Raw genomic sequence first — 123077 nt, 5'->3', positions numbered from 1 at the left:
GAGAGAGAGAGAGAGAGAGTAGCTTTAAAAAGCCCTTTAAAACATATTTTGTTATAGCAGCTTACTTCTTTTGTCATTTGTATGATCACCATAATAGCGAGGAGAAATAAACATTACATTGGAAACCGTAGGGGGACAGACTCCATTTCTTGTTTAGTCAAGAATTCTTAGCATGTAGGGCCAGCTGGTGTTCTGTAAACTTCAGCTGGCCTCTGGATTCAGGTTTCAGCTGAAATACCAAATCCTGCTCTCCCTGCTCATTCACTCCTCTTCTCAAAGTAGGCTCAAAGGGCCTGGTTAAATTGCAGCTGTTGGCACATCATATGAGCGCTTTGCCTTAAACCCGATCAGATGTGAACTCTGGAAGAATTAAGACGAACATTTCAAAGATGATGCTTGCATACAGAGAAGCAAATATTTGTCCTAGGTGTGGTTGGGGGAATTTGACTGAATCCTTTGTGAAATGATGGCTTTCAATGCTATACATGTTTCCCTGGCAGCAGGGATGGGTGATTCTGCTCATTTCAGTTTCTCATTTTTGCAGTCTTCATTTCCCCCATTTCCACATCCTTTTGCGATTAAATGCCATCTTGAAAATCCCTCCCCCAGCATTTTTTGTGTGAATTTCTCCTAATATAATATGATTTCTGTTTGCAGTTTCCCCTATTGGGGATTTTATTTTCATCAACATATTACTTGGCTAGAGAACTGTGAAATTCAGAGAACTGTGAATTTTGAAGGATGGGTGTATTTTGGTTCACATGTTTCAGAAAGTATGAACAATGTATGTTTGCCTTTAAAGGAAAACTGAACTGAATTTCTCCCCCATTGCTACCTGGGGGCAAGTCCCACTGAACTCAATCGTCTATTATTATTATTATTATTCACTCCCTCTTGCCCCTGGGTCAACTCAAAGTGGCTTTCAACCAAACCACATAACTTCTGAGAAGACATTTATAAGATAGCACTGTGAATTATTTTTTAAAAACCAATCTGGATATCTTAATTGGGAAGTGAAAATGTGGACTATGTGGATGTATACAAGGTTTGGCTACATGCTAATGCATTTGTGTGGCTGCATCAGTGGCGTTGAATGAGTAGAAGATTGCAGAACATCTAGAGAACCACAGGTTTCTCACCCCTCTTCTAATGTCTCTTGACCCTGGACAGCTCTTAAGGAAGTGCCGACTGCTGTGTATGTTAAGGTTCAGATTTGTTTGATTCCACAGGGAAAGGTTAGGCAGAAACTGTTGGACTCCCAACATCTGGAAGCCACGAACCACGTTGGCTACCCTTGTATTAGACTAACATGTCTTTATAATTTATCTTCAGCAACTGGAAGAAAAAAAAGCAACATGAAAAAGCCAGCCTGCATTTTGAATAGGAATAGATTCAACCTCTCAATGGGTTATCCCTGGTCAGTATCCCACAGAAATCTCATAAGCTCATTTTCCACAGATGTTGCACCTGTTTGATGGTCTTCCTGTGGAGGCCTGACCTTCTGCTCCTTGGTTTCCATGATGGTAATGCCAGTCGCTCTGCTAAGCTCAGCTGTTACGCCTAATCACCCACAGTGTGCAATGTTTGCTAGTTTTAGAATAGCAGAAATGTGAATATTGCCTCTGCAGAGCAGGAGTAACCCTATGGACTGTAAGCTCATTTGCTCAAAGCCACCATGACTTCAAGCTGCCCAGGTTCAAATGTAGACAATAGATAGAATTGGCACAAGGCAAGTTTCTATGTTCCATGTGAGTTGCCGGGGATTTGACCCTTGGGGTTTCTTTGAACTCTACAATTCTATGATTCTAAGGTGGAATCTACACACATATTAAAAAAACGCTGCGAAATGCTTTAAAAAAAGGTTTCGAAAAATACATTTAATTTGGCATAGCTCACTATCGCCATCTAGTGTCACATTTGTATATTACGCTTTGCAACACATTAAAAACGTTTTGTTTGCAGCTGTATAACGGTAAAGGTAAATAGGTAAAGGGACCCCTGACCATTAGGTCCAGTCGTGACCGACTCTGGGGTTGCGGCGCTCATCTCGCTTTATTGGCCGAGGGAGCCGGCGTACAGCTTCCAGGTCATGTGGCCAGCATGACTAAGCCGCTTCTGGCGAACCAGAGCAGTGCATGGAAATGCCATTTACCTTCCCGCCGGAGTGGTACCTATTTATCTACTTGCACTTTGAGGTGCTTTCGAACTGCTAGGTTGGCAGGAGCAGGGACCGAGCAACGGGAGCTCACCCCGTCATGGGGATTAGAACCACCGACCTTCTGATCGGCAAGTCCTAGGCTCTGTGGTTTAACCCACAGCGCCACCCACCTCCCGTGCAGCTGTATAAAGGTAAGCTGACTCCCAAGTCAGGCCAGAGAGCAGTTTCAGATGCTGATCTTAATGCTCAGGTAGGCTCCTCAGGGTACAGCTGGCAAAACATGGGGCAACAACAGCCATTAACCCCTCATTCAAGAAGCTGCGTGAAAGATATAGAAGCTGCGAAACAGCCTGCTGGATATGAAGGGCAGATCAACAGCTGCAAATGTAGGAGGTGATATATGGAAAATAACACATTTTGTTGAAATGGTATAGTGCAACTGGGGTTCCACCGTTAATTATATGTCAATCACTGCTTTCTCTCCATCTTTCTTTTTTGTAATGAAAGGCTGTGAACATCATTTATTTCCTTTCAGTTCCATCAGCCAATATGCTGGAAATAGATGATGACAGACCATTCCTTAGCCTGGTGAATAATTGCTGTAAGATGGGGTTTACTTTGAAAGCTTTTTTTGCTAAGAATCGACTGTCTCAAGCTCTCACTTGGTGACATGAGCGATGATGACACATGCTTTTAAAGCTGTTGTGTGACGGAAACGCTCTATTTCTATAACATGCAATACAAAAGAATGGTGGGCTGTGAAGAAAGAAAAGAAAAAGTCCCGTTCCCGCCCCCCATTTGTGGTGGTGTCTTAAGAATGTTCTTCTGCCTAGCTTTTTGCTTGACGTATATGAAAACATGTGGGGCTTCCTTTGGTTTAGGATGCCTTTGGGGACCAAGGAAATAAAAGGAGTGCAGGCAGGCAAACTGTGCTTGCTTCCTAGCAATTAGCTCGTGGGATTTGAAAAGAAAAGTCTGCAGCAAATCTCTAGCCAGGCACAATCCACCGTGAGCACATTTGGGGCCTGCAACTTGTCTTGGTCGTTGTCCAGTTATTCCCCATCATTCTTGGTCTCATTCTGTCAAATTCTGCTCTGCCTATTTTCATGCCCAGCTGAAAGTTGGGGGCTGAAAGTTGTGAGGAGATTCCTAGTCCTGTCACAGAGCTACAATGCCCAGGGTTCCCTGTAAAGAGCAATTGATTGTTAAACCACTCTGGGAATGGTAGTTCCACAAGGAGAATAGAGGTTTCCGAGCAACTTTCAGCACCCTTAACAAACTACACTTTCCAGAATTCTTTGAGAGGAGCCAAGTCTGCTTGTCTTGTCATTATTGAAGAAATGAACCTATGCTTCCAATTCTATATTCTCAGATATTATATGATGAATGTTTAAAGGTTAATCAGGTTTTGGTTTATATCATCAGTGAATGTATGTAAATACACCAAAATCTTGAGGGGGAATTTCCTGAAGAAATAAATTAAATATTGTAGCTTAAGCTAAGAAGAAATATAACATATAGACTGTAAGTATAGACTTTTGCACTTGTCTGTTCAGATATTATTTAGAAATCTTGTTTAAACACTAATAAGTTTTGGTTTATACCATCAGTGAATGTTTATAAATATATCAAAATCGTGAGAGAGAATTTACTGAAGAAGCCCGAGACTCTTCATGGGCGAACCAGGTAACAAACGCCAGTACCCTGTCTAATTCTTGTGCGTAACATCACCAACACTTCATTTGATCAAACTTATCTTCGTTGATATCTAACCCTTGAATGCAACATTGCCGACACTTCGTTTGATCAAACTTACCTTTGTTGATATCTACAGGAGCCTGGCTAAAGGAACTTTAAAGACTGAATCTTCCTTTTGGACACAATTTGAATGAGTTTTCTGTTTGTGGCTTCTGTAGTAGATCTTGCACATTGTTCTTTCAAGTTTTAGGGGTCCTTTACCTTTTTTTAAAAAAATATTACGGCACTCCTCCCACCCTCCAAATTGTTAAGCTTTCCGATTGACTTGTCTAAGATCCAGGACAAAGAGCAGCTTTTAGGAAATTCCCCTCAGACGTCAATTCTACCTTTGAAATCCCGGTAATGTGTGGGAAAATCTGGATGTATAGCAGCGCTGTGTATCAAAAGGTGGCTGGTTGGTGCTTAAACACTAGAGGTCAGCATCATACAACAGACCAATTCTTTTTCTGCGTTGCTTTAACCTTGATCCAAACCAAACCATACTTTCAAGCCCCTTCTCTGATCCCTTTATTCCTGGTTTCATGATATGAAAAATCCAAGTCTTATAGGGTGCATATTATTTTTATTTTACCTCGTTTTTCATCTGATTCAGGTTTTTTAAACACTCTGATTTGTAACTGGTTTTAACGATTGGATTTGCAATGCTGTTGTCTGATCATTTTCTTCTATATTATCAGTGCTGGGTTTACGTATAAACTAAAGAAGCCATAGCTTAGGGCCCCACTCTCTTGGGGGTCTCCAAAAAAATTGAAAGGGGAAAAACCTGGATGTACATTTCTAAAATATAAGATAAAAAACAAATAAAATAAAACCCACATACAGCAATAGTGTTTTGTGTTGTGTAGACTCCTATGATGTAAGTCATGGGCCCCGCCTGCTAGCCTGCTCCCTAAAATATCACTGGTTTGCTCATTTCTATATATAGTGTGCCTACATAAAATATGTATTTTATGATAAAATACATATTTTGTTATGTGCAAATGGCTTTAGATATCTATTAGGTCCATCAATTACCATATAGCATATATTCAACACAAAAAAACAGCGACAATTTGTTGTTGACAAAGGACAGCTGGACATATAAAGGGCCCCATTACCTTCAGTAGCTTAGGGCCTCATCAAACCTAAATCCAGCCCTGTATATTATTATGAACACCTTCCTTTAAAAAAGAAAAGAAAAGAAAGAAATGTGGCATAAAATGACTGTTCAAATTTCCCAGTCCATTGCTTTGCAGAGCTGATAGTCCTGTGAAGAGAGGCAGGGCTTGCCCATCAGAGCACTGGGTCTCTTTAAGCTCATCCTGAAGGAATCTGCTGGTGTTTGCTGGCCTCTGTCCAGCTTTAAGCACCTCTGAGTTCCAGAACATTGGGGTCACCACCACCAGGTTTCTAGAACCAGAGGGCAAAGACATGACAGCGAGGGGAACAGGGGAGAGGTTAGGTAGAACGACAGCAGCATCGAAGCTGCGCCTCTGCAGCAACTAGTTGCAGAAAGCTGGAGGTTGCCAAGAGATTTGCACAGATTGGATTGCTCCGGCATTCTCAGATGCCATGGGTCTGCCTCCTTGGCCAAGAATTTTGCACATTTCCAAAGAGGTGCTTCAGGGCTGCAACTGAACCATGGGGGACGCTCCCACCGAAAGGTCTTTCCGTGCATGCTAAAAATAGGTGCGATATGGTATGGGGATTCCCTGCACGGCTGAGACATCTTCTGCATGAGGCAAATCTGCAGGCGGGCTGAGATCCACCCTGGGCTTGCGAGGGCTTATGTGCATTTGACACAATGGCAGACCGATCGTATGTGTGTTTATGGGGGCAGGATCCCAAATAGGTATACAGTGGTACCTCGGGTTAGAAGAGTTTGGATTTGATATCCCACTTTATCACTACCCGAAGGAGTCTCAAAGCGGCTAACATTCTCCTTTCCCTTCCTCCCGCACAACAAACACTCTGCGAGGTGAGTGGGGCTGAGAGACTTCAGAGAAGTGTGACTGGCCCAAGGTCACCCAGCAGCTGCATGTGGAGGAGCGGAGACGCGAACCCAGTTCACCAGATTACGAGTCCACCGCTCTTAACCACTACACCATGCTGGGTTAAGTACTTAATTCGTTCCGGAGGTCCGTTCTTAACCTGAAAATGTTCTTAACCTGAAGCACCACTTTAGCTAATGGGGACTCCTGCTGCCGCCGCACCACCGGAGCACGATTTCTGTTCTCATCCTGAAGCAAAGTTCTTAACCCAAGGTATTATTTCTGGGTTAGCAGAGTCTGTAACCTGAAGCATATGTAACCTGAAGTGTATGTAACCCGAGGTACCACTGTACTAGGAACTAAATCCCACTAGCTTCCGTGAGGGTGACTTACGCAGCCTAAAAGACCAAAGCAGATCTGAGGATGGTCACATCTTTCTTTGCTGCTCAGTTTCTTGTAAATTTTCAACCATTTCGGCAAAGCATGTATGTGAGTATTTAGGGGTTTGAGGGATTAAATTTTCTCTTTAGAGAGAGACAAGTCAGTTAGGCTAAGAGTACTCAATCAATTTTATCATATATCGCCAAAGGCCTTTACAATGGATGGCAGAGAATTAAAGGAAACTTTAATCTAAAACCCTACAACGTGACCTGTAGCAGATAACATAAAAAGAAATTTACAACATTAAAACTTAAGATTGGCATGCATTCACATAGCTGGAATGGGGCTTCTTGGCTGTCAGCGCAAATTTGGCTACCTGGTGTATAGTATATAGATGTTTGTCTGCTAGGAGTTGAACTCTCACTTCCAGTGTGAATTGACCTAGAAACCAATGAAGAATTGGCAATATAGATTTTCCTTTGGGCGATGCATACAGGGGGAAAATCAGCAGATAGTTTGTGATGTCCTCTACCTGATTGCATCCATATATACATTTGCGATCCATATGGGCAGTGCCAGATTTACGTATAAGCTGAACAAGCTATAGCTTAGGGCCCCACTCTCTTGGGGCCCCAAAAAAATTTAAAGGGGAAAAAAACAACTGGATGTACATTTCCAAAATATAAGATAAAAAAATATATATAATCTACATACAGTTAGAGCTTAATAATTGTTGTTGTTGTTGTTTAGTCGTGTCCGACTCTTTGTGACTCCATGGACCAGAGCACGCCAGGCACTCCTGTCTTCCACTGCCTCCCGCAGTTGAGCTTCAAGAACACTGTCCAACCATCTCGTCCTCCGTCGTCCCCTTCTCCTTGTGCCCTCCATCTTTCCCAACATCAGGGTCTTTTCCAGGGAGTCTTCTCTTCTCATGAGGTGGCCAAAGTTTTGGAGCCTCAGCTTCAGGATTTGTCCTTCCAGTCAGCACTTAGCACTGATTTCCTTCAGAATGGATAGGTTTGATCTTCTTGCAGTCCATGGGACTCCAAAGAGTCTCCTCCAGCACCATAATTCAAAAGCATCAATTCTTCGGCGGTCAGCCTTCTTTATGGTCCAGCTCTCACTTCCATACATCACTACTGGGAAAACCATAGCTTTAACTATACAGACCTTTGTTGGCTATTAATATACTTCTTCTTAATTGTATTTCACTTCAACAATTACAACAATTGCTTTGATAAAATACATATTTTGTTATGTGCAAATGGCTTTAGATACCTATTACGGCCATAAATTACCATGTAGTAGGGCTGTCCAACAGGTCGATCGCAGGGTGCCCCTGGTCGATTCTGGGATCCTCCCCCCCCCAGCTTTTCAACCCAAAAAACAGTGACAAATTGTTGTTGGCAAAGGACAGCTGGACATATAAAGGGCCCCATTACCTTCTGTAGCTTAGGGTAGACACAGGCAAACTCAGCCCTCCAGATGTTTTGAGACTACAACTCCCATCATCCCTGACCACTGGTCCTTTTAGCTATGGATCATGGAAGTTGTAGTCCCAAAACATCTGGAGGGCTGAGTTTGCCTGTGCCTGGCTTAGGGCCTCATCAAACCTAAATCCGGCCCTGCATAGGGCACATTGTCTGCTATCTCCCCTCTAAATATGCTGAGGGCATCTGTTGAAACCTTAGTTCTAGAAAGGCCCTGCATTGTTGTGAGGGCAGAATTTCAAGATAATGGGGCTTTGAGTGATTGGTCTCAATCACTCAAGAGTACTAAGTGTAGCTTTATCCAGGAATTGGATAAAAGGAAGTGCTGCTTAATTATGTGTTTACTCCATCACAGCACGCACAAGCATAGTTATTCAAGCATATACCCAATCTAGACCCTCATGATGACTCTATCTTCACATTACCCCTGCGAGAGAGGTTATGCTGAGTGCCTCAAGTCACTCCGTGAGTTTCATGGCATGTATACACAAATGATAGCTTGGGCATAGCCACATCCACACCAGGCATTTTAAGACTTCCTGGCAACCATCGTTGGTTAAGGGAGCTGGGAATTGTAGTTCTGGCTGTGAGAGGCAAATTGCAGCTCCTATGATTCTTGGTGGAGGGAATCTATGTGCTGTAAATGTGCGATGTGGCTGGGAAAACACTGTACAGTGCTACCTCGGGTTAAGTACTTAATTCATTCCGGAGGTCCGTTCTTAACCTGAAACTGTTCTTAACCTGAAGCACCAATTTAGTTAATGGGGCCTCCTGCTGCCGCCGCGCCACCGGAGCACAATTTCTCTTCTCATCCTGAAGCAAAGTTCTTAACCTGAAGCACTATTTCTGGCTTAGCGGAGTCTGTAACCTGAAGCCTATGTAACCTGAAGCATATGTAACCTGAGGTACCACTGTAAAGGAACGAGTAACCTGCCCAGTACAGACTTCAAGCATCTGCTTTGACTTTTGAGGCAGGGTGAGGAATCACATGCAATTCAATCAGAGGCCTCTCCACATCATATTCTGAACCCCAGCAGTAATCCAACGCTCTAACCACTACACCACACTGCCTCTCCTCTGTTGCACCTCCATGCCCCATGGAGTGGCTTAGACTGAGCATCAAGCAACAGCCAGGGAGTCTCCAGGTTCCAATTCTCCCCTGAAGTTTGCTGGATGACCTTGGGTCATGCGCAATCACTGTGCCTAAGCAGCCTACCTCCTGGGGTGGTTGTGAGGGTCTGCATGTTGCCTTGAGCTCCACAGAAGAAAGGCAGGATGCAATGGAGAAAGGGAGGCTGCAAGGGGATTTATGACAGCTTTCCACCTTCGCTGCCTTGAGAGCCTGTGTGATCTAACAGTTAAGAGGGTCGGGAGGGATCCTAGGGTCATCTAGCCCAACCCCAGCTCCACGCAGGGTTTCCCATCCAATCTGAAACCACACCGGACCCTGCTTAGCTTTGGAAACGTTCCAGCGGCTTTCTTGCTGCACCACTCCCGTTTTCTATGCCTCCTAGGTGGAGGGATCTCGCTGTCCCGCGCCTCACTTCAGCTCCTGGGTGCGCGCAGGCAATTTCAGGACGGTCGGCTTAAAAAAGGTGGGAAAAGCAGCAAGAAGCAGCAGCCCTGCGCTCCTACCGAGAGCGCGTCTCCGGGAAGAGAAAAAGAGCAGCGCTTGCCTTGCCAAGAAAGTAACCCAATCCTCCCGGCGGGCGGGGTCTGGGGCTGATGTAACAGGAAACGGGGATGTTTCCTTTGCGCTGCGGATCGCTTACAACCGGACCACGCTCGCCAGTCCCTCCTCAGACCCAGCCGCCTCCTCCGGAGGGCAGAGCGCAGCAGAGCCGCTTCCCTTCGCCCCATCTCCCAACTTGGATTGTACCTGCCTCTCCTGATCGACTCCTTTGTTGTGCGCTTCGACTCCGCTTCGCATTTGTCTTTTTGGAGTGTGTGTGTGTGTTTGTGTGTGTGTGGAAGGGGGCAAAGCTGTCTCCGAAACGAAGAACCCACCGAGAGTTGGACGCACGTCCGATCGCCTTGCCTACGGTGCCGCTGGGAGGAAGAGCTTTTGGGTGAGCATCGATCCTAATACGGATCACTCTTGACCCACGCGCGCGAGAGGCAATCGCTCCCGCTGGCGAAGTTGGGGGCTCCCCGCGCGCGTGTGGTTTGCACAAGCCGTGGAGAGGAACTTTATTTGGAGGGAGGGAGAGGGGAAACCCCTTTGTTCGAAAGCGTGCCTCCGTGTAGGGGTGAGAGAGGTGGGACCACACGCAACTTGGCTGCGCGTAAAGAGACAGACCCCAAGTTGGCAGCAAGCGACACCGGGGCGCACCCGGTTTCGCCTTGGGGAAATGCAGGAAATCCTTTGGGCGCCTTCGGAGTTTTCAGAATCCCTCTGGAGCAAAGCCCGGCGTGGAAAGCAGGCGGCTTTGGGCAAAGCAGGGGCGAACGGAAGAAGAGGACGAGGGCGATGCCGGCGCTGCAGCCGCGCTCGCCTCGGTGCCGTTTCGGTGGCTGAATCGGCGCGAGGGCTTGCGCGCATTGCGAGCTCCTTGGCTTGTAGGAGAGGGTGGCGTGGAGAGAGACGAGCGCGCGAAAAGGCACCCCCGGTAGCCCTTTGCTGTTCGTCTCAGATCAGACTCAGGGCTCTAAACCTGCGCGTCCTTACTTGGGAATAAGCCTCGTTGCTCTCAGTTGGGACTTCCTTCAAGTAAACGGGGGAAAGCTTGTTCTGGGAGACCCAGAGAGATCAGTGGGGCTCTTAAGGAGACACAGTTGAGGCCATGCACTGTGGCACTTGTGCCTGAGTAGGCTTAACATCGTTATTAGCATTCAGGGAAGTTTTTAGTGTGTGATGTTGTATTGGCTTTTATTGTTTTTTGTTGGGAGCTGCCCAGAGGGGCATCATATTTATAAATTGTTGCTGTTGTTTGTATATCACCCTACACCTGTAGATAAAGTTCAATACCTGGTACTAATCACATTTGCATCCAGATGTTGCTATTTCTGATTTTATGTATGAATAGCCTAGGTCCCGAATCCAGCCGGCTTTGCTATTTCCAGGAAAGATGCTTTAAGATCCATAGCCTTGTTTGCTGCTGCCAGTCCTTTAGGTGCCAATGTGCCTAGAATTTCTGCCCAGGGCTGCAATTCTGCTTACGCTTACCTGGGAACAAGCCAGATTCAATTTGGTCACTCTTCTGAGTAGGCATACATTGTTTGAATCGGACTGCCTGGTCGCAGTCCCAAGCAATTGGCAATCCCACACTAAGTGAGAGGACTTCTGAGTAAGCCTGGTTAGGACTGGGGTATTAGCGGGTCATGTGTTCACCACAAACACTGCCACTTTTCCTCCTTCAGCCTCAAAACCATTGGAGCCGTGAAAATGTGGAAGCGTGTGGACTTGTAGGGTTACATTTTCTCCCCATCCCCGTGTGGTTAGACTTCTCTTGATTCGGATGTAGCAAAGAGGGAGCAGCATATGAATATAGGGGAGGTTTTCATGTTTGGTGTTTTATTGTGTTTTTAATATTCGACTAGGAAGTGCCCAGAATTGGGGGCAACCCAGTCAGATGGCCAGCCTATAAATAAAATTGTTGTTGTTTCCATGAGGTTCAGCTTTGGGGATTGACTTTCTGTGTGTAAGGAAGAGATTGTTTAAGGAGGATTGGCTCCTGTGTGATGAGTTGTCAATGACAAAAATCCTACTGAGGTGTATAGAGGGAAAGAAATGCCTTTGGGTCACCCAGGGAGGTTGGCAGCCCTACATTTAAACTCTATGGAGAATTTGTGAGTGCAGAATAGATGTGCGGTCCAAGGCTCCACTGCTATTTTGGCCATTTGAAATTAACCCTTCTTAGCACTGGGGAGCAGGACTCCACGTACCTGGAAGGTCAAGGGGTCGTTGAAGAAACCCCCAATAGAAATATCTGGGGCACAGAGAGTGCTGAAATGCTTCGGATAGACTTGTTTGGGGGTTTTCTTTTGCCAGAGATTGGAAAATGCAAGTAAACCCCCTTCATACAAGAGTAGCTGCTAAAGGATTGGAGTTGTTCTTCTGGAGTTAAGAGTTACACCTGGTTTTATCATATTTTTAAGCACTGCTGTTGTTTGTTCGGAACTCAAATGGCACGGGGTTAACTTTCATCCGTGAACCCTATGAGGTAATTCAGGCTGGTACCTTGTCTCCATTTCCCCAGGAGGAAAAATCCCTATAGCTCAGAAGTGCATGAATTGCTTCACATGTCTCACGTTTCTTGACTGCGCCTACAAAGGTCTGTCCGTTTTAATAGTTAGAAATTGTGTCATTTGTTGTGTCCCTTGCTGCTTGTAACACATAATGGGCTATTGCTCTACATTTCAGCGTTTCCTTTTGTCTGCTGGATACCAGTTGTCTGCTTGTATTACTACTTTTGACCTTTTTTAAAAAAAGAAAAGAAAAAGGAACGAGACGCTTTGCAAATGGTCAAATAAAATCCTGCTCTTTGTTGCCATGATCCAGATAAGTGCTGACTGAGGTATTTCTGCCAGTTCATTCAGAGGGTGGACTAGGGGATTTGGTATCTGTTCTCAAAAACATTCACAGATCTAAAACATCAGACCCGAATATCTTTCTTTGGATTATAAAGAAACCGGCCACTGAGTAGTACTTAGCCGTGATGCAAAACTAGAGTTCAGGACATGGGTGGCGCTGTGGTCTAAAGCACTAAGCCTCTAGGGCTTGCCAATCAGAAGGTTGTTGGTTCAAATCCCCATGATGGAGTGAGCTCCTGTTGCTCAGTCCCTGCTCCTGCCAACCTAGCACACTAGTGCAAGTAGATAAATAGGTACCACTGCTGTGGGAAGGTAAACAGTGTTTCTGTGAACTCTGGCTTCTATCACGGTGTCCCATTGCACCAGAAGTGGTTTTGTCATGCTGGCCAGATGACCCAGAAAGCTGTCTGTCGACAAACGTCGGCTCCCTCAGCCTGAAAGCGAAATGAGCGCCACAAACCCATAGTCGCCTTTGACTGGACTTACCCCTCCAGGGGCCCTTTGCCTTTACCTTTTACCTTTTACCTTTACTATAGTTCACATTACCATCTTAGAGGATGGTGAAGTTGTGTGTGTGTTTCTTTTCTGTGTGTTCCTCAGATGTTCAAATCAACATGACTTCATTAGTGTCATGTTTGTGTCTATTTGTATACAGGGGACATTGATGGGCAGGGATCCTCACACCTTTGCTAGGAATGGCCAAAGGACTCTCACCTGTGTGAATAGTTTCTTATGACAGTAGTACAGGATGCAACTATATTTTGGATGGCGTTGAGCTGTGTGAACACAGGTTCAAAACCCAGCACTGGAAACGCAGCGAATGCACTGTAAAGGGGAATGTGAATTTATTTAATTTTTATTTATTTTATATCCCGCCCATCTGGCTGGGTTTCCCCAGCCATTCTGGGCAGCTTACAACATATATAAAAACACAACAAAGCATCAAACATTAAAAAAACCACATATCCTATACAAGCAACAAACAAACCAATAAATAAATAGAAACCAACAACAATAACAAACAGTTTACATTTTGTTCAAATTAAAATAACCACCAAACCCAACTAAACATTTAACTAACACCAACCTGACAAAAACAAAACAGAGGAACCAAAATTGGAAGTCATAGAATCATAGAAGAGTTGGAAGAGACCACAAGGGCCATCGAGTCCAACCCCCTGCCAAGCAGGAAACCCCATCAGAGCACTCCTGACATATGGTTGTCAAGCCTCTGCTTAAAGACCTCCAAAGAAGGAGACTCCACCACACTCCTTGGCAGCAAATTCCACTGTCGAACAGCTCTTACCGTCAGGAAGTTCTTCCTAATGTTTAGGTGGAACTGGTTAAAGCATTGTGAAACTATTTAGCCAGTTGCCCCAACCCAAGAGTTGTTCCAGCAATGTCTCAATGGCCTCCCAGGAGCCTCTTTTAGCTGCTCAAGGTGAGTCTGGGCTCCATCCCCTAGGACAGGTGAAAATGGGCCTTGAAGTAGTATTCCTTCCAGCACTCACAGTGCAGCCATGAACACCGCAGCGGTTAACCTCCTCCACTCCAAGGCCACAAGCTCTTGGAAACATGGTGGTGAGGGCTACATAACAGTGAGGCTAGAAGCAAAGAAGGTCATGGCCTGTGTTTTCTCTCTGTCTTTCTGCCACCTGCTTCCCTGCTACTCCCTCCCTCCCTCCTTCCCTCCCTCTTTCTCTTCCTCCCTGCCCAGAGAACTACCAGGAAAGGACAGATTACTGTTGCCAGAGGTCTCAAATGATTGCTCCCAGAGGGATTTCCATCCATCCATCCTCCACCCATTTTGGCTTTGTGTGTTTTGCTTCCCTGCGCTCCTTCTCTTCCTTCCAGCTCCCCCCAACTGCATGAAATCCATCGGAGGTCCACAGGTTCCTCACCACTCAAGAATCATTACCACAGTCCTGTAAGGCAGGCGAATATGATTCTCCCCGTGTCGCAAAGGGATTCACATGCACCATGCATTTAAAGCACCACGGGGGGGGGGGCAGGAAGAATCCTGGGAGCTGTAGTTTGTTATGGGTTCTGGGAACGGTAGCTGTGTGCAGTTTTCAGGGGCTTCATCCTCAAGGTTTTCTCACCTCATGTCACTCTATGTAGCATTTTGAGGCAGGGGAATTCTGACCACGACACCACAATGCAGCACATTTTGCACCATGGAAGAAGAGCAGGAGAGAGAATAAGACACAGGGCTCCTATTTTCAGTGGCCACCCGGCACCTGCAGTATCATTTAATTTTGGCCCAAGGTGCTTAGAAAGCCACTTTATCCACAAAACCAAATCCTATCACAGTCAGTGAATAAACTATCCAGATTAGAGCTACAGCAAACACCTTTTGTGACTCTCTGTGTGTGCTTTGAATGTATGGTGGTTAGGCAGCCTGTAAAATCCAAATCTAACATCATAAATTTGTCAAACAAGTTTGTTTGCGAACTGAAATCTGCAGTAGTTTTCATGTCTAAGGCTTAAATCACCCTTTGCATTGAACATCCTCTAAAATGTGAATAGGAAACTTCATTAATAAAAAAATCTACATTCAATTTTTTCTCCTGCGTTTGGTCCGGCATTAACCACTTTGGGACTGTAAGAAGACCTCTTCTGGATCAAACCAAAGATCCATCTATAATTCACACATGGCACAGGAAAGGCTGAAAGGGGCTTCTCAGCCTATATTTTTTGCAGTTGAATCCCGGAAGGAAAGAAAGTATAAACTGAAAGCAATGGTGGGTTCAAATGCAAACGTTTTTGCTTTCTGGGATATAAACGTTTTATTTTCGTTTGCTTAAAATGGTAGATATAAGAAGATGGATTGTTCTGTTGTTTATGGATATGTTGCTTGTTTTTTTAAAAAAATTTTATTAAGTATAAATTAGAAAACATACATATTCACAACAAAAGAAAATACTTCTAACCAAGGGGAAAAAATTAGAGAATATTTTGTCTCTTTTCATATTTACAGTTATTTATACCTCTATAAAATGCTATTCACAAAAAAGCAGTGAAATGAAAGATAATATATCAGAAAAGAGAAAAAAGAACAAAGAAAGAATAAAGAAGTAAAAGAAAAAGATCATAGGTGAAAAATTTTAAAAGTAGATAAGTACTCACAATACATAGCCGTTTCCCATCTATATTTATATTCATTTGTATAATTTCATCTTGTCCTTATCTACCTTAAATAAAGTGTTTTGGTTTTTTTTTAAAAAAGACTTCCACCGTTTACCTCACATGTTTTTAATAATCCGTTCGTCAGAACCTCTGGTCTTCATATTTTCCCTTTGGATTTCCTTAATGTCTCCACTTTGTATTTTGTATATTATATTTATGTTGCTTGTTAACATTCTCAGTACTGACGTGGTATAGGCAGTTGTGCTCCTGTAGCTAGGAAAATGAAAGAGAGTACCACCAGCATTCGATTCAAGCCGTTGGCTCATCCACTTTGAGAAGGACATGCAAGAGGACATTTTGTAGCTCTTCAGTGGTTAGTTATTAAGCCTACAAAACTTATGTTTCAATGGTGGTGATGCTGGCTAATTTTGGTTACTTTAGAAAGTAAAACAATTGTTTGAAACCTCAGCCTGATCTTTCATAAGTCAAAATTTAGAGCAAATCTTCTGGTGTCTTTGGTTTTATGTTTAATAGAATCTGAGGACGTGGGCAAGTGGAAAGTTAGGGGGATAACTTTAACTGTGTTACACACGAGTTGCCAAAGCTGAGGTGGTTTTAAAATGGTATGTGCACAATATTTTGGAACAAATAAGATTCACAAGGTGAAGCAGTTTTCACTTCTTTCGTAATTTCCAGCAGGCCATTGATCTCTGCGTCTCCCTCTAAGTGGCAGGTCTATACTTACTCTTTTTGAAGATCTGCAAATGTGTTGAACAGAAGCTCACCGAAATATTTCAGTCCTTTTCAGTGAAGCCAGCTGAACCGTCACCACAGGGTTGTGGAGGTGTGGTGAGCGATAGAGGCTGGCTGGTTCATCCTGGAATGGCCAAATTGGCCAAATGCTAGGGTTAAAATAATAATAATTAAGCATCCTTTAACCTTTAGCTGTATTGTTCAAAATCCCATGTTGATCAGGAAGGGGGAGCAGGAATGTCAACTTTCCCACATCCACACCCAACCAACAAGCCATTGCATCACAGCTGCTTTTTATACACACTCTAAATTCCCAATGCAGTTTTGTTAAATGGTATTTTAAAAAGTTTCATCGCCGCTTCAGGTCAGCATTGTCGTTTCAACGCACCTCGGAGTTACACTTTTGCAAACGTAACCTCCTTCCTTCTATTCACCTTCTGCCCGTGTTTGTAGTTTCTGAGTGAATCATGCAGAAATAAGTTCACGTTTACAGCCCTCGGGAAAATTAGATTGAATGGATGCGGATATTGTTGCTTGAATGAAGAGGGATTTTCAGGGGATATTTGTGGCAGGCTGCAAATCTGCTGGCCCATTCCTCATTTTGGAAACTTAATTAAAAAATAAAATAAAATCAGGGTGACTGGGTGTGCTACGTGTTGGAGTACCCAAAACGAAACCCCAGCCACTTGCTGTTTTAATTTACCCAGAGGACTTTTTTAAATGTTCAAGTACATATGCACAATTCTTGCACACAGAGACAAAAGTTATTGAAATATTTCAACCTGAGCAGGGTAGAGGACCCAGCACACACATAAAAAAAAGGTAAAGGACCGCTGGACGGTTAAGTCCTGTCAAAGGTGACTATTGGGTTGCGGCGCTCATCTCGCTTTCAGGCCGAGGGAGCCGGCATTTGTCCACAGGCAGCTTTCTGGGTCATGTGGCCAGCATGACTAAACCACTTCTGGTACAATGGAACACCATGACGGAAACCAGAGTGCACGGAAACGCTGTTAACCTTTCCACAACAGTGGTACCTATTTATCTACTTGCACTGGTGTGCTTTCAAACTGCTAGGTAGGCAGGAGCTGGAGCAGAGCAACAGGCGCTCACCCCATTGTGCGGATTTGAACCGCCGACCTTCTGATCAGCAAGCCCAAGAGGATCAGTGGTTTAGACCACAGCGCCACCCGCATCCCTTTACCAGTGCACACGTACAATGTTGTGGATCTAGGAAATCCTTTAAGCACCTCATCGCTCAGCTTAAGTCCTGACATGCAGAGGTTGTTTTGCCCTATGACACCCAGAGCTTCCCCCCCCCACCGCCCCCGACAACCAGAGTTACCCCCCTAAAAGGCAGCCTCAGTGTGCATCTACATATAAATTAGCAGGTGCAAGCTTGTGTCGTGAGCCTCTGCCCCATGTCTTTCAAGTAGCTATCCCCTTTCCCTTTGCTTCTAGGCTTTTGCACAGATTTACCAAAAGGGCCCTGGCGTTTGAAAGCTTCTGCCCTGTTTCTGGTGCTTCTATAGAGCAAACCTGCAATGTGACTTAAGTCAATTTATGGTTTTATTGATGGCTTTGAAACTGCGTTCGTGCCGATAAAGGAGGAGAAGACGGGGCTTGCCGTTTGGCACGCTTGTGTCTTGAAAAGTTTGAAGAACCCAGGAAGCACTTCTGTCCAAGAATTTGAAAGCAGCTTGTTCAAAGCTCTCCTCGCGTTCACAGCAGATGTGACATTTAAAAGCAAGGACTTCCTGCTTTGCAGCTCGGCCTCTTTACATAAGGTGCAATTCTCCTTATATATACATATATATATATTTGATTTTTAACCTGGTAACCACAACATTCGCTGAGCTTTATTATTTCGCAGTCAGCTGCATATGTGTACATTACATAAACTTTCTGGAAGGAAGCCCAGATCCAGCCCACTCTGTATCTTATCTCTGTGTAGGCAACACACAGCATTGTGGCATGGCAAAACAAAGTGGTTTTCCTCTGTCGTGAAGTGGGAGGGGGGTGGACCTCAGACCTGGGAGCCAAATACTCCAGCACTCTCACTCTGGTCCTTGGGAGCTTTCTTTGCACTCCTGACTGGCCCTGCTTCACCTTCTCCTTGAGTGATTTACCTGGCCAGAACTCCTTAAACCAGGGGCCAGCAAACTTTTTCAGCAGGGGAAGCAGTCCACTGTCCCTCAGACCTTGGGGGGGGTGGACTATATTTTTTTTTGGGGGGGTGGGATGAACAAATTCCTATACCCCACAAATAACCCAGAGATGCATTTTAAATAAAAGCACACATTCTACTCATGTAAAAACAAACACCAGGCAGGCCCCACAAATAACCCAGAGATGCATTTTAAATAAAAGGACACATTCTACTCATGTAAAAACACGCTGATTCCTGGACCATCCGCGGGTCAGATTTAGAAGGCGATTGGGCCGGATCCGGCCCTGGGCCTTAGTTTGCTTACCCATGCCTTAAACTCTGCTAATGACACTTTTTTTTGTCTGAATGGAGGATTGTGAGGGGTGTGAAAAGCAGTGTAAAAACAAAGGGTGCATCCATTGTGCGTGGCTCTTGTGAACCACATAAAAACTTCTCCCAGGGAAGTCTGGGAAGTAAGGTTTATGAAAAAGAGGTTTTGAAATTATACATGTCTATATGTTTTGTTTGTCTATGTATTGTGCGTTGTTTTATTTTTTAATTTGTGTTGGAAAATCAATAAAAAATTATTATAAAAAAATAAATAAAAACTTCTCCCAGGAAAACACACAGAAGTAGCAGTCAGGAACAGCTCAGGCCTCTACCTCTGTGGGTTTTCCAAAGAAACTGGCAATTTAACCATTTTAATTCTATGGGGACGTTAATTTTGTTTCCTGGTGTTCATACCAAGTGCAAAATGTCTCATGAGATGTTGTCCCCCACCTCAACAGCAGTTCCTTACCACTCTCACTTAAATATACTGAGCAATATAGGCGTTTTGGATCATGGGGAAGCAACTTTTCCTCAGGGTATGAATTTATTATGTGTGTGTGATAAAGACTTCAAATCTTGCAGCCCAGATTCAGATTATTAACGTTTCCAGGCAAAGAAAGAGGCCAAAATCGTTCTGCGTAATCCACTCGGAAAACATAATTTTGATTACTTTAAATTCAAGTGGCAGAGCTTACTGAATTTTAAATGCAAGGGTTTTGAGCAAAGGAAAGTACAATCACATAGCTGTTAAGAACATTTAATAATAATTCCGCCATTGAGCACAGTTTTTAAAATTCAGATGATCCGTTTCTGCCTACATATATAGGCATTGGATTTGTGGCCATTATGCTCATTTGCCTTCAATAGCAATAAAGCCCTGCTGGATGTAATATTAATTGCCTCTGGTCTATTTTTTGGGAATCCTGCAACGAGATTTAAGTTTTTACTCTGCTAACTCTTTCTTGGGCTTCATGATCACTGCAGATGGTGACAGCAGCCATGAAATTAAAAGACGCCTGCTTCTGGGGAGAAAAGCAATGACAAACCTAGACAGCATCTTAAAAAGCAGAGACCTTGCCAACAAAGGCCCGTATAGTTAAAGCTATAGTTTTCCCAGTAGTGATGTATGGAAGTGAGAGCTGGACCATAAAGAAGGCTGATCGCTGAAAAATTGATGCTTTTGAATTATGGTGCTGGAGGAGACTCTTGAGAGTCCCATAGACTGCAAGAAGATCAAACCGATCCATTCTTAAGGAAATCAGCCCTGAGTGCTCACTGGAAGGACAGATGGTGAAGCTGAGACTCCAGTACTTTGGCCACCTCATCAGAAGAGAAGACTCCCTGGAAAAGACCCTGATGTTGTGAAAGATTGAAGGCACAGGGAGAAGGCGACGGCAGAGGACGAGATGGTTGGACAGTGTTCTCGAAGCTGCCAGTATGAGTTTGACCAAACTGCAGGAGGTAGTAGAAGACAGGAGTGCCTGGCGTGCTCTGGTCCATGGGGTCACGAAGAGTCGGACACGACTAAACGACTAAACAACAACAAACTATATATTGTAGTTCTGTTCTGGATCAATATTGAGTAGAATTCCGTGACAGTGTCTACATATGTAGTGTGTCTGTTGACTGCAGCAAATATGGTCCTGAAACATTTTCTTTGAAGCCATTCAGCTGGAGTTAGGGTTGCCAAACGTCCGGAATTTCCTGAACATATCCGGAATACTGCAGCTGCAAGCAGTGTCTGGATAGAACTCGGCTGAATGTCTGGAAAAATTCGGACGTACGAAAGCCTATGTTGGTGTGTTGTTTGCCTCAGAAACAGCTCAAAAATGTCCAATCTCCGTGCGACTTTGCCAGAGTAAAAGCTCAACAACTTTTCTGTCTGGGTTTTCACTTTTTGAAATATGGCAACCCTAGCTGGAGTACTTCTTTGAAGTAAATAGGTTGTTTATTGGGCAGTGTGGGAAAGAAGTTAAGTAGTTATGCAAATAGTAAATAGAGCAGCTTGTTGTATAATTAGTAACACCAGAAAAAAGAACGCTCGTTTCCTCTATATCTAAAACGAAGTCTTTGGTTTAAAGCAGCTGTGTTTCTTGTCTGCCTGAAGGTTAGTGACAGTAAGACAGTTTCTTGTTTACTAAACACAGAGTGTTGGGTAGGTTTTAATAATAGCACTATGTAAAGTGGTCCAGTTCCAAATTACTGTGCGCTTTTTTTTATCTTGTCAAATAAAAGCTCAACAACTTGTTATATGGCAACTCTACATTTAAAGCACTATCGTCGGGATTTAAACTGCCATGGCTCCCCAACTGTCATTTGTTAAGGGTGCTGAGAGTTGTTAAGAGTCCCCTGTTGCCCTCACAGAACTACAATTCCCAGAGTTCCCTGGGAAGAGGGGCTGATTCTTAAGCCATTGTTGGGAATGAAGCAGGCCCAACAATGGCGAGGATGCAAATGGATGTGCTAGGTTCTTTGAGGATGAAATTGCTCATCGCCACAACAGCTCAGGTGCCATGGCTAATAAAGGTCTGATGTGCCAGGATGTAATGAGATTTTATGGGATCAACGACAGCTTTCCAGGTCTGAGGAAACAGGCAAAGTGCTTGTGGTGGCTCAGTCAACAACATGTATTGTTCGTTGTGTACTGCTCTGAGGTGGGCTGCCGGGGGGCGCGGGATACAGTCAAGTGGAATAAATAAATAAAAGCTGAAAACCGCTGAACGCTACCAACAAATTTAACTTTAACACAAAGGACCTTCTTCATGATGTAACTTCCTTCCATGCCTTATTCCTTCCGTTTCTGCTCTTAAAGGAGTCTAACTCTCACACCATGCCCTCTTTGCTAGCCACAAAAGCAATTGCTTCCCACTTCAACTTACCTGCCACTGACCCGGCAGCTGCCATTTTAAAAATTCAGAATTACGATTTTAGAGTGTCTTTGTTTTGGAGCTGTTATGTACTGAAGTTCTCACCCTGGGCCAGCAGGTGGATACTGTAGATAGTTTTCACTCATATGCAAATAAGGGATTGAAAGTGACGTTCAGTGATTGGATAGTTACAGAAAGTTGTTACAGTTGCGTTGTAGTGGAGCTCTATATAAGCAGACTGGCTGAATCCTTCAGTTCAGTTCTGTTCTGGCCTGTGAATAAACAAGAGCTGTTTGAAGAATCGCTGTGTCATCTGATATGTTCACCCACAACTTAACAGGAGCACTGTCTCGTCATTACATGCGCAAACCTCGGGGTCCCTCTGAAACCGATGGGACATGTTAGTCCTGACTTACACCCTTGTGCAAATTAATTGAAACAAACAATGTAGTTTATTGTACAAAACTCACATATATATGTACAAAACTCACATATATGTACATTAGTGATGGATATGACCACCTCTATTTTTAAGCAGCATTTGAACACGGTTTGGCATGGAATCTGCTAGTTTTGAACAGTCACTGTTGATTTTTGGATCCCTGTACCACTTGAATCAGCGCCTGAATGAGCTTCTCCATAGTCATACAGTCTACAGCACAGAGACGACTTTTGCATAAAGCCCACAAATTCTCAATGGGATTTACGTCCAGGGAATTCCCTGGCCAATCAAGTACCTGTATTTGCTGCTGTGTCATGAATTTCTTCACCACTTTCGATGTGTGACAAGGGGCAATATCCCAGTACTGCCAGGATACCTCTTTTCCAGCTCTGGAATAACCCTCTTTCTTAGAACCTCAATATATTGCAGCGAGCGCATCACTCCTTCTATTGGCTGCAGGCTTCCGACACCATAATGATCAACTGACTTTTCATGTTTGTTTTGAGTATAGGATTACAAGTAAGATAGAAAATGTGCTTTTTTTTCAATTTATTTGCACAAGGGTGTAAGTCCCGTTGAGTTCTGTTGAGAATGAAGTGCAACTAAGTTAGCTTGGACCCCACAAAAGTAAAATAAACTTTTTAAAAAGAAGGCATTCTCCCGAGTGCAGTAGTTCAGTTCTTGATATGCAGGGAAAATAGCCCTGAGCAAACAGCCTTTATCATAAACACTGAGATCCTCCAAATGGAAATGTACCATACTTGTGAGTTTATTATGGGAATATCTTAACTTTTGTGGTGGGTTTTGTCAATGGAGTCCAGCAGGTGTCACTCTGGGGACTAAACATGAAGGAGATGTTAAAATGACTTTTTTTTCAGAAGATAGGATGTGCTGCAGAAAGATATTTTCTTCATAACCCATAAGAAATCCTTTTACTGCAGTTCTATCTCCCTCTCTTTTAAGCTGGCATTAAGCTGCTTCTCAAGACCTTCCTCCTCCTCTGTTGTAACTTTGATGTGCGATCTACTTTAAGAATGACACACACATGGCCCTGGATATGGTGCTTGCATTCATTGACTATAATCAGCTGCTTCAACTAAGCAAACATACACAATGGGTTGCTGCAGATAACTGTGATTATGACCAGTGTTTGAAACTCCCATTGTTCCAGGCGCATTTTGCGACAGGGAATTCCATAAGTGCAAGCAGCTTCTGAGCTCTGGGCGCAGGGTGGCACCTGAGATTTCAGATTAAAACTGTAGAGTGGAAGGAAAGGAGGACCTTTTTCTGCCTCCCCACTTCCAGCTGCTCTCTGAAGACTGGAGAAGGGACCCTCTTAAGAATATCAGGGGGTGAGCAGGGAAGGACTAAAGGTACCCCTGCCCGTACGGGCCAGTCTTGACAGACTCTAGGGTTGTGCGCCCATCTCACTTAAGAGGCCGAGGGCCAGCGCTGTCCAGAGACACTTCCGGGTCACGTGGCCAGCGTGACAAAGCTGCATCTGGTGAGCCAGCGCAGCACACGGAAACGCCGTTTACCTTCCCACCAGTAAGCGGTCCCTATTTATCTACTTGCACCTGGGGGTGCTTTCGAACTGCTAGGTTGGCAGGTGCTGGGACCGAGCAACGGGAGCGCACCCCACCGTGGGGATTCGAACCGCCGACCTTTCGATCGGCAAGCCCTAGGCGCTGAGGCTTTTACCCACAGCGCCACCCGCGTCCCGGGGAAGGACTAGACCATGTGAAAAAGGAACCTACTATTTTGGCTTCATTCATTTTCCGCTTTGTATTCTTGTTATAAAAAAATGCACACCTAGACATTCCGTTGTGGCACCCATAACTTCGGTTTAAGGTGCCATTTAGCTTCTAGCTGCCAGATCTCAGTTTCTAACACTGATTATGGCTACAGCTTGAGCCTATGGTCTGTCTCACTAGGTGAACTGATAATGCCGCAGGATATTCCCACGGTAAGAGGAGTGTGTGTGTTCTGAGATGCTAAATCCACAAAGAAGTGTACAGAGTCAAGAAGGAAGCCATAACATTTTCCATGTCTGATAGCAATAACATAGGGAACTTTATTGGTTTGTCAACAAAAAGGTCATGCATTTATGAAAAATGATTGCAGCAGGTGTGTGTTTTTATGAAAGGGTGTGGGTCCCTCTTTGTAGAAATATGTCTTTGAGCTCAGCGGGGAACTGATTTGCTGTATTGTTCCTGTTGGGAAGCTGGATGTTTTGTTGAGACAAATGATTTGTTTGTACGTACTGTGAATTGTTGGTCTTGGCTACTTGATTCATTCATTCCAAATATTAATAAGTCAATATTATTTATAAGTACATTGCCCTCGCAAAACAATCTACAAAAAAAAGGAGAGCTATGAGATAGAAGACATCTGAATGATGTGTGCATTATATGTAAGAAAGCTCAAACTGAATCATACAGACTGTTTGTGAATTGAATTGAATTTTATTATTATGGTCACAGACCAGTTCCGGCTCACTTACAATATCGGGAAAATCATAAAACACAACAGGAATACAATGAATTGCAATTGGGTATAACAGAGACAATTCAGATATAGCGGCAGTTAAAAATACACAGTGGTACCTCGTGTTACATATGCTTCAGGTTACAGACTCCAGTAACCCAGAAATAGTACCTCGGGTTAAGAACTTTGCTTCAGGATGAGAACAGAAATCGCGCGGCAGTGGGAGGCCCCATTAGCTAAAGTGGTACCTCAGGTTAAGAACAGTTTCAGGTTAAGAAAAGACCTCCGGAACGAGGTACCACTGTATATTAAATCTTGATCACTAAAATATAACCTAAAATTGTCAGTTTGTTCCCTAAGTTTTATGGTAGCACAGCTTGTTCCCTAAGTTTTTTATGACTGTTTGTGATTTTCGGCAGAGGTAGAGAGAAAAATATTCAAGCCTTGTTTAAGCCCCTGAACTGAAGTGGTGGGGTGTAAATCAGTTGGAAGGGAGTTCCATTGCTGTGGAATCACTGCTAAAATGGCCCTGTTTCTTGAGGACACTAATCTGAAGCTATCTAAAAGCACCCAGCCTGTTAACATAGGTTATTCTTGGAAAACTACTGTGCAAACCACTATCAAAACTTGGCTTAATAATGGGCAAGCCTTAGTCATGCATGCAGCCCCTAGAGTTGGCTGCACATTCCATTGAAATCCAGTGGCATGCATTTCCAAGGGTACATGCAGGGCCGGATTTAGGTTTGACGAGGCCCGAAGCTACTGAAGGTAATGGGGCCCTTTATATGTCCAGCTGTCCTTTGTCAACAACAAATTGTTGCTGTTTTTTTGTGTTGAATATATGCTATATGGTAATTTATGGACCTAATAGGTATCTAAAGCTATTTGCATATGTTGCCATGCAACCAGTCCATGCAGAATGTAGACACCCTCTCTCTCTATATATATTTTCCAAAAAAAAAATTGCTTTTCCAAAATTTGTAAACAAGCAAACAAACATACATCTTAATTGTATTTAATCCAATCTTAGTAACATTGTTAAGTGACTTCCTCAAACCCCCCTGGCTGAATTTCAGTATATATCATTGTAACAGTTTTCCAAAGCAGGTTTCTCATAAAATTTACTTAATCACTTAACATCTTTCTTTCTTTTCATCTTTACTTTAAACATATTATTCTATAATTTCACATATTTAAATCCTAAGCCTATCTGTTATTTGCAAGTATTTCTATTTAAGTTATCTTGCCATATTTAACTAAATAGTCTTTGAATTTCATCCATTCCTCCTGGTGCTCCTCCTCCTTCCGGTCGTGGACTCTTCCGGTCAGGTCGGCTAGCTTCCCTCTATATAGAAATGAGCAAACCAGTGATATTTTAGGCTAGCAGGCAGGGCCCATTACTTACATCACAGGAGCCTACACAACACTGTTGCTGCATGTAGGTTTTATTTTATTTGTTTTTTATCTTATATTTTGGAAATAAACATCCAGTTTTTCCCCCTTTAAAATTTATGGGGGCCCCCAAGAGAGTGGGGCCCTAAGCTATAGCTTGCTTAGCTCATACGTTAATCCAGCACTGAATACACGCATGCTATCTGGCTTTAAGAGCAGTTTATGCTCCTTGTCTTCCATGGAACGAAATGTGCCAAGAGTTAAGCAAAAACTTCTACAATGTATGATTACAATCAAGTTGTTACATTGAATACAACCACCGCTAGAACCACAGCTAGCCTATCTCTGAACCTCTTCCTATGAATCTAAGATATTATTAGAATTTCTAACCACTTTGTCACTGAGCTAGAGAGAAACAGTAAATACAGTCAATCACATGCGTGTGCAACCTCAGACCACATAAAGCATTTCTGTTTCCTTTCTTTCCTCTCTAGATCCATCCTGTTCCTTTCTTATTTTGTTCTATTTCCTCTCCAGCGATGGTGTTGAGTGAGATGCTTTGGCAAGCCATAAAAACCGGCCATGTTTTTCCTAAATCTTTATCACTACTGGTTTCGAGTACAGTAGTACCTCTCGTTAAGAACTTAATTCATTCCGGAGGTCCGTTCTTAACCTGAAACTGTTCTTAACTTGAGGTACCACTTTAGCTAATGAGGTCTCCCACTGCCGCTGCGTCGCCAGTGCGCGATTTATGTTCTCATCCTGAGGTAATTTTTTTAACCCAAGGTACTGCTTCCGGGTTAGTGAAATCTGTAACCTGAAGCATTTGTAACCCGAAGCGTTTGTAACCTGAGGTACCACTGTACAGTGGTACCTAGGGTTAAGTACTTAATTCATTCCGGAGGTCTGTACTTAACCTGAAACTGTTCTTAACCTGAAGCACCACTTTAGGGTGGGCAGTCTTCTATTTAAAGGGCTGTCCGCTTTAAACAGGCCACCTATTCAGTCTTCTCCCATACAGAGATACATGTTGAACTTCCATTTCAGTTATACGTATTGTATCCAAGTGATCTCTTTGTGTTCTTTTTCAGAGATGTGCTTCCTTTTTCCCTTTTCCTTTTGGGAAATGTGTTAAGTGGCCATGTTACCTGTGGCGATTTATTATTTCTCACATTTATATCCTTCTCTTCCTTCAAGGAGCTCTGGGCAGCACCCATGGGGATTGTCCCATATTTCCTCTGAAACCTTGAAAAGTGGTTTTAGACAGTGAGAGAGAGTAATTGACAAAAGATCACCCAGTGAACTTCCCGTCTGAGTTGACATTCAAACCCAGATTCCCCTGGTCCAATCACTGTCATTAGCTCTTTAATTAGCTCTTTAATTAAACCGTTTCTGAAATAGGTTGTGGATGCATGACCTTTTTTCTTCTTCTTTTAACAGCAGGAAGAATAATGATTTTTGTAAAAAAAAGGTTGTCTAAAGAATAGGCAGAGTTTCCACAAACTTGAAATGCAGAAATTAAAACATTACGAAAGTCATCCTATTGGATCACTTTCTATTGGATCACAGAGGAACTGAGTGAATATAAAGCATTTCTCTGAATAAAGATAGCTGTATTTTAAAAAGAGGACCTGCAGTGAGGTTTTCAGTCTGGTTTCCCCTGGCTTTGCAGTGTGCATGTTAGACACACATGCAAACAAACTGAACATTGGTTGAAGTCATCAGTCTTGCACCCCTATATTTTTAAGTGAGTTGCCTGCCTTATGTATATATAAAAAAATCATATATCTGTCTGTTAACATTAATTTTTAAGTGTGTGTGGTTGTTGTTTTTTAAGTTGCAAAACTACTCCAGGTATTTGAGGCCAGAGACGAGCATATTTATGGTGTCATGGGCATCTGTCAATCAGTGTTATCCATGTGAGGTTCTACAGAATAATTGTGGGGTTTTTTGTCTTATATCTCAAGCAAGGACAGAAAAGGGCACATTCTGAACATGCTGGAGATGTTTTGAAACTGACTCCAACCCTCTACAAATGAAACATCCCTGTCTCCTTTCTCTTCCTCTGAGGCCTGGCCACAACTGCAGAAGCAATATTGGGTGAGGTTTGCTCCTCGTTCCCTGTGGACCGTTTGATGGATTGGCTTGGCTTTGATGCTCAAGTACAAGGTTGAGTTTTACCTGTATCATCAGGTAAAATCTCCCTGTCATTCTCCCATGGACGCTTGTTATAAACACTTGCCCTTTCCCAAGATAGAGAAAGATAAATGATTAATTTCCAGCTAACGCCTCTCCTTTAGTCATATACAAACTCTGTTGATCTATGGAGGGGGGTGCGCAAGATATATCTCTATACCGATTACGTTCTTTCAGACATTGTGTAAAGGTGAAACTTGCCCTGCACCTGCAGAGCTCCACTTGGCCTGTTTTATTTAGAGGCGGAAAGATAAGGCCAGGAATCTGCTGACACACTGAGCTTCTCCCGGAGTCGCATTACAGCACGTTGACAGACACGGATGTAGCGAGATGGACTCAGTTATATGAGGAGTAAAATATCTGTATAGCACATTCTTTACCTTTGGCAGGCAACTGGTGTGCGTGCCTGTGGCAGGGGACCTGACTCTGGGAATAGCTGGTGCTTCTAAACCGATTCTGGAATTTCAGAAGCTATAAGAAGACCCTGGTTTTAGGCCCCATTGGCCATTACGTCCTTGGCTGAAGAAACAAGTTATTACTAACGATCACAAGCAAAGGATGTTGCACAGTAAGATGGAAAAGTTTGAAAAAGCACCTTCTTGGTGGATTGGCTTTTCTTTCATATTTTTGCTTCCTCAGGACAAATCATCCAAGTTAACAGAATCAGTTCAGGCCGCTGAAAGACCAAACTGATGCAGATATGGCTATTATCTTGGTTTGCTTAAGAAAGCTCTGTGGGGGGAACATACACATCTGTGGGTGTGAGCCTGCCTGCCTGAGAATAGCAGCTTCCGTATTTTTCGCTCTATAAGACGCACCAGACCACAAGACGCACCTAGTTTTTGGAGGAGGAAAACAAGGGGGAAAAAATATTCTGATCGCAGCGCAGTGAAAGCAGCAATCCCTCTTGCTATTCTGGCTTCTGGGATAGCTGTGCAGCCTGCATTCACTCCATAAGATGCACACACATTTCCCCTTACTTTTTAGGAGGGAAAAAGTGAGTCTTATAGAGCAAAAAATACGGTAAGTTGGAGCACCGTGGGTGAACCCCATAGTGGCTCATTGCTGCAGTCATATAGGCCAGTGTGGGGCCAGCATTCTGTAGCTGATGTCAAAGAGCTGACCAAGGAACAAAAGAAAAGATATCTGAGGATGACCTGTTTCTTCATCCTGATTAATTTGCAGGGAGATTAGATAAATAACAATCATTTATTCTTTGTGAGGGGACGGGACACATCTGATCTTAAGCCAAAGCTAGTGTCACAGTACATTCCCCAATCACTTTCCTTCCTGCAAGAAGTCCAGTCCTTCAAAGTAATGGGTTTGCTGAGTTCCTCACCAGCTATAATTGTGTTTCCTGAATTTGCTGGTATGCGATTGGATCCCTCCAAGAAATAGTGACAGTCTGGATAAGGCCTGAGAGACAAGGCCAATGTGATCTAGGGAATGTTTGTACAGTGGTACCTCAGATTACATACGCTTCAGGTTACATATACTTCAGGTTACAGACTCCGCTGACCCAGAAATAGTGCTTCAGGTTAAGAACTTTGCTTCAGGATGAGAACAAAAATCGTGCCGCAGCGGTGCAGCGGCAGTGGAGGCCCCATTAGCTAAAATGGTGCTTCAGGTTAAGAACACTTTCAGGTTAAGAACGGACCTCCGGAACAAATTAAGTACTTAACCCGAGGTTCCACTGTACTACTCTTCACCCAACCAGATGAATGGGCTGGAAGCTTGGTAGGACTTAAGAAATCCTTGAGGTAACAAGAGCGACCAGAATCGTTCTGAAGAAGAAGAAGAGGAGTTTGGATTTGATATCCCACTTTATCACTACCCGAAGGAGCCTCAAAGCGGCTAACATTCTTCTTTCCCTTCCTCCCCCACAACAAACACTCTGTGAGGTGAGTGAGGCTGAGAGACTTCAAAGAAGCGTGACTAGCCCAAGGTCACCCAGCAGCTGTATGTGGAGGAGCAGGGAAGCAAACCTGGTTCACCAGTCAAAACAAAAAAAAATCCTTCCAGTAGCACCTTAAAGACCAACTAAGTTAGTTCTTGGTATGAGCTTTCGTGTGCATGCACACTTCTTCAGATACACGTCTACCGCTCTTAACCACTACACCACACTGGCTCTCTACACACACTGGTTCTGCTGCTATCCAGGCTACAAACAGCTTTGTTTTCCTTTTCCTCTGTTCCTGTTTGTTCAGGAACTAGCATTCAGGGGGCAGTTTGCCGGAGGCGAAGGTAGACAGGAGCAAGCGAATCTTTAAATTCAGTCACGGGAATCAATCTTTGAAAAGCCTGTCTCCTGCTGGGCTCCTCCTGAGTCAGCTGCACTTAGCAGCACATGGAAGTACCCTGAAAGCTTCCTTTCTGAAAGGAAAAGGAGCCTAATGACTTCTAAGGATGTGATGGGCAAATGCAGTTATAAGTTATAGAAATCGAACACCTGGAGCTCCTCTGCTTAGTAAATTTCTTTTGGACAGCTTGTCAGGTATTAATTTATATAGTACAGCTGACAGCTCACTCAAACCGTTAATACTTATCAAGGACTCCCCCATGCTAATATTCAAATATTAAAAGTCAATCTTTTCTTCTTTTTCTTTTTAAAAATGCACGGATCGGTTTAAGTTTGGGATTAGATTATATATAATCTAATCTACGAAAGCATATATATATATATGTATATAATTTTGTTAAATACTTATTTTCCATCCTTGAGAGAAGACTTCGCTTTTACATATCAAAAATCCCTGCATATTTTACAAAAACTATACCAATCTGTATTCCATTATTGCATCCATCAACTTATTTACTGTTGAATTTATTTAATGCTTCCAGCATTTTTCAGCTGTGCACAGTAATTTCCCATATATTCAATCCAATCTTCTTTAAAAGCATGTTCTTCCTGCTCTCTTATTCTATATGTTAAGTCTGCAAGTTGTGCATATTCTGTCAACTTAAGTTGCCATTCTTCTTTGGTTGGGACCTTGCTCTTTTTCCATTTTTGGGCTAACAAAACACGGGCCGCAGTAGTACCATACATAAATAAACATTTTTGACACCTGGGAATTTCAGTTTGAATTATCCCCAACAAAAGGACTCTGGGTTTTTGGGGAAAGTACTTTTAAACATTTTTTTCCAATTCATTATGGATAATTTCCTAATACTCTTTTACCCTTTTACAAGTCCACCGCATATAAAAGAACGTTCCCTCCATTCTTTATCTTTTTAATTCGGTTGCATATTGCCCCCTTCTAGTTACGCTTCAGATGCTTCCTTTCAGACACAAGCACACACTTTCTTCCTAATTACTTTCTAGCGCTAAACGGGTGGCTGAAATTAGTCTAATTGAACACCTGGAGCTGTCTCTTGGTTAAAGCGCTCTCAGCCAGGTTGTCCATAATGTGGATAAACAGTACTGGGCCAGGAAAGCCCAACATGGGAGGTGTGGATAGAAAGGAAGGTGATAACCACAATCCTAAAACTGCTTTGTTACAGAGAGCTTTTTTCAGATACAGGCAGGATTTTCTGGGATAATGCTGCATTATCAGTCCTGGAATCAGACCCAACGTTGAGGGTACATGAAACAGCAGGATCTCTTGTGCTGACCCACTAGCAAAACTTCACAGGTAAAGGGATCATAACAAGAAAGGGAAGCCCTGGTCTTGCAAAGCCAAGGGTTGCACATCTGACTAGGACATAGTATCATAGTATTGTAGAGTTGAAAGGGAAGGCAAGGCTAGCCCAAGAATCTTTCTCCCAGCGTGGGGCTCAAACCTATGAACCTGAGATTAAGAGTCTCATGCTCCAGCGACTGAGGTGACACTGGGCTTCAGTTCCCAGTGGTGCTGCTGAATTCTGTGGCCCATGTGACATTGGCTGTAGCTTGAGTCCTGTTTGGGGTGAAGGGGAAGCAACACACACACACAGGGGCTATCCTTGTCCTGACAGTGGTTACTGCAATGCGCAGGCCTTCTTTCCTGCTTGTCATTTTTGAGCACTTTTGCTAGTGTCTTAAAAAAATAAATGATTCTGAACTCCTTGAACCTGTGAGAATTTAGCTGTTCTGTTCCCTTTCTTGGGTCAATGTCTGCAAAGGCACGACTCCCTGATTAGGCAACCATTTGGAAGGTTCCTGATGTCTGCTAGTTTTTTGTGGGGGGGGTGTTTGGAGTGGGACTCATGCCATGGTTTTTTTATTGGGTGGAGATGAAACTGGAATTAAAGCTTCCCCCGTCTGCCGATAAACAGAGAACTGGAAAAATGCAAATTTTGAGTTGCTTATATATCAAATGTTCCCTTTCCTGTGTACTTCCTACTCTCGGGCCGCAAATGCAAGCGGAAGTACTAAAATGCCTCACGTGGGGAAGGCAAATGCCCCCTCTCTGCTGCGTTATTTATAGCTTGATGATGATTATAACATATAAAGTATCTACGGTCTTACCAGAAAACCCGTTTTAATGAGGTTCCCATCCTGGATTTCTGGCCAAAGAAATCTGGAATAGTTTCTTAAACAACATGGCCTCTACTTATATCTGAATAGGATCAGACCACTGAATTACTCTTAATTCCTACCTGCTCCCCTCCCTCCATTCCCAACCTTCGTCTTCATTTTCTGCGCATTTGAGAGGAAACATCTTTGCATTTCCTTAGCTCTCGAGCTTTTGCCCATCAACAAAACAGATGTGTACGTCGGTTTCCTTTTCCGTTCCCAGACCCCGGTGTCATTAGATGACTAATATTTTCCGTAAAGTTAAAGGAAAAATGAAGCAGGGACAATTAGGTTATAGGGTTTACATCTATTTGGTAGGGACCAACTTCTAATTGTGAGGGGAGCATGAAGTTTTACCTTCTTCCAAATGCTGTTCTCCAGCCTTCAAATGGACACTGTTTTACAGTAGGGTTGACATATTTCAAACAGTGAAAATCTGAAAGTTGTTTTTTGGGGGGGGCAGGAAGTTCAGCAAAAATGACACTGCCGACATGGGCTCCAGCTTCCGACAGCACCCCGTCTTATGGATAGAATCTGATCTGATAAAATATCCTATTTTTGTCAAGCTCCTCAGATTGCTTTGCACTTGGAGTTAATTAGGTTGAGGGATAGTGAATTGCTCAGAGGAGAAGAAGAAGGAGAAGGAGAAGGAGAAGAAGATGAGGAGGAGGAGGGGGAGGAGGAGGAGGAGGAGGAGGAGGAAGAGGAGTTTGGATTTGATATCCCACTTTATCACTACCCGAAGGAGTCTCAAAGCGGCTAACATTCTCCTTTCCCTTCCTCCCCCACAACAAACACTCTGTGAGGTGAGTGGGGCTGAGAGACTTCAGAGAAGTGTGACTGGCCCAAGGTCACCCAGCAGCTGCATGTGGAGGAGCGGGGAAGCGAACCCAGTTCACCAGATTATGAGTCTACCGCTCTTAACCACTACACCGCACCAGCACAAGAAGAGACCCTGCAGGGACATCACATAGGGGCAAACCAGAGGCCATGTGGGACATGGGGATAGCTTCCCTCACCATGGCTGCTCCCCAGCATACTGCCTCTGATCCTGGAGGCAGCATATAGCCATCATGCTCAGGGCCAGGTCAAGAAATTTTGGCACCTGAGACAAACCACAAATGATGCTTCCCATCACCACCAGGGATGAAGGGATGTGTGAAGATCTACATCAGGACCAAGCCGGGAATAAAGATCTACAATGGGAACAAGAGTGGGAGGAAACCAGCGGTGCCTCCTGTTCACCAAGGGGTCAACTGTAGAGGTGGCATTGAAGGGGGCGGCTGCCAAGGAGGCTCTGCAGCAGCGGGTGGTGCAGATCAGCTGCCCCTATGGATCCCAAAGCTCAAGGTGGTTGCCTCACTTTGTCTCACAGGTGAGCCGGCCCTGCTAGTCAACCTTGATAGCCTCTATGAATTTGACCCATCTCCTATGACAGCAATCTGAGTTAGAGCACGAAACCACATCTTCTGCTACTGAATTCCATTCTTGCACTTCAAGCTGTTAGAGAGGTCAGCTTAAAGATGTGATGGCAAAGGTTTCTAATGAAACATTTCAAAGCTTAGCCACCGTTGCTCTGCAATCACAAACCATACTGACGCGCCAATATATATGATAAAGCAGAGTTCCTTTCATGTATTGTAAAAAGCATTTCTTCAGCACATCACATAAGGGCAACTAACGGCCATGACACATTCTTAATTTCAACTTATGTTTCCGTGTGGGTGCTCTAGGTATAATTAGTGGCCATTGCCAGCTCCTGAGGGACCGGAGTTTGACAGCTATGTGTCCATTTGAAGATACAGGTAGTCCTCTTCTTCTGTGGATTTCACACACACAATCGCAGCTTTACGTGGATCACCAAAAAATAATAGGCAGACAGCAGGGATGGCCAGCAATCCCATTGGGCATTGGGAGAGTGTTTGGGTGTGGTTGGAAAGTGGCGTGTGAGTTAAGAGCAGAGAGTTTTGGAAGCAGTTGGAGAGAGATCAGAGGAGGCCAGAGAAAGTTGTGGAGGAGGTTGGAGTGTCATCAGAGGGGGTTGGATGGATTTGTGCCCTTTACACAATTGAGGTTGAATCCTGACAAGACAGAAGTACTGTTTTGGGGAACTATTGGCCGGGCAGGTCAGGGGACTCCCTGGTCCTAAATGAGGTAACTGTGCCCCTAAAGGACCAGGTGCACAGCCTGGGAGTCATTTTGGACTCACAACTGTCCATGGAGGCACAGGTCAATTCTGTGTCCAGGGCAGCTGCCTACCAGCTCCAACTGGTACGCAGGCTGAGACCCTACCTGCCCACAGACTGTCTCGCCAGAGTAGTGCATGCTCTGGTTATCTCCCGCTTGGACTACTGCAATGCGCTCTACATGGGGCTAACTTTGAAGGCAACCTGGAAACTACAACTAATGCAGAATGCAGCAGCTAGACTGATGACTGGGAGTGGGTGCCGATACCATATAACACCAGTCCTGAAAGACCTACATTGGTTCCCAGTACGTTTCCGAGCACAATTCAAAGTGTTGGTGCTGACCTTTAAAGCCCTAAACGACCTTGGCCCAGTATACCTGAAGGAGTGTCTCCACCCCCAGATGGGTGGGGTATGTATGTATGTATGTATAAACAAACAAACAAACAAACAATGCTGTTGTTATTATTATTGTGGTTTTACACAGTTTGGCTTATACACGTGATGTCCAGGAATGTAACTCCCACCTAAGTGGTCAGAACTGAAGGAAGTTCTGGAGCATTTCCATCTCTCCATGTTACTTAGAGGGTTTTCCCTGGCTATAATTGGCTTCTTGCCCAGCCCCCTCCAATATAAGCTGTGCATTAGACCCAATCCTGAATGGTCTGCTGGCAATCTGGTGCAAATAAGAAGCAGTTTGTACAGAAAATGGAATCAGGTGGCAAAGCCCAGACAAGACCACTTTCCTGGACATGGCCTCTCCAGACTGTAGGTTGGGAACTGTATATTTTGAATGTTTCCCCATAAAATAATAATGATAGTGTTGTACGTAGAATTATAGCAACGCAGGGTGAAAGCCAGGACAAATGTCTAAATTAGGCTTAGAGTATAAGCACACCCCCACGTAAGTATGCTCATTCCACTGATTCATGATACTGAGTTCTCTTACATTTCTAAGCAAGGGAGAGAGGGGGGAACTTGACATTTTCAAGTACTTTCGCTTCCCAAAAGTCTTATATTTGGTTCCCCTTAGCTACAAATGCCATTAATAGCAACAAAATTAATCAGCACTGCTTCTGTGCCTGTTGCAGCAAGCTACGGAGAATAGCTCAGTTCAGATGTAGAATTCTAGTCTTCCTCGTCATGGGCTTTGCACTCCTCCTTCCTCCTCTTCCTCCTCGAGCTCAAAGGCTCCTTGCCCCAACTTTTCTTAGATTGCGATAACCAGACATTCAAATTGTAGCATCCGAATTAGCGCTAACTTGCAAGCTTGGATTTTAGTCTCAACATTAGTTGTTCAGTGTGGATATGGTATAGCAGACTACTGGACTAGGATTTTTAAGAGTCAAGACCCACTTTTATCGTTAGATTATGTCAACATGTTATACCTCTGAAGATGGTTCAGGAACATCAGTTGGTGCAGAATTCGGCAGCCAGGGTGCTCACCAGTGGGGAAGATGTTTTGCGCATATTGCACCAATCCTGGCCCAATGGTAGCTTCGAGAACAGTATCCAACCATCTTGTCCTCTGTCGTCCCCTTCTCCTTGTGCCTTCCATCTTTCCCAACATCAGGGTCTTTTCCAGGGAGTCTTCTCTTCTCATGAGGTGGCCAAAGTAGTGGAGCCTCAGGATTCCGGGCCCAATTCAAAGTGCTGGTTTTGACCTATAAAGCCTTAAATGGCTCAGGACCGCAATACCTCAAGAGCCGTCTCTCCCCGTATGAACTGAACTAGACCCTGAAATCTTCGTCTGAGGCCCTTTTTCATACATCTCTTTAAGCGCCAGACAAAAACCTTCCTCTTTTGGCTAAGTAAACTATCTACGGCCTTCTAAACCGTTTTTTTTTTGGGGGGGGGGTGTTTTGTTTGTTAAAGTGTTCTATATTTTTGTGTTTTTACACCATAAACCACCCTGTGATCCTTGGATGAAAGCTGGTATATAAATTTAATAAATAAATAACCCAAGCACGCATCTGAGGATCCATTTCTTAATCTTTTGCCATATATTTATATGGTGGTTTTGCTCCTGTTACAACCAAGGTTAGATCAGTGTCTAACCGGTCAAAGACCAGTAGGCTACAGTAAGAGCAAACTGGAAATGGAGAAGGAAATCTAAGTGTGAAAGAGTAGGAGGAGCCCACAAACCCATATTCCTGATTGTCTGCATCGACACATTGATTGTACAATATGTTACCCAAAGGTAGTACATTTAAATTCACCAGACATAGATGTGTTTATGTCTGATGTTCTCAAGCCTTAACACAGAAGAAGTATATGCTGAGATTTTGTTTTATCATGAGCTACCTTTGATAAGTTGTTTTGTTTTTGTTCCATCGAGCTTTTGATTTTTCTGCTGCTTAGATTTCCTTTTGGATCCTCTTCAGGTTTTCTGTGCTCCTTATTAGTTGTGACGTTGCTTTGATCCCCACCACACGGCGGTACTCATAGGACTGTTGTTTTGCTGTTTGCTGATGGTTTTAACCAACGTTCTCCTTCTAGGATATCTATTAGCAAAGAGAGGCAGCGAACAAATATTATTATAGATAACAAAATATATCAAACGCATCACCTCCAGCATATCCCACTAAAATAATCCCATGTCTTTAGCTTCCAAATCCTGTTTGGAAAAAAGGATGCAGACGACATGTTTTGTCACAGGATGGTACAAGTGGCAAGCGGATCCAAATTGAGTTTTCTGCCACAATAGGTGACTTTGACAATGCTGGCCATTCGGGTTGGTGTCTTCAACAATCCTGTCTTGATTTGTTGCTAAATTGGCCAGATATAAAAGAAAGAGGGCTGTTGATTGGGAGAAAGGAATGTTTTCATCCTGCTACAGTTAAATCGACGGACCACTTTGCAGGTGGTCGCCTTATATCGGAGATGGAGGAACTGTGGACCTCTAGATGTCGTTTGACTCCCATCAGTGTGGCCATTGGTGTGGGTTAACAGACGTAGTCAGGCAGCAAGGGGTTCAAATTCACCCTGCCTGCCATATTTATTTCTTATTGGGTGGTGATGGGATCTGGTATACCATGTTCATGGGGTAATATCACCAACTAAGCTGTCTGTCTCCATTGGTCTGATATGAAGTACAGCAACTTACCCTGAACGTAGAATTCTATGAAATGTGGATAGCACTGATGATGATTATAGTTTTATTATTTATACCCTGCCCATCTGGCTGGGTTTCCCCAGCCACTCTGGGCAGCTCCCAACAGAATATTAAAAACATGATAAAACATGAAATATTAAAAACTTCCCTAAACAGGGCTGCCTTCAGATGTCTTCTAAAAGTCAGTTGTTTATTTCCTTTACATCTGATGGCAGGGTGTTCCACAGGGCAGGTGCCACTACCGAGAAGGCCCTCTGTCTGCTTCCCTGTAACCTCATTTCTTGCAGTGAGGGAACCACCAGAAGGCCCTTGGCCCTGGATCTCAGTGTCTGGACTGAACGATGGCGGTGGAGACACTCCTTTAGGTATACAGTGGTACCTCGCTTTACATACACTTCAGGTTACAGACGCTTCAGGTTACAGACTCTGCTAACCCAGAAATAATACCTCGGGTTAAGAACGTTGCTTCAGGATGAGAACAGAAATCACACAGTGGCAGTGTGGCGGCAGCAGGAGGCCCCATTAGCTAAAGTGGTGCTTCAGGTTAAGAACAGTTTCAGGTTAAGAACGGACCTCCAGAACGAATTAGGTTCTTAACCCGAGGTACCACTGTATATGCAAAAAACACACACCCAACTATTACATTGCCCGCCCCTGGCCCTTGTATTTTTGATGCCAATGCAAAGGTTTGGGAGGGTCTACCAGTCCTGGTGGCTCCAGAACACTCTCCAGATTCATACATTTTGATATGGAATCGCTCCTGCCCATTTACACAAGCCAAAGAGCAACCATGTTAAAAAGCTGTGGACGGTGGTGATCGAAATTCTGCTTTCTTATCTTGTCTTCCCTTCTCCCTCTACAGTGGTACCTCAGGTTAAGTACTTAATTCGTTCTGGAGGTCCGTTCTTAACCTGAAACTGTTCTTAACCTGAAGCACCACTTTAGCTAATGGGGCCTCCCACTGCTGCCGCGCCGCCGGAGCACGATTTCTGTTCTCATCCTGAAGCAAAGTTCTTAACCTGAAGCACTATTTCTGCGTTAGCGGAGTCTGTAACCTGAAGCATGTGTAACCTGAAGCGTATGTGACCTGAGGTACCACTGTATGTCTGTCTAGCATCTCTGTCTGTCTGTCTCGTCTTTTTGTCTCTTTCTCTCTCTCATAAGTCAGTTGGCATCAGTAGCAAGGCGAAGCAGCGGGCGATGCCAGTGGGGCGGAGGCCTGTTGAAGAAAGAGACCCCCACTGAGACCAGCTTTCCCCAGGGCATCTCAGATCCTGGATGCAGCGCAGCTGACAGAGGAATATCCTCAATTTCCTTCTTTTGGCTGCAAACTGGCTTTGCTGATGTGTTGCTACAAAGAGACACTATCTAGATGGGACGAAACTGAGCGCTCTTGGCAGTACTCCTCTGCCCTAACAATTGTTTTAATAGCTTAGGTTCGGCTGCCAATTCGTCTCCAGATGTCTTCTGAGTTCTGACATCCCTCCCAGTCATGTAACTCCAGCCGAAAACTTTCATAATACTATTTCTGTCTATTCTCGTCTGCTTTGCTTACATTTTGCAATTCTTTGTGTACATTGACCCCTTTCAGGGATTTCTTTTATTTTTATTTTTATTATTGTTTCTTTTGTTCTCCTCCCCACCCCACCCCACCCCTGTCCGCCTTCCATGTTTACACTTCAGCGTAGATGGACACAGATAGATGCTTCTGTACTTTTTATATTTTAAACGGAAGAGTTGCTTTTAATGCGCATAGCATGCAGAGTGCTTCCATTGAGCAAAGCTCTCAGAAACAGAAGCACAGAAACATATGCAAGAGTTCACTTCCACTAGTGGCATCATGCCTGAACTTTGAGATCTGTGGCGGAGCCTCTTCTGGTGTGCCCATCATCTAAGTCACCTAAGGCCATGGGGGAGAAGCTCTTCTCTTAAAATGGTAAAAAGGTAAAGGACCCCTGTGTGGCGATCACACAGAGTCCCTGGATGTTTCACCGTCTGTTGATCCCTGTGTCACCACTTTATTTCTCGCTGCCACCACTCAGGCCCTACCTGGTAAAATACTGAGTCCCGTCAGGGTTAAATTGGAACATAAACTTCTCTTTATTTATTGCAGTTTAACAAGTGTGTGGTTTCATAAACGGTATCGGTCAATTACAATCATCTGGTCCTTATCCAGACCTATAACTTCTGCTACCTGCTCTTACTTATTAAACCACCTCTCAGATATTTACTTGTCTTCCTAGTTCCTAACTGTTCCTGACTCAGCTTATTTCACTACACTAACTTGACCTACCCACAGACTCTATCCCAATTCATTCCCACTCCAACCAACCACCCAACTCCCAACAAACTCCTCCTTCACCCCTCCCAGAGCTGGTTTTATAGTCCCTCTGACTCCACCCCCCTGGGTTCTGATTGGGTAACTTGTTTAACTATTTCACCTCCAGCACTCTCATATGTTAACGTCACACCCTGGATGGTTAAGTCCAGTCAAAGGGGAATATGGGGTTGCGGCATCCATCTCGCTTTCAGGCCAAGGGCGTTTGTCCACAGACAGCTTTCCAGGTCATGTGGCCAGCAGGACTAAACTGCTTCTGGTGCAATGGGACACCGTGACAGAAGCCAGAGTGCATGGCAACGCCATTTATCTTCCTGCCGCAGCGGCAGTGGCGTAGCGTGGGTTATCAGCACCCGGGGCAAGGCAAGTAATTTGCGCCCCCTAACCCATGGATTTGCGCCCCCTAACCCATGGATTTGCGCCCCCTAACCCATGGATTTCCCTAACCCCCAGATGTTGTGCCCGGTGCAGCCAGCCCCCCTGCACCCCCCACGCTACGCCACTGCGCAGCGGTACCTATTAATCTACTCACACTGGTGTGCTTTCGAACTGCTAGGTTGGCAGGAGCTGGGACAGAGCAACAGGAGCTTACCCTGTCACGCGGATTCGAACCGCCAACCTTCTGATCGTCAGGCCCAAGAGGCTCAGGGGTTTAGTCCACAGCACCACCCGCTCTTCTCTATGGTAGCCTCACAGCTATGGCATTCCCTTCCTTTAGAACAGGGGTCAGCAAACTTGTTCAGCAGGGGGCTGGTCCACTGTCCATCAGACCTTGTGGAGGGCTGGACTTTATTTTTTGGGGGGGATGAACGAATTCCTATGCCCCACAAATAACCCAGAGATGCATTTTAAATAAAAGGACACATTCTACTCATGTAAAAACACGCTGATTCCCGGACTGTCCGTGCGCCGGATTTAGAAGGCGATTGGGCCGGATCTGGCCCCCAGGCCTTAGTTTGCCTACCCTTGCTTTAGACCTACCCCCATTTTTTTTACAGCACAGCAGTCCCTGATAAGGATGAGTCTCACTCTTCTGAACCTGTTTGCCTTTTCAGCCCATTATCTGAACTCAAATTCAGTCAGTTGCAGTTTGCGTTTCGTTAACGTTCTATGCTCTGGTGCTTTGCAAAAATAATATTATTCTTATCGAGTCTCCTGACAAGGTCGCGAGTGTTGCTCACGTAATGGCTATCACTGTTCACAGTATACTTCTGCTGCTTTTCAATGCCTGTCATTCAGTAGCCCCCATCAATATTCAACCCAGGGGTATTGTAATTTGTCTGTCTTGTGGTACTACTTTAGTTTTGACATGCCGCTTTCTTCTTTCTACACTTTTAAGGAATTTAATGAGGCTTATACGTGCAGTGGAAGAAAGTGCTTTCTTTTACTGTTTTGCTGTTTTTACTCGGTCATCTATCCTCAACTGTGTTGTGGACCCTAACTTGTTGCGGATCCTCCTTGGGAGGTCCGGAGGGTGGCAACACAAGAACGGGGCCTTCTCTGCAGTGGCTCCCCATCTGTGGAATGCTCTCCCCAAGGACGTTTGCCTGGCACCTTCATTATACACCTTTAGGTGCCAGGCAAAAACATTCCTTTTCAACCAGGCCTTTGGTTGATCTGATTGACATCCTATGCCCTTTTAAAATGTGGCTCTTTTCTGAGGGGGTGTTATTGGGTTGTTTTTATTTTGATTACAGTGGTACCTCGGCTTACAGACACTTCAGGTTACAGACACTTCAGGTTACAGATTCCATTAACCCAGAAATAGTACCTTGGGTTAAGAACTTTGCTTCAGGATGAGAACAGAAATCGTGCGGTGGCGGAGGTGTGTTGGCAGCGGGAGGCCCCATTAGCTAAAGTGGTACCTCAGGTTAAGAACAGTTTCAGGTTAAGAATGGACCTCCAGAACGAATTAAGTTCTTAACCCGAGGTACCACTGTGTATATATAAATATATTGTGGTTTTTATGTTGATCTTTTCTGTGAACCGCCCTGGTATACGGCAGTATATAAATTCTAATAATTCTAATCATCATCATCAACAATAACAACTTACAAATAATATTTACCATGAGTGTCCACTTGTTAGGGTTTGAGTCTTGTTTTAAATAATTGCTGCCTTTGTGTTTTCAATTGTTTTTCAATTCTTTTATGCAGAAATCACCTTGAGATGGTGGTTTAGAATGTGATCAATAAATTGATTGTAGTAATAATTAAGAGCCCACTCCATCACATGCATGGAGTGCAACCTTCAGTTGCAGGGGTGTGTCATTGTATGTTCACAAACACACACCAGAAGCATATATGGAATTGTGGGGAGTGGACTGTAAGCAATGAAGTCAGAGGGAAATGAAATACAAAATGGGCAGATAGTGACTATTCAATTAGAGCTGGAATGTAGGAACTGAGTAAGTTACTTAGGGTGTAGACGAACGTAAGTTTGTGAGTAATATTGGTATTATTTAATGTGTCTCCAGTCGGCTTGTCTTAGAATTCCAGCAGAATTCTCTCAGTCAGTCCTTGGTTGGCCTTTGCACTCTATATAACATGCCAAGAAGTAGCACATCTACATGGAAGTAAATCACACTAAGTTCACTCATTAGTATGTGTGTTTCAGATTGCAGCTGTAGTCAACTATGACTATGCTATCCTTAAATATGTAACACTGAATTTTGGTTGCAGACTGTTCTTCCGAATTTTCTGAATTATTGCTCTGAAACTTTTGACAGCCTTTCGGAGATTAAATGTTTGTGTGTGTGGTTTTTGTGTGTGTGTTCTTGTCTGTCAAGTGTGCCACCATTTATTGGCCCGTAAAAGAGGTTTTCATTTCTTAAAAACACCAGGATATGGGATAACCTTTACGTATAGGTTTCCCATATTTCAAAAAGTGAAAACCAGAACACCCTGAAAGTTGTTGAGCATCATTTGGACAAAAATCATAATTTTCCAATTGATTTGCCTAAGATCTGCCACTTTTCGGAAATTCCTCCCAGAGATCAATTCCACCTTTGAAGTCCTGATAATGTCCACGAAAATCCAGATGTACAATTTGCATCTTATGATCTGAATCATTTTTTAAACACTGAACTATTCTGTGCTGCAGTATGTGAACATAGTCAGATATGCATAATCAGTACAGATTGGCAGCTTTACATTCTTAAAATGCTATGGCCCTGATCCACGTCCAGTTACAAGCATATTGCCTTACGTATTAGTCAACTTTGGATGGGGATATATATTCCCATCCATATCAAGAGACACATCCAGGTTCTTCATAACCAATGGGGCCCATATGAGTATGGTAATGTGGACACAAATGGAAACACAGATGTTTAACTGCATCTGGCATTGGTTGTTCAGCATCATTGGCTCCCACTGTCCACATCTGGCTCTTCCTTTGCTCAATCAGAACATCATATTGCTAACATGCAGTCACAGCTAAGTGGACCTGCCAAATCCCAGTGTGCTTTTGGGAACCTCAGAGATCTTTTTCTTAGTTCTAGATCAGGGGTGGGGAACCTATTGCCCTCCAGATGTTGTTTGATTCCTCCAGATGTTGTTTGACTCCAAGTTCCATCAGCCCTAGTCCTTTATCTTTGTCCAGCAGCAAGTCCCCCACCCTGCTCTAGTCTGTAAAGAGAACACGGACATACTCTATGGAAAGATGTTGTAATGGGAAGAGTGTTCTGCACAATACAGTGGTACCTTGAGTTAAGAACTTAATTCGTTCTGGAGGTCCGTTCTTAACCTGAAACTGTTCCACTTTAGCTAATGGGGCCTTCTGCTGCTGCCGTGCCGCTGAGCACGATTTCTGTTCTCATCCTGAAGCAAAGTTCTTAACCTGAGGTACTATTTCTGGGTTAGCAGAGTCTATCTATCTATCATCTATCTATCATCATCTATAGATCATCATCTATCTATCATCTATCTGTCATCATCTCTCTATCTATCATCTATCGATCTATCATCTATAAATGCTTTGTGTGTCCGCTTCTAACCTTCCCCTTTCTGAACTTGATTTATTGGTGGGTGGGTGTGGCTTTTTTGTAAATCTACCAAAGAATTAAATCAAATCAGGATTAAGGAGCTTTCTCAGGAGGGCGTGTGAGCTGTGCCCCAATGGTGTTGTGCTGGTGACACTCACCCTTTTGGTAGGAAATGCTCTGTGGGGTGGGGTGAGGACACAAAAAATAGGGGTGGGATCAAGGAGGGTCAGTTGCGAGGAGTGAGAAATGTGCCTATTTTCATCTGAGGAATTTTAATGGGTATGCACTTCTGGATGTGCTGTGTAGCCCCTTCTGGTTTCAGGCTTTGGGGAATCGCCTTCCTCCCCCCGTGGCAGATAAGAAGATCAAAGAAAGGAACATCTTACCAGTTAGAAACTTTTATAATCGCAGAGAGAGAACAGAGAACACATCTCCTAGAAGTGGCGGTGCTCCCAATTAAGGCTTACACCCCCTCCATCCCTATTAAACTACATCACTCCTATATCTGAGCTTGTACCCTCTGCACTAACACTTTCTGAGCTCTCTGAGTCTTTGGGGAAGGGGGGGGGGTGAATGCTGTCCAGAGACTGTGAATCTGTTAACTCTTTCTCTCTTAGTGTTTCTTCTGCTAGTTGTTCCCCATCCAGTATTTCCCAGCTTCGGCCTTCGGAACGATGCCCTTCTGCAAACCACTGTTCCAAATCTATACTGTCCTACTGCTCCTGGGAAGATTCAGGATCGTGATCAGGGGGAGGGATGGTTCCCACCATTCTTCCTCAGTGCAGCCCTCCTCAGCACGGTCCCTGACATCTGGAGACCAAGCCCTCCTTCCATTTCATGTGTGTCATGCAGCATACAACAGGGATGGTTGTAGCCGCTGGTAAATCGGTCTTCCATTATTGGAAAGATACATCTCCCAGTGAGTTTTAGAATAGCTCTTTTATCACATGGCAGCTTGACGCAGAATACCGTCTCATTTTCTGTGCTGATGGATCCAGAAGCACTCGGACTGCCGGCTGCATCTGTGAATATCCCACTCCATCAGCACTGAGAGGAAGCTGAGGATAAACGATAGGCTGTTACCTTTAAATAAAAAAAAAGATTGGCTCACAGTATCCCGGAGGAAGTCAATGTAGGAGAGCTTTTAGTGTTCTCGTCACATGGGAAGAACGTTGGGCGCTATTTCTTTTTCAAGGCCATCAAGGCCGTTGATGATGAAAGCTTTGTTGTAATGTTTCCACCACAGTCTGGAAAATTTTCTCAATTTCAGAAGGCTGCCAAGTTAGCAGCTGCGAGCAAATGTGCTGGCAAGTGGAATTTTATGTTGCTGTTGGATAACAGGAAGCACAAATGCAGCTCTTAGCAGAAGTGAGGCTGAGGTGGGCCAATTCAGAGCTTGTAAGGTTGCCGTATTTCAAAAAGTAAAAACCAGGACACACCGGAAGCTTCTTTTAGGAAGACCCCCAAATTGTTGAGTTGTGTTTTTCTTTTTTTTACAAAAATGCCAAAAAAACACAATTTTTCCATTGACTTGCCTAAGATCCAGGACTAAGCGCTGCCTTTCGGAAATTCCCACTGGACGTCAATTCTGCCTTTGAAACTGGGGCACATAGTTGAGTAAATCATAGTTTCAGCTGATCATCTCAAACCCTGCCCAGTGACTTAACTATGATTTATTAACCACAAACAAATCACACTCATAAGCCAAGACTGGTTTGTTGTTGGTTTATAACATTACTTAACCTTCACCATAGCCCAGTATTGCACACAAACGAGGCCAGAATCTAGGTTTTCTTTCCTAGTTTTGTTTACCACCAGCTAGTCTAACCCAAAGGTAAAATCTCCTTATTCCTCATAGCATAGTCATGAAATGTAGGGAAACAATGCTAATTCTATTGTAAAGGTGAACACAGACTGATCCAACCTTTAACAGACAATTCTTTTTCTCCTGCTGAGGGTGTGTTCTGTGTTACAGCCACTTGGCTACTATTTTTAGATGACGATCAGAGGGTATGGGTCAAAAAAATATATAATAATGAGGGATGTCATGGGTTTGGGGTGGTGCATTTAATGAAGTCCTCTCCATAATTCAAACCCTGGCTTTCCTCCCCTTTGCTCCAGTAGTCAATAGCATATCTTTCTCTGAATCCGGTGCTGACCCATACAAGCTTCCAGCTTTTAAAATAATTAATCAGACACCCAGCATGCTTAGGCATTCAAATGTTTTTCAGCACCTCTTTTGGCAAGCCAGTCAGTCCCTCTCCCAGCCTGCCCAGTAAGCAGACTGGAAATGCTGCTTCAGGGTGGAGGAATAACTATGTGATTGTTTGCATACCTTACTGGAAAGGAGAAGTGTGGCAGGAGATCCAACTTGGGCCCCAGGTTATGGGTGCCCAGTGTGCGTGATGTCATGGTGTGATGTCATAACATGATGTCATGATGCTGCGCCCCCTGCCAAGACCTCGGAACCTGACTTTCAGTGGCACCGGAAGTCAAGTTCCAAGGTCTAGGAAGACCTCAGAAAGCATCTCCAGGGCCTCAGAGATGCTATCCGAGGCCTTGCAAGACCTCGGAAGTTGGGGGGGCTGCAGTGCGGGTGCTGAGCACTCACAATGAATTTTTTGTGGGTGCTCAGGCACCCAGAGCCCCCTATACTTGGTGCCCCTGCATTGTGGCTGGCTGACCCATGTGGCAGTCGGCGCTCTGCGCAGCTAGCTTTAGATGGAAAAAGGAAGAACCTTCTTCTCCTGAGCTCAGTTCTCTGAGGAAGGTTGTGCATTCAGCCCAGAAATGGTGCCTGGGGGCTCACCGCTCAAAATATGTATACACCCACTGAATATAACACATGCGGCGCTGTGGGTTAAACCACAGAGCCTAGGACTCGCTGATCAGAAGGTCGGCGGTTCGAATCCCCACGATGGGGTGAGCTCCCGTTGCTCGGTCCCTGCTCCTGCCAACCTAGCAGTTCGAAAGCACGTCAAAGTGCAAGTAGATAAATAGGTACCACTCTGGCAGGAAGGTAAATGGCATTTCCGTGCGCTGCTCTGGTTTGCCAGAAGCGGCTTAGTCATGCTGGCCACATGACCCGGAAGCTGTACACTGGCTCCCTCGGCCAATAAAGCAAGATGAGCGCTGCAGCCCCAGAGTTTACCTTTACCTTATGTGGAGCCTCCTAGATTGCAGGATCTTGAGTTCAGTCTCAAGTCAGTTGATTCCATCCATATTGTTGCTCCGCCAACGTCCCATCCAATGTCTCGTTTGCTCCGCTTCGACTTTCCCACAGATGGAGTGCTCCGCCTAAATCTCAGGAGGGATTGGCAACTCGCATAGATTTCTTGGATGAAATATGTTTCCGTTGTTGATTTTTGGCTTCATGCGCTTCAATATTCAGGAGAAATGTTGTTACTTTGCGTTGTCAGGTAGAGCGACAGGGTGGAGTAACGCTAAAGGATGTGTGTGTGTGTGTGGAAATCTGCTTGTACTTAAGAAGAATGCTAATTGGACTTCAGGGGCCAAGTCTAAGAAGCAGCAGACTTTCTCACGGCCACGCCTTAAGCATGGGAGCCCAGCTCAAATTCACCCCAGCGTTGTGCCTGCTTTTCAGAGACTGATGCTGGCATTCTTCATCAAATGTCGTGTAGTGAAGAAAATACTCTGTGTGCCGTGCACACATGCCTGTATTCATTGGTCAATTTGCTATTCTCCTCCCCTCCCTGGACTGTACCAATTTAGACTGCAGGATGAAGAAAGTATGTTTGAATTCACTCTTCCACTGGGGACTCATTGCCTGTGGAACAGCAGCACATCGTGGGGTGTGTTTTAACCGAGTCTTCCTTGTTGCGTTTATAGCCTGGGAGCATTCAAATATGCAGCCTTCCACCTGCAGTTAGTACAGTCTGGGGGCTGCTTGATCCTGCATGTTGCAGAAATGGGACCCAATGCAGAAAGACAGTACAAACAGTGTCCTCCATAATTCACCAGAGTGCGAGCAGCCAAAGTACAGCTGAGACCATCTGGGCCTTTGTCCTGTAATTATTCTGCAATTAGCGCCGCAAAATGTCCTTTTTCTGTAACATGTTTTTCCTTAAATGGGGAACCTGTGGCCTGCTAGGTGTTGTCAGACTGCAACTCCAATCTTCCCTGACTGGTTGGGACGCAGGTGGCTAACTCCCAACTCCCATTTTTATTGGTTTGGAGAGAAAAAGAGGAACATCACCAGCAGATCGCAGGGGAAACAAACAGCGATAGACCTGTTGGTCTAAACCACTGAGCCTCTTGGGCTTGCTGATCAGAAGGTGGCTGGTTCGAATCCCCACGACGGAGTGAGCTCCCATTGCTCTGTCCCAGCTCCTGCCAACCTAGCAGTTCGAAAGCACACCAGTTTGAAAGATAGGGGCCACTGTGGCAGGAAGGTAAAGGGTGTTTCCGTGCACTCTGGTTTCCATCATGGTGTCCTGTTGCGCCAGATGCAGTTTAGTCCTGCTGGCCACATGACCCAGAAAGCTGTCTGTGGACAAACGCCGGCTCCCTCAGCCTGAAAAGTGAGATGACCGCCACAACCCCATAGTCACCTTTGACTGGGCTTAACCGTCCAGAAGTCCTTTGCCTTATCTTTACCTTACCTGACCATTAGCCAATGCTGGCCACACCTCTAAAGCAGCTTGCCTGGTGGGACAGAGTGAAGTTCTAACTTCCAAGTGGTCGTGTTGTTACTGCTTGCTGGGAAGAGGAAATGAGAATAGCTGTGTGGGCTTACAGATTTGAAATAAGCGACCAGCAGCCTTGAAAATAAGGGACCAGCAGCCAAAATAAGGGACCTGCACCCTCACCTGTTTCAGGCACTCCAGTCTTCCTGTCCTCCTGCAGTCTGGTCAAACTCATGCCGGTAGCTTTGAGAACACTGTCCAACCAACTTTGTAACCAGAGGTTCAACTGAATAGAATCTGAATCACATGCACCACAAGGCCTATGCAGCCTCAACTTAAGATGGCTCCCCGGCCTGGCTTTGCACTGCAAAGTTTGCAGCAGCAAGTGCAACAAAATGGCATCCAGCATTCAAAAAACCCCTCAGCTTGCATTAACTAGCCACACACACACAGCCTCCCCCCCCCACAAGATCTCCTTTCCTTTCCCCCCACCATGTGCCCCCACTCCAGACAGACCTTTTTGCCAGCAAAGGTGAGTGGGCCATCGATGATGTATCCATCCGATTCTGATCCGAGCACTCAGCACAGGTATGTTCAACCTCTGAGCTCCTCTGAGCCAAAGGCAGAAAGCCCAGCCAGCAGCCAAACGAAGCCTCAAGGAAAACCACCGTCACCTCTCCGCTGGGAAGCGCTGAGCAAAGGCGAGTCCCCAGGCAACGCAGCCGATTTGATCAGCACAAGGTATGCAAGCTCCACCCCCCCAGTTGTTCTTAGACTTCTTATTGGGTGAGCAACACAGCCAAGCAACACAGGTGGAGCCTCCCTCCTCCCTGGCCGACAGGGAGGGAGGGAGAGGAGCTGCTTCCTTTGAAATTTAAGGGACATCATTTAAGGGACATCCATCAATAAGGGACAGCAGCGGGACATGGCGCTGGAATAAGGAACTGTCCCTCCAAATAAGGGAAGCTTGACAGCTATGGGTTCCACCAAGGAACCCACATGTCTCCAGCCATTCTGCCACCTCAGCTGAGTGCCACCTCTGTTCAGCAGCAGCAACACAACTGCCAGGAAGCTCGTATTGTGGCTCTGTTCTGTTATGATGGCATGGAATTTGCTTCCACAGCATAGGAGGTAGCAATGGGGTCCAGAAGCAGTTCTGGAGACAAACAGACATGTCATGTTGCAATGTCAGTCACCAGATAGTAGGAATGAAGAAAAGCTGGCATTTCTCCAGGAGAATGACCAGATTGTTCAGTTCCTCTCGCAAATAAAAGGCAGATCCCTGCAGGTAACGTAATCCTTTAATCCCTCACTTAAGGTTGTTAATCCTTTGTAACATTTGCTGTTGCTTTGGGTTAAGTGGAGAGGCTTTCCTTTAACATGGGAAGAGTGACAGGAGATAAAAGGGAGCTAGTTGCATTCGTTGTACTTACATGTTTATGGAAGTCACCTCAAGGGACTGAAAGTGCCTTGGTCACGCTGGTTGATGATCTCCGGCGGGCTAGGGAAAAGGTGAGAGCTGTTTCCCAGTTCTGCTGGATCTCTCAGCGGCCTTTGACACCATCGACCATAACATCCTTCTGGACTGTCTAGAGGGGCTGGGAGCTGGGGGCACTGTTATACGGTGGATCCGCTCCTTTCTCCTGGGCCGTGTCCAGAAAGTGGGGGGGGGATGAGTGTTCAGACCCCTGGGCTCTCACTTGTGGGGTGCCTCAGGGTTCCGTCCTCTCCCCCATGCTTTTTAATATCTATATGAAGCCACTGGGAGAGATCATCAGGGGGTTTGGGCAGGGTGTTCATCAGTATGCAGATGACACCCAGCTCTACCTCTCCTTTAAATCAGAACCAGTGAAGGCGGTGAAGGTCCTGTGTGAGTGCCTGGAGGCGGTTGGAGGATGGATGGCTGCTAACAGATTGAGGTTGAATCCTGACAAGACAGAAGTACTGTTTTGGGGGGACAGGGGGCGGGCGGTTGTGGGGGATTCCCTGGTCCTGAATGGGGTAACTGTGCCCCTGAAGGACCAGGTGCGCAGCCTGGGAGTCATGAGTCTGTGGTCTCATTCCATCAAGCCCAGATCTTTACAATTTTTAGAAAACTATCAGATGTGTTCAGTATTATTTTTCTGCCAAAAACATTCTCCTTTGTCTTTGTCAGGTTCGATGAACCAGGTGCGCAGCCTGGGAGTCATGAGTCTGTGGTCTCATTCCATCAAGCCCAGATCTTTACAATTTTTAGAAAACTATCAGATGTGTTCAGTATTATTTTTCTGCCAAAAACATTCTCCTTTGTCTTTGTCAGGTTCGATGACAGCGCAGTGCATCATATTCATCTATGACTAATGCTAATTCTCATAATTCCATTATTGAAGATGTAGGTGGGGAATTAAATTGAAGGCAGATAGCAAAAAAATTAGAAGGTTATTTTCAGCAAATGCGGAGGTCTGTAAGGGGGAAGCTTTGATCCCTGGCATCTTCAGGTAAGGCTGGGATATGCTGTGAAACTTTAGAGAATTCTTTCTGAGCTAGATGGGCCAACAGTCTCACTCAGTCACTGTGGACCAGTTACTACCGTATTTTTCGCTCTGTAGGACGCACTTTTCCCCCTCCAAAAATTAAGGGGAAATGTGTGTGTGTCCTATGGAGTGAATGCAGGCTCCTTGGCTTCAGTGATAGCAACGCGAAGCCTCTGAAGAGCAGAGGGAGCGCTCCCTCCGTGCTCCAGAGGCTTCGCGTTGCTTTCGCTGAAGCCTGGAGAGTGAGAAGCGTGCACCGACCCCTCTCGCTCTCCAGGCATCAGGGATAGCCGCCTGAAGCATTTGGAGCACAGTGTGAGTTTCCACTGCGTTCTGGAGGCTTCAGGTTCCTTTCGATGAAGCCAGGAGAGTCTTGCTCTCCCGACTTCAGCAAAAGGAACCCGAAGCCTGAGGAGCACAGCGGGAACTTGCGCTGCGCTCGGAAGACTTCAGGGATAGCCGCGCACAGCCCCTCTGGCAGGGAGAGGTTGTGCGCAGCCTGTACGCTGCTCTTTGGGGCTGGGGGGGGATTTTTTTTTTCTTGATTTCCCCCTCTAAAAACTAGGTGCGCCCTATGGTCCGGTGCGCTTTATGGAGCAAAAAATAAGGTAACTGGGGGATCTCACAAGTACAGAGATTATAATAATAAATACAAATGTTGCATTGCATGAACTAGAACTGGAATGTTGGAAGGAATGAGAGGAGTCGTCGCCCCCCCCCCCGGGAACTGCCTCTGCTTTCACTAAGAGCTAGTTTACTAGAGCACCAAGTGATAAATAAATGAGTTGTCCACGAGTTGTTAAGAGATCAGATGTCTCCAATAGCCTGTCGTATTCATACACTCTTTTGCAGTGGATTCATAAGCTCGCAAGCCATCAGGTCACTTGTGTTATTTCACTGGGCATGAATCCTGTGATTGAACCTTGAAATATTCTTGTCTACAGGGGCCATTTGCGCGTCGAGGTCCCCCAGGCCACCCCAATAACTCACACATCAATTTTTGTTTAAGGTTTTTGGCATGAATTTGGCCACAACTTTATTTCAATACACACACACGTGAGTGGTTGCTTAGGCATTGGTTACGACTATCTGTCCTTGCCCCAGGGACAGAACTGACTTCTGGATTCCAGCAGAAGCCGGTCAGGGAGAACCATATTGGGGAGAAATGAAGCTGGACATCAGTCCCCCATCTCTCACCCTCATGCCCCCTGGGGCTTGCACAGCCCAAGTCTGATGCCAGCGACTAGGACGAAAGGGATGGCAAGCCCCTGGATTCCTTTAACGGAATTCCCTTTCAGCACCACCATTGGAAGGGTAGGCACTTACCCCTCCACCAACCAATTTTAACCAATGCCTAACCACCAACCTTACAAGTTGTGACGATTTGCTACACATTAGGCAAAAACCAAATGGCAACAGCCAATCACCCAAATGGACAAAATTCCTACCAGGCCCCTGCCCCAAGGCAGATGACCCCATGACAGGCATAGCAAGGTCAGAGGACAACACCCCCCCTTTTCAGGGAGGGTGGACGGGTGATCCGGTGCACGCAGCCCAAGAGAAGGCCCCAGGCTGCGAGCCCTGTATTTAAGACCTCTGACCCCTCCCACACTTTAGCAACATAACATTCTCCCCAGCAACACTCCTTGCCCAATCACAGCATGTGGCCAATTTGCCCAACAACAGTGGGGTGGCCTTTTTGGCCCCCACCGCAACACGTGCTCTCTGTTATGGAGAACACGCTTTGGCGAAAGTCTGGAAAACCAGTGAATTTGCTGCCTTTTTTCCCACTTGCTGTGTGTTTGTTTGCAGAGTGGCGGCTCTAATCTATGGTTTATGAGGACACCACATTAATTTCATTGCACCGCACATTATGCTTGAGTACTTTCAGGGCAAACCAAACAACACAACAATGCTTTTATCCTTGCTTAGGTTTATTTGAGAGCAGGGCAGTTAAATCATGATCAGCAGATATGACAGTATGTTTCCATAATTCAGTCTGAGCTCTACTGCTCCCTTAGTCACATTCAACCATTTGCTATCTGATTGGATTAGTATCACTGGCTTTATGGGTGGCAAAGAACACTATTTTGATATGACTGGTGCAGCAGAAAAATAACATATAAAAGCCATATAAAAGCCATCAATTTCAGTGAATTCGGAATTTATGATATTTCACTGTTTCTCAAACACGCAGTGCTATTTTTCCAGAAAAAGAGGTGCCGAAACTCACCATGAATGCTCCTGTCATTCTCTTAGAATGGCAATGGCGCCCATCTGAGAGGTGCTAGCGAGTCCTGGCCCTGCTCACCCATGATTTCTTTATCTTAAGAATAAGAAAATCTAATTTCTTGCACTTTCAAGGGCCCTGAGAGTGTTCCTAATAAGCATGTACAGTGGTACCTCGGTTAAGAACTTAATTCGTTCTGGAGGTCCGTTCTTAACCTTAAATTGTTCTTAACCTGAGGTACCACTTTAGCTAATGGGGCCTCCCACTGCTGCCAGCACACAATTTCTGTTCTCATCCTGAAGCAAAGTTCTTAACCAGAGGTACTATTTCTGGGTCAGCGGAGTCTGTAACCTGAAGAGTCTGTAACCTGAGCTACCATTGTAGTCAGTACCACTCAGTTTCATTTTGGCTCTGAAATCCTAAAGACAGCAGATCAGCTCTTCCGTCAAATTACTGAGGGAGCCACTACAAGTCTGTACAGACAGTGCAGATGTACCCTTTGTCAGACTCTGTATAGTGGTGCCTTGGTTTAAGAACAGCTTACCGTATTTTTCACTCCATAAGACACACCTGACCATAAGATGCGCCTAGTTTTTAGAAGAGGAAAGGGGGAAAGCCCCATTTTTTTGGAATCAGCTCACAGTTGTGCAGCTTCTTTTGCAAAGGGGAAAAGCCCCGTTTTTTGAGGGGGTCAGCTTAAAGTTGTTGAGCTTACTTTGCAAAGGGAAAAAATCCTGTTTTTATGGGGTTCAACTCACAGTTCTGCAGCTCCTTTAGGAAAGGAAAGGGAGCCATTTCTACAGTTTCCAGACAGATAATCTCATCAGCCAGTCACATGTCGCTGGGGAAACAAACAGCCTCCACCTGCAGAACATTCAACAATGGAGGGCTGGGCAAGGGGGCGGGGCCAGAAAGGGAGCCAGTGGTCGACCACACATTCGCTCCATAAGACGCACTGACATTTCCCCTTACTTTTTAGGAGGGAAAAAGTGTGTCTTATGGAGTGAAAAATACGGTAGTTTATGAACAACTTGGATTAAGAATGTTGCAAACCCAGAAGTAGGTGTTTTGGTTTGTGAACTTTGCCTTGGAAGCAGAACATGTTCCGCTTCCTGTTGAGTGTGTTCCATTTGTAAATTGAGTCCCCCGCTGCTATGGGAAAGCACGCCTTGGTTTAAGAATGCTTTGGTTTAAGAACGGACTTTCGGAACTGATTAAGTTCGTAAACCAAGGTACCACTGTACAGTCATACCTTGTGTTGCATCCGCTTCATGTTGCATCTTTTCGCGGTACATCCTGCGGCAACCCGGAAGTACCAGAATGGGTTACTTCTGGGTTTCGCCGCTCTCACATGCACAGAAGCGCTAAATCACACTTTGTGCATGCGCAGAAGTGCCAAATCACGCCACATGCCTGCGCATACTCACCGCTCCGAGTTGCGGGCATGTCACGTTATGGACGGGCCTCCAGAGCGGATCCTGTTTCTAGCACGAGGTACCACTATATTAGGCAGATTGCTATGTTCCTAAACTAGTGACATTTGAAGAGGGACGCAGGTGGTGCTGTGGTCTAAACCACTGATCCTCTTGGGCTTGCCGATCAGAAGGTCAGCGGTTCAAATCCGTGGTACAGAGTGACCTCCCATTGCTCTGTCCCAGCTCCTGCCGACCTAGCAGTTCGAAAGCTTGCCAGTGTGAGTAGATAAATAGGTAGCACTGCGGCGGAAAGGTAAACTTGTTTCCGTGTGCTCTGGTTTCCGTTATGGTGTCCCGTTGTGCCAGAAGCGGTTTAGTCCTGCTGGCCACATGACCCGGAAAGCTGTCTGTGGACAAACACCAGCTCCCTCAGCCTGAAAGCGAGATGAGCGCTGCAACCCCATAGTCGCCTTTGACTGGACTTAACCGTCCAGTAGTCCTTTATCTTTACTTTTTTTAATGTATGAAGATGTACCCATAGGGACATCCATACCTTATAAAAATGCATTTAATTGAGAAAAAAAGAAAAAAGAAAAAGCACTGAATTGAATAAGGGTCCTTTCCAGTCAAGCTGGAATGGCATTTGCCCACTTTTGATGTCAGCCCTTGCAGAGAGCATCCCTTGACTTTATGCAGACATCTGATTCCCCTTTGATATTTGCAGATGCATGTCTGAATCGAAAAACCCATCACATTTCTTTCTGTACGGATGTTTGCTTATTCCTCTTTCCTTGGTCCTGCTTTTAACTGTGCTTGTGTTGTGATCAGTTTCAACTTTAGCGAAGGCTGTCCAGGTTTTGGCATCAATGCAAAGCATTTTACTACAGAGCGAGCGCATTTCTGCTTTGCTAAGTGCACTTTGCAAGGCACATTTCCTTTGATGCAGCAAGCTTGATTATCGAGCATAAAGCAAGCTTTGCAGAATCTAGGCTAGTGCTGTGTACTCCATTTTCTAGAAAGTAGTCTTCTCTTAGGAAAGAGGCTTATTTTTTTCTGCCTCCTCGTGACACTTTTTTTAAAAAATAGAATTTTGGTGGTTCCAGAGTTCTTGTTTATTAATTTAATGGTCTATATAACACTTGCAGACCCTCCAAGTGTGCCAGTTTTCCAGGGACAGTCCTAGATTTACAGGGACCATCCTGGTTTCTGAGTTGATCCTGGAATGTCCGACTTTTCCTTAGGACGTCCCTATTTTCATCGGGGAAATGTTGAAAGGTATGGAGTTATTGGACCCCTGATCCAAAGAGATAAGTAACTACACAACTTTTAGAAGACATCTGAAGGCAGCCCTGTATAGGGGAGTTTTTTGTTTTAGTTTTTTTTTATATATGTTGGAAGCCGTCCCTCATTTCATTGGTGAATTGTTGGAGGTTATGCACTTGCATGGTAAAATAGCTTCTAAGGAGTTTACAAGTATAAAATACGACGTAACTAAAATGCATAAGTAAATGTATAAGTGCATAATTAAAATACAATAAAAGAATTCCATCAAAGGAATGAAAGCATCTGCAATTGAAAAATGCAATAAAGCAAATCAATTTAATGATGATGATGATAACAACAACAATAATAGTACTATTTACAACACATAAAAAATTGTAAAGCATTAGACCTTCTTCTTCTTCATTCATAGCTGAGTAAGATTGTCTTCCATGAACACGGTTTTAACAGTGAGTCCGCAAGTGACTGCGGAGGCCAATTGTGAATCCACATGTCCTTCCACAGTGGGGACACAGGTTTCTGGGAAGGAGTTGATCACGGTGTGGATTTGCTAGGTGTGCCTTCCTCTTAGCATGTTTCTCCCCTTCGTCCTGCGTTTGAGTGTCTTCAAAGCCCATGACACCTTTGGTAAAGGCTGTTCTCCAATTGGAGTGTTCGCAGGCCAGTGTTTCCCAATTGTTGGTGCTTATACTACATTTTTTTAGATTTGCCTTGAGAGAGTCTTTAAACCCCTTTTGTTGACCACCAGCATTACACTTTCTATTTTTAAGTTCGGGATAGAGTAGTTGCTTTGGAAGATGATAAATTTACCAATACAGGGTTGCCTAACAATTAATAAAAACAAGTAGGGCACAAGTTCAGGGGAATGCTTGCTTCTAAACAGGTGGATCTACAAGAGCTGGAGTGTTAATACCAATTGTTGTTGTTGTTCAGTCGTGTCCGACTCTTCATGACCCCATGGACCAGAGCATGCCAGGCACTCCTGTCTTCCACTGCCTCCCGCAGTTTGATCAAACTCATGCTGGTAGGTTCGAGAATACTGTCCAACCATCTCATCCTCTGTCGTCCCCTTCTCCTTGTGCCCTCCATCTTTCCCAACATCAGGGTCTTTTCCAGGGAGTCTTCTCTTCTCATGAGGTGTCCAAAGTATTGGAGCCTCAGCTTCAGGATCTGTCCTTCCAGTGAGCACTCAGGGCTGATTTCCTTCAGAATGGATAGGTCTGATTTTCTTGCAGTCCATGGGACTACCGATAGGAAGTGCTAAAATTCCGCAATATTGGTTCACCAGCAAGAAAGGCTTGCCGTCTTCGGGTGTTTTCAGCCATTCTGCTTGAATGCAGAAGCCAACATGGGTGCAGGGAAACTGTGATGAGCTCCACCCCCCTGCTCTCTCTCCCCCCGCATTGACCCCCAACGCATGGAGGAGGCAGAGATGGGTGTTTGTGTTTGGACTCATGTCCTCTTCTCCCCGCTCCCCGCTTGCATCTTGGCTTTGCACGCAAGTAAAATGCCCGAAGAGAACTTTTCGGTCAGATGATGTGATGATGAGATGCTATCTCTTCAGAAATGAGCTTCTTTGGTTTCCCAGATTATTTTGCCCGGTAATGAATGTGTGTTGCCTTTAGGAAGAGCAAGTGTTTTCAAAATGTCTTCTTTCAAGCATGACAATGCATTTCTTTTCTAGCAGGGCTTTTGTTTGAAATAGGGTGTTGCTTTCTTGCTTGTACTTTTTTGGCACCAGGTTGCTCAGGAAAGAAAGTTATTTTAAATGTCCATTGAGGACATGTTTTTAAAACAGGAAAAAACACGGCGCTGAGTTGATAATAGTTTGCCGCAAAAGGTTAACCCAGTTTAAATGGGTTTGCCATCACTAGGAGATGGAACATGATGTTCTAAGCCAGTTCTCAGTTCAGAGCCACACAGCGCAGGAAAGTAGAGGGTTTCTTTGTGGAATTCTGGACCAGTTTTAAAGCACATCTTTGTTCATTTTCCACCTGTGTGAAATAAATCTAAAAGTAAAGGGACGCAGGTGGCGCTGTGGGTTAAACCACAGAGCCTAGGGCTTGCTGTTCAGAAGGTTGACAGTTTGAATCCCAGCGACGGGGTGAGCTCCCATTGCTCGGTCCCTGCTCCGGCAACCAGTTCAAAAGCATGTCAAAGTGCAAGTAGATAAATAGGTACCGCTCCAGCGGGAAGGTAAACGGTGTTTCCGTGCGCTGCTCTGGTTCACCAGAAGCAGCTTAGTCATACTGGCCACATGACCCGGAAGCTGTACGCCGGCTCCCTCAGCCAATAAAGCGAGATGAGCACCGCAACCCCAGAGTCGGTCACGACTGGACCTAATGGTCAGGGGCCCCTTTACCTTTTACCTAAAGGGACACAGGTGGTGCTGTGGGTTAAACCACAGAGCCTAGGGCTTGCCAATCAGAAGGTCGGCAGTTTGAATCCCTGCGACGGGGTGAGCTCCCGTTGCTTGGTCCCTGCTCCTGCCAACCTAGCAGTTCGAAAGCAGGAAGTGCAAGTAGACAAATAGGTACAACTCCAGCGGGAAGGTAAATGGCGTTTCCATGCGCTGCTCTGGTTTCGCCAGAAGCGGCTTAGTCATGCTAGCCACATGACCCAGAAAAACTGTCTGCGGACAAACATCGGGCTCCCTCGGCCAGTAAAGCGAGATGAGCTCCAGAACCGCAGAGTCAAAGGGTCCTTTACCTTTATGTTGGAGGTTTTTAAACAGAGCTCGGATGGCCATCTTGTCACAGAACAGAAATCGTGCTCCGGCAGCGCGGCGGCAGTGGGAGGCCCCATTAGCTATAGTGGTGCTTCAGGTTAAGAACAGTTTCAGGTTAAGAGCGGACATCCAGAACAAATTAAGTACTTAACCCAAGGTACCACTGTATATATATAAAAAAAATAAAGTCATATTGTCTGCCTAGCTTTTGCAATAGTAATGAAGCAACAGAAACTGGTTCACAGAGTCTTCCTTGCTTCAGTGAAATTGTATGTCAAAAATGCATTTATCATATGTCAAATCTATCCTAGAAACATGCTTTTATTCCCTTATACTCAATATTTTTGTTACGCCTTCACTCCCTTCTTACCTCTTGCCATTAGTGTCACTATGCAGTGAAGAAATTGAATGAGGGTAATTGAGCTTTTGCAGTTATTTTTTTCATTTTTTTATTACATTTATATCCAGGTGGCATGGTTAGGCTGAGAGTCCACACATTTTACGTGATCGTTTTTTCAGTAAGTGTTAAGCATTTGGCAGATTTCCTACATTTGCCTGAATTTGACAGATTACTTACATCTTTGTTAACCAATATACACTTGTTTTTTGGTAGAGGATGCCAGCACAATTAAGTTAAATCAGGATTTTTTAAAATAAAATAAAATCTTTTGATGTACATTATATGTAGGTTTTTGTGAAAGACACCACATCAGGTTGTGAAATCATGCTATGCACTTACTTGGAAGTAAAACCCATTCAGATTAATGCCACATATGTCTAATAAACATGCCCAGAACTGAGTAAATATGCTTCCTATCCCAGTCCTAGCTTGAGAAGAATTTTATCATACCTATTTAAAAGAGTTGTATTTGTCCAAAATAGTATCCATGGAGTCAACTGTTTGTTTACTGTCATAAATCTATCTTGTAGGTCATGACTGACTGTTGGAGAAAATAAATCTGAAGATTAGAGAGAGTGGAGCGTATGGGAAAATGCTGATGGAGTCTAGACAGAGCTGTGCATGTAGGAATTTAAATTTCCATGGTACAAAACAGAGTTGCTTAAACAACGCAAAGCCATGGGGCGATATCTAGCTATTGGCATAAAACCCACCCAAGGCCATTGATTTCTGTGGGTTTTCTCTTAATACAGTGGTACCTTGGCTCTCAAACACCTTGGTTCTCAAACAACTTGGAACCCAAACACTGCAAACCTGGAAGTAAGTGTTCCGGTTTGTGAACTTTCTTTGGAAGCTGAACGTGCTCCGTTTTGAGACTTACGCTTCCAAGTTTAGTGCCACACTTCTGTTTGGAGTGTTACACTGAAGTCTGTCTGTTTTTGCGACTTATTTTGCATTTTTTTGGCTCTTTTTTTTGTGTGTGACTGTGTGGAACCCAGTTCAGCTACTGATTGATTGTGTGACTGCAGTACAGTGGTACCTCGGGTTACAGATGCTTCAGGTTACATACGCTTCAGGTTACAGACTCCGCTAACCCAGAAATAGTACCCCGGGTTAAGAACTTTGTTTCAGGATGAGAACAGAAATCGTGCTCCAGCAGCGCGGCGGCAGCGGGAGGCTCCATTAGCTAAAATGGTGCTTCAGGTTAAGAACAGTTTCAGGTTAAGAATGGACCTCCGGAACAAATTAAGTACTTAACCTGAGGTACCACTGTACACCAGGCACACCCAACTCCCAAGAAACTGTGATCTACTCACAGTATAAAAAGACTGGCTGTGATCTACCCATTGTCATTGCCAAGAGATGTTGAGATTTTTTTAGGGGAGGGTTGGCCAAAGTTGTTAAGCTTTTTTTTTTTTGTGGAGAGTAGACTACAATGTTTTTGAGCTTTTTGGGGGGGCAGGGTTGACCAAAGTTGTTGAGCTATTTTGGGGGGGGATCTACAAAGAACACTAAGGCGGTCAATTACAGTGGTACCTCAGGTTACATACGCTTCAGGTTACATACGCTTCAGGTGACACACTCCACTAACCCAGAAATAGTACCTCGGGTTAAGAACTTTGCTTCAGAATAAGAACAGAAATTGAGCTCCGGTGGCAGCAGAAGGCCCCATTAGCTAAAGTGGTATCTCAGGTTAAGAACAGTTTCAGGTTAAGAATGGACCTCCAGAATGAATTACGTTCTTAACCCAAGGTACCACTGAACATTGTTTATTGCTTTCGTTTTATGGATCAATGGTCTCATTAGATAGTAAAATTCATGTTAAATTGCTGTTTTGGGGATTGTTATTAAAAGTCTGAAATGGATTAATCCATTTTCTATGGGAAAGCGCGCCTTGGTTTTGGAACGCTTTTGTTTTGGAACGGAGATTAAGTTTGCGAAACAAGGTAACACTGTATGGCTATCACCCATTGGCCACAAAAGCAATGGAAGATGGATGAGCAGTGCTCAGTGTTGTTGAGGATATTTCTCCTTCCTTTCGATGATCAAATTAAGAACATATGATAGGGGCTTCCGGATCAGAGATCCGTCTTTCCCAGAAAATCTATTTCTATCTGTGGTGACCCAGATGTTTTTGGGATGCAAACAAGCTGGGCATGGGGGCAAAATGCCTCTCCTGTTTCTCCTCCAGTCTAACAGCTGACAGTCAGTAGGGGTATGCATTTATTTCAAAAAAACAAAGGCAAAGGGCAAATGAATGCTCCCCCGTTCATTTTCATTTTCACTTGTATTTGTGAGCATGCAAACCGCCTGAAAATTGACAGGCACGATGTGCAGAGGTAGCAGTTCAACATGTGAATATTTCATGCCTTTTGTCTGGAAAACGCCAAAGGTACAATCTGGAGAAGAGGGTGGGTCTCCTCTAAAAGGAAGGTTATCGGGTGTCCTGTCCTTTTTCATCACCTCTAAAACAAGGAGAGCCAGTGTGGTGTAGTGGTTAAGAGCAGTGGACTCGTAATCTGGTGAACCGGGTTTGATTCCCTGCTCCTCCACATGCAGCTGCTGGGTGACCTTGGGCTAGTCACACTTCTTTGAAGTCTCTCAGCCCCACTCACCTCACAGAGTGTTTGTTGTGGGGGGGGGGAGGGAAAGGAGATTGTTAGCCGCTTTGAGACTCCTTAGGGTAGTGATAAAGCGAGATATTAAGTCCCAAGGACCTTTTGCCCAGTCTGTCTGAAATTTTCAAGTTTGGTGCCCTCAGAGAATCGTAGAATTCTGCACATTTGGTGCCGTTTGAACAGAAAACACCAAAGTTATGGGCATTGGAATGCAGCGGGGTCCCTGCTGAAACCAGTGAGCGAGCAGTTAAAGTAAAATGAAGCTGATTAAAACGAAGGCATTTTTGTTTTTCAAAAAAGTTTTGTTTTGTTTTGTTTTCCTTCACCTTTACATCACACAGTTAGTACTCACTGACATCCTGGAAATTGCATGTAGCTACTATGGTTAATTCTGGTTGGTAGAGACTTGTCCTCTGAAATTGTCTGATCTCCTTCCAGAACAGCCTCAGGCCATCATCAAATAATTCAATATTTCTTCACAATAAATAAGCCAAAGAACCTGGTCCATGCAATGTCTGCTAGACTCAGCACAACATGTGTAATGACTTCGCTTGTGCCATTATGGAATGCAGAGTTTGGGAAGGGAACCAGGAAGAATGGTTTCAGAAGCGTAACCGGGACCAAGGAGAAAAATAGGATTGGTGACAGTTGATGTGGAAAGGGAAGCAATCTTATTCAGCACCATTTTGGTCCTTTTTAAAAAATAAAGTTCATTTATGATTTTCATTTATAACAAATAAACATTTCAAGAAAGAAATTAAAACAATTCTCACATATCGAACTTTGACTTCCCTCCCCCTCTTTCAGCGGTTCCATGAATTTACTCTCTTTTTTTACGCCCTTTGGCATATCCCAATAAACACTATCAATCCTTTTCCTCATCCATTTCATACAGGTTTTAGAAACTGCTAGTTTTTACAGCAATCCTGCTAATGTTTTAATTTGTTTGTAAAGATCCAATAAACGATTTCCATTCCTTGATAAAAAGTCTGTTGTCTTGATTTTTTTTCCTTCCGGTAAGTTTCGCCATTTCTGCATAGTCCATGAATTTCTGTAACCATTCTTCTTTCGTCGGGACTTCTTCTTCTTCCCGTTTTGGGGCAAATATTATTCTTGCGGCAGTGATTGCACACATAAATGAATATCTATATTGTTTAGGTAACTCTGATCCCATCATTCCCAAGAGAAAAGCTTCTGGGTTTGGGGTTGTTGCTTTTATAAAAATTGCACAATTTCAGTCCTGGCTTGTGTACCATTTCATCTTTCGTCTTGCAGGCTCTTCCCTTGCCCCCAGATTTGTACTAGAGTCCATGGCAGGGGCAAATAGGAAGATGGAGGTGAAGAAGGGTAATTTCCACTTGTGGAAACAAAAGTCTGTTGTGCATAGGTAAAGGGACGCCTGACCATTAGGTCCAGTCGTGGCCGACTCTGGGGTTGAGGCACTCATCTCGCTTTATTGTCTGAGGGAGCTGGCGTACAGCTTCCGGGTCATGTGGCCAGCATGACTAAGCTGCTTCTGGCGAACCAGAGCAGTGCACGGAAACGCCCTTTACCTTCCTGCCAGAGCGGTACCAATTTATCTACTTGCACGTTGACGTGCTTTTGAACTGCTAGGTTGGCAGGAGCAGGGACCGAGCAACAGGAGCTCACCCCGTCGCGGGGATTCGAACCACTGACCTTCTAATCGGCAAGTCCTAGACTCTGTGGTTTAACCCACAGTGCCACCCGTGTCCCTTCCTAAATATTTAGTACACAGTTAAACCATTTGTCACTTTTAAGTTGACTACAATGGGAGTAATTAACCATATATTTTAATTTCTCCCTTTCAGTGAAAAAAAATGGAAATGAAAGTGCTTAACTTTGGCTGGTTATTGTTCTTCCAGTGAAATATTATGTCTATTTGGATTAAGGTTGCTTTTTTATTTTATTTTTAAAAATGTGTTTGTCTTAATTTCAGCTACACTTCTTTTCTGAACTACGGAGCAACAACTACACTAGCTATATTGAGTGATGGAGACAAATTGGATCATGCAGATGGTGTTCCTCTTAGCTCAGACCTTGGTGAGTTCCTTTCTTTCCCTGAAGTTACTCATACAGTATAATAATGGTGTTTTTCTTCTTCTTTTACAATATGCATATGCAAAGCACGCATATTACGTTACTGACACCATCAAAATCAGGTCAGGCCTCAGATTTTCATGCTTTTCACTCTGATAGCATATCCCTCCCTCAAAAAAAAAATAATAATAATCTGAAAACTGACATTTCTCCTGTGGATCAAGTCAATGAATTTATTCATTTCTGCAAGCTTTCAACATTTCAGCAATGAAACAATGTGTTGTGTCTAATGCGCCACATGCCTGGTTCCACTGCTGCAATGGGATTGATTTTTATTTCCTCCCCCTGTGTGCACCCCCCAACCCTCTGGAGCTGATTTTGAGGGTGCATGAAGTGGCTGGAGGTAACAGAAGAGGAAGAGGAAGCTCTGTGCACGCACAAGATCTGTGGTGGCAGTGGAACAGCCCCATCTCAGAGAAGCCACTATTCTTTCTGTCCCTTAAAAAGTGAATTCCCAGTTGCAAACTGCAGTGGAAAGTCATTATCTCACAAGGAAATCGGTCTTGTTAAGTCTTAGTTAATTGTGGGAATTAAATCAATGAATAGATCTCATTTGCATAAATTTGCATACGGACAAAAAGTGTTTCCGCCACCTGCTTATTTTAAACTGGCACAGGCATATGGCTACATTTAAAGAGTCATGCCTGCTGTGCAAGAGAAATGGCGGAAGGGTAGAGCCTTGTAAGTTGCGACCAATGGTTTTTACAGGTAGACGCATAAACCTCTTTTAAAAAATATCCCGCTTGGTTTCTTGGAAGAGACCTCTTTAATCGCTTGGAATATTTCGCCCCACTTATTCTAACTAATTAATCGATGAAATACTGCATCCCTCCTGAGAACGGTGGCAATTTCTTTCTCCCTTTCTATTCAGATTTTTGTCACGGCGGTTCCGGATGAGAATGCAACCAAGGAAGGTTATATAAAAGGGGATACGAACGCAACCGAAGATATCTATGGACTAAGCGTAACTGTGAATAAAATTATGACAGCACAGTTTGAATGTTACCAGAAAATTATGCAAACGCCTTCTCCAAAGAATGAAGGTAAAAAAACCCCAAAAACTGAAATGTTATTTTTTTATTAAAAAAAACCTGAACAAACCCACCCATATATTCTGAATGAAAGCATTGTATCTGTTGTTACTTAAAATTACATTCTGAAAAACAAAGGCAATCCCCATGCAAGCATAATATCTCATTCAGACCAGTGTAATTATAGGATTCTAGAGTTGTATCCCCTGCCAATGCAAGAAGCAGACTTGTACAGTCTTCCTGGTAGGATGCCATCCAGTCTCTGCTTAAAAAGCACTCTTGATGCTTTATGTACCGTACTTTTACGTGTATAAGTCGAGTGTCCATTGGGTTGGCAATTGGTGGCTGTGGCAAGGGCTGCTGTGGATTGGCTTCCATTGCGGCAAATGTAGGTGCGCTTGGTGGTGAGTGGGCAGACGCTCTGTGGCTTTTGTGACGCGCGCGTGCGATCGGCAGCGTTTGTCAGCCTGGTGAGTGATTTTTGGCATTCCCCCCCCCAAAAAAGCTCAACTATGGGCAACTCTCCCAAAAATTGGAGTCCCCCAAAATACATGGGGGCATCTTATACATGGAAAAATATGGTATTAAGGATCCCTTGCTGTCAGGTGCTGTTGCAGTTGCTCGAGAGTAACCAGGCAGGACTCCAATCTGTGTTTTACAGGCTTTATTTTGGTGCAAAACTATTTACAGTGAAGAGTCCCAAAACTCATGTCTGGCTCAATCGCTAACAGAATCCGGGAGTGGTCTTTTTTTGTACCTCCCCCAACATAAGAGTTTTGTTACCCCCAACTGTTTCCGCCCCTCCCTGCACCTCAGACTACTGCTCAGGATGGGTGATGGCAAGGGCATGTTTCCCTCCTGACCGGCTTGCCCAGAAGCGGTGTTAAGGCTCTTATCAGCATCATCTGGTCCTTGCACCTCTTCCCCACTGGATGTGGGGCTTTCCTCCTCCCCAGAAGAGGAACTGCTTCGCAAGATTTTCGGAGGCTCCCTGTAAGACAACTGCCCTTCTATTTCTCGCCTCTGAGCCAATGGCAGTTCCCTGACACTTGCAAACAGTTCAGAGGAGGAGGGAAAGAACACGGAGCAAACAAACTCAGGGAGCTGAAAGCTTCAGCACACGGTTCATGGGATTACATATTTTTAGAAATTATCCTAATTAAATCAGGGTTTTGAAAGTGCGGAATGCAGGTCTCAGCAAATCAACGAGACCTCAAAGAAATGGGACCATGTAGACCCTCCACCCCTAATTTTGACCAGCTGCATCGGAGGCCCTGGCAGAGCAAACCAGTTTGTCATGTAGCTGCATTCTAGCATTCTGCTTCGTATATATATTTAAATTTTCCATTTTATAATTCAAAATACTCATTTTACATCCTTAAGATACCAATGACTTCCCTTCTTCTCTTTCCATGGTTCATTTTACCTATCACAAATCCCTGCATATTTTACAAAAACTATACCAACTCAGTATTCCATTATTGTACCCATCAAAACTTGTCTACGCTGTTGAATTTATCTTAATGCTGCCAGCATTTCCAACTGTATACAGTTATTTCCCAATGTATTCAACCAACGATTTCCAATCTTCTTTAAATGCATGTTCTTCTTGTTCTCTTATTCTGTGTGTTAAGTCTGCAAATTGTGCATTTTCTGTCAACTTTCTGACTCCCTCAGCCAATAAAGCGAGATGAGCGCCGCAACCCCAGAGCCAGTCACGACTGGACCTAATGATCAGGGGTCCCTTTACCTTTAAGGAGTGTCTATGGGAGTATATTGTATTTAAAAATGTGGTATCATAGTTTTTAGGGGGCTAACCAGGTTGGGATAGCTGGGATAGCAGGCTGGTTGGTTTTTGAATGCCTTATGTAGATTTTTCAATTTCGTTGTTCTTTATGGGACAATGGCAATAAAGATTATTGTATCATATTGTAGGGTGGCAGAGCCTCAAGAGCTCCCAGTAATCTATAGATACTCAAGAAGATATAGTAGTGATGTTTGAAAGCCCAGATGAAACAGATGTAGTGGTCATGGGGGAAGGTTTTTTGTTTACCTCGAAAGCAGATATGTAGCCATTGCAAATCCACTGGACTTGATCCAAAGGTCAGCTTCCTGTAACGGAAGGAGTCCTTCTGTCAAAGGAAGTCTCCTTCCGCAGGAGGACATTCTTCATGGTGACTTAGGATCAAACACTTCATAACTTCTTCTCTCGTCTTTTGCTTAGGTCCTCATTGCAATAGGACATGGGATGGCTGGTTGTGCTGGGATGATACTGCTTTAGGGAAAACAGTCGTCCAGAACTGCCCTGATTACTATCAGGACTTTGACCCCTCAGGTAAATCTCTGCCATTGAGGAAATATATAAAAATGTGAACGAGTCTCACCAATACCACGAGGAAGATGCTGTTTGAGGTGCTGCTCTTGTGCCTTTCTAAAAGGCACTCTTTTGCCCATTTAAGACCAGACTTAGACCAACATTGGTTCCTTCACATTGTACCAGTCAGAGGACCTTCTCGGTAGTGGCACCCGCCCTGTGGAACGCCCTGCCATCAGATGTCAAGGAAATAAACAACTGCCTGACTTTTAGAAAACATCTGAAGGCAGCCCTGTTTAAGGAAGTTTTTTAAGTTTGATGTTTTATCGTGTTTTTAATATTCTATTGGGAGCCAACCAGAGTGGCTGGGAAAACCCAGCCAGATGGGTGGAGTATAAATAAATTATTATTATTATTATTATTATTATTATTATTATTATTATTATTATTATTATTATTTATACCTAACTACAAATGGGCAAATGGGTCAATTTCAGTTTCCCCCACTTTCTCATTTTTCGAGTCTTAGGTCTGGTTCTTTGCATTCCCACATCACTTTGCATTTTTAAAAAAGATTTTTGAAAGTGCCTTGCTTGGCTACAGAGCTGTCTTTAGCTTGAAAGGATTTACGTTCTGTAGGCCGGAACATATTGTGCACTTTTTCTCCTGATGCTGAAATGCCTAACCAGGGCAGAATTGCCATTCACCCAGAGGTGAGACAACCAAGGTTAGGACAGCCAAGTGGCTTGTTCGAAGCTTCCTACACTGCACTGGAGCCCAAGGGTGAGAGTGGGTCCCGCAAGACCATCTTGCGCCTAAATAATGTCATTTGAACTTTGTGCTTCAATTCAACAGTTATTGGACATTTATGCCATTTAATTTGTAATGACTGCTCCTCGCATAAAACAGGGGGGCGACCTTTGCATGGACGCGCGCAGCTCCTGGACCTGGAGTGGCTCCATCAGCACAGGCTTGGCTTCGCCTTCCCCCAGGTGGGATACCTGGAGGTCTCCGCCTACCTCAGTCAGTCGTCCAATCCCGCCTGGGGGAAGCGTTGCCAAGGAGACCAGGCGAGGGAGGGGAGGGACTACCTGCCCACACAATAGAGGGAGGATCTTACCTGGGAATTTGTAATATACTATAGGGCAGTGAGTGTTTCATTTATCTGAAAAGGTGTCATGATTCTAATCCAGGATGCAATTATGTATGTTTACAACCCACTTTAATGCATGTTTCTCTATTTCAATGTGAGTGCACATAACCTTTGTGCTGCGTTATTGCGTTAAGGCAACCTTAAGTGATATATTCACATTTACTTCCCAAGTCAAATAATGAGATAGATCGGGTTTGTTTGTTTTTCAATTTCTCTGAAATTTTGACATCTTCTTTTATTTTTCTACATCTGCTTGTTAAATACAGAAACAAGAGTAATGACTATGTGTGTGTTTTCCCCCTCCTTAATTTTCCGTAACAAGAAAAAGTTTTTAAGACCTGTGAAGAAAATGGGCAATGGTTTGTACACCCCGAAAGCAACAGAACATGGACAAACTACACGCGCTGTAGTTTAGGAGTAAATGATAAAGTGCAGGTAGGCTGAAAAATGAATATTATCGGGGGATGGGATCCATTTCAAAAGCACATGGAACTGATGTTATTATGGCATCCTGCGCCTTTTGATATGCAACCTTTGTTTTACACCGCCGTTGTATTTCAGGGAAGTTTGAAATGCATGTAGTATTTTACCAAATGGTTACTATTGGTTTTACTCATGGGTAGGCAAACTAAGACCCGGGGGCCGGATCCAGCCCAATTGCCTTCTAAATCCAGTCCGTGGACGGTCTGGGAATCAGCGTGTTTTTACATGAGTAGAATGTGTCCTTTTATTTAAAATGCATCTCTGGGTTATTTGTGGGGCATAGGAATTCGTTCATTTATTTATTTTTCAAAATCTAGTCCGGCCCCCACAAGGTCTGAGGGACAGCGGACCGGCCCCCTGCTGAAAAAGTTTGCTGACCCCTGGCTCTTTTATTGCCCCTTCCAATTGGGCATATAGTAATGCATTATATAGAGAGAGGGGCTCATAAATTAGTGAGGGCAGGATCATAAACAGTTGTTGTTGTTTTTAAGGAACTGCTGCATGTTGGAGGGGAGACATTAGCAGTTTTCATGAGTTTTTATTTGATAAAGGGACATTAGAAACATGACAGAAACTTACCAATCCTTGAAGCAATCTCTTTTTTGTTATATTTTTACTGCGGGTGAGGGTTCACTCCAGCAGAACTGAATTATTTACCAAAATACAGTGGTACTTCGGGTTACAGATGCTTCAGGTTACAGACTCTTCAGGTTACACACTCCGCTAACCCAGAAATAGTACCTCAGGTTAAGAACTTTGCTTCAGGATGAGAACAGAAATTGTGTGGCGGCAGCGGGAGGCCCCATTAGCTAAAGTGGTGCTTCAGGTTAAGAACAGTTTCAGGTTAAGAACGGACCTCCGGAACGAATTAAGTTCTTAACCCGAGGTACCACTGTATTGTGCAGAACAGTCTTCCCATTACAACATTCTTCCATAGAGTATGTCCGTGTTCTCTTTACAGAATAGAATCCAACCTCCACTCTGCCCTTTGGGTGGAAATAATATTCCTCTGGCTATTATGCAGAAGCAGAGTGCTGGCTGCCATGAAGTACACATTTGACACCTTAAGAGATCATAGAGATGAGAGGCCAGTTAATCTGGTAGATTAGACTTCCCAGTCTACAAGCTACACTACGCCACCTGATGCCCTTCTTGATCCTTAAGCCCACTTTCTCCATGGTGGACGAAGGCTTGGGAAAACTCATTGCTCCCTTCTAGGTTCTTACAGGCCCAAGCAGACTTGTGAGAATGATGCCGAAAGGACGGTTAAGTCCTTTATGCTGGCTTCAAGAAGCTTGCGGGTGGAATAATCCACTTTGAGTCCCGACCAGAAAAGAATGGCAGATTAAGTTGATGGATTAATGCCGAAATGGCGACCGGCAGAATCAGAAATCAGAAAGACCAAAATTTTAATAAAGAATGGGGGGAAATTATAATTTATCTTAAAAACCATTGTAAACATTTAAAATTATTAGTAGGGCTGGAATAACACTTGTAATTTAATGGTGAATTAAGGATATAATGGAGATATAGAAGATTTGGATTATCATAAAAGATGCAGGAGGAAATGGCTGACATTAGAACCCACAAAGGGCAGCAGGGAAGTCCAGGAGATTCATTGGAATCTTGTTTTTATGTTGTATGTTCGATATGTGATTGTAAAACTGTAATTTGAAAAACCAAATAAATATTTTTAAAAAAGAATCCACTTTGAAGACACTTTTGCACTGTGATCTCCTAGGCAGTGAAAACTGGTGCCCATTGGAATTGGTAGGACAAAGGCAAGGAGGTCCATAGTCAATGAGTGGCACAGCCAACTAATTCTAGTTTTGTTCTAATCCTCCTCTCTTTTGATTTTGAAAAAGGCAGTACTAAGTCTCAGGCTGTGTACACATTACCATTGACTCTGCACCCAGCACTGCTCTCCCAGCACTGGGGGATATAATTAAATATTCTGTTTTACAATTTAGAATATTCATTTAAACAACCTTATCAGTGACTTCCCTTCTTCTCTTTCCATGGTTCATTTTGCATAAATCCCTGCACATTTTATATAAACCAAACCATTCAATATTCCATTATTACTTCCTTCAAAACTTATTATCTTAATGCTGCCAACGTTTTCAAGTGTGCACAGTCGTCGTCCCCAGCATTTTCCAATCTTCTTTAAACAAATGTTCTTCTTGTACAGTGGTAGCTCGGGTTACATACACTTCAGGTTACAGACTTCGCTAACCCAGAAATAATACCTCGGGTTAAGAACTTTGCTTCAGGATGAGAACAGAAATCGTGCTCCGGCGGTGCGGTGGCAGCAGGAGGCCCCATTAGCTAAAGTGATGCTTCAGGTTAAGAACAGTTTCAGGTTAAGAACAGACCTCCAGAACGAATTAAGTACTTAACCCAAGGTACCGCTGTACTCTTATTCTATAAGTTAGATCTGCAAGCTTAACATATTCCATCAGTTTAAGTTGCCATTCTTCCTTGGTGGGATCTTGCTTGTTTTCCATTTTTGGGCTAACAAAACACAGGCCGCTGTAGTGGCATACATAAATAACGCACCACTGGTTTTTGTTTTTTTTCCCAATAACATATTTATTGAAATTTTCAAAAAATCCAAAAGAAAAGGAAAAAGAAAAAAGAAAACATTTACATTTAAACGTTACTTTCAATAACATCTTTCCAAGACTTCCCCACCCCTCCCTTTCTTGTATTCCATTTCCATTTGTTTATTTCAACAAGTTCTTATCCCAAATTTTAACCTTATTGTATTAAGCCCATTATTCAATTAAATTCAATTTATATAGCCACTTTCCCCTTATAGTCCACAATCTTTAAACATTAGAATCTGTTTCTAAGGTCAACCCCAATTCCCTTCCACGAATTCCCCTTTTTTTAAAAATACTCATAACAAAACAAAATAAAGAAGGAAGAAAAATTCAAAATATAATTGTACACCCTTTGGATTCCCAAACTCCAGCCCCCCTTTCCCGGTTTTGATCCCCTGTATCCATCAGTCTATCTGCTGTCAGCCTGGAGACCTCACATCCGAGGCCCTTAATTCTCTCTCAGTTCCTCTTTGCCGGTTTTTTTTTGTAGTCCTTTATATCAAGCGCCAGGTCTCGGAGAAGTTCTGTCTCAAAAATGTTCATTTTTCTTCCATCCAGACCTCTATATTTAAAAGTAGAACTCAAATCTTGTTTCTTAATCCTTTTAAGTCTGGATGTTCCAAATGCTCCAACTTCATTCTTGGTCAAATTTTTAATCCATAGATCCTCAGAAGGCACAACATTAACCACAATCCGTATCTATCCTGAAGTTACTTGAGAAATTTCTCGATATGTTTTCCCTCAAACCAGCTTCCGTCCGAACGGAAAACTTAAAGGCATGTTCACTGTGCAGTTAAGGCAAATTCTGTACAGTTGAAACAGCCATTGCACATACTCAGATGACAGCATATATGCCGATGACAGCTTCACAACTGGGAGTCAACAGAGGGGTGCCTAGCCTGACCCAGTCTCTACCCACTGGTGTGGACAGGCAATGGGTGGCTTAGAAGCACATTGGACCTTACTGATGTGCACCACATCGTGCAAATGCGACTTGAAACACAATGGGGGGGGAACAACTTTGCTGGTTTTAAGCCTGTATTGTGTACATAGCCTAAGGATGGCAGGTGATGCCACCCACAGGAAGGAAGGCAGGAAGGTGGCTAGCTGATGGTTTACTGAGCTAGGGACGCAGGTGGTGCTGTATTCTAAACCAATAAGCCTCTTGGGCTTGCCTATCAGAAGGTCAGCGGTTCGAATGCCTGCGACAGAGTGAGCTCCCATTGCTCTGTCCCAGCTCCTGCCAACCTAGCAGTTCGAAAGCACACCAGTGCAAGTACCGCTGTGGCAGGAAGGTAAACGGCGTTGCCATTCACTCTGGCTTCCGTCACAGTGTTCCGTTGTTCCAGAAGTGGTTTAGTCATGCTGCCCACATGACCCAGAAAGCTGTCTGTGGACAAACACCAGCTCCCCCGCCTGAAAGTGAGATGAGCACCGCAACCCCATAGTCGCCTTTGATTGGACTTAACCATCCAGGGGTCCTTTACCATTACCTTTTACCAACTGAGCTTGGTAGACCAGTGCCCCATTCACTATAATGGACCAACAACCTAGCAGCACTGATTGTGAAAGAGTGCTGGGCCATTCTGCCCACTGGTTCCATGGAATAGGCAAGACGACAAATCCTACTAATGAGCATTTAAGAGTGAAGTTCCCCTCACCCTACCCCGGCATCCTAATCTTCAAGCTGTTTTGTTGAATGGAGCATAGCCAACTATAAAAGGTGTTTGATGTTTGGGAAACACATTTCGTTTAATGACAGCTTGAGACCCATGAAGTTCCTATTGGGTTACAGTGCAGTTGGTCTCATGGATTTTGCAAGGTCTATTAATATAGGCCTTGATCACCCTGTGGCTTCCTTGCAAGCTGGGGTGTGTGTGTGTGTGAGAGAGAGAGAGAGAGGGAGAGGGAGAGGGAGAGGGAGAGAGAGAGAGAGAGAGAGAGAGAGAGAGAGAGAGAGAGATTTAACCTGTTAAGTGCTCATGATCTCAAAGTTACATGAGAGCCTCTTGTAAAATAAGGGATCGAGAAGCAGGCATGCAGCAATCTCTGTTTAGAACCAGCCTGCATCTTTTGTGGTCCTCAGAATTGAGTATAGTCTCATATACCCTAACTCAGGGGTCAGCAAACCTTTTCAGCAGGGGGCCGCTCCACTGTCCCTCAGACCTTGTGGGGGGCCAGACTATATGGGGGGGGAGAGAATGAATGAATTCCTATGCCCCAAAAATAACCCAGAGATGCATTTTAAATAAAAGGACACATTCTACTCATGTAAAAACACGCTGATTCCTGGACCGTCCGCGGGCCGGATTTAGAAGGCGAATGGGCCGGATCTGGACCCCAAGCCTTAGTTTGCCTGCCCATGCAGTAAGCCATGTTTGTGCAACCTGCAAAGTCTTTGATGGCGATTCCCTTTGTGTTTAGAAGTCCCAGCAAGCTGTAATAACCAGAGGCAGGCTCCAGTTCATCGCAATGTCTCACAAGCGACTCAGGCCAGATGTTAAAGTGAATACCATATTTTTCGCTCTATTAGATGCACCGGATGATAGGACGTGCCTAGTATTTAGAGGGGGGATGCAAGAAAAAAAGTATTCTTTAAAGGGAGCGCTGAGCAGAGCCTGTATGCATCCCAGGCTCTGCTCAGCGCTCCCTTACACTAGCTGTGTGGAGTGGGGGGGGGCATGCAGGCTTTCCCCTGGCTCTTGGGGGCTTTTCTGGGAGGTGGGGGAAGGGACAGAGCCACGCACTCCATCCCTTCCTCCACCTCCCACAAAAGCCAGGGATAGCCGCACAAAGCCTCCGCAGGGCAGCAGGATGTGCCCTGCGGAGGCTTCGCAGGCTACCCCAGAAGCCAGAACAGCTAGATGGAGTGCTGTGCAGCGCTCCCTCTAGCTGTTCTAGCTTCTGGCTTAGCCACGCAAAGGCTCCCAGTGCCCTTTTCCCCGTGAAGGCTCCCCGTGCCCTGCAGAAGCTTTGCATTAGGGGCTTTTCCCCGAGGAGGGAGAAGGGCAGCCCTTCTCCGTGGGGAAAAGCCCCGAAGAGCCGCACACACGCTCCACGGCTCTTTAAAGGGAGCGCTGAGCAGAGCCTCCCGCCCGTATTCACTCCATAAGACGCACACACATTTCCCCTTACTTTTTAGGAGGGGGAAAGTGTGTCTTATAGAGCAAAAAATACGATACATTTTTGGGACTTGTGTTGATCGTGGAGGCCAGCTCTGCTTTCTGGCACGAAGGGCAGAAGCAGCCGTCAGCAGAACTGAACTAGTCCTAGAATGCCCCACCAGCACAGAACCTGGGAATCTCCCAAAGAGAGTTTTAGGGACCGAGAAGAGATATGGGATCTCCCAGCCAATGTCCTGAGTGGTTTATGCTGAGAACCACAGCGTAGTGCCTTAACCGCTATTTGCCAATCGGTGAATGCCGGCAAACGGATGCAAGAGACGCCACTCCAAGCTTGATACAGATGTGATAATTCAGAAATATATATTCCACCATTTACAATGAGTATCAGATTATCTCATCTGCATTTGCACCAGCTTCCATTTACCGTATTTTTTGCTCTATAAGACTCACTTTTTCCCTCCTAAAAAGTAAGGGGAAATGTGTGTGCATCTTATGGAGTGAATGCAGGCTGCGCAGCTATCCCAGAAGCCAGAAGAGCAAGAGGGATTGCTGCTTTCACTGCGCAGTGATCCCTCTTGCTGTTCTGACTTCTGAGATTCAGAATATTTTCTTTCTTGTTTTCCTCCTCCAAAAACTAGGTGCGTCTTGTGGTCTGGTGCGTCTTATAGAGCGAAAAATACGGTATTTCTCCTCTCTCTTTTTTTTTTTTTAAAAAAAAACACTGATGGAAAAGTATTAGTTCAGTATGTCAATCACAGTTTATTTAGGTGTCTTTCATTTGCCGTTTTAAGATCCTTTTGCGGTACACATGGATTTCATCGAAGCACTTTAGAAGCCCGTTCATTTGCAGAACATTTGTAATGGGCTCAATATGAGATGGATCAAGTTTAATGCATAGCTGTACTCAATAAAGTAAACTCAAATTATGCAACAGCAGACGAGTATTATTATTATTATTTTAAAAAAAGATTGCAGTATGAAATAATGGCTGCTGTTCTCAAAATGCAGTGTGCCCCCCCCCCCCGGCTTCAAAGAAGCTACTCTGCAAATAAGCAAAGTTGAACAAAAGCTGAACATGATTCCTGTTACAGCTTTTATTGGTGTGAAGGTGGGGGGCGGGGGGTTCGGGGGTCTTTGGATCTGAAGGAGCTTATCATTTAGCTCTGTAGCTCGGTGTCCAAAGTGCCTGAAAAAAATTAACAATATAGCAAAACCACATAATAAACTACTGAAAGCGGTAGCGGAAGAAAACAGATTAAAAAAAAAAACACCTGGCAAATCAACGAGAAGCTCAGCGAAACGGAAAACTATCTCTGGCTTGAGCTGGGACGTAGCTTGGGTTGCTGGCACCCAGGGGTGGGGCAGCGGTCAGTCCCTTCGCTGGCCAGTGTCTAATCCATGGAGTCTTTTCTCTAAAACCAGCCCCAACCTGGCAGCAGAGATAAGGCAGAGAAACACAAAGCTAGGAGTGCCGCTATGTCGCCTCACCTTTCTGTGCTAGCATTGAGGCTCTCTAGGCAATGCACATGGCTCTAGCAATGCTTTCTTGCCTTGCTCTTCCTCCCTCCCTCTCGGCTCAGGGGTGGGGCGCATGCAGGCATCCCTTCGCCAGCTGTGAAGAGAAGCCAGGCCCTGCTGCCGCCCAGTCCCAAAGTCCTGGCCAATGGCTCCGGCCTTGATGAGGAAGCCTGTTGTAAGGGCACCTGTTGCGCCCCCTCAGAAATTTGCGCCCCGGGTCACTGTCCACCACGCTACACCAGTGGGCTTAAGGCTACTGAAATATACTCAGAGTCAAGAGTGGATTTCATGCTCTTTATTCAGCTCATAGTGGTGAGGAGGAATGGAAGTTCACCCAGAATGTCTGCTTTATATACATTATTTACACAAGGAGCCCCACGTGATTGGCTAATTCCGGGATTCTCCTGTAGGCCAATCAGGTTGCGGATTCACTTCCACCTGGAGCTGGATTGGGTGGCTCCTGTGGACCAATCAGACTGCTGCATTCTGGATCCTATTGTTCTAGGACAGGGGTCTGCAACCTTTAAGACAAAAAGAGCCACTTGGACCCGTTTCCGAAGAAAAAAAAACTGGGAGCCGCAAAACTCGTCATTATAAAAATAACTTTTTTGTCACTTTTTAATTATTTCTTTGTTTGACCCCTCAGAATTACTCCTCCTCATAGAAATCAACATTAAATTAACAAGTTACCTTTTTGTGTGTGTGTTCTTCACTCCCCTTCAAAACAGTTACCAGCGTACATGCCTCTTACAATGTAGCGGGCGGGCGGGTGGGAAGGTGACGTCGGGACGGTGCGTGACTAACGCACGCACGCACCGCCCCCATGCGACGTCACAGCCAGTACAGCGCCCGCCACAGTGGGGAGTGTCAGGGCGCACAATGCGCCTCCTCCCCTCGCTAGTATCCACCCCGGAGCCGCGACAAAGGTGTAAAAGAGCCACATGCGGCTCCAGAGCCGCGGGTTGCAGACCCCTGTTCTAGGACCAATCAGGCTGCTGCATTCTGAGTCCTATTGTTCTAGGACCAATCAGACTGCTGCATTCTGAATCCTATTGTTCTAAGACCAATCAGACTGCTGCATTTTGGATCCTATTCAACTCAGTACATAACAGCTACCATTCTTATTTGTGAGTAAGCAGCTCAGAATTCAATGGACCTTCTGAATAGGCATATGTAGGGTTGCTCCCGGAAATGAGGGAGGCAAATGAGGTGCTTGGAGGGGGGTATCTAAAGACACGAGGCCACCACTGAATCTTCCCTGCCTTCATGCCCACCAGCCTGATGGTTCTTAATGGTGACTCAGATAGCCCAACCATGGAAGCTGGTTTTAGGACTCTAAATGTGTAGGTCGGGAATGGGGAAACTGTGGCCTCTGGATATTGCTGGAAACCAGCCAGTCTGGTCGAGGGTGATGGGAATTGTAATCCTACAACTCCTGAGGGACCACAGATTCCCTGTCCCTGGTGTAGACAGTCACAGTAGTGAGATGAACTATTGCTAATATCCTATTTTGTACTAGTCGTGTTACCTTGGAATGCTTTGTACCTATTTAGTTCATGGGCTTTGTGGTTTCAACAACTTCTCTGTGTTTTATTGCAGACAGCTCTGAATTTGTATTATCTCACTATCATTGGTCATAGCCTTTCAATAGTTTCACTTTTGATTTCCCTTGGCATATTCGCCTATTTTAAGTAAGTATAATTCTGTTTATATTTTGCTCTTCCCTGACTTTGTATAGTTTTATTATTATGGAAACAAACACTAATAAATCTATATGACATATAAATCATTCCATTTCGCACATCTAAAATCATTTTGAACAACTATTAGCAATGACGACTGTCATTTATTAATTTTTACTGATGCATTCACATTTAACGGTAATTTACAGTGACCATGTTTGAACAGCTCAGTAAGCCAAAATATGAACGAATCTCTACCCTGCCCATACGGCTTGATTGCTCTTCCCTTCATAGCCTAAGCAACGAAACCAGGAAGCCATAGTTTCGTATTTTATCCTAGCCAGGAAACTAGGGTTATCAGTATCAAAACAAACCAGGAACTTAAACCATGGTCTGAAGTTGTTTTAATGCCAGGGCTTATGCTGAAGTGCAGTAGCCATAGTTTCCCAACTTGGATGAAACAGGAAACGGTGGTTGATTGGAAGCTTCCTAGTTCGATTGCTTGTACTACAAAGGGATGTGCACAGGAAAATGCTTGCTCCTTTCTTGGTTTACTATATTCCAGCATATAACTGCATTGCTACTGTTGCAAATCTCTTGACCATCCACATTAATTTCCTCTTGTGTATGTTTCCTTTCAGGAGCCTGAGTTGCCAGAGGATCACTTTGCATAAAAATCTCTTTTTCTCTTTTGTTTTCAACTCCATCGTTACAGTCATTTCTCTCACAGGAGTTGCCAACAACCAACAGCTGGTTAAAGCTAATCCAGTAAGTGGGCCGGCCTTTGGTGGTTTTACTGTTTCATAAGTAGCAGCCTTCCAGTCTCAAAAGTCTGATAGGCAGTGCAAGTGAGTCTTTTTCCAGCAGAAGTAATTAGATGGCAAATTTGATACCTACAGATTAGATGGAGGGCAAGGAAGGGCTATTCTGCTTTACCTTTTTATTCTGTCGTTCTGCCCGGACACTGAGGTCCAGCGCCAAGGGCCTTCTGGTGGTTCCCTTGCTGCGAGAAGCCAGGTTACAGGGAACCAGGCAGACGGTCTTCTCGGTAGTGGCGCCCGCCCTATGGAACGCCCTCCCACCAAAGGTCAAAGAGAAAAATAACTACCAAACTTTTAAAAGACATCTAAAGGCAGCCCTATTTAGGGAAGCTTTTAATGTTTAATAGGTTATTGTATTTTAGTCTTTTGTTGGAAGCCGCCCAGAGTGGCTGGGGGGACCCAGCCAGATGGACGGGGTATAAATAATAAATTATTATTATTATACCTGACCTCGCTCCAGCTGGGTCACTGCTGCATACCAGGAGGGAGACTGGAAATGGCCAGGTTGGTGCAGTGCTAAAGCACCAGCAGAATCAATCATGGCTCATGCCAGCGCGTTTCCACCATGCCAACCTCATTGCCACCTCGTCCCTGCCCCTATCCATCCTGGGGCCTCCTGACCTTCAGATTGTTGGAGAGCATAGATGGCTGCATGGCAAGAGGACACAATAGGAAACTTTCCTTTTGCAAGTTTATTTTAGCTATTTTAGCACCCAAGCCTATATAGCATTGACACTTGGAAGTTACAAATGTATCTATTTCAAAACATGGCAGTTTGGAGAATTAATTTTTTTTTCTTCACATTAAAATTGATGCCCCAAACAATTCTTATTTGGTTGTTTCTACTTTCCAAATGATTTGACGTCATTCCGGTGGTATTTTTTCCCCGTAGATCACATGCAAAGTGGCTCAGTTCTTCCATCTTTATTTAATGATCTGCAATTACTTCTGGATGCTCTGCGAAGGCATTTACCTGCACACGCTCATTGTGGTGGCTGTATTTGCAGAAAAGCAGCACCTACTGTGGTATTACCTTCTCGGATGGGGTATGCTATTTTCCTCCTTCTTTTTCTTCTTAAATCCCAAAGAGTTGCCAATATCCGCTGGAGAGCACAAGCATAATGGTGCTTTCATTTAAGAGATTTGCAATGCCATGGTTGAAGCAAGCCTGTCCCGAAGCACATGGTTCAGGCAACGGATTGAGACAGGTGACAGATTGTGTGCCCGACACCCTCCCATCCACCAAACACGAGGCCCAGGGCAGTCTTAAGCATATCCGGCGCTGTAGTGCAAAGATCCCTCCAGCTCACCCCCTCTTTCCCACAGTTGTCGACCTTTTTTTAGGGCTGGAGGAGACGGGCAGCGGCTGGAGGGTAGTTCCTCTGGCGGGGAAGAGGCAGAGGCTGGACGCGGCACCTCCCGGCTCAGCTAGCTGCTTCGTGCCACAGTGGCCACGGCAGACAGCACACCAAGCGAGCGGGCCTGTGCCGAGGGAGCGAGGGAGCATGTGCCACTCCCGCTGAGCGACGGCTCAGTATTTTTCCCTTTTAGCCTTCTGGCACCCCACAGAATTCGACGCCTGCAGGCTAAAGTGGGAAAAACTGAGCTGATGCTCAGCGGGAGCTGTACACACACCTTTGCTCACTCAGCGCACTCGTTCCATGTTCCCTGGACGCTCGCCTGGCGCCCTCCAGAACTTGGCGCCCTCCCGCACCACTAGCCTCTATGGGTAAGACAGCCCTGATGAGGCCACTTCCAAATGGCTGGCTGGCATTTTGCTGCTCCTGCCATCTACTATTTGGTTGGGCCATCTGATGCCATCTGTTCCAGCTCCTCCCAACCCCCTAACTGTCAGGGACTGGGCAGTATGCTGCCTTTCCATAGTTGCAATTATGCTCAAGGTGGCTCACAACATGACAAGATTTACACAATTACAAACATAACAGGAGTCATAAAGGAGCTAGTTTATGTCAGCATCGCCTTGAGCCAGTGTCAACAACTGGACTCATCCACTTCAGCCCCGACTGGGCTAGGCGAGCTGGGTAGCACTTCCAGAGACCACCTTCTGCACAGGAACAGGTCAAAGTGCTGTGAACTCACAACTTAGAGTTGTGAGCACCGGATTCACTCCAGTCGTCACACAGCAGAGTATAACAGAATCTAGCAGAGCATAAACGACTCGGAGAGCAGCTCTGTAGAATATCTTCCTTTTATTCTATCTACAACTATTATACAACTATATACAGAGATAAATGAGGTCTAAGCATCGCATAAATGAATGCTAAACTGCACTGAGTGTCTGCAGCTGCTCTTAGCAGCAAGCTTATCTATACACACAATCTCTAACACTCAGTCTCTCTCTCTCTCTCTGTGATACTGACTGACTGAGTCTTTGATGTGGTGCTGGGGCAGAATAAGTAGAGAGCAGAACACTGCCCCTCCTCTCTGGAGAATCAGCAGACTCATCAGGAGATTCTTGGATATGGGAGGGGTGAAATCTCCTCAGTTTAACCTCCAGTTTGCTAGCAAAACTGAATCGCTGTGTCACGAAATTATGCCTGTCTAAAAAGTTTGGGAAAGCTCTTCTCTAAGTGAATTGAGGTCACCTTAGGAGAGCCTGCACCACAACCACTCGGTAACTGCTGCAAATTTTAGTTTAATTTTGACATATTTTTTCCTCATATATTCCTCATTTTAAAATGGCAAGTCATAATAAAAATAAATGTGTGGTCCATTGGAGGCCACAATAAATCAGTAAGGAACTAATCCTAAAAGCAATTAAAAAAAAACCAAAACCCAGAGGAAATCCCCCAGGGGAGGGATTCATTAAATGCAAATTATATAGCCACATAAGGGACTCAGTCCCAATGCTGTTGCCATTCGCCTTTGAACAGTTTTGTCACTTTACATTGTAATTTGCGGACGTCGCAGCAAAGCAGTGGAGGTTCCTTAAGGGTAAACTTGTACATAATTCCTCTCTCTGAGGAGGGATCTCTAATTCAGAGGGTTTGCATGGAGTGGGTGGGCGAGAATGGGAGCAGGAGTTTGAAGAGGTGTGCAGCCTGGGAGTCATTTTGGACTCACAGCTGTCCATGGAGGCGCAGGTTAATTCTGTGTCCAGGGCGGCTGTCTACCAGCTCCACCTGGTACTCAGGCTGAGACCCTACCTGCCCGCAGACTGTCTCGACAGAGTGCTGCATGCTCTAGCTATCTCCCGCTTGGACTACTGCAATGCGCTCTATGTAGGGCTACCTTTCAGGGTGACCCGGAAACTGCAATTAATCCAGAATATGGCAGCTAGACTGCTGACTGGGAGTGGCCGCCGGGACCACATAACACCGGTCCTGAGAGATCTGCATTGGCTCCCAGTATGTTTCCGAGCACAATTCAAAGTGTTGGTGCTGACCTTTAAAACCCTAAACGGCCTCGGCCCTGTATACCTGAAGAAGAGTCTCCACCCCCATCGTTCAGCCCACACACTGAGATCTAGCGCCGAAGGCCTTCTGGCAGTTCCCTCATTGCAAGAAGTGAGGTTATAGGGAACCAGACAGAGGGTCTTCTCGGTAGTGGCGCCCGCCCTGTGGAACGCCCTCCCTTCAGATGTGAAGGAAATAAGCAGCTATCCCATCTTTAAAAGACATATGAAGGCAGCCCTGTTCAGGGAAGTTTTTAATATTTAATGCTGTACTGTTTGTAACACTTAATTGGGAGCCGCCCAGAGTGGCTGGGGAAACTCAGCCAGATGGGCGGAGTATAAATAATAAATTATTACTATTATGGGAGAAATATCAGTAATGGATCGGGAAGAAGTGTTTGGCAGAGGAAGGGACAGTGGCAACAACTCTCTCATCCAGGACATGGCTGGGATTTCAAAGGTGGAATTGAAGTCCAGGGGGAATTCCCGAAAGGTGGCGCTTTGTCCTGGATCTTAGGCGAGTCAAACTTTCGGGGTGTCCTGGTTTTTACTTTTTGAAATATGGCAATCTGCGCACCAGCTCTGTGTTCAAAGGGAGAAAATCAGAAGTTGGTAGCCTTTCTGCTTTGCTCTCATAGCTAAGAAATAAAACCAGAGTCAACTTAGAATGTCAATCTTCTTTGCCCCTTTGTTTTAGTCTGGCGAAGAAACCTTTGCCGTGGCATTTAGGCAGCCATCTTTATCTTGGCTAAAAAAGACAATGCACATTTAGCCTAATCAGGAAACAGCTCCTCTTTTGTGGAGAAAAAATAGTCTTCTATTGTGAAAAGGCATTCAGGGGTAATTATTCATTGTTTCTGATCTCCGAGGTGTTTATACAGGAATGAGTGTTTGTTTTCAAAGAAGTCTCGCCATTCCTATGGTAGGAGGTCGAACCAACTTCTATTTTTCCAGCAGTTCCTCTTGACCTGCTTTGTTCTCAGAGGAAAGCAAAAAAAGTAATAAAAAAATATTGAGATGAAAAACCTGATGCGGAGAACAGTATTGAAGACTGTAGGCTGAAATTTCTGAAGTTAATCCAGTTAGCTTTTTGGACTTTTCTGTTTAAAGAAAAATTAGACCCATGTGAACTGCCTTATCCCTGTGAGCATAAACACTGGGGAACTTGATCCACAAAAAGAGCCAAATTCAACTTGGATTTAAGATGGCTCCTGGTCCTATCACATGAGCTCTTTTGGTGACTCAGTGGCCCGTAGTGTACTAGTTCCTTATGCCCCTCCCTCTTTGAATTTTAGTTTATTTTTATTATTCTTATGGACCACAACAGCTTCCATTGCTTTTTACTCTCCCAGGGTGTTCCACCTTTTATCTGCTGTTCACACAGACAAACTAAGCAAACACCTCCTGCTCAAAACTGCATCATTGCTGCAATCTAGCAGGTTTGGTTATTCTTCACTTGGGATCTGGCTTTTAGTGTGTCAGACTCTGACCTGTGGAACTTCCTGCCTCTGGAGAGATTCAACAGGAACTATCCCCCCATCTTTCCACTGGGGGGAGGGGTGTTTAGACAAGCCTTTACGACAGAGCTTTCCAAACTTTTCATGTTGGCTACACGCTTTTCATGACACAGCAATTCAATTTGACTAGCATACCAGAGGTTAAACTAACCTCTTTCCAGCCTCGGGAGGAGCACGGGGAGTGTTCATGCAACACACCTTCCCAGTAGAGCTGTGTTACGAATTTTAAGGTCTTAGATATGTAATAAATGTTCATAAATGTACCAAGCAAACATGTACATAAATATATAAACCACATGCCTGAAACCCCCACAGAAAAAAGTATTGAACAAATTGACCTCAATTATTTCTCTGCAAGGTCAAAGTGGGAAACCTCCCCATTGTCTCTTTCCTCACAAATCCTGTCTTAAGGGCACATTTAAGATATGAATAGGGTGTGAGCCTGTGACCTGGCCCAGGAACTAAGTATTTATCATTACAAAAGACTGGCCAGGCTCCCCAGGCAATCCAATCAAGTGACCATTAAACAGGTAACCTGGCAGGCAGGAGGTAAACAAAGCACTCAGATTTCCGCTGTAGACCGCCTTTTCTGTGATGTAGGTATGATGTATCTTGAGGGGGGTGATCTTGAGTTACACTCCTTCTGTGATGTAGGTATGATATTTCTGGAGGTGGCCTTGGACTCCAGGGAGAGAATTTAAATTGTCTATATAAGGGCAGGCGCACACTTGTTCTGAGTTCCTCCTCCTTTCCTGAGTGTGAGGGGAGCACCCTGTTGCAACAGATCAATAAAGATCAGGCTTACTAGCTGCTTTGCTCCTCAATATTCTCTGGTTGGCCTCTGTTATTTTCTCCTACCAATGGAGAACCTACAAAGGACTCTATAAGGACTTTTGGATGCCCCATAAGGGGAAAAGGGGGGGATTTTTGTTTACAACAGAGCCAACACACTAATGTGTGGTTTGGAAAGTTCTGCTTTATGACATGCTTTTCTCCCTTTTAATTATTCGGTATTTATGGATATTTATATATGTTTCTATGGATCGTTTGTTGATTTTACCCTTACATGCTGTACTCTACCTTGCTATATATTTTTTAATTATAAGTTTGTGAGTTAATAAAAACACGGCTCCTTCGGAAGCCATTTCCAGATCATGAGATTTAATAGCAGTGACGGCTGGGTTATCTGTAGGTTGAGCAGAGCCATCTGACACCCTCACTCCTGCCCCAGAGCGAGAACATGGCTTGCTCTAAGCTGGATCTTTTGGTCTTCATTCTTAAATGACTTTCTGCACCTTTAAGGCCCGAGGCTGGGAGGAATCGGATGAGGGTTCCATTATGTACCATCACAGCCCTTCAGAAAGAATATCAGAGTATCCTCTGAGATTATCATACCATCCTCCTGTGACCCTTTTCCCCATGTACAAAATTGCCACCTTGGTCAAAGGAACAAACTCAAGGTCCTACCCCAGGCCAAATGCTAAAGATAATCTGAATATGATAAATAATGGTTTGGAGCATCTCTTTTAAAGTACGTGGCACAGCATGGTGGGTAGCTTCCGAAAATCTATTTTTGTGCTTTTCGGAACCATGTGCCTTATTTTAATTTTAAAGCTTTTAATAACTATTTAACATAGACATCCCTGACATCTTTGATTGACGCAGGCTCAGATACACAGACATTATAATGAGTCACTTTTAATTAGACTCCACAGGGATCAATCGGAGTTTGATTTATCGTCTAGAAGGTGTCAGTGTTAACATAAACAGTTTAATTTTAAATCATTCTTCATTTATAAACATGTCTCTCACCTTACATTGGCATTATAGATTCGTTTTACTGATTAGAAGGGAACTGCAAGCTAAGTCTAAATAGCTAGTTCAGAATTTGGGGACTCAGCTGCATAGCTGCAAATAAAAGGTTTTAAGTGTGTTGTAAAGTGCAGTATACAAAAGCGACATTAGATGGCGAAAGTGAGCTATGGAAATTCAATGTATTTTTTAAAACATTTTTTTAAAAAAGCATTTTCACAGGTGGTTTTTATATCTGTGTAAGGATGCTTCAAGGGACGCGGGTGGCGCTGTGGGTTAAACCACGGAGCCTAGGGCTTGCCAATCAGGTTGGCGGTTCGAATCCCCGCGACAGAGTGAGCTCCCATTGCTCGGTCCCTGTTCCTGCCCACCTAGCAGTTTGAAAGCACGTCAAAGTGCAAGTAGATAAATAGGTATTGCTCCGGCGGGAAGGTAAACGGCGTTTCCGTGCGCTGTTCTGGTTCGCCAGAAGTGGCTTAATCATGCTGGCCACATGACCCGGAAGCTGTACACCGGCTCCCTCGGCCAATAAAGCAAGATGAGCGCCGCAACCTCAGAGTCGGCCACAACCAGACCTAATGGTCAGGGGTCCCTTTACCTTTAAGGATGCTTCATTGATGCAGCACTTACAATTCACCCTTTCCATCATTGCAGGGGTAGCAAAACTTGGTGTCAGCCCATTTGTAATTAGTTTTCTTTTGTTTTGGGTAAACAAAACAAAACAAATCCATAAACACTGAGGAAGAAAGTTTGTCCGTGCTTTTCTTTCATGGGCTCCACTCCAGCAAAGCACTTAAAGGTTTGCCTAACTGCATGTGAAATCTGGGAAAATTCATGGGCTTAGCAATTGAATTTTCAATCTATCCTTCTGGCCATATTCAGGCTAAGATCACATTTGAGTTACCAAGTAACTTAAACAGGCTTATTCAATCAAGTGAGGTTTATTAAATAAAAGAATTGGTTGTGCCAAAACTGGAGCTTGAACAAACAACATCTTTTCATTTCCCAAACAGAAATTGCTTTGCGGTTCTCTTGAAGAATTCCAGACGGGCAACTGCGGAGCAAAAACAACAAAGAGTCCTATGACACCTTAAAGATTAACAGATTTATTGGGGGATGTGTTTTGATGGGATAGAAGCTGCTTTTGCCAGATGGTCACATATCTAGACTTCTTCCTGCATCAAGTGGGCACTAATCTACAGAATCTTGTCTCACAATAAATTTGTTTTTAGGGTGTTTCGGGACATTTTGTTCAAGGAAGTTCAAGTTTGCACATGATTATTTTTATTTATTTTTTAATGTTGATTCTGCTGGCACGGAATAACATCAAGGTGAATTACCACGTGGCATCACTTGACTCGGGCGCGTGCTCCTATCTGCCAAACAAACTTCTGTCTTGTTTTGAGGAATAATACACTATTATCCTTATGGTAAAGATCTGGGAACGGAAGATCAGTTGGTCTTCGGGTTATAGCCAGAGCCCCTAGTTAAGCTGGAATTCAAAATAGGGACAGGTAGTTTGCCCGCACAGAGTTTGGTGCTCCCTCCAGTGTTTCTGTTTGTGTATGGCTTCGGAGAGTTCAGATTTGGTAGGCTCACCTTTAAATGTGAACAGAATCCTCGATCCCCAGTTGCTAAGAAGTCATTCATTTACATGCAGAGCTAGGGTGCATAGCTGTCAAGCGTCCCTTATTTGGCGGGAAACTCCCTTATCCCAGCACCGTGTCCCGCTGCTGTCCCTTATTGATGATGTCCCTTAAATTTCCCGGGTTTCAAAGGAAGCAGCAGATCTCCCTCCCTCCCTGCCGGCCAGGGAGGAGGGAGGCTCCAACTGTGTTGCTCACCCAATAAGGAGTCTAATATCGACTGGGGGGTGGAGCTTGCATGCCTTGTGCCGTGTTGCCTGGGGACTCGCCTTTGCTCAGCACTTCCCAGCGGAGAGGTGACGGTGGTTTTCCTTGCTGCATCCCTTTTGCCGGGTTGCTGCGCTGTGGGAACCACCACTTGAGGCTTCATTTGGCTGCTGGCTGGGCTTTCTGCCTTTGGCTCGGAAGGCTCAGAAGTTGAACCTACCTGTGCTATGAAAATCCCTTATTTTGGCTGCTGATCCCTTATTTTCAAGGCTGCTGGTCCCTTATTTTCAAATCTGTAAGTTGACAGCTATGCTAGGGTGATGCAGGGCTTTTTTTCAGCCGGATCTTGGTTCCGGCACCTCTCAGGTGTTCATTCTAAGAGGATGAGGGAGGTGTTCATGGCGAGTTCCAGCACCTCTTTTTCCAGGCAAATAGCACTGGGATGATTTCCCCTTTTATGTACACTTGCTTTGGATGGAAGTTCTATACTAACCCAGCCGCTCTTGTTCCTGTTGTCTTTCCTCTGGCGAACGTCTGCTTCCTCTCAGTTTTGCTGTCTGGCAGTTAAAGCTGAGGTCTTTTTGACAAGAAGGGAAATGAGGATGATCTCATTCTCTGGCCAATGGCTTCGGCCAGCCTGGACTTCCGTTGACCACAATCTTCTTCAGGGGAGATGGTGACCTCCCAGCGGCCCTTATTCCTGTGGCAGCAGAGGAATCCTTGCTGCTTCTTTTTCTTAGTAACGAAGATCCCATTTTCTCTTCGCAGGATTCCCGCTCATTCCGGCCTGCATCCATGCTGTAGCAAGGATCCTATATTACAACGACAAGTAAGTCAAAACGCAATTCAGCCTTCTATCTTTGGATCAAATCTCAAGAGTGCCTCTTATGAGCGAGAAGACAGATTCTTCTTCTTCCCTAATTCTGATTTCTTCTTCTCCCTTGCAGCTGCTGGATCAGTTCAGAGACTAATCTATTGTACATCGTCCATGGTCCTATTTGCGCTGCTCTATTGGTATGAATTTTTAAAATATTGTATTTTTACAAAAACAATCCTGGTTTTATGTCTTGGCTTTCATGAGGACCAGCATGATTTGCTACTTAAAAGGGAGTAGGCCTTAAAGCAGGGGTTGGCAGCCTGAGTCCCGGGTGCTGAATTTGTCCTTCATCTGTCCCTTGGGACACATAAATCTGGCAAGATAAACCTGTTTAGATAGATGGAGACAATATTCCTTCTCCCCATAGGTTTACAGTCCAACTTCTTGCCTGAGTTTGGGGTTTTTGGTAATGATGATCCACACGCACCCTGTGTGTGTGTTTGTGTGTGTGTGTTGTTAGTTATATTTCTGCTAACTAGATTCTCTGTAAGAATACTTGCTGAAAAGTTTCAGTGTTCTGGACAGTGGATGCAAAATGGCCTGCTTTTATATTTCATCAAATAATTTATTTTGATATTCACTGCAATTTTAATTGCCAAATAGTTTTTATTTTTTTAAAAAAATACTTATTAGACTGCAATTCTGCAGCTTTGAGGCTGGCTGTCAGCACAAGTGCAAGAGGAACAGTGGAACAAAGGCACCCTTCAGAAGTGGTGGACTCTCCTTCCATGGAGGTTCTTAAGCAGAGGTTGGATGGCCATCTGTCATGGATGCTTTCGCTCAGAGTCCTGCATTTCAGGGGGTTGGACTAGATGACCCTTGGGGTCCCTTCCAGCTCTACTGGCCTATGATTCCATCATCCTCAGGCAGAATTATACTTACACCACCAGAGGCCCATGTGTACCCAGAAATATCCATCAACATAGATGTTCTGCTCGCTGTGTTCCACCAACAGCCAAAATGAGCTTGTGTGTGTGTCTACTAGAGTAGCCAATAATCTTCCATTTCCCCCTGAAATGCCCCCCAAAATTGGAAAATTCCCTACCACTACTGCCACCATCCTGCCCTGGCTTCCATAAACTGGCAGAGCTGTGCATGCTGCGATTGTTCTGCCATGGAATTGCCCGCAATCCAATAGGATTTTCACAGTGAGTTATGGAGCCTCACCCAAAACAAGTGCGTCGATACCGTATGACAAAATCTATCCATGTTAACACTGTCCTTCTGCTTCCCTTGTAGGTGAATCTTTTTTTCCTCTTGAACATTGTGCGAGTGCTGATCACCAAGCTAAAGGTCACCCACCAAGCAGAATCCAATCTCTACATGAAGGCCGTCAGAGCCACCCTCATTTTAGTGCCACTTCTGGGCATCGAATTTGTACTGTTTCCCTGGCGGCCCGTGGGCCCTATCGCCGAAGAGATTTATGACTATGTGATGCATATCCTTATACACTATCAGGTATCAAATCTGCATGTGGAGTTTGCACTTGGGGTACAGGAATGTCAAAAAAGAAAATAAAAAAGGAGTGATGTGCTCGTGATGATCAATAACTGATCCAAATGCCCCTTGCGAGCCTTGTCAGATGCATTCCAATTTTTGGTTTTGTTTAAGCACTGATGATAGGGTGGCGCTGTGGTGTAAACCACTAAGCCTTGGGCTTGCTGATCTGAAGGTTGGCGGTTCGAATCCCCGCGACGGGGGTGAGCTCCCATAAACATTAGGAAGAACTTCCTGACAGTAAGAGCTGTTTGACAGTGGAATTTGCTGCCAAGGAGAGTGGTAGAGTCTCCTTCTTTGGAGGTCTTTAAGCAGAGGCTTGACAACCATATGTCAGGAGTGCTCTGATGGTGTTTCCTGCTTGGCAGGGGGTTGGACTCGATGGCCGTTGTGGTCTCTTCCAACTCTATGATTCTATGATTCTATGCTCGGCCCCAGCTCCTGCCAACCTAGCAGTTCAAAAGCACATCAAAGTGCCAGAACCCCATAGTCGCCTTTGACTGGACTTAACCGTCCAGGGGTCCTTTACATTTTTAACCTTTACTTTATACAAAGCTGATTCACAAGGATTGGGGAGGGGAGCAGACAGTTGTTTCAACATTTCCTTCCTCTAAGAATAATGTGCCCTCCACTTTGCACAATTTTGCAAGGCAGGAGAAATTGAGCAGCTGTGTTTGTATAGTTGGACCATACCCTCAAAACATACTTCCCTCTACCCTGCATTTAGGCCCTGACGTTCCTGAAAATTAGCTCTTTTCAACTCTTTACCAGTTACTGCTTTGGCACCTTTTTTTTTGTTAAGGACCTTCTTCCTGATAACCAGATTTGTCTATTTGATGGTGTTTCCAGCATTCGCCAACTGGGTGAGCTCCAGATGTTTAGGACTGCAACTCCACTCAGCCCAAGTTAGAATGAAGTTAGCAAAGGCTGGTGATGGCAAGAGAAAAATATTCAGAGTGAGGGCCTCACTAGAAAAAAAGGGCAACCCCCCCTTAAAAAAAAATTAATACACATTTATTCAAAAGTTACAATACAGCTTTTTCCACTGTCGTAATATCACAGAATGATCGCTCCAAACTTTAATCCCTCGTCACTGTCATGTTGGCTCACTGAATACCCTCAGTAGGAACCCAACTACCGATCTGGTTTGCTAGACGTTTCCACTTAATATATTCCCCACACAGACACCTCTGGTGGCATTAAAATATCCTGTTCTTCAATAAAAGAGAATGGCACCAACGTTGCAGAAAATCAGAGCTCAAAGCAGCCAAGAACCAGTGCGAGAAAATGTGTCCCTCTGAGTTTCTGAATCACCCTTACTTGCATCTGAATTTTATTAAGCGCATTTGTCTCATTAGATTTACAGCTTATTGTTTTGTTCCACAGGGCCTGTTGGTGGCAACCATTTTCTGCTTTTTTAATGGCGAGGTACAGTAACTGATTTCTTTACTTTTACAAATGAAGGTAACTTCATATCGTGATACATTTGTGTGAAATGCTCGTTGGCCCTTGCTTCCATTTTCCACCACAAAGCTGAGGAGAAACATTTCTTGTAGCCCTGTGAACTCTGTGTACATGGTTGTTTGCCGTACTATTTGGTACCATTGGTCCGTGCTTACTCCTGACAGCTCTCTCCAGTGTCTGGTTATGGTGTTTCTGGCTGCTGAAAGTAGGTGGGTTGTGAGTTATTTGTGGTGTAAATGGGCATTATTGTGATAATGGAGTGATTTCTAATACTTGTAACCAATAAACTGAAACTGACACGGGGACAAATAGAAGAAGACGCTTTCAGCCCAGTATGGCTTCCTTTTATCACATATACAGCCGAAAAAGACAATGACCAAAATCCACCTACAGCATACAAATCAATATGGCTAACCTGATCCAAAACACCCACCCACCCCAGTCACACATTAAAACAAAGACCACCACAGCCAATCACAAACAGACAACCACACCCTAGGCCAACCCCAACCTCTCTCACCACCAAAGGAACACAAGTGAATAGCACAGAACCTACACAAGCAACGCTGACACAAAACCCTACATATATTAAGTATACAGTGGTACTTCGGGTTAAGTACTTAATTCGTTCCGAAGGTCCGTTCTTAACCTGAAGCACAACTTTAGCTAATGGGGCCTCCTGCTGCTGCTGCGCCACTGGAGCCCGATTTCTGTTCTTATCCTGAGGCAAAGTTTTTAACCTGAGGCACTATTTCTGGGTTAGCGGAGTGTGTAACCTGAAACGTATGTAACCCGAGGTACCACTGTAATCGAAACACCGCCACCCAACCCCACCTATCTCTCCCCCCCCCTTTTCCCCTTCTTCTTCCTAATGTCTCAACAAATGAAACGGATCTGTAAAAAATGTTACTGGGAGGAAAAAAGAGATATAGAGACATTGCACATACTTCTTGTAAACTAAGAAAATCTTTAATAAAAATACATTTTAAAAAAACACTTTGTGTACATAGTGAGCTGCTATGCACAAAAGACTCAAAATGTGGGACAGCTTCCACATAGCTGGGTTTTGATCAGCTCCCACAGTGGCCATTTCTTCATGTACCTCACAAACTACTTGGTCCTCCTGTGCAAGCTAGGGTTATCGGTCTCCTTTAGTCATTTGCTACAGAAAACGGATGTTGGGATGAGATGGAAAATCCCTCTTGAAGAAGGAAATACACTTCCGTACCATTCAGTACTGGATTCACAGAGGAGTGGTAATACCACTGAGAATCTGTTACCAATAAATGGATTCCTGGAATTATGTGGCTCAAATTCTAAGTTAATTTAAGGACGTTTGTGGAAGGAAAGTTTCCCTTCCTCTGAGACCAGCAGCTACTTACACACACCCCCAAAAAACCCTTTCTAGTGGGGGGGGGGAGTGTCAGGGGCCCATTTGGGATGGGATGCAGGGAACGGAAGGGGTGGGACAGTGATGGGAAACTTTCCTCCCATGGACTTCCTTAAATTATATTGAAACCCCAGTTTATATAAGCGGCTGTGGAAACACACGGATATTTCTGTTTCCTCCAGTATGATGAATGTGCAGCAATGCACCGCTTCTGCCTCACCGAGGGAGGGGGGCAGGATAGCAACTGAAGCATCTCCCCATAAAAAAAGAGAAGCCAAAAGAGGACACGGTTGTGCGTACAATTTGCACATGCAATTTGCCTGATGTGCAAATTTAGACATCACAACGATCTTTTAAACAGAATCCCAGTACATCCCACCATAATAAGGAAGACCATGAGCAAGTTGACTGGTGTGAGAACTGAATCTGCTTCTCACAGCAGCTTCAGGCTCCCTCCTGTGTGGTGTAGTGGTTAAGAGCGATAGACTCGTAATCTGGTGAACCGGGTTCGCGTCTCCGCTCCTCCACATGCAGCTGCTGGGTGACCCTGGGCCAGTCACACTTCTTTGAAGTCTCTCAGCCCCACTCACCTCACAGAGTGTTTGTTGTGGGGGAGGAAGGGAAAGGAGAATGTTAGCCATTTTGAGACTCCATAGGGTAGTGATATAGCAGGATATCAAATCCAAACTCTTCTTCTTCTTCCTGCTCCTCCTTACTATGGTTGCTTATCTTTAAACCCAACTCAGACAGGAAAACCCTTCAAACAGAGGGCAACTCTAAACAGAAGACTGGCAGCCTTTCAAATAGATGGTGGCCCTCTATGAAGTGGGGTACAAGGCCACTTTAAATGGGGATGGTATTATAATACTAGGGTAGGGTTGCCATATTTCAAAAAGTAAAAACCAGGGCACCCCGAAAGCTGTTGGGTTTTTTTCTTTTTTTAAAATTAAAATGCCAGAAACCCCACAATTTTTCGATCAACTTGCCTAAATCCAGGACAAAGCGCCACCTTTGAAATCCCAGTAATGTCTGGGGAAATCCAGACTTATGGCACCGTTCGGGAGCTGATTACTTTTTAGCATCATTCTGCACACATAGCACAACATGATGACATTCAATCTTTCTCTTTTTTTAGTGGGTATTTATTTATGGTTAATGAGTTTTCCAAAAATTGCACATAAAATTCCAATACACATTATAATAAAAATTATTTTTTCTTTTTAACTTCCCAACCCATTTTCTGTGATGTTATTCTTATCCCCTCTTTGCTGCACCTCATCTTCCCTTTCTTTTCATCATTATCATGACACAATAATCTCACATTCTTTCTGTTGCTCGTAGCTCGAAGCCTGGTCGCAGGTTCTTCATATTGTAATATTTCTTCAAATAATCCGAAAAGGGATTCCATTCTCCCCACACACAAACACCTCCCAAAAACCCCAGCCATCATTAAATTATCTTATTTTAGCTTTGCTGATTCAACATAGCCCTTTACTTTCCTTATCCATTCTTATTTAGTGGGAACTTCTTCATCTTTCCATTTCCGAGCATAAGGTATCCTAGCTGCTATCGCGTCCAATATTTGACAAAGCAGATTCAGTAACCTTCCACTCCCGATGTCAACTGTTCTTTGAGGGGATGGCTTTTGCATACCTTTTGCCAAGGCTGCTGGTAAACTCCGCTTCCTGTTGCACAGGTGGCCTCCCATATTGTATAAACGGAAACTATTGTAAAACAGAACATCCTTCCATAGTCCTTCTACAAACAAACGCAGGCCTCGTGTGCCTTCATCTGTTTTATCCCATGTATTTTTAAACAAGGTAGGAAAGCAGACGGAGCTCTATTCAGGAAGCGGCGTTTCCATCAACGCCACAAAAATGTGAATCACGTTTGCTGATTGAAAACTCTTGCCAGATTGTGCAGATGCATAACGTTTAGGATGCTACGGTGCTTTAAACCATGCTGAACATCTCACGTTGGTCAACGTGTTTGGGGGATATTTATTGTTTCCATTTGTACAGAGGTCACCAGGCAATCTCCCACCCAGGGGTCACCAGGTCCAGGCCTACTTAATTTCAGAAACTAAACCAGAGGGTTTCAACCTTTTCGAGTCCACGGCTCCTTTGATCAACAGCATTCTTTGTGTGGCTCCCCTTGAGTCAGTTCATGAGGAAGGATTCCACCATAGTGTCTGTTGCTGTTCACACTGAGGAGGAGGAATAAATAAAAAATTGTCCAGTAGCACCTTAGGGACCAATTTAAGGTCCTACTGGACAAATTTTTATTTATTTTGACTGCGTCAGACCAACACGGTTACCTATCTGAATTGAGGAGGAGGGAGAGCCAGTCCATGGAATCAGTGCCTCCGGTCCTTGAGCCCCTGCGTAATTCAAATATATAACCTATTCGAAATTAGGAGCATAAAGTGAAGACAGTGCCAGATTATCAAATAAGCAGAGTAGGCACCAGCCTATGGGTCCTATGACAGCCAATCAAAATAATATTAATTTGATCTTGAAATTGGTTTATTTAAATTCTGGTTTTTTTTTCGTTGTTTTTTTTAAAAAAAACCACCAACATATTAGAAGATAATTTGCTGGGGGAGGGGGCTCCATGGGGTTTAATCTGGCACTGGGCGAAGAAAGCAAATGTGTGCCATTTTCTATGTTTCGATTTCTGGGAATGGAGTTGAGAGATGACCTAACCTGGGGAGAAAACAGCAAAGACCTGATGAAGAGAGCACAGCAGAGGTTATATTTTCTGAGACTCCTCCGGAAAAATAATCTCTCAAAAGACCTGATGATGGCATTTTACCATTGTACTGTTGAGAGTGTATTAACTTATGGTCTCTGTGTGTGGTTTGGGAGCTGCATGGTCAGGGGAAAAACAATGCTGTCTGGCGTTGTAAAGACTGCAGAGAGAATAATTGGGTGCACTCTTCCCACCTTGGATCAAATCTATGCTTCCAGGTGCCATAAGAAAGCTGCAGAGATAGTGCAGGATAGTGCACACCCCAGAAATGATCTCTTTCAGCTTCTGCCTTCTGCAAGAAGGTACAGGGTTATAAAGACTAGGACTAGCCACCTGAGAAACAGTTTCTATTCAAATGCAATTTTGGTTTTAAATGCAGTGTAAGGTAGTCTCTATGAGGGTATATTGTATTTAATTATGGGGCATCAGAGTTTTTAGGGGGCTAACCAGGCTGGGATAGCTGGGATAGCAGGCTTGTTGGTTTCTGAATGTCTGATGTAGATTTTCAATTTCGTTGTTCTTTATGGGACAATGACAATAAAGATTATCGTATCGTATTTCTGATATGGCACCTGAGACAGCCATCTTTGTCAACCTGTTCTCTGTTCTCTTCTTCCCTGAAATAGGTCCAGTCTGTTCTGAGGAGACACTGGAAGCAACACAGGATCCAGCTTGGGCACAGCTTTTCTCACTCAGACGCCCTTCGCTCGGCTTCCTACACAGCCTCCTCGATCGTCGATGGTCAAAGCTTCAGCTACAATCGTGAGTGCTTCCTACACAACCCGCCTTCCTACACAGCCTCTACGATGGTCGATAGCCAAAGCTACAATAGCGAGTGCAACTGGGAACATACGAACGGGAAAAGCATTTACGACACGGAAAACGTTGTTTTTAAAGCCGAAAAGCTGTACGGCTGATTAGCAAGGACTCTTTCTTCCCACCCTCACGACATTTTGAGTGGATGACTCCAGGAGCCAACAAGACAGTCCCACCCACCCACACTTTTTTGGTCAGTCTTTGAACTCAGTTACTCTTGAAGGACGCAACGGATTTTAATTTCTTTCTCACATGCGCTCATGCCTTGGCATATCTCAGCATGTGAGTGCTTGCTCTTTGTTTGTACACTGGAGCTGGTCTTGCCCACCAACTGAAGTTTCATGCTCTGACCTCTGGGATGCCCAACCTTCGGAGAAATACTGGCTGAAGTTTTCATGGGGATCAATCAAGCTCTAGATCTACATATGTGTTTTGTACATATAGATATGTGTCGGGATAGATAGATGTTGCCTCTTCAGCTTCTACCGTGTAGACAAAGTGGGCAATTCTTTTGTATGACGGGAATCAAGGGAAGTTTTGGTTTATTTTCAGCGGTTTTGTATCATGACTGGGGGTTGTCCAAGAGGTCGTTCTGTTTGCTCAGAAGAACTTGTAAATGCTGTATTTATCATGTCATTTCGTCTTAAGTTCAGCCAACAGAGCAACCTAATTAAGTATTGGAAAGGATGCGATGATTGTAAAGTATTCTACGTGTTGACTGTGCAACATTTAACTCTGACAAAGATAGATATAAATCTGCAGTATAGACAATGGCTCTGATTTGATTGGCGTTAATCAGTGACTAACCTGCTCCATTGGCTTCAATGGGACATGCTAGAATACAGTGTACCCTTACTTGAGATTGAGACCCATGGAATTAGATGTGCACAGCTCCTGGGTATAGATGAACAGAATTGGGCCATTAGTCACAACTTGCTTTCTCTGACCCAATGATTTAGCTTGTATTGATCACTATTTTGAATGGAGGGTGTCGCAAAGCCATGGTGAATCTTTGGGCCTGAATGCTATGCTATGCTTCTTCATCTTTTCATTCAGCTCCTCTCTCTCCATGGAGCTTCCCTTTCCTTTTTGCAGAAGGATCTGTTTTTGAATGTGCACAAAGTGAAGCGAATGCTTGGACCGTAGTTCCGTGCGCTCCTTGGTGCACATTGTCGAATGGTATACCTGAAGTTTGCACTAGAGACAGTAGCAGGTTTGTATTTCGCAAGAAGAAGAAAATCAGGCACTTAAAACACACATCCTGTGATGCACAATGCAATGCAACGCAACACAATACAACGAATCATTTCCAGCTGGTTTGTCTCCTGGGTCCTAGATGTTTTAGCCAGAGGAGATTTGGGTGTACTGCAGCTGCTCACTCTTCTTGTGGTACAGAAACCCGGCTGACTATATACTGATGGGAAAGGCAGTGATCGGAGAATGAGTTGGCCATAGCTAAGCTGGCTCTTCAGAACGCGATAGTGGAGATGGGTACAGCAGCCCTGACCCATTCATGAGTTGACTCAGGTATCACCTTTCCTAAGGCTTATGGACCCAGGAGTCTGCATTGGCAGTAGCGCTGACAGTAATTTGGTATAGAAGGCATAGGACAGGGATTAGGGCTGGGCAATATCTGTTTTTCAACATGATGGTATATTGCCAGCCAAACGTCACGATATACCAATCTATCACAATGTTTGAAATAAGGATGGAACTACCCGTATTTTTCGCTCCATAGGACGCACTTTTTCCCCTCCAAAAATTAAGGGCAAATATTTGTGCATCCTATGGAGCGAATGCAGGCTTCAGCGACAGCAATGCGAAGCCTCTGAAGCGCAGAGGGAGCGCTCCCTCCGTGCTCCGGAGGCTTCGCGTTGCTTTCGCTGAAGCCTAGAGAGCGAGAGGGGTTGGTGCGCACCGACCCCTCTCGCTCTCCAGGCTTCAGGGATAGCCGCCTGAAGCCTTTGGAGTGCAGCGCGAGTTCCCGCTGCACTCTGCTGGCTTCAGGTTCTTTTTGCTGAAGCCGGGAGAGCAGGACTCTCCTGGCTTCAGCAGAGAGGGAGAGCTGCACAGCGCCCCTTCAGCCAAGCGGGAGGAGAAATGGAAGGGGCTCCGTTTCTCCTCCCGCTTCGCTGAAGGGGCACTGAGCAGAGAGGGGGAGAAAAAAAATCTTGTTCTCCCCCTCTAAAACAAGGTGCGTCCTATGGTCGGGTGCGTCCTATTGAGCGAAAAATACAGTATATAGAGGTGAACAATAGGGCTGGGCAGTATTTGGTTTTCAGCTTCGTGATACATCACCTGCTAAACATTGTGATAAACTGATCTATCACAATGTCTGAAATGAAGACGGAGCTGTTTTTAAACTTGCCGATGTATCACCAGCGAAACGTCGCGATATACTGATCTATCACGATGTCTAGCTATGCAAAGGCATTGACCGGCCTCACGGTTCTCCCCACATTGTGATTTTTTGCATAGCGTGTACACATCATGATTTGCAATGTATTGCCAGGTCAAAAACTATGAAGACGATCTCGTGATATGGACTTCGAACTGGACTTCAAATCGCTATATTGCCCAGCCCTAATAGGGATGAGCAGGGATAGTTTTCTAGAAAAAGAGGTGCTGGGAAGCCTCTCTTGTTCTCTTATAATGGCAATGGCACCCACCTGAGAGGTGCCGGAATCGAGTTCCGGTGAGTTCTGGCTGGAAAAAAAGCCCTGGGGACGAGGAACCTGCGGCCCCTCAGATGTTGCTGGACTGCAACTCCTCTCATTCCACCCCCTAAAGTACTTAAGTCCAGCAGAAGTCAGTGGGATGCAATGTAGCTTAGCTGCATGCAGGAAAACCTTCTGGGAGACTTAGCCTCTTGAGGTCTGCATGTAAGTGTGATATTCTTGTTTCTCATGCCTTTCCCAAACTTTATTCTGCTGTCTCCACTTACACTGAGAAGGGCTTTGCTCTGTGGATGACACCACTGATGCATTTTTAAATGATGAGGTATTTTTATTTTAAATCATGTATATTGAGTAGCAGGAGAAAGCGACCAGAGCACACGGACCTAAGTGAAATAAATTCCCCAAAAGACTTAGGAACAAAGAAAATGGGCATGCGGGGGGGGGGGCAGTTTCTTTAAAATAAATAAATAATATGCGGCGTATTTAATGTGGAGAAAAAATGAGAACTGTCTAGTCACTGCTACTGGTGATGGAACAGTCTCATACCAATGTGGTTCTGACTTCTTATGAAAGGACTGGCAAGGAGCAAAATGAAGCCCCTTTGTCTTTCTCAGAACAACATCTGCCTATAAATGCCACGGTGCAATGTGAAGTATTCAATTCCCTCATTTTTTTTTCAAGGCTGCACATTAATTGTCATTTAACAGGCTTCGGTAGGCAGCTAATTTTGTGAGCCGTTACAATGCTTTTGAGGCTTGAAAAAGCTTTGGATGGTTGTCGTCACGGTTGCATAATCATATTCAGATGCTTTAGGGAAAGCTCGGCGAATTCTTGTTATTTTGTTATTTAGGATGGCATTTGACGGAGTAATGAAATGTATTGAAGCGGCTGTGTGGTGTTACAAAATTAAAGTCGTTGGGTTCTTGGCGCCATTCCTGTCATTTGAAAAAGCATGGATTTATTCAAGGTTGTGTGTTGCCTGTGATTCCATGGCAGTAAAGTCTACAGCAGCCTTTCTCAACCTGCGGGTCCCCAGATGTTGTTGGACTACAACTCCCACCACCCCTAGCTAGCAAGGCCAGAGCTCAGGAATGATGGGAGTTGTAGTCCAACAACATCTGGGAACCCACAGGTTGAGAACCTCTAGTCTACAGGATTCATGTTCCTAAGAATATCTTCTTTTTAGAGTTATAAAAAAAATGTTTGAAAATGTGTGGTCCGGTCTCAGAATCCAGGGGTCGGAGGGAAATCTTCCACAGAAAGATCCTTTGGGTACCTCCTCCTCTCCTTGACTAAATTATGCAAATATATTCTGTTTTATATAGGTCACAGGATTCAGATTTTGGGTGTAAAGGAGTTTTTAAATCTAATTAGCTGACAGTGCTGTACTTACAGTGTGTCATCTGGAAACACATCTGGGCCTCAAGTTGCACAATAAACATGTTTTAATTCTATTAGGCACATCTTTCTTGGAGAGATGACACACAGATTTGCCCTACCCACGGTGTCACTGAAGGACAGATGTTTATTTTACCATTTTCTTTTCTGTGGAGCTTGCTCATGGGTGTGGTACCTCAGGGTCCATCCCTTCCTTTTCAAAAGCCATACAAGGAGAGCTTTGAAATGTCATTTTGTCTGTAGATTTTAATCTAGCAGGCTGCTGCGTTGGCCCAAATCTGAGGAAAAGCCAGAATCGTTTCATTGCACCCAAGGCCAAGCTGTGGGTCTCGGGACATGCTGTGATTTTCTTTTGTAAGTAGGGTGAGAAGGCTATGCATATACAGTGTGGAATCAGGAATATTTCTTCCAAAAAAGACAATGGAAAGCCCTGGAAAGACAGAACTTTGGATTGTGGCCATGCATGCCATGATGCACCTCAGCAACAGCCATTCCTTTCTTTATTTCTAAGTAACTCCACCTCTGCTCCCCTCCCCCCTAAAAAAAATTTCTAAATTTCTTTGAGACCCACATATCATTTCCGTACACTGGCCTGGATGTTAGGTCATTGTAACTTGAGTGCTACGACGCTATCGGCTGAGGCCTTTTTCAAACATGCATGGACATTACGTGATCCAGACATCACTTGTGGATTCTCAGGTGGCTACAGTCGTACCTTGGAAGTCGAATGGAATCTGTTCCGGAAGTCCGTTCGACTTCCAAAACATTCAGAAACCAAAGCATGGCTTCTGGTTGGCTGAAGGAAGCTCCTGCAGCCAATCAGAGGCCGCGGAAGCCCCGTCGGACATTCGCGTTCCAAAAGAATGTTCGCAAACCGGAACAATCATTTCTGGGTTTTTCGGCGTTCGGGAGCCAAAACATCCGAGTTTCAGGATGTTCGGGATCCAAGGTACGACTGTATATGAGCTCTCTGTATGGAAATATATTGCAACTGAGTAGATATTGGGTGATAAGAAAGTTCTCTCTGTGGTGATTAATCGGTGATAGTTCATTGAGACATGCAGATTGTTGTTTGATGTTCCAGCCATGGGACAACCATGCCTGTATGAGCCAGCCCTTAGTGGCTTGAACCCAGGGTTATTCCTCACCTGCAGGGCGTTCTTGCATGGATGGTGTATCCTCTTATAAATGTGGTTAGTAAACTAGCATCTTGGAATAATGACACTTTTTGAAGGTGGTTCAACATTCTTTGACAGTCATCATTTTAGTAACTAAGAAGTCAAGAAAGGGATTTTTTTTTAAAAGTATTTCGCCTTACATCTGGTATCTAATAACAACGAATGTCTAAATTTTAGTGTTACTAGATATTTCTTCAAATGAATGAATATCTGTTTTATTTTTTTCCTTCTGCTGCTGACGCGTTCAGTTAATAAAATGTCAGAAACTACCATTTGTGTGTGATCCTTAAAAGATTCTTAGTTGCTCTCCTTCAACACCAAGGTTAACACACACTTCAATCTCTCCCTGCCCTTCAGGGACTTTCATTGCATTTCTGGGCTCTTGGAGTTTGCACATTTTTTCCAACGCATGGTCAATCAGCAACATCCAAGACTGAGTCATGTTAATAGATAATTTACAAGGGCAGGGTTAGCCCCAGATTTAGGATGGAGGACCTGCATCAGTGCCTCTGAAGCAGGGAGAAACCATGGACCAGAAACTCAAAAAGGTTGCTTTTTGTCACCTTTCACACTGCCAGTGACTTCCTCCGTGGCCACTGGGGTTGGGTGTGCTCTGTTCCCTCCTCTGTCGGTCCATCTGCCTGCTTGCCTGCCTTCCTCCCTCCACTCGCGGCTTTTCCTTCTGACTCCTTCCTCCCTCCCTTCCTTTTTCCTCCTTCTGCAACTCTTGCCCAATATCTCCACCTTCTTTCCCTCTAAGAAGAAGAGTTTGGATTTGATATCCCGCTTTATCACTACCCCGAAGGAGTCTCAAAGCGGCTAACATTCTCCTTTCCCTTCCTCCCCCACAACAAACACTCTGTGAGGTGAGTGGGGCTGAGAGACTTCAGAGAAGTGTGACTGGCCCAAGGTCACCCAGCAGCTGCCTGTGGAGGAGCGGGGAAGCGAACCCGGTTCACAAGATTCCAAGTCTGCTGCTCTTAACCACTACAACACACTGGCTCTCTAAGATCCATTGGGTGCTTTGCTCACATTTCTAATTGTGCTGCCGGTCCCCAGATTTATACCCTTGCGCTCATTCATCTAGACACCCGGATAATTTCTGCCCGGCCATTTCTTTGAGAAATTAAACAGCGCTGCTTCATCGTTCCATATCTTGGATACTTCACGGCCCATCCAGAAGAGTCCTCCTGCCTTCTCCTCCTTTGGCAAAGTGCACCAACGTTATCCGGGGATATAATAACTCATTGAAGAACATCACAGGATAGGATCACTCATAGCGGCCAACTCCCTGGGGCCCACAAAATTCCCCATGAAGGGGCCGGGCACCCACAAATTTTGGTGCCAGGGCCAGGCACGCCACATGGCACCCACAACCCTGGGCACCCACAGTTGTGGGGCCGACTCTGGGGTTGCGACCAACTCTGGGGTTGCGGTGCTCATCTCGCTTTAGTGGCCGAGGGAGCCGATGTACAGCTTCCGGGTCATGTGGCTAGCATGACTAAGCCGCTTCTGGAGAACCAGAGCAGCACACGGAAACACCGTTTACCTTCCCACCGGAGCGGTACCTATTTATCTACTTGCACGGCCATGCTTTCAAACTGCTAGGTTGGCAGGAGAAGGGTCCTCGTTGCAGGGATTCGAACTGCCAACCTTCTGATCGTCAAGTCCTAGGCTCTGTGGTTTAACCCACAGCGCCACCCGCATTCATTAATTAATTGTCTGCAAATTACTTTGGGGTGTTCTAATAAATGTAGGTGTGATTGCTCAAATTTTAGCCCTTAAGAAGCGGAAAATAGAAAATAAGCAAAGCCTGCAAGGCAGAGAAATTTAAAATGCTTTGTTGTGTCTTCATAAAAGCCTGGTTTATTTACAGATGCTCCAGATAAGAGATTTATAGGGTTGCGTCCTACAAGAACAGGCAGTGTCCGCTCCAAAATAACATCACTCCCAGATGTGAAAGTTAACAGGCTCTGAGAATATAAAGCCAAAAAATCTGCTTCTCATGAGTTTTTTTCCCCTCCCCCAGCTGCTAAAGCTGCCACAATAAAACAAGCTTCTACAACCCCTAGGGTTGCCATACTTCAAAAAGTAAGATCCAGGACACCCTGAAAGTTGTTCAGTTTGGGGGGGAGGGGATCCAAAAGTTATTGAGCATTTTTTAGACAGACACAAAAAATGTGATTGACTTGGCTAAGATCCAGGACTAAGTTTCGCCTTTCAGAATTTCCCCCCAGACGTCAGTTCTGCCTTTGAAATCCCTGTAATGTCCGGGAAAATCCAGACATACGGTAGCCCGAAACACCCCCTATTCCTCCCTGGTTACTAGAAAAACCACATGAGTTCGATATGGCAGCCAGCCTCAAAAAAGGGAGCAATATTGCTTTTGCTTTTGCCTGTTAGTTGCGTGTTGAGGTCCCCAATCCACCCCCCAAAATAACTCACAACGGACACGTAATTTTTGTTTAAGATTTTTGGCATGATTTTGGCCACAACTTTATTAAAATACAAACTGTGAGTGGTTGTTTAGGCATTGGTTAAGACTATCTGTCCCCCCGCCTGGGGACAGAACTGACTTCCGGGCACCACCGAAAGACAGTGCGGGGGAAAGCAAGTCGGGGAAGAATTGGAGCTGAGACACAGACCCTCAACTCTCACCCGCCTGCTCCCCGAAGGCTTGCCGGCCCTAGTCCCATTCCAGGGATTGGACGAAAAGATGGCAAGCCCCAGGATTCCTTTAACGGAATTCCCTTTCCGCAGCAACCATGGAGGGGCAGGCCCAGCCTATCCTGAACCCCTCCACGGAGGGGTAGGCCCAGCCTATCCTAACCCCTCCTCCACCAGATTTATAACCAATGCCTAACCAAACCTTACAAGTTGTGACGATTTGCTACGCAGTAGGCAAAAACCACCCAGCCAGCCAATTTGCCAGGTGAAAAAATTCCTACCAGGCCCCTGCACAAAGGCAGACGACCCCATGACAGGCATAGCAAGGTCAACGCAACAAACCCCTTATTCTAGGGCGGGTGGGCAGGTGATCCGTTGCACGCAGCAAAAGAGAAAGTACAAGGCTGCGTGCAGAGTATTTAAACCTTTTACCCCTCCCACCAAAATTGCAACATAACTTTTGCCCCAGCAACTCGGCAATCCAATCAATGCCCCCTGGCCATCTTGGAGAACTTACCCAGCAACAAAGGGGTGGCTCAGTAGACCCCACCGCAACACGTGCTCTCCCTGAAGGAGAACACGCTTTACTATTGATACATTTGCATTGTCAAACCTTACCTTCTCTGGTGACCTGGGCTCAAGCTTTTCTTGACAGTTAAAATAAGGAAAATCTGATGGAGACTTGTTCCATTCCCTTACTGAAGTCACTTTCTGATAAACAGCCAAGCAACAATAATAATACAACAACAAAAAATCAAACTCGAATACATAAGAGAGCTTGGATAACCCAGTCTTTTTGGCAGGTCACAGGGATGTGCTGTTTTGGCATGAGGAAATTATTTGTTGTTTCCTTCAAAACAACAGTCCAGATAAAAATGGATGAATGTTACAGTTCTGTTTTACAATTTCTGCAAAGAGAAAATGTTAGTCGATTCAATGCCTTGTCTCTCATACAACAAATGAATGTTGAGAAAGTAAGTTGAACAAGCTAAGATCCTCAAATATTCAGTTTTTCATTCTTTTTTATTGGAAATGGAAACAAATTAATTTTTCTCCTTTCTTTAATCATTTTTTTTCCATGTGTAGTTATACAGAAAGTTTGATCCCAGAAATTCCAGCAGCATGGGGGGGGGGGGAGAGATACAATATATCATGGAGGGGATAATAAATAAGAACACACAGGAGAAAAAATATATTGCAAATGTGGTAATAACTGTTACATATATTTATTAATAAATATGAATAAAAAAGACTCAAAAATCTCTCACGCAACAATTATTACCTTCATATGGTCACTGAGACATCGTTCAATTCCAGTAATTGTATGAAAGGCGTCTCCTCCCTTCCATTAAGGGCTTACTGTTTATTTCCATGGAAGTGATTTTAAAATGTGAAACTTTATACACTCAGGGAATTTCCTTTTTGTTCACTGAGGTTGACAAATACTGGGGGGGGGGGGGGGGTTGTGCATGTGTTTTGCTAAGAATTCTGAAACTGCACATGCTCAGAATATTTTTTTTTTCTGGTCCATGAAGGCTTATTCCATAATAAATTTGTTAGTTTTTAACATACCAAAAAACCTTATTTTATTTTATTTTATTTCCCTTGTGGGAAAGCAGGGTCCTATTTGGAGAAAGCCACTTCCGTCCTTCAGAGGAGGTGGGGTTGTGGGCTTCACGGCCCCTCCATGCGCGAGGTGGGTGGAGGCCAGTCCCTGCATGATTGGGGGGATTCCCAGCCACATCACCCCCTGGCCGGCCAATCAGTGGGCTCAGGGGGCGTGGCCTGCCCTATAAAGTCAGGACGCAGCCGGGGATCTCCCTCTTTGCCGCTCATCAACTGCACCAGAACCCTCACCCATCTGAATTTGGCCTCAGCCACAGTGCAGGGTAAGATAATAATAATAATAATTTTTTTTTATTTATACCCCGCCCTCCCCAGCCAAGGCCGGGCTCAGAGCAGCTTACAAGCAATAATAAAAACAAGATGAATGATTACAACTTAAAAACAAAAATAAAATACAACATTAAAATAATGGAACATTAAAATATTAAAATGTAGCCTCATCGCAGGAGGAGAAGGAAAAGAAAGAAAAGAAAAAGAAAAAAAAGAGAGGAAGGGAATCAAATTGATTAGTATTCTAATTGTAATCTAATAAATATCTAATAATAATAATTATATAATAATAATAATCAAAATAATAATAATAAAATAATAAAAATCTAATAAAAATGTAATAGTAATCTAATTCTAATAAATTCTCAAATAGATGAGAATTAGACTTTTCCCCAGCCACAGTGCTCCATCAGTTACACACACTCAGAGCAGTTTCCAACTAATCCAGGGGTCAGCAAATTTTTTCAGCAGGGGGCCGGTCCACTGTCCCTCAGAGCTTGTGGGGGGGCAGACTATTTGGGGGGGGTGAATGAATTCCTATGCCCCACAAATAACCCAGAGATGCATTTTAAATAAAAGGACACATTCTACTCATTAAAGTTAATGCCTATTCAAACCATTAAACCAAAATGCTCCGTGTCAGTGTGATTTATTGTTTTCCTGGGAACTTTCTGGCTCAGGTGCCTTGGCATGCAAATGCAGCTGGGGGTAGCAGGGTGGGTTGTACACACAGAATCACAAATGCTGTGCAGGACAGAAATGGTATACAGTGGTAACTCGGGTTACAGATGCTTCAGGTTACAGACGCTTCAGGTTACAAACTCCGCTAACCCAGAAATAGCACCTCAGGTTAAGAACTTTGCTTCAGGATGAGAACAGAAATTGTGCAGCGGCAGCAGGAGGCCCCATTAGCTAAAGTGGTGCTTCAGGTTAAGAACAGTTTCAGGTTAAGAACGGACCTCCGGAACGAATTGAGTTCTTAACCAAAGGTACCGCTGTAATATATCTGAACCTTAATCTAAGGAAGCACAGAACAGTTCCTGCTTCGTTTTTTATTCCTTTAGGCACTTGGCTTTGTACACAGAAACCACTTCGCAGCAGTCAAGAGCAGAGCAGGGTGTCACTCTCACAAGATTTGAACTGGGCCGAATGCAGGATTTGTAAAGAGGGCTAAATCCCACATGAATCATTAATACTTCTCCATGAATCCACTGTCAAAACCTGACAGAGACCTTGAAAAACAACAAAGTAGTTATTTTGTGCCTTTTCTAACTTGAGTTGCGTCGCCCTCAGGCAGGGCTGTCTTTGCCTCTTTCTTGTTGGTGGTGCGGATGTGCTCTTCCTGTCAGTGTGCAGAATGTTACCATCTGCAGCGTGAGGTGGTGAAAATATGTCCCTAGGCAGACGAACTGGCCTTAAGCCAGCCTTCCCCAAGCTGGTGCCCACCAGAGAATAATGATTTAATAATAATTTTATTATTTATACCCCGCCCATCTGGCCAGGTCGCCCCACCCACTCTGAGCGGCTTCCAGCACATACAAAAACTTAACATCAAACATTAATAACGTCCCAATACAGGGCTGCCTTCAGGTGTCTTCTAAAAGTTGTGTAGTTCTTTATCTCTCTGACGTCTGATGGGAGGGCGTTCCGCTGCCGAGAAGGCCCTCTACCTGATTCCCTGTAAGTTCGCTTCTTGGAGTGAGGTAACCTACAGAAGACCCTCGGAGGTGGACCTCATGCTGAACGATGAAGGTGGAGACATTCCTTCAGTTATACTGGAGATACTTTGGACAACAGCTTCCTAGTTGCGGCTGATGGAGATTGTCATGAAACCAGCTTCAGTCTGCAGTATAGGATACAGCCTTTGCATTTCCCATGGATTGCTATGTTTGGAAGATGCCCTGGCTTCTTTCTTCTGATCCCCACAGGAAGACAAATGTGCAGCATCTTCCAATATTTCAGCTATTGTTCCATGTGTCTGTTGGAAACGAACGAGTGATTCCGTTCCAGGAACTGGCAATAGAGCTAGTGACATATGTACGACAAAGTCTTGACACAGCAGAAATGCCTCCCGTTAACGGTGGTGCTTTCAGTATCAGAACTGTTAACGAGACAGAAACCGCTCATGCAATGCCATAAAGCAGGAGCTCACTCTCACAATTCTTCATTCCTCTGTCTTGCTCGCTCAGCAAACTTCGGTGATTATCATAGCTGTCAACTTACAGATTTGAAAATAAGGGACCAGCAGCCTTGAAAATAAGCGACCAGCAGCCAAAATAAGGGACCTGCAGCCTCACCTGTTCCAGGCACTCCAGTCTTCCTGTCCTCCTGCAGTCTGGTCAAACTCATGCTGGTAGCGTCGAGAACACTGTCCAACCAACTTTGTAACCAGAGGTTCAACTGAATAGAATCTGAATCACATGCACCACAAGGCCTATGCAGCCTCAACTTAAGATGGCTCCCCGGCCTGGCTTTGCACTGCAAAGTTTGCAGCAGCACGTGCAACAAAATGGCGTCCAGCATTCAAAAAACCCCTCAGCTTGCATTAACTAGCCACACACAAGGCATGCAAGCTCCACCCCCTTCTTATTGGGTGAAATTTAAGGGACATCATCAATAAGGGACAGCAGCAGGACATGGTGCTGGAATAATGTACTGTCCCTTCAAATAAGGGACACTTGACAGCTATGGTGATTATGTTTTGATGTCTACCCACGCCAATGGTCCTATACACAACAGATGTTGTCCAAGCAAACCCTGCTGCTACCACCAATTTCTGGATATTCTCAGAGTTTTATCTGTCATGCCCCATGGGCCACATTTGTGCAATGCCTGGAAGAATTAAAACAGTGGAGTTCAGCAGAGAGCTTTTGGTCCCTTAAAAAATGACTGAGCGGTGCTGTTACTAGTTTTGGCACTTCCAGATGGTCTGAGTAATGAATCTCTGCTAACGTTGAGTAACAGTGTTATGAAAAACTGTGCAACATATTAAGACAATATGTTTCGAACAATCGTTTTTGGGAAGCATTTCAATTTTTTAATAATAAATGGGATGACAAGGCAGAGTGTACTATTTATTTATTTTTTTAAGTGAGTGAGGCAGCTTCCTTCTTACAAACTAGAACTGGTGTAAAAAAAAATTGTGGCAAAATGGTAACAGAGTAAGTCTACCAGCACTTATGTAATGCCTTAAGGTTTCCTCCAAACCAGGATGCAAATCTTTCCGCCAGTGCTCCTGTGTGAGTCATTTGACTTGTGAGAGATCACCTAAAGACGGGGTTTTTCAAGGCAGTGCTCACATGGTGCCCAAAAATGCATGCTTTGGGGTACTGTGTGAGATCGTGGCCCCCAAGAAAGCATTTTTCTGGGGGGAGTTTCAGCATGAGATCTCGATGTGAAATCACGTGAGATTGCAGTACTCAAAATGGCCGCCATGCTCTTCCATGAGAAAACAGTATGTCCCATTTCTCCAGGACACTTGTGGGGTATGAGAGTACCTGTGTTAGAAGCAAAAGAACCAACAGTGGAAGATTGGCAGATGAAGGTGATGGATTTTTCGGAGCTAGCCGACCTGACTGGAAGAGTCCGCGACCAGAAGGAGGAGGAGTACCAGGAAGAATGGATAAAATTTAAAGACTATTTAGCTAAATATGTTAAGATAATTCAATTGGAAAAGCTTGCAAATATTAGATAGGTTTAGGATTTAAATATGTAAGGATAGGAATTAAGATGTTTAAAGTTAGATTAGAAAGAATGAAAGATGCTAAGTGATCTCGTTACCATATTTTTCAATCTATAAGATGCACCAGACCACAAGACGCACCTATTTTTGGAGGAGGAAAACCAGAAAAAAAATATTCTGAATCTCAGAAGCCAGAACAGCAAGAGGGATTGCTGCGCAGTGAAAGCAGCAATCCCTCTTTCTGTTCTGGCTTCTGGGATAGCTGCGCAGCCTGCATTCGCTCCATAAGATGTGCACACATTTCTCCTTACTTTTTAGGAGGGAAAAAGTGAGTCTTATAGAGCAAAAAATACAGTAATTTTTTGAAAAGATTGATTTTGGAAAACTGCTAAAATGATATACAATGAAATTCAACCTGGGGGATTTGAGGAAGTCACTTAACAATGTTATTAAGACTGGTTTAACCACAATTAGGATGTATGTTTGTCTGTTTGTTTGTCTTAATTTTTTTCTGGAAATTAATAAAAAGAAATTGGGGGGGGGGGAATAGAAGCAAAAGATCCCATATTCAGTCTCTGACATCTCCCAGTAGGGTTGGGAAAGACTCCTTTCTGAAAGCCTAGAGAGCTGCCATGGACCTAATATGTGTGATTTGTATTGATGGGGGAGCAAGGGAGGGCAGTGAAGCAAGATGGATGGTTATTTTGAATGCAAATTGTTGACTTTGGGGAGGGCACAGCAGGAACAAGGGTTAAAGTCCTCCAAACCCCCATTCTATCTGGATTGTGGGCCCCACAGCGGCAATTTTTGTGTGCTTAAACTGCACTTATAGGCACAGCTACTCATCTAGGATAACCTGTATAATTTATCCCTGGGAGACTGAAAGAGACTAATAAACTCAGAAAGAGACCTGTGGTTTTTCCACCTTCCCATGCCATTTGTTCTGGACATAGAAGAGCAATGATTTCATTTATTTATTGTAAAAAGAAAGTGTATATGCCCGTTGATTGTGGCAAAACCCGTAAGCCGTTTGCGAGAAACATTTAAATGATCGAAATGAAACAGATTAAAACGGTTTGAAATAATTTACTTGATTCACATTCCCACATCTGTGATATTTTGACCAAAATGCAAGGCAAGCTCGTAGAGGTGTCATTTGCCTCAGCAAGCACATTTTGTGGGCTTTGGGTGTGCATGTCTGTCTGCTTTCCCTTGTGATCAAGGTGGCTTGTTCTTCTTTGGACTTATGTGACCTCTCTTTCCTGCCCTACAGGAAATAAATTTCTCAGTATCCAATGCAGAGGGTTTTCGCCCCCATTTGATTGTGGGCTGTGAGGTTCTGCAGATGCCTTTTACAATTCCTTTCATGCTCCCTGAATACTTTCCCCCATGATCCTTTTGTGATTGGCAGTGAACACAAATCTATATCTAATCATATCCTCAGGATTTGCAAATGCATACCTTCTAGCTTTTTTTCTTAGTGCAGTTACATAATAGTCTGTTTACTAATAATCTTAACAGCTGAATTCAGAACGGATAGCACTGCAAATGCAAACTTCTCTCATTGCACTAAGTTTTGAGTTGGTACACACTTCTTGGATAGAAGCTATGGGTGTGCATCAGATTCGGGTGAAGAATAAATCGCAAGCCCTTGTGAGCTGCTTTGGGTAGTGTCAGGAATTTTACTTTTTGAAATATGGCAGCCCTAAAGATGCCTCACCTACTAGTATTCGCAATCAACTCACGTTGCTTACTGCTTGCTTACTGCTGCAAGTATTATTTATGCAATATCACAGTGGACAGCATCAAAATCTAAAGCTTGTTAAGAAACCAACCTTTCAGAAAACACACGAGTTATTTACAAAGATTGCAAAATGTAGCTTTCCAAAAAAAAGTTCTCTTTTAGTTTGTTGTAAATATTTCAAAAACATTGTAACACTGTGTCGTATTTTGTATCGTTTATATATTTGAGGGGAGGAAACTGTATGTTTAGTCATGGCGTGATGAATATGTGATATGCAATTTGTATTTTTCTATTTGTTCAGATTTGTTTAAGGTCTGTAGCATAACATATCTGAAGTTGAGCAACATCTGAATTTATTGTTTTTATTCTGTTCTCATAGCCAGTTATAATGTGCTATAATCCATTATTTCACTGTGTTGTACTGATGCATAGGTGATACTGTGTTGCTACTAGACACTCTGTGTTTTCCTTAGGAAGGAGGGAGGAATATAAGTATGAGGAAATAAATTTATAAGTAAGTACTGTATGGTAAATGAAATATTTTATTTCTGTCTAACAGAGCACAAAAAGATCCGACCAACATCCTTGTGTTTTCTTGTTTTACTGTTCATAATTCTACGCATGCATGCTAAAAATATTCTTAGAACTATTTTGGGTGATCTCTCTCCTTAACCATCTCATTTTCTAAGAGCAAAAGTTCACAAAAAGCAGGACTATTCTGTCTGCTCGCAACTTGCCTGTAAACCAGTCTCCTTTTAGTTTACATAGTTTTAGCAGCAAATAAATTCCTGGGAGAACGCAGAAACAGGACTTGACAGAATATTTGCAAACCCAAACTAAACCTGACATGGTACTTGCATCCTTGCGGTAGAGATTAGCATGGCTTAAATGGCATTAACAACCACTTAGGTTAGTATGCTAACTCACAAGGACAGGTAGTCTAGGCCGTGCCATGCAGTAACAAGGTGCTGGGTGACTCCACAAGTAGTCATTGTGAAATACTGGTCCTCTTAGCATCTCTCACTTTGAAATGAAGCACAGCAGGAGACTATTATACATGGTCAATATGAGGGGGGATTTGATCCATTTGACTCTCTCTGCAATTGTTCTACATTCATTAAGCATCTCTGTGCAGGAACTATGCAGGCGGGCAGGTACAATGCTGTGCTTGTGGGTGCAATCTTTGGATACATATCATTTAGAGTAAAGTGGGTGGCACTGTGGTCTAAACCACTGAGCCTCTTGGGCTTGCCAATCAGAAGGTCAGCAGTTTGAATCCCCGCAACAGTGTGAGCTCCCGTTGCTCGGTCCCTGCTTCTGCCAACCTAGCAGTTTGAAAGCACGCCAGTGCAAGTAGATAAATAGGTACCGCTTCAGTGGGAAGGTAAACAGCGTTTCCGTGCGCTCTGGCACTTGTCACAGTCCTCTGTGCACTAGTAGCAGTTTAGTCATGCTGGCCACATGACCCGGAAAACTGTCTGTGGACAAACGCCGGCTCCCTTGGCCTGAAAGCGAGATTATCGTCTTCCAAAGCAACTACTCTATTCTGAACTTAAAGATGGAAAGCACAATGCTGGTGATAAACAAAAGAGGTTTAAAGACTCTCTCAAAGCAAATCTAAAAAATGTAGTATAAACACCAACAACTGGGAAACACTGGCCTGCGAGCACTCCAGTTGGAGAACAGCCTTTACCAAAGGTGTCATGGGCTTTGAAGACACTCGAACTCAGGACAAAAGGGAGAAACATGCTAAGAGGAAGGAACTTTTTGTGAACCCTCACCATGATCAACTCCCGCTGGAAACCTTTGCCCCCACTGGAGAAGGATGTGTGGATCTAGAATTGGCCTCCACAGTCCTTTACAGACTCACTCTTAAAACGGTGTTCATGGAAAACAATCCTACTCAGCTATGAGTGATCACCATAGAAGAAAAAGCCGTTGAGCTAGATTTTACTCAGAGCACACCCTATGAAATGAATTAAGATGACTGAGTTAGGGCCAGTAATATAAAGGGATCTACTCTCAGTAAAACTGTCTTCTCACACAGGAGAGAGCCCTCCCCAAACCTCAGTGCTTTTGTGACATTAGGTGCCACTGCACCAATCCCCAACAACTTCCTGTATTCATTTGCATCATTACAAACTCCACGCAGCTAAATCCAAAGGTTACATTTAAAAAGAAAAACAACCTTATTAAATTTCTCTCCCACTCTTCCTCCCAAAGGAACCCAGCACCAGGTCAAAGGTCAAAGCATATAAAATAGAATAAAAGCCTATTTTAAAAATCAAAACCATCTAAAGACATTTAAAAGCAATTACATACTTTCGCCATTTCTAATTTCAAAGTGACTATGGCCAGTATCTTTCAGCCATCAAATGCTGAAAGATACGTTTTTAGATTGTTCCTGTGAGTCAATGAAAGAGGCAGATGTGCTTCTCCAGTAGGGGCGTTCCAAAACCAAGGAGCCACCACCAAGAAGGTAGTGCCATGGGACAATGCCAACCCAGCAGGAGCCAGAGGCAGAACCACCTACAGGGCCGGACATGCCTTTTCATGGACCCAGATGATTGATATTGAAGGAGTTCCTCCTCCAGGGACTTGGGTCCCAAGCAGTTGAGCTTGAATTGGGCTTTGTAGAACATTGGCAGCCAGAGCAGAGCTTTCAGGACTGGGGACGCATATTGGGCTGCAATTGGGCTACCATTGCACACTGGGGCTCATTGGGCCAAGCCCTGGTTTCTACTGCTTCTTAAGTACAGCAGCATTCCCCCCCCCCCTGCATGGTTGCCATAGACTACTTCCACTTGTGATATTGAAAGACCAAATGTGCAGAAACATCAGCCTTAGTTGTGCAATCTGGAAATGTGGCGATGGTTGTGTAAGGCAGAAAAGGAGGATCATCCTTGCTTGGTCTCACTGTCACATCCCATGCTGCCAATAATAATAATAATAATAATAATAATAATAATAATAATAACAACTTAAAAATATATTTATACCCTGACCATCTGGCTGGGTTTCCCCAGCCACTCTGGGCAGCTGCCAACAGAATATTAAAAACACAATAAAACATCAAACATTAAAAGGGTACCGTATTTTTCGCTCTATAAGACGCACCAGACCACAAGACACACCTAGTTTTTGGAGGAGGAAAACAAGGGGGGAAAAAATTCTGGATCTCAGAAGCCAGAACAGCAAGAGGGATCGCTGCGCAGTGAAAGCAGCAATCCCTCTTGCTGTTCTGGCTTCTGGGATAGCTGAGCAGCCTGCACTCGCTCCATAAGATGCACACACATTTCCCCTTACTTTTTAGGAGGGAAAAAGCGAGTCTTATAGAGCAAAAAATACGGTAGCATAGGTACAGTGGGCCGGCCTAGGCAGTTTGTATGAGTGCACAGAGGAATTGCTGTGTTTGGTATTGCCTCGTGTTTCCTTTGCATCATAACAAATCCTCTTTGCTCTGAAATGAATGGCAAGGAGTAATGCAATGACAGTGTAATTCATTTGGTAAAAATCTTCCACGGCAGACAGCGAGGCCAATAATGTAGTTTTGTCAGAAACTGAACTGCAGTAGAATGGAAACAGTGCAGCATGCGTTAAACAGGAGTCGGAGCAGAAATCGATGCCTTCTTGCATTTCTAACTGAGAAGGATCACTTCTACTTCCACCAGTCCTTGCCTCTATAGGAAAAGCCCATTTTGCAATATGCAAAACAACTTTAAACAATGGCTTTGAGCTCTTGAATTTTTCTTCATGAATTATTGTGCAGCACAAAACTGTTCTGTATGAAATGTGTGTCTCTCATGGGACCAGTGAATTGAAGATGAACATGAATGCAAAAATAGGTAGCATCAAATTCATTTTCTGATAGGGTAGTATTTGCAGTGGTTCTGAACTATGAAAATATATGCTTCTTTGAAGTCTAAAGGCTTACCTCTGGGGCTCACTATTTTTCGCTTTGTAAGCTCTCCCTGTTCTCATTGGGTAAAAAAATAATAATAATCCCTTTTCAGCATTATATATTCACTTCAAAAAGATAAGGAGAGAAAGAGAAAGAGAGGATATTAGAAGTGGACAGTTTTTGTGATGGAACAGCATGATTTGTTCAGTACGATTAATCAGCATGCAGGAGACTTGCTGCTGGTACTTTTACTACATTTTTGAACACAACAAGAGTTACATAAATGCAATTAATGGCATTACGATAATGTCATAGTGAATGTTTAATTGCTCCCATGTTGATTCCGGGACTATTTGAACTGGAAAAACATTCAAGGCAGACATTGTGTAAGCCTTATTTTGAAAACAGACCAAGGGAATTCTGCCTTTAGAAGACTATATGAAATCACAAGTATGTAATATTGATCCTGTTGGCTCCTCAGTGATGAGAGCATTCTGAAAATAAGAACGACAGAATTGTTGTTCAAAGTGCTGTACTAGAAGAAAATGTTTTGCATTTGGCCCAGCTTTGGAAGCTGGAACTAGATGTTATGACACATGCATGGTTAACTGTTCTCTACTTTTATTAGCTTCTTACATTTATATCTTAAGTGTTTTCCGCCATTGAACCCAAGGCAATGTACACGTGGTTTCCTGAGAGTTTCTCATCCAGGCCCTGACAGTATGTGGAGGGCCACAGATTCCCCATCTCTGCTCTTGCATAAGCAACCTTGTGGACATCCTGTTCTGTTCTTTGGTGGAATCTACACACATATTTTTTAAAAAAATGCTATGAAAATGATTTTTTAAAAAACGTTTTGAAAAATACATTGAATTTTGCATAGCTCCCTGTGGCCATCTAGTGTCACATTTCTACACTGCACTTTACAACACATTTAAAACGTTTTATTTGCAGCCGTGTAGATGAGTCCTTGGTCTCAAAAGAAGCAAACGAATCAAAATTCTCCATAAAAAATGAAATTGTTACCACCGAAAGCTGGCATCTTAAGATCAATATCAGCTTCACATTTAGAGACAGCGAGGAAGTCTGCCTTTTATTTCAATAATAATATTTATGTAAGGAAACAGGAACAGGGATATGCCTAGTGAGTGGTATGAATTGACAAAGGAATCCACTAAAAGAAGGAGGAAACCTGATATGAAGGATGTTGTGGATGTTTCTGATATTCACCAAGGCATGGTTTCATTGTCCTTTGTTGTGCTTATGAACACATGAATATCAAAGGGCTGGAAGACGGGGCAAGTGGACATGGAAGTGCACTTAAGAGAGCAAAATGAGGTTTCATGACACCATGGAAACATGTATACACAGATGCCGTTCCTCTCATGGAGCGAGTTCTTCAGCGTGGCTGGGACCCTCAAGCCCGTGAAACAAACAGGCATCAGTAAAAATCCTACAGAACAGGAGACATAACAAAAGAGGAGGGTGATATTTCTGAATCTTCAGTCTAGCTTACATCTCCATCCCATGTACACTGCTCAATTTGCAGGTAGCAAAGCAAGTTCAGGAGGTGTTTAAAAATATATGGAGCTGTCTCAGATTATAAAGCGTATATACAGGGCTGGATTTAGGTTTGATGAGGCCCTAAGCTACTGAAGGTAATGGGGCCCTTTCTATGTCCAGCTGTCCTTTGTCAACAACAAATTGTCCTTGTTTTTTGTGCTGAATATATGCTATATGGTAATTTATGGACCTAACAGGTATCTAAAGCCATTTGCACATGCAGAATGTAGGCACCCTATATATAGAAATGAGCAAACCAGTGATATTTTAGGGAGCAGGCTAGCAGGCGGGGCCCATTATTTACATCATAGGAGCCTATACAACACAAAACACTGTTGTTGTATGTAGGTTTTATTCTGTTTGTTTTTTATCTTATATTTTGGAAATGTACATCCAGGGTTTTTTACTTTTTCCAAGAGAGTGGGGCCCTAGGCTATAGCTTGTTTAGCTTATATGTAAATCTGGCACTGCATTCAGTGGCGTAGCATGGGGGTGCAGGGGGGGCCGGCCGCACCGGGTGCAACATCTGGGGGTTAGGGTTAGGGGGCGCAAATCCACGGGTTAGGGGGCACAAATCCATGGGTTAGGGGGCGCAAATTACTTGCCTTGCCCCGGGTGCTGACAACCCACGCTACGCCACTGATTGCATTTCTCCTTTAGATGTTGCAGCAGTAATTTAGGGATCAGTACAGAGGGTGTATTTAAACTAAATTACCAGCTTTTTAGCAGAAAGTGTCGATAAAGATCTAAGTACTGCAAATGGTCCAGATTTAGTTGATTTTGTGGCCACAGTGGATAGCCTCTACAAAAATAAACACCTCGCCTAGATTTCTTTTCATTTTTGAAAATGTTCCTGTGAACATTTTGGGAAGTGGTCTGACAAGTTGGCAGAACATGTTGCCGAGGTTTAATTGTGGAAATAAAACGGTAAGGGTAAGCACTTCAGGAAAGCCCCATAAAAAGAGGGTTGGGTTGGAATATGAATCCTAATCTCATTTTTTATGCAGTTATGTTAAAATCCATTGTTATTGGGAAATAATAAAGAAGAAACCCTATGGCTGGAATTAAAGTCTCCTTTTGGCAACTGTTTTCTGGTCAAACAGGCAATAACACTGTTAGGTCTGCAGTCCTTTACCGATTTAAACTGGGACTGAGAAGACATGTGTAGGGCTGCTTCGAAAGAAATTCAACTCATTTATTGAGACTGTGCTGGCAGTTTGAGAGAGAGGGCAAAAGGTATCCAGGGTTGCTTTTCCACTTGCGCAGCCAGCAGAATTCCACTTCTGCAAGAAGACCTCCCTCTCCTCCCCCAGGCAGCCCCCTCCCATTCACCCTCAAAATCTGCTCCAGGGGGTTATGAGGCCTTGTGGAGCAGATGTTGTTTCTGAGGTGTTGGTGTGGGGAGAGACGAAGAAGCAGAACCCGAGTTACAAAAAAGGGGGGGAAGTCTGTCCAAACTGACACAAGCTTTTTCAACGCTTAGCCTTTTGCTTTGACCAGCTTGCATGCAGTGGGTTGCAGGCAACCATGGCAGGGCAAGTGTCGCCTCCCAGCCTTGCCCACTGCCGGGTCTCAGCTGCCAGGGCTCCTTGCCTGTTGGGGGTAGTTGGATGGTTTTAGTGGGTTGGCTGGTTGGGAAAGGCAGTTGGTAATAGAGAGACAGTTAGGGCAGTGGGTTCTTGAGTGTGGGGAGGTAGAAGATAGAGAGAGGAAAATAAGACTAAGAAAGTAAAGGGCAACAATGTTTGGAATGCTGTAAAAGTTTTGTTTGTGTCTGAAATAAAATACAGTGGTACGCTTCAGGTTACAGACTCCGCTAACCCAGAAATAGTGCTTCAGATTAAGAACTTTGCTTCAGGATGAGAACAGAAATCGTGCTCAGGCGGTGCAGTAGCAGCAGGAGGCCCCATTAGCTAAAGTGGTGCTTCAGGTTAAGAACAGTTTCAGGTTAAGTACGGACCTCAGGAACGAATTAAGTACTTAACCCGAGGTACCACTGTACATTCTTCTTTATTAATTGAGAAGCTGACTGAGACTGGAGTACTGTGTCCAGTTCTGGGCACCACAGTTCAAGAAGGACACTGACAAACTGGAACGTGTCCAGAGGAGGGCAACCAAAATGGTCAAAGGCCTGGAAACGATGCCTTATGAGGAACGGCTAAGGGAGCTGGGCATGTTTAGCCTGGAGAAGAGGAGGTTAAGGGGTGATATGATAGCCATGTTCAAATATATAAAAGGATGTCACATAGAGGAGGGAGAAAGGTTGTTTTCTGCTGCTCCAGAGAAGCGGACACGGAGCAATGGATCCAAACTACAAGAAAGAAGATTCCACCTAAACTTTAGGAAGAACTTCCTGACAGTAAGAGCTGTTCAACAGTGGAATTTGCTGCCAAGGAGTGTGGTGGAGTCTCCTTCTTTGGAGGTCTTTAAGCAGAGGCTTGACAACCATATGTCAGGAGTGCTCTGATGGTGTTTCCTGCTTGGCAGGGGGTTGGACTCGATGGCCCTTGTGGTCTCTTCCAACTCTATGATTCTATGATTCTATGAGACTGAAGTGATTTTACCAGGGAGGACCTGGTTGGTGGCAGTGGATTAGTTGTGTATGGGTCAATAGTCTGTGAGACAACCAGGGGCTCCATACGAACGACACAAAATTGTGGATGTGCCTAGTCACATCCCCTCAAAAATGTGCCCCTGGGGCCACTGCCACCTGGCCCCCTCATGCTATGCCTCTGCTTGCCTGCTGAGTAAAGGTGGGAAGGAGCGGCTTACTAGCATTTTGGCACGTGAGGCAAACCCCATATTGGTGGGGTGAGGGAAGAAGGGGTGAGGAAAGATCTACATTGGGAAGAAGGAGGGGAAAGAAAGATTAAGATTGGGATCTGCTGCCCCCGTATACACTGAAGTCTACCTCCGATTCCTTGTTAGGTATGTGTGCTTTAAATGTACCATACTTTTCCGCCTATAAGATGCCCCCATGTATAAGGTAAAGGTAAAGGGACCCCTGACCATTAGGTCCAGTCGTGACCGATTCTGGGGTTGCGGTGCTCATCTCGCTTTATTGGCCGAGGGAGCCGGCCTACAGCTTCCGGGTCATGTGGCCAGCATGACTAAGCCGCTTCTGGAGAACCAGAGCAGCACACGGAAACACCGTTTACCTTCCCACCGGAGCGGTACCTATTTATCTACTTGCACTAGTGTGCTTTTGAACTGCTAGGTTGGCAGGAGCAGAGACCGAGCAACGGGAGCTCATTCCGTCACAGGGATTCGAACCGCCAACCTTCTGATCGGCAAGCCCTAAGCTCTGTGGTTTAACCCACAGCACCACCCGCGTCCCCCCATGTATAAGACGCCCCCAATTTGGGGGACTCAAGTTTAAGAAAATGGGGGGAGATGTTGAGCAATTTTTTTTGGGGGGGGCACAATTCAGAATCGAATATCACTCACCCAAGTGGCAAATGCTAACAATCGCAAGCAACGCAAGCCACATTGCCAAAGCAGCAGCCAATCCAAAGCAACCGTTTACACATCCACAAATAACCCACCCATTTGACAAAGCAGCAGCCAGTCTAACGCAGCCCTTGCAGCAGACACCATTCACCCACCCAATCGCTAAATCCTGCTTGCGGATGCAACCAATTGCCTGTTCTCCCATTGCACTACCCATGTATAAGACACGCCTACCCCTTTTAACTTTATTTTTGAGTAAAAAAAAACAACCCTCATCTTATAGACGGAAAAGTGTGGTACTTTAAATCTGTGGTCTGTCTTCAGCCTTTGTTGCAGTTCATTGGACATTAATCTGCTTTTGTTGTCTTTTTTGGCTAGCAGGAATCAGTAGGGAGGAGAAAGGAACATCGTTCCTTTGTATGTTAGGAGCCCATAATCCAAACACCTGCGAGAATCAGCCGTATTCTGCACCCCTCAATTCTGCACCTTGTTTCAGCTTCTATAACGAAGCAAGTGAAAATGCTGGGAATGCCCATTGTTTCCCCAAAGAATATCATTCTTGTTCATATTTTTATGGGTTTTTTGAAATTATTACTTTAAAGGCCAGAATTTGTTTTGAAGTTGGGTGGGCCCCAATTGTTCTAGCAATTTCCTCAATCAAAGTGACCGCATTATTCCAACCAGTATGACTTTCTTTTATATATATAAAACAAGAATGCCCTGGGGTTGGGGACAGGATATATGTTTACATGCTGTGTTTTCCCCTTATTAACCTTTCCCACTGAAACACATGGCCTAGGGCCGGAAAAGAAAGAAAGAGAGAGGTTCTGCCCCTCGTAAAACGTTTGTGAATAGGTTCACTTTCTTCTTAATTCTTACTCTGGCTCATTTGAAGTACACAGGCTATGAATCAGCATTAAGCCCTAAAGTGGAGTGCAGATGCACTCTTATCTCCCAACGAAACTGAAATATACTCGGAGTCCTGTAGTGATTTCATGCTCTTTATTGCAGCTTGTAAAACAGTGACTGAATTGCCCCCAAACCTCAGGCTTTTATATACATTATTTGCACAATGAGTCCCGTCTGATTGACTGATTCTGCTTCCCTCCTGGAGCCTGATTGGTCTTTTCCTGCAGGCCAATCAGTTGTTGCACTCTACGATCCTACCAGCCTAATAGGCTGATTAACTTCTTCCTGGAGCATGACTGGTCTTCTCCTGCAAGCCAATCAGTTGTTGCATTCTAGGATCCAACTTGCCTATTGTTCTAGGATCCAAGGTTAGTACATAACAAAGTGCTGTGCAGCACATTAGACCGAAGCATAATAAGATTATTCTTATGAGTTTGGTGGGGGTAGACTGGATGCCTGAGCCTCCTTCTAATTCCTGGATCTGACACAGATTCAATTCCTGGGATAGCCAGGCTAGCTTCCTGGTGAGGTAATGGCCATCTTTGTATGTGGTATACAAATTCAATAAATAAATAAATAAATCATTCCCTCCAAAATCCTAGGGACCAAAATTGGGACACTCCTTTTTTGGTCCCGAGTCTCATGAGATTAAAAAAAAAAGTGAGCGGCTTTCATTCTAGTACTCTGGCGCAACCCACCTATCTCATGCCAGAACGCCACACCAAAAAAATAGAAGAACAGTGGTACCTCAGGTTAAGAACTTAATTCATTCCGGAGGTCCGTTCTTAACCTGAAACTGTTCTTAACCTGAGGTACCACTTTAGCTAATGGGGCCTCACACTGCCGCCATGCCGCCGCTGCACGATTTCTGTTCTCATCCTGAAGCAAAGTTCTTAACCCAAGGTAATATTTCTGGGTTAGTGGAGTCTGTAACCTGAAGCGTCTGTAACCCGAGGTACCACTGTACCTTCTGGACTTTCAGGAGAGGGAGCATCGTGGCAGATTGATTTTTCTCTCATCGGCAGCAGGCTGATAAGAGATAACTGTGTGAAGCACTGGCCAGGCACACTTCAGTTAAGAAGATGAGTCAGTGGATCTGCCTCTCATGCTTCACTTAAACCTCTTTTTTCCCCCTTGGAACAGACAGAGGAGACTATCGGAGAACTATCTTCTCAGGCTCGGGAGGACTGAAGGATCAGAAGGCGAGGATTTGAACTATGCCAATATCATGAAGCACTTGACCCGGTTGTCTCACGCCAGACCCAAAATACTGGACATTCCAGAATCTATTCGGAAGTAATTCTGGGATGTCCCGCTTAAAATGGGGCAGTCAAGTGGCATGTCAAGGTTACAAAGGCAACAGACCCTCTCTCAATTCACTGGTAGTTAGAAAGACAGAGGTGAGGGAGTTGAAAGAGATGGAAATTAGAAGCAAGGCTCAGGCTGGGCAGCTGGTAGAAACAACTCTGCCTGATTTCTGTTGGAATCCAAGGCTGTGGCTCTTGGAGAAGCAGGACTCTCCTGAATTGAGGACACTTCTGTTACACTGAGCTCCTGCTTGAGAGCTTCTCAGAGACACCTGTTTGGCTACTGCGATGGCCTGATCCATTAGGACTCTCCTTATGACTCACATTTTAATGAAAGTTAAACATTGCGGCAGGGGGGCATGTTGGATTATCTGAAATGTGGCAAGCTCTAATGATCATGCGCCTATAGTTGCACCATCTAATTTCCGAGCACAGTTAGTGGAAGTGTGGCAAAAGCAGCCGGGTGAATGCTCAACTAT

The 123077-nt window shown here is 44.3% G+C and overlaps 1 protein-coding gene across 3 annotated transcripts; it reads left to right on the top strand.

The window, feature by feature from the left end:
• Positions 1–9485: 9485 nt before the first annotated feature.
• CALCRL (calcitonin receptor like receptor) lies at positions 9486–99830 on the top strand. Of its 3 annotated transcripts, XM_081931650.1 has the most exons (14): positions 9486–9826; positions 63258–63329; positions 63940–64043; positions 64972–65143; positions 67356–67466; positions 68921–69033; positions 77930–78021; positions 78654–78780; positions 79726–79879; positions 88199–88259; positions 88378–88444; positions 89547–89765; positions 91191–91232; positions 96036–99830. In XM_081931650.1, the coding sequence occupies exons 3-14, from the start codon at positions 63993–63995 to the stop codon at positions 96324–96326; spliced, it is 1500 nt and encodes a 499-aa protein (XP_081787776.1). In that variant the 5' UTR covers positions 9486–9826; positions 63258–63329; positions 63940–63992; the 3' UTR covers positions 96327–99830. The 3 variants fall into 3 exon arrangements, with proteins under 3 accessions (XP_081787776.1, XP_081787775.1, XP_081787777.1); XM_081931649.1 differs by lacking the exon at positions 63258–63329 and having other exon boundaries at positions 9487–9826; XM_081931651.1 differs by lacking the exons at positions 9486–9826; positions 63258–63329 and adding an exon at positions 51161–51274.
• Positions 99831–123077: the final 23247 nt, after the last annotated feature.

This window comes from Podarcis melisellensis, assembly GCF_964234715.1.
Source record: "Podarcis melisellensis genome assembly, chromosome: 1".
NCBI classification, from domain to species: domain Eukaryota; kingdom Metazoa; phylum Chordata; class Lepidosauria; order Squamata; family Lacertidae; genus Podarcis; species Podarcis melisellensis.
The sequence above is the reverse complement of the archived record's forward strand: the minus strand, read 5'-3'. Positions and strand labels throughout refer to the sequence as shown.

Bases quoted from the DNA above. Each gene is read 5' to 3' on its own strand.
- CALCRL (XM_081931650.1), top strand. From the start codon at position 63,993: ATGGAGACAAATTGGATCATGCAGATGGTGTTCCTCTTAGCTCAGACC. The intron at 88,445-89,546 runs GTATGAATTTTT...CTTCCCTTGTAG, and splicing joins CTATTTGCGCTGCTCTATTG to GTGAATCTTTTTTTCCTCTT. The intron at 89,766-91,190 runs GTATCAAATCTG...TTTGTTCCACAG, and splicing joins ATATCCTTATACACTATCAG to GGCCTGTTGGTGGCAACCAT.